This window comes from Macaca mulatta, chromosome 3, assembly GCF_049350105.2.
Source record: "Macaca mulatta isolate MMU2019108-1 chromosome 3, T2T-MMU8v2.0, whole genome shotgun sequence".
Lineage (NCBI taxonomy): Eukaryota > Metazoa > Chordata > Mammalia > Primates > Cercopithecidae > Macaca > Macaca mulatta.
The window spans coordinates 110,774,379-110,896,274 of record NC_133408.1 but is presented as its reverse complement, the minus strand read 5'-3'; the positions used below and the strand labels follow the sequence as shown (position 1 = coordinate 110,896,274).

Sequence of the window (121,896 nt, the reverse complement as noted above, 5' to 3'; positions counted from 1 at the left end):
TGTGACTGAAGCCACAAAGCTGACAAAGTGAAGTGTTACAAGTGTATCAACTCTCAATAGAGCTGCCCAATAGAGGGCCAGGCCAAGCAGCAGCACATGGGCCATTGTGCAATCACACCAGCCACTAATGTGTTTGACAGGATACTTATTTTGCAAATCTGCATTTATCATTAAGTATAAAGAGGTGCTTGCCTCACTTTCAATGGTCAACAACCTAAGGTGACTTAAAAAAAAATACTGATTCCAAGTCCCTCCCCAGATGGATTGAATCAGAGCTACTTAGGGTGGAGCCAAAAGGCTTGTTTGTTTTTTAAAGCTTCCCAGGTAATTCTAATGTGTGTGTAGTCAGGTATGAGAACGATTGCAAGCAAAAGCAGCTGAGGGAAGCTTTCCAAGGAGTAGGCTCAATAGTATGAACTGCAAATACCTGAGAAGGGAAAAGTTCAGCCTTGTGCTGGAAAGTGGTTTAGCATGCTGGAGCTGGTTTTCTGTTTGGTAGCCCTACAACTTTGGCCCAATTACTTGGCCTCTGGGACTCAGATTCCTCCCCTTTAAAATGGTGCCAATAATAGCACCTACCCTCTGTGAGGAGGATGCCATGAGGACAAAGAGATCATCCCCATCAGCCGAGAACCCTGTTCCTCATAAGGTAAGTGCTCAATAAATGAGCTGCTATTAGTACAAGGTTATGTTGGAAATTTACGATTAAATACTGCCGTATAATGAAGTTCTTTTTAGTTTTTCAAACACTTCGTACTTCGTGAATGTACCTTATTTCAGCTATAGTTAGTACCCAAACAACTTTGCTAGAGTGACCCACTTTTTATCAGATTTTTCTTGATATCAGGAAAAGTTGTGCTTTGCCAGAGCAACCAGTTTTTCATTTTTTTCTTAATTTGGATGCAATGAATCTTGTGGTTAATTCATCTCTCTGCTTTGGCATTAGAAAACTAAACTGACCCAAATCTCATGACTGAATAAAACTGGCTGTATTATTCTCTCCTTGTTTTTTCCATTCCTCCTTAAAATCTCAGCTTTGATTTTATACTTTTATGCAACATGTACATCTTTTTGGAAGGTGACTTAAGCACTTGCTAGGATGGAACCAAGGTAAGTTATCTGTATTAGGACAGTTTTTCTTTTTTTTTCTTTTTTTTTTTTTTTTGAGATGGAGTCTCGCTCTGTCGCCCAGGCTGGAGTGCAGTGGCCGGATCTCAGCTCACTGCAAGCTCCGCCTCCCGGGTTTACGCCATTCTCCTGCCTCAGCCTCCCAAGTAGCTGGGACTACAGGCGCCCGCTACCTCGCCCAGCTAGTTTTTTGTATCTTTTAGTAGAGATGGGGTTTCACCGGGTTAGCCAGGATGGTCTCCATCTCCTGACCTCGTGATCCGCCCATCTCGGCCTCCCAAAGTGCTGGGATTACAGGCTTGAGCCACCGCGCCCGGCCAGGACAGTTTTTCTATGATGAGGTCCAGACTAACAGGCAACTGGTTAATTGAAAAATGTAGTTAAAGCAGGGAGTCCTTAAAACATATATACACATCTTTAATTTTTTTTAACTTATACAAATGTGCATCTTTTAATTAATCTTTTGGTATACAGGTTGTTACAAGTCCTTGTCTTTAGATATGGATCTACTGCTAGAACTTGTCACTGTTTTTCTTGTATCTCCCACACCTGAAATTCATCAACTACTGTACCTACTTTTTAAATAGAATGAGAACTGAGACACTTTTAAAGAAGAGTGCAGAATCTTCCTAGAATGTCAATATTTTCCTCCCGATTCTTTAACAATTTTCTTGCCCACATCGAATTTAAAAACATTCTTAATTACTTCCATTGTCAAAATATTGTAATACTTTTAACCAAATTTTCATAGGAACAGTAAATTTCTTGTTGCACTTCATTTGTAATACTTTTATTCTGAGGTTTGGGACAAATAAATTGAATCTCAGGACACAACTGGTGGAAACAAAAGAGCTTGAGGCTACTGTCCCTTAGCCTATTTGTTGTGAATGTCCGTGTTCTGCCACTTTGGTCTGTATGTTTTGGACAGAGTGGGGAGTTTTGTATAAATGGTTGATATAGAAAAATAGCTAAATAGGCCCATATAAAAATACATAGCTAAACTTAGCAATGAGAACTTTCAGAGGTATCCAAATATACAAGTATGTAGAGGAACACGAGTGGATGGCCATGGATTAGTATGTCTGTGTAGATGGCTGTGTGAGCATGTGCCCATGTTTTCCCATAGATGATTGTTTTTATTCTCTTCCTCATAATATTGCTCTTGCAAAGATCTGGCAGTACCTTTCATCTGACTGCCATTTCCAGAATGAATGTAACTTTAGTTTTTATATTGGTTCCATGTGGTTCAAAACTTGTTTCCTAAACTGATGTTTACTGTTCTTTAATATTTCTGGGAATATTTTAGATGTTTATCCAAATCTAAAAAAGAAATTATAACACAGCATGCTTGGGAGAGCACACATTTTATTGGTAAGAAACATTCTTTCCCTTCATGACTCTTTTAAAATTTCCTGATTATTGTGCCTCAATTGATAGAGGAAATATTCTTGACTTGGGAGATTAGCTTCATAAACTAATGAATCTCCTGAATCTGGCAGATTTAACACTGAGCAATGAAAACTACTAAATATTAAAGGAAGAGTGCAAGTTCTACCTCATCTGCAGACAACTGCAATAGGTAGCAACTTTGTCACCTGAGGCTTTCTAGAACACTCAGAGAAAAGGAGATTTGTTCCTCCCAGCGTGGTAAGGAAGGGTCCTAGTGATGGGTATAAAATTCTTTTCAGGTGCACAATAAAAAGCATTTAAGACAAAAGCTTTTATCTGATTACTATTAAGTAAATCAGGGATTTCCATAGAAACTTACGTTTCAGGTGTATCTTAAGCATGATATTTGGACCAAGGTCCTGCACCTGCAGCTCACTGGAGTACAGATTTTCCCGTTTAAATAAGGTAATTTAAAAGAAAGTAACTTTCCCAAGATTACCAAATAATGCAGCATAGAGAAACCTGATTGGGGTCCTTCCCTTCTCTTTATCAAATATTAAGGCACATTTATTCTTTAGATCCCTTTATGGGTCCACCTCTGCCTATCTTAATGATTAACTACACAAGCTGGAAAAACTTGTAGAAATATATTAATAACTTATTTGACCATATTAAGTTCACTTACAAAGTTCAACTGGTCTCTCAGCTCTGGGTGTGACCACAGATCACAGAGTTCTGAGAACGACTGGGAAGCATGTCTAACAGAGTGTGCTTTTCTATTACACAGCTCTTAGTTCTGGGGTTTTATGGCAAATCCTAAGGTTTCTCCCAAACTACTTTCTTCTAGTGCAGCTTTTGGTATATGAATATTCTATGGGTGGTATATTTTCATTAGTAATGTCTATTAAGTATAAGTTAGAATATATGTCCCTAAATACATGTGGAGAAATGTTAAATCTTTAGGCAAATAACATACAAAATAGTCAATCATCTTTATTGTTTTTCCCCAGAGACCATTTAATAAGATATTAAATGGCCAATTTTAAGTATTGTGTTAAGGCAAAGCTGGTTATAGTTCACAAAAGGAATGTCAGCAAGATGAGTAAACATTATTTGGGTCACAGCCTAGTAGTCATGGATTGAAGAGTGATAGTGACCTAATCTTAAAGTCTTAGAATTTAAAGCATGAAAACACATAACAGCATTACTCTCTCAAGTGTGGTTCTTGCCTCCGAAGAAGTACACAGGAGAATCTACTGGAGTACAGGGAGTTAACACCAGAACTTAGAAATTTTAATTTACGGCCGGGCGCGGTGGCTCAAGCCTGTAATCCCAGCACTTTGGGAGGCCGAGACGGGTGGATCACGAGGTCAGGAGATCGAGACCATCCTGGCTAACACGGTGAAACCCCATCTCTACTAAAAAAATACAAAAAACTAGCCGGGCTAGGTGGCGGGCGCCTGTAGTCCCAGCTACTCGGGAGGCTGAGGCAGGAGAATGGCGTGAACCCGGGAGGCGGAGCTTGCAGTGAGCTGAGATCCGGCCACTGCACTCCAGCCTGGGCGACAGAGCGAGACTCCGTCTCAAAAAAAAAAAAAAAAAAAAAAAAGAAATTTAAATTTACATTGTATATGAAGGGAAAAAAGACAAACTTTAGTCGATTCACTCAACAACACCAATGCTATGGTTCATAGTGAATCCTTGAAGTCACAAGACATAGACTGCTTGTGAGGTGCTCCAAGGACGGGAACGGAGCGCTACAGCCCAGAGTAGAGAGGTAGAAGTGTCTGTAGTCATTCATTACCTTCTAAAATTTAGAGACCCATTGCAGTTTATGAAAAATTTTGTTTCAATATTCTTCTAGATGTCACGATAATTTTTTCTTGATTTTACTAATAAACTTCGTTGCTTTTGTTTATATTCTAATAATTTTATTCACTTAGTTCTTTAAGTCTGAAAACAAAATAGTTTGAGTCTGTACTTTATCATGTTTTATTGAAATGTTCCAAAATGTCATTACAACTTGCAGTTTAAATGGTCTTTTGGAGCTTCATCAGCCTTTAAAATAAATGTCATATCTTGAGTTTGAGCTTCTCTTCTGCATCTCTGAAATATATTTTAGAGAATTTAAAATATCACTCTCCCATCTTCCAAAGTCTGAACAACTTTGCAATGGACGGACCATCTCATTAAATTAGATCATTTAAAGAAAAATCCAATTTGGTGTGTGTATTTAAAATACCCCACCTTTGAGACAACCCTGGGAAATATATATATATAAAAATATAGAACTGTTGAAAAGGTATGCAAATGGTCCACAACTTCAGGGTGTCCTGAAGGTGAGTCCTCATCTCATGACACTGACAGAATGAGCTGCTCTCAGACATATTCTGTGTACTTATTAAAAAAGAATGCTGTCTATGTCTTTCATTACAGCTCTACTGTCAAAAGACAATGAATGTTGTCAGTTGTTCATTGTCAAGGTACAGTGTCCAGAACTACTTTCTTGAGTAAAGTCATAGCCTTCAGTTGGCAAAAAATGGTAAACATTACTCCTATGTTGTCTATTTTACTAGTTGCGTACAATAATCAATTGATTGGTGTTTGTCACATCCAAGGCAGAATCGGCAATAATGGACTCATATTTGATGTTTGTTTATATCACTTAATGAGACAGCCAAGTGTAAAGGGGTTCCTGGAAAAACTCCAACCAGCCTGTGCACTGGAAGGTGTGCCCGTTGGGGTGGAGCCACAGAAGTTTGTGCCATTTGCAGCAGGGAGGAGCTTGGCCCCTCCTCTTCCTGGGAGGAACCTGGAATTCAATCTGTGAGGCAGGAAGGATATACTGGCAGGAAGGATATACCAGCAGGACTCTCGCTCTGCAGGGTCCCTGTTTCCCTTTTTTTTCCTTTTTGCCCAATAAATTGCATTTTCTCAACCTTCAAAGTATCTGCGAGCCTCATACTTCATGGCAATGTGACAAGGACCCTGTTTTTAGCTGAATTAGGTAGAAAGTCCTATAACATTATTTTGTTCATGTTTTCCAATGTTCTCAATTCTCATTAGTAGTTGTGTATGTAAGTTACCACTCTTTTTTGAATCCTGACTTTTTACTGGCAGTCTTGTAAAAATAGATCCAAATCAGCAATTCATTTAATGATTACATGATTTCCATGAGATTTTCCTTTAGGAAAACCATATTTTTATCATGCCCTTTGAAGAGCAACCATTTTTATATAAAAATAACTACAAAGATCATTCTTTAGTACTTGAAGATAATACCAAATGCTCTGTCTCTTCTATTTATTATTCAAGATGCTTGTCTGATGGATTTTTATTTTATTTATGTATAATCCAAGCAAACAGGGTGTTCTTTATCGTCTGTCCTACCAAGATTTCTGAGGTCCCTTGGTGTATAGAAAGCCCATAACTGTCTGTTTTATAAACTACTTTAACCCGTAAACTTGTAACAGCTTCAGAGAGGTTAAGAAGTTTTTTTTTTTTTTACAATAGAAGTATCTAAAAGAAAACTGAGTAGATTAAAATATTTAATATAAATGTTCTTCTAAACTTTCCATTTTAATTAAAGTTTCCACACAGTGAGCCCCTTTTAACACTGAACATATTCTGCTTTTCATTAAATGGTAAAGTCTAATAGAACTTCAGAGATCAGATAAATCCTAAAAATCCCTTAGGCAGAGCCAAATTAAAGCAAAATTTTGCAGAAAGTGATTCCTCCCCACCCCACCAAAACATCCGTCCCTCCTCCTTCTATATCCCCCAAGGTATACTTAATCCAAATCCCACACATATTTAATTTCAATTTTATGGTGCAATTGCTCATAAAATTTAGCTCAGTAGAGGTCAAAGCCTCTCCCTTCTTTTGTCAAAGTGTGTTAACTTTGTATTACTCGCAGCAGAATAGCTCCCTTTTCCATAGACCTTCTATATCTTTAGTGAATTAACCTGCCATGTAGTTCAAATCACGTATCTCTACATTGCCACGGTAAACAATGAATGTTTAGAGATCAAGTCAAATCAACTTAAATAGAAATAAATGAGAATAGCTATACAGCATGATTACAAATGAATGTTTTCCTTTGGATCATTTATTACCATCTTATCAGAAAATAGACCAAAGACCAAAGTTATTATTTCAGTGGGAAGAAATGTGATGATTCAGTAAGTTGCTCTCTACAGAATCAATAGAAAGCAGATGTCTTATTCACATACCCTTAACAATCTTGCAGTAAGTGCTGGTGCCTAGAAACCCTGTTTGTAAGATCATATATAGCGTGTCTGCATCTAAAGGTGGATTTGTGTTATTGCAAATCATACATGAGGGATTGCTGCCTCACCCCGTTTCAACACTAGGTAAGCGGGATGCATTTTGTCTATCATAACTTTTTAGAGACAGAGTCTTGTTATGTTGCCCAAGCTGGCTCAAGCAATACTCCTGCTTTAGCCTCCCAAGAGGCTGGGACTACAGGTAAATTCCACTGTGCCCAACTTGTTTATTGTAACTTTGAGTCAAAATAAATTTGCCCTGATTTATGCACAGCTTTAATGTTACTACACCTAGCTTCTGTAACAAAGATGCAACGTTAAGCTATTCTTATGCTTCCATGGAATATCTTACCTTGGTCAAATTAATTTCTTCCCAACTTAACCACTAAGAAAACAGAAAAAATAGAGGGCCAAGATAAGAATGATATATGAAATAGACTGTTTTAATCATGAAGTGGGCAGAATGAGCCCTACTGATTTTCTAGATTAAGGCCTCATCTTTGTTACTGTGAGCAATCATTTTGGGAAACTGCCATCTAAAGTACATGGATGAAAGCAATATTTTATTACTTATATTAGCTTGTATTTCTTATTAAAAATTAATCCATGTCAATTATAGAAAAGTAAGGATATTACAGGTAAGAAAATACACAGTAATCTGTAATCCCACCAGCAGGAAATAACCATGATTAGTTAGCCTTCTGATACACAGGCTTCTAGACATTACAAATTCCTTAACCTAAGGGCTTTGTGCTGCTGTTTCCTCTGCTTAAGATGTTCCTCAGATCCGCATGTGGCTTCTTAATTCAGACCTCAATTCATATGTCAGCTCTGAGGATATGCCTTCCCTGACCAGTCCAGATGAAGCAAGCCCCAGCTCATCTTCCCAGTCATTCTCTAGCACATTACCCTATTGTATCTTCTCTATTTCCCTTAGCAGTACCTGTATTTCATTTGTTTGTGTTCATAGTATGTTTCTCTCCACTTCTGTCACCTGTTATCTCCAGGACCTACAACAGCATCAGGCACGTTTTTTTCAGGAAATATTTGTTGGCCTGCTGACTGAAACTGACCATACCCATGAACATTTTATTTTGTCAGTAAGTATTTTCCCAAAACATCTTTTGGTGGGTATATCCAGTTGCTACATGCGTATAGGTATATGATGCCATAAATTATTCTTATGAATCTACAGTTAAGTACATTTTGGTGGTTTCCAGTTTTTATTATGCTAATTTTATAGCAATCAACATTTTAATAGCTACATGGGTATGCACATCCAGGATTATTTCCTTAGAAAAATTCCTAGAAGTAGGATGGCTGTATTAAAGGGTATATACTTCTTAAGGCCTCTGACAATATGCATTAAATTATGCTGCAAAAATTTGAAACCCATTAACACTCCTATTGATGTAGGACAGTGATCAGTTCTCACACCTTTGCCAATCCCTGAGTATTGTCATTTAAAAATCCTTGCCAGTGTTACTGTTAGTGTGAAAACTGAGTTGAAATGGCAAATATTGCATGTGCCTGCTTGTGTCAGGCTAGCATTGAGGGAAAGTGATTAAAAGTATGTCTCAAATTGTTCTTCAGGGCCTTCATCATGACATACCTTTAACTGAGCAGCCTCTCACTGGCAACTAGACCTCTTCTTGTTATACATCTTTGTTCTAAAACTGAAACTGATTTGGCTCCAAATGAGCTGCTTTAAACTGTAAATATTATGCAATTCATTTAGGTCCAGTAATGTTCTAAATTTAGATCTCATTATTTTTTGTTAACATCTAAAAATTATGTTAGGAGAAATACGTCTTAGGCCAGAAACTAATTTGATTTGGCTAGGGTAGAGTCAGCCCTCCGCATCTGTGGGTTCTGTGTTCATGGATTCAACTAACCACAGATACAAAATATTTGGAAAATAAAGTGGATGGTGGTGTCTGTCCTGAATATGTGCATTTTTCCTTGTCATTATGCCTTAAACAATGTGATATAACAATTATTTGCATAACATTTACATTGTATTCAGTATTATAAGTAATCTAGAGATGACTTAAAGAATACAGGAGGGGATGTGTAGGTTGTATGCAGACACCATGCTGTTTATTTGAAAGATTTGAGCATCCTGGATTTTGATATCCTTGGAGGGTGGGGTTTTAGGACCAATCCCCCAGAGAAACTGTGGGAATTATTGTTAAATATGTAAAACTCTTCATAAAAATTGCAAAACCACTTCATAAGAATTGCAAAAGCAAAATGGGATAGATTGAGAGCCCTTCCTGTGTATATAGGGTGTTCCCACATTCTTTTGCTCAGTAATTCATTGACTTGGTCAAAAAAAAAAAAAAGCCAGCCAGTACCATGGCTCATGCCTGTAATCCCAGCACTTTGGGAGGCCAAGGCGGGCAGATCGCCTGAGGTCAGGAGTTCGAGACCAGCCTGGCCAGTATGGTGAAACCCCATCTCTACAAAAATTAGCCAGGCATGATAGTGGGTGCCTGTTATCCCAGCTATTCGGGAGGCTGAGGTGGGAGAATTGCTTGAACCTGGGAAGCGGAGGTTGCAGTGAGCCAAGATCGGACCATTGCCCTCCAGCCTGGGTGACAGAGCAAGACTCCATCTCAAAAAAATAAGAGCTGAGCATTGACTCATGGTAAAATGCATTGTGATATGAAGAATACCAAGAAATATTACAATTGATTCCTGAAGTCAAATATACTGTTTAACTCTGAAAAATAAATCCCAGGCAGAAAAAAAAATGTTTTGCGGTAAGAATACTGAGTGATCTCAAGGTAGCTCATGACAGACCAAATGTTTGTTTCTTGGAACAAAGTAAGCACAGAGGGTTTGGAGGATATCATGGTACCCAGCAGAAGTGGAACTAGAATCTGAGCTGGGTGTGGAAATCAGTGTTGTCATCAAAACATCAGGTAGAAATATTAAAGAGTTTCTTGAACATAATTGCATGTGTAAGAAGCAATATTCAGGAGATGGATGGTGGAGGGCCAGGTGTGGGTACCACTGAGATGCTGAGTACAGGTAGATCGTAGAAAGCCTTTGCTACTAGTGTGCAAGTTCATTGAGAAGCTTATTCAGATGGTTACAGTAATACTGTTTGTGTTATAATTTCATATCTTTAGGAGGCAATATTTCAATAAGAGTGAAAAGCTCATCTATTCTTTTTTAGATAGTTGGTGAGCAATCAAAATCTGAACAGACCCAATTGACTTCAGAAATAGTCAACATTTATTTAGATTTAAGACCTTCCATCATGGATTCCAAACAGGTTTTTCTGTTTTTGTCCCTTCAGGTGTCCTGTGTTCCAACCAATCCAGGTGACTTAGTGGTTGTTCCTTTCCCACTGTTACCTTTGTTTTCTCAGTCTTAAAAGTGTGAATCTTACCAAATACTTAATGCCACCTTCAAAATACAATTCAGTCAGGTTTCAACCAAATGCTGCCTTCCCTGTTAAGTGTCTTTTCTGTCCTCTGCTAGATCAATTCCCTCCTTTCTTTGTGGTAATACTTAACACATTCTGCCCTAAATGATAGTTATTGCTGTTCTTAAACATCAGTCCTCATTTGAATTTGAAACTTCTAAGGACAGACAATATGCCTTACATTTTAAAAATAATTGTTTCAATAATTTCCCCTTTTAAAGTATCATATACTTGTTACAAAATGTTATAAGTATAAAGCCGATTGTCCATTTTTCCACCAAGTAAAGACAGCTATTTCTATTGTGAAATGTTTAATTTCAACGTTTTTCATGCATATTTTTGTCATTGTGCTCTTGCCAAATATAAGCTTCTGTACAATAAGAGCTAATATTAAATGCTGATATGAACCAGATACTACTTAACTTCGTTCATGTGTTAATTAAATGTCTTCACTGGAACCATATGAGATGGTTAGCATTTTTATCCCCCTTTATAGATGTAAGAAATGGCCCAGAGAGGTTATGTCATTTGTCCAAGGACATGCAGCTAATATGTGGGGATTTGTAAAATGGCAGGCTGGTCCCAAAGATACTACTGCTTTCTAAAAGATTCAAATATCTTTTTCAGTGGAAACCAAATGTTCTATCATGTTGGTATATGGTAATTTACTTAAACATTTTCTGATCTTAACATTTAATTTGTCATTTAAAATGGCACTGTCATTATCATTTTAATGCCCCAAACTTTCTGAAAGATAAAGTAATAATCCAAGTGAATTACTGGGTCAAAAGATGTTATTTCAAGGTCTATGATGCATATCACCAAATTGTTTTCCAAAAGAGTTTTAAAAATTGTGGTTCCTAGAGTATTCGTGAGCAAGTATTATAGTGAACACATATCACTAACTTTGAACATTTTTAAAATTTTTTATGGTTGTTAATTATAGGTAAACTTACTGTCATAATTGATAAAATAAAAATCTTAGACAAATTGCACTGAACAGAGTTTAATGTAGCAAAGAATTATGAACTGGGAAGCCCCCAACCAGAATAGGTTCAGAGAGGCTCTAGCATAGCCATGTGAAGAAGATTTATGGACAGAAAAAGGAACGTGACACACAGAAAGTAGAAGTGAGACACAGAAACAGACAATTGGTTAAAACCCGGTGTTTGCCTTATTTGAACACAGTTTGAATAGTTGCTACCTTTGATTGGCCACTTTGATTCACTTAGTGAATTATAACTAAGTGATAGTTCACTACGTATGGAAAAACCTTAGGCTGAACTAAGAATATGTAAGGACACAGCTTTAGGATAAACTTAATTTAACAATATCTCTTCCATTTCTAGTGGAGATAGATAATGTACAAATTGCCTTTTTGTGTCTTTCTTTTGCAACAGTTCATTCCAACTCTAAAAGAACAAGTGCTTGTGTACTCTTGTGTTTAAAAAATTTCTGTGTTTTAATATGGTCAGTGTCAATAACTGTGATCCACATAAGCCTTTGAGATCCTCTCTGGATCTCACGCATGACAATTACACATGGTTTTTATGGGACACGAGCTCAGTGTTCCAAATAAATAACTTACAGGTAGACTTTTAGAAATGCCATTTATAAACAGTGGATCTGTTGTTTGTGTACAAAATGGGATGTTAAATTAGAACTATTCTCTTGTCAAATTTCAGCAGAGGCCCCTAAAACCATTAAGTGCCAAGAAATCTAAGATTCGAAATGGAGGAGTAATACTATCTATTCAGGACATCCTAAATTGTGCAACTGATAGTCCATATCCAGATGATATAACATATTCTTGCATGAAAATCAAGATAATAGGTATTCATTTGAAGCAAGTAGTAAATGTGTTAGGTATTTCTCCAAGGGGAATGGGAAAGGAGTCTTTTTACTCATCTCAAATCAAAGGGGGACTTTGAAAGAAGACTTGGAGAACTTGTCATGCTTCTACTGGCGTGTGGAGTTAGGGGACAGTCTAAAAATAGTCCAGCAGCATTTTGAGAAGGCAAACTGAAGAGAAAAAGGGCAGTCCTTCAACAACAGTGAATACAAGATGCATGCTTTTCGTAGGCTGAATAGAGAGCTGGCTACAAACACTCTTGAAAAGGAAAAGGGCTTCTGGCTGTGACTACAGTAAATATTCACTATTGAAGCTGAGGGGGCTCTAGGCAAAGGCATTGGGAGGTCTAGGAGGTCAAGTAGGTATAGAATCTAAGGAACTTTCAGAAATGTCCTGCAAGAGAGAGTCAGCTTTGTCATCTGCCATGACTAGAGGGTACCAGTTCCTGTTAACTGTGCCAATCAAATAAGACTCCCCTTCATTTACTGCTGCTTCCTGTCCTCCTTTGGCCACCAGAAAATGCAGCTAGGAAGTAAAAGAGGAGGTGGTCCCAGGGAGAGAAGGTGCTAACCTCTCCTCCTCTCCCCAGTGCAAGATCCCCAGCCTGAGGAAAAATATAAGTTGTAAGTTGGATGACAGCTTGGAGTTTTAATTTTACACTGGACAAAGCTTTTTAATACCTGAAAAAGGAGACTACTTATTTAATACCTGCATAAGCTATGAGATCTACCCCAAGATTCTCTCTAAAAGTGCGAGGATGGAGTCTACAGTATATATTCAAAGGGACAGAAGTAAAACGAAAAAGAAAAAAAAGTCGTCTTCCTCTAGCACATAGGGAAGGCATCTTGCTCACGTATTCAAGTAGAATTGCTGAAGACATGCTAACTCCTGCTAAATTTATTTCAACTTTCTTGTCCAGATTTTCAATATGACCCTGAACCTCTTTTCAGCATTGCTTCTCTTGAGACACGTGCTTATCTCTTTTTTCAACCAAATAGAACTCTTTGCTACCCCTACGCCCAACCTCTCCCACTCTTCTGTATACCTGTGTATACATATGATTTCCTCTTTTTCGGATTTTCCTGTTTCTGCCAGTTGAAGTCCCTTGTGACTTTCAAGGTTCACTTCAAAAGCTCTTTTATAAAGCTTGTAAGGGAGAAACAGCTGGGATGGCAAATCATAAAATCCTTTATGAGCTGCCAGGGGCAGATGACACCACCTCTGCAGGATTTATTTTCATGGGATTCACTGAAAAAAAGAGAAAAGATAGGCTCCTGATTTCTAGATAGAGATTAGTAACAAATCCTAAGCTCCCTCCTGCTCTAGCACAGAGATGGGGCCATTTGTACTTTACCCACTAAACATATACCTTTATTACAATACCAGGTTTAAGAAGTGCCCTGTTTCCAAAGGGCCCCAAATGGATGCTGCTTCAGAACATTGGACACTCCCATAAAAGCTCCAGCCAAATGATATGGAAGAGAGCACCACAAAGAGGAAATTTTTAACTCCTCCATCTTCCCATGGAGAGAATCTCCATTCATTGTTATAGCATCTTAAATATGCATATTTGAGGATTTGATTTTCTCCATTCTATACTCATTATATTCTTCTGTCTTTGGATAGGTGGTTTTTTTCAGATTTCGATGTTGGTTGTGATCATGGGAATAGTTAGCTCTCCTGTAGAGATTAAAAAGTGACACTAGCAAAGCCTTCTCCTGACCTACTACAGTGTTAGTCCATTTTGCTTTATTATAAAAGAACACCTGAGACTGGGTAATTTATAAAGAAAAGAGGTTTATGTGGTTCATGACTCTGCAGGGCAAGCAGATGCATGACCCCGGCATCTGCTTGGCTTCTGGTGCGGCCTCAGGAAGCTTTTATTCACGGCAGAAGGTGAAGGGGGAGCAGATATGTCACAGGGGAGAGAGGAAGCAAGAGAGAGAGAGAGGTGGAAGTGCCAGATTCTTTTTAACAACCAGCTCTCATGTGAACTAATAGAGTGAGAAACTCTCATTATCATGGAGAGGGCACCAAGCCACTCATTAGGGATTTGCCCCCACGAGCCAAACACCTCCTGTGAGGCCCCACCTCCAACATGGGGAATCACATTTCAACATGAGATTTGGAGGGGACAAACATTCAAACTGTATTAACTACCTGGAGCACAGAAATGTTTTCTCTCTGATAGCACTTATATTATTTTTCCTTATAGAATTGTTATGGCTATATGCCTACATGGGAAGACCATGAGGACATAAATTCTACAAAGACAGGGTCTGTCTTGACTGTCTTACTAATATTTGTATCTGTAGAAGGCAGTACACAGGAGATAGTCACTAAGTATCAATGTTCATATAATTAAAATGTTGCTATATTACAATTCCTCTTGAATATAACTTGGGATAAAATATGACTTTCTTGAACTACATTCCACAGGTTCATTTATTGGTGTCTCAGGGACCCTTCTCTATAAAATAATCTCCTTTTAAGACTCTTAATATAGGGACCCTTAAAAAGTTACAGTAGGACTCAATGCATCAAGTTGCTTATCACTTCATTATACATAGTTCTTAGAAAGTCTGTTATCCATTGTGCAAGTTCTTGTAAAAGTACATGGGCCAACTTTGTTCTACAACTCTTATGCCAAGTTCAAAACCACAATATCTTAGCAGCTTTATATTTCTTCCAAAACACCATAAGTTATTACACTATATTATGCGTTGCATACTTGCCAAAGCATTTCAGCCAGACTTTTTTGTTACATAAGCACAAAAGCATCCAACACTAATAAACTCCTATTTTTCTTTCTACTTTTATGTAAATTCAAAGAACCAACTCATGTTTCTTATGCCTTTCGCGTAAAAATTAAACAATCACTAACACTTAAAAAGTATTGTTCTAAATCCAAATTGTGAGATGTATTCCTCAACTGACTAAATTTTTTTCTTATAGGTATAGTTTACTTGGTATTACAAATGTTTTGTAACAATTTTTCTTGGCAATACATCTAAAACGATTGACTTTATGGATCCTCTACAATGACCATTCGTTTTTCTTTTTGCTTGCTTGTTTTTCCTAATGCAGTTTATTTGAGTGAGTGTCTTGCTTTTTATTTTGTTTGCCCAGTGTATTCATTTTCATGCTACTGCTGATGAAGTTATACGCAAAACTGGGCAATTCACAGAAGAGAGGTTTAATGGACTCATAGTTCCATGTGGCTGGGGAGGCCTCACAATTATGTCAGAGAAGAGAAGAGAACTTGTGCAGGGAAACTCCCCTTTATAAAACCATCAGATCTTGTGAGACTTATTCACTATCACGAGAACAGCACAAGAAAGAACTGCCCCCAGGATTCAATTACATCCCACCAGGTCCCTCCCACAACATGTGGGAACTGTGGGAGCTACAATTCAAGATGAGATTTGGGTGGGAACACAGACAAACCATATCATTCCTCCCCTGGCCCCTCCCAAATCTCATGTCCTCACATTTCAAAACCAATCATGCCTTCCCAACAGTCCCCCAAAGTCTCAACTCATTTCAACATTAACTCAAAAGTCCAAGTCCAAAGTCTCATGTGAGACAAGGCAAGTCCCTTCTGCCTATGAGCCAGTAAAATCAAAAGCAAGTTAGTTACTTCCTAGATGAAATGGGGATACAGGCATTGCATAAATACATCCATTCCAAATGAGAGAAATTGGCCAAAATGAGGGGTCTAAAAACCCCATGCAAGTCTGAAATCCAGCAGGGCAGTCAAATTTTAAAGCTCCAAAACGATTTCCTTTGACTCCATGTCTCACTTCCAGGTCATGCTGATGCAAGAGGTAGGTTCCCATGGTCTTGGGAAGCTCTATCCCTGTGGCTTTGCAGGGTACAGTCTCCCTCCTGGCTGCTTTCACAGGCTGGCATTGAGTATCTGTGGCTTTTCCAGGTGCACAGGACAAGCTGTCCATGGATCCACCATTCTGGGGTCTGAAGGATAGTGGCCCTCTTCTCACAGCTCCACTAGGTAGGGATACATACACTCCAGTGGGGACTGTGTGTAGGGGCACCCAACCCACATTTCCCTTCTGCACTGACCTAGAAGAGGTTGTTCATGAGGGCCCTACCCCTGCAGCAAACTTCTTCTGCCTGGACATCCAGGCATTTCCACACATTTTCTGAAATCTAGATGGAGGTTCCCAAACCTAAATTCTTGACTTCTATGCACTCATAGGCTCAACACCATATGGAAGCTGCCAAGGCTTGGGGATTGCACCCTCTGAAGTCACGACCTGAGCTACACTTTGGCCCCTTGTAGTCATGGCTGGAGTGGCTGGGATGCAGGTCACCAAGTCCCCAGGCTGCACACAGCATGAGGACCCTGGCCTCACCCAGGAAACCATTTTTTCCTCATAGGCCTCTGGGCCTGTGAGGTGAGGGGCTGCCACAAAGGTTTCTGACATGCCCTGAGACATTTTCCCCATTGTCTTGGCGATTAACGTTCAACTTCTTGTTACTTATGCAGATTTCTGCAGCCAGCTTGAATTTCTCCTCAGAAAATGGGATTTTCTTTTCTATCACATTGTCAGGCTGCAAATTTTCCAAACTTTATGCTCTGTTTTCCTTTTAAAACTGAATGCCTTTAATAGCACCCAAGTCACCTCTTGAATGCTTTGCTGCTTAGAAATTTCTTCCACCAGATACCCTAAATCATTTCTCTCAAGTTCAAAGTTCCACAGATCTCTAGGGCAGGGGGAAAATGCCCGTAAAACATAACAAGAGTCACCTTTGCTCCAGTTCCCAACAAGTTCCTCATCTCCATCTGAGACCACCTCAGCCTGGATGCCTTTGTCCATAACATTATTAGCATTTTGGTCAAAGTCATTCAACAAGTCTCTAGGGAGTTTCAAACGTTCCCACATTTTCCTGTCTTCTTGTGAGTCCTCCAAACTGTTCCAACCTCTGCCTGTTACCCAGTTCCAAAGTCACTTCCATGTTTTCTGGTATCTTTTCAGCAGCATCTCACTCTACTGGTACCAATTTACTGTATTAGTACGTTTTCATGCTGCTGATAAAGACATACCCAATTTACTGTATTAGTACATTTTCACATTGCTGATAAAGACATACCCAAGGCTGGGTAATTAACAAAAGAAAGTTTTAATTGACTCACAGTTCCACGTGGCTTGGGAGGCCTCACAATCATGGCAGAAGGTGAGAGGCATGTCTCACGTGGCAGCAGACAAGAGAAGAGAACTTGTGCAGGGAAACTCCTCTTTATAAAACCATCAGATCTTGTAAGACTTATTCACTATCATGAGAATAGCATGGGAAAGACCTGCTCCCATGATTCAATTACTTCCCACTGGGTCCCTCCCACAACATGTGGGAACTGTGGGAGCTACAATTCAAGATGAGATTTGGGTGAGGACACAGCCAAACCATATCACCCAGATAAAAGTTTAAACCTATGTGTCTGAATTTTAAAAGTTGAAATGCACACACATATACATATTGAACAATAATTCAGGAATTTTTCTGATCTAAAGAAAGATAATGAATGTTTTCTATCAATAAATGTAGCTTTATAAGCAGTGGCCCAAATCTTGCCTAAAGATTCTATATAAATTTCTCTAAGGTTTATATACTTTATAAGTCCATTGTATCCACATCTTTATAACTAAGCACTAGTTTCTTTAAGATTTACACATCAGTCTGAAAATTAGGCTTACCACAAGAAAATAACCAAGTGCTAAGGAACTACTAACAGCAAGAGAGTTAACAAATAGCAGAAGCTATTAACTGAGAGACAAGAAGATGACAGTATTAAGGAAAGAAAAGCCATTCAGAGGAATGGATCTGCAGCACATCAAGAGTTATTTTTCATTTTCCCAAATCTCAAAGACATTTGCAGTCTTGCAAAAAAAAATGTAATTTCTGTGAATAAATATGACAATTGAAATATGTAAAGTGATCTGACTCAAGTTTTTCCATGAAATGATGGAAACATTCTCCAAGATTCTTCAGAGCCATATTAAGTGACAGATGTTCTTTTCTGTGCCCTAGTAAGTAGCAGCCATCACCAGCGTGACCATTTTGAAATATGACATTTTAAGAGTGACTGCTTTGCAGAGTGTCTAAAGCTAACGGCAAGGTCAATATGACACCAAAAGAACTAGTGAAAAATGAATTTGGCTAATCTGCTCCTTCCTCTGTAGGACACAAACCCCCAATTTGACTGGTATGTTTTCTGCTTGCACATGATCAGAAAGAGTTGAGGAGCCAACCTGGGAGCCCAGGTGGTCATTATGGAATAATAAGGTCTGAGTTTTAATGTCTGGGCTGACCCTGCCCATGCCCATTGTATCTCATATAATCACCATGATGAAACTGACCAAAATTCAGGGTTATAATTCTTCTGGAAAAATTCCATTGGTGAAGGTACCTCCTTAGTTAACTATTTTTCTACGTTATGGGTATACCTACAGATTAGCTGGGAGTATCCTATTGCCTCACTTCATTGCAAAATTCACTATGGCTTCCAAGTTGTTTGTGTTTCCTCCCCTCTAGAGGAAAGAGGTGAAAACAGTGGAGAGTTTAAAGTGACACACACACCCTAGTGCCAAATGATGGGCCGGAGTCTGAATAAACAAGAGAAAATAAATCAGATACTGTTCCTGCATTATTTTAACTTGTATTCTAGCATAAGAGACTGGATTTAAGCAAGTAAATACATAAACACATACTTATAGGTTAGGACAAGTGTTGTAAAGGAGGAGAACAAGGTGTCATGAGAGGATAGCATTGAGAGATTCACTTTAATTTTTTATTTTTATTAACTTTTTTTGAGATGGAGTCTTACTCTGTCACCCAGTCTGGAGTGCAGTGGCGTGATCTCGGCTCACTGCAACCTCTGCCTCCTGAGTTCAAGTGATTCTCCTGCCTCAGCCTCCTGAGTAGCTGGTACTACAGGCACGCGCCACCACACCCAGATAATTTTTGTATTTTTGGTAGAGACGCGGTTTCGCCATGTTGGCCAGACTGGTCTAGAACTCCCAGGCTCAAGTGATCCACCCTACTCAGCCTCCCAAAGTGCTGGGATTACAGGCATGAGCCACCACGTCTGGCCAAGAGACTCATTTTAAATTGGATAGTCAGGAATGGCGTTTCTGAGGAAAAAATGAAAACTAGAAAAATGAGAAAAACAAAACAAAACAAAAAAGCCAGCCATAAAAACATGTCAGGTTAACAAAAGGTCTGGAAGCAGAAACAAGCTTGGCCTATGGAGGAAACACAAGGAAACATAGTCGCAGGAGATGGTGGGCAAAGGGTTGGGTAGAATAACATGAATTAATGAGGTGAATAGGGCAAATCATGACAGACCTTGAAGGCCACAGGAAAGCATTTCTTTTTTCCTGCATAAAACTGCAAACCATGGAGAGCATGGGATAGGCAAGATAAAATTTATGTTTTTTAAGAAAATACTCTGGCTTGAGTGGTATAGAGTGGAGGCAGCGAGGTGGAGTAAAAGCTGGAAGATGTCTATGCGTGTGAATGTGTGTGCATGCATACGTGGATGTGACATGTATTTTCTGTATTCAGGATGTTAAAACCCTCCCCGAGCCCTTAAACCAAACATTTTTGTGTTTGAACATTATAAATGTCAAATAGTAATGTCAAAAGGTACTTAGAGGAAAGTGGGACAAAAGAACTTTAGGGGTTAGGCTCCAGGGACTTCTCCATTCACCAAGAACTGTAATTTCCTCATTACTAGGGTACCCGACTTTCACACATTATTTGAACTTGTCTGTCATATTCTTAATATACTTAGATATCCAATTCTCTTTTCTTTTGAAACGGAGTTTTGCTTTTGTTGCCCAGGCTGGAGTGCAGTGGCACAATCTCAGCTCACTGCAACCTCTGCCTCCTGAGCTTGAGCAATTCTCCTGCCTCAGCCTCCCAAGTAGCTGGGATTATAGGCGTGTGCCACCATGCCTGGCTAATTTTGTATTTTTAGTAGAGATGAGATTTCACTGTGTTGGTCAGGCTGGTCTTGAACTCCTGACCTCGAGTGATCCAACCGCCTCAGCCTCCCAAAGTGTTGGGATTACAGGCGTGAGCCACCACATCCAGCCTAGATATCCAATTCTTCATTTCCTCCCAATATGTTTTCCGTAGGGGAATGCACATAGCATGTAGGTCAGTCATATTTTCCTCTCTATTGATTTGGTGCTTGGGGCAACGTTTGGCATTCTTGCTTTTCCTGGGTAAACCAGGTTGCATTGCTGTTTCATCCCATTACTTGCTGCCGGGTAATCCTGTCAATAATATGTGTAAGAATATTTTTGGAAAGGCAGTTGTTCAAAGTACAGTTTTTAATCCCTGTTGTGGCATCCATTGAGAGACTTTCCAGAACTTCACATTCTTGGGCGGCCAGAACTGCTAGAAGTAGTTTATATTTTGGATGTTATCTCTAGCGTTCCTTAAGACTTTAGAGTATTAAGAAGAATATTGACAAAAGAAACAATGTTTTGTAATATCTGACTGTATATGTAACTGTGTATGTATATATTATATATTTATAATATACAGTTGACCCTTGAACAATAGGGGTGGGAGAGCTAGGGGGACCAACCCTCTAAGCAGTCAAAAATCCATATATAACTGGTTTTTGTTTGTTTATTTTAAGGACAGTGTCCATTCTGTCACCCAGGCTAGAGTGCATTGGTGCCATCTTGGCTTGCTGCAACCTCAGTTCCCAGGCTCAAGCCATCCTCCCACTTTAGCCCCTCAAGTAGCGGGGACCAGACATGTACCACCATGCATGGCTAATTTTTGTTTTTTGTAGAGAGGGGGTTTCCCATGTTGCCCAGGCTGGTCTTGAACTCCTGAGCTCAAGTGATCCTTCCAACTCAGCCTCCCAAAGTGCTGAGATTACAGGAATGAGCCACCATGCCTGGCCCCACATATAAATTTTGACTTCTCAAAACCTTAACTACCAATAGCCTACTGTTGACTCCTTACCAATAATGTAAATAGTAAATTGACACATATTTTGTATGTTATATGTATTATAAACTGTATTCTTACAATAAAGTAAGCTAGAGAAAAGAAAACATTAAGAATATAAGGAGGAGAAAATATATTTACTATCACTAAATGGAAGTGGATCGTTGTAAAGGTCTTCATGCTCACTGTCTTCATGTTGAGTAGGCTGAGGAGGAAGAAGAAGAGGGGTTGGTCTTACTGTCTCCGGAGTGGCAAAGATGGAAGAAAACCTACCTATAAGTGGACTCACACAGTTCTAACCATGTTGGTTAAGAGTCAACTCTGTGTATGTGTGTGTGTGTGTGTGTGTGTATTTGTGTATGTGTTTACATATCATTGTGGGGAGGGCAGAGTAGAAGTTGGAGTGTGTGTGTGTGCACATGTGTGTGTGTATATATATGTATGCATTCGTGAATGGAAAGAAAACTAGTTACTTTGAGATCTTTAAAAAAAAAAAAAGAAAGAAAAACACCCTTTTTTTCCCACATATTCGTTCACTCTCTAAGCCCCCTGGAAGAACGTATTGTTTTCAAAATCCACCTGCAGGTGTCCAAAACCCAAATTTTGAAGCTGCAAAAAGAGAAACTGAAAAATAGAACTCCTTGTGTCTCTTTGAACCTTGTATCTTGAGGGTAACTGATACGCATTTCACAACACGTGACTTTCAAAGATGATGAATGACAGGGGGGCTCGGTGTCAGACTCCAGATTGTCTTCTGGATCTCTTAGATTTGGAAGAAGATGAGAATAAACAAATCTTTTAACATAAAATCTTCCCATTTAATTAGAAGGATGTATGGAATCGTCTTAAGGAAAAAGGAAACATTTTCAACTTCCAATTTCTTTCTGTACATATCTTTTTAAGAGGAAGTTCTAGTGACAAGATCAAAATATCACTCTTACCCCAGAGGACAGTAATATCACTTTCCCCATGAAAAACTAGTCCAGTCCATTTAAAGACAGGATTTTAGGATATATTATTCATGATCGTGCTTTTAAAAATCTAAGTATGAGTTTTATAACTCTAAACTCAAAACTGTCTCTATGGTTTTATTTTTAAGAGTTCTGCACATAAGCTGAGCAGATCCTTTGAGTCAAAGCCTAAAATCTTAGAGTTCAGGCACCTTCCATTTGAACCCTGGCATAGGCACATATTTGCTATAGGACTGGCCAGACTGTCAAATCTGTGTCTCAGTGTCCTCGGTCTTTAAATGGGGACAAAAATAGCAACAACCTCAGAGAAATTGTAGAAGGATTAATCAAATTACCTCATGCATAACACTTAGCACAATTCCTTATACATTACAATCACTTAATAAGTGTGAGTATAATAACAACTAAAGTAACAAATTATGTTGAAATTAGTTAACTCAGTACAGGCAGGGCCTAAAATGTTGACGTGACTTTCAAGTGTTAACTCAGTACAGGCAGGGCCTAAAATGTTGACGTGACTTTCAAGTGTCCTGAGTTCTTCTTAAGGAGAATGTAATCCTGCTGCAATGAGACTGAGCCATAGACAGGCAAAGCTTTTGCTACTCTGTTAGAGCCCACCTCAGTATCCTACAGCAATTGAAGAGACAGTACAATACCCACAAACAGCAACTGAAAGCAATTTAAATCTCTAATGAGGTGTCCTGAAAAATGCCAGAGGAACATTCTACTTCTGATGCAGAGAAATACTTCTTAAAATCTTCTTTCCCTGAGACTCCTATAATTGTCTCACCAGAAAAGCGGTTGCCTTCCCTTTCCTCAGTTTGACCCAAGCTCACTCTTAGTGCAGCCCACATTGGCTTCTGTCCTCTTTCTCTCTGCACAGAAGCAGCTCTTCTATTTACTGACCCTCTGCCCTTTCCAGTCCAAAGCAATCAAGTCACAGTGGACTAATTTGAACTCTTTCTTCCTTTCATCTATTATGTAACATCTATACAACAAAACTTGAGAAACATAGAAACAAGAGCTTAAACCTAGATGCCTAAATCAACATCCATCTCAGCAGGCAGAGTAGATGGTGAGATTGTGATGACCATACTTTTTTTCCCGAAGCATACATACTTCTATTTAAAGCATGGGTCATTTTCTCCTTAGACAGACCTTAAACAAAACATGAGCCTTTAAAGAAAGTATCAATGTATGTATAAATGAAGTCATCTCACTAGAATCGCTCAGTTTGAAGAATAGATTCAATGATCCAGAGCCAATATTAAATCTATAATATGAAATGAGCAGAAAAAAATATGCCTCCAAATTATCACCTTCCCAGAAACCAACCTCTCACCAACTGCTCAGAAAAGAAGAAGCAAATATAAAAGAAGTATGACCATTTTGTTATTTTGCTCTTACATGGAATTGAAATTAAGCTATATGGAAAATTCACTAAATTCTACTCATCTTTTTAAAAGGGAAATGCTAAGCAGTTCTGAAAGAGTGCACCCAGCTTCGTTTCCAAAGGGTGCTGCTAATGGAGTTTCACACACCCTTCCTGTCGCCCCAGGTGCTAAATACGTGGAAGTTGGGAATATCTAAACGCTTGGAGATCCTGAAGATTCTCCCTGAGGTGGCTATAAAAAGACTGCACCTGGCTTCTGCGAACGTAGTGGCAGACACTTTCATTTTATTTTACTTTATTTTATCATGAGAGGAAGTTTATTGAGTCACCACCCCCCTACACCTCAACTTCTCTTTTTTAAAAATATGTGTAACTTTTTTCTACTTCTGTCTCTCAGGAACAGGTTTTTAGTGGTTCAGCAATTTCTCCCACTTTTACCTGACTGTGGGCAACCTCAGCAACAGAGGCTCCTGGAAATATCCTCCACTTATTTTTCTCAGATGTGAGAACGGTTAACTGGAGTTAGGAGGGGGAAGTGGTTGGTGCAGAAAGTTGCCAAAAGGGTGATGGAAAGTTCTTTACTGATGTAAAAAGAATAATAATTCATATTTATCTTTTGACCAAGACAAGATAGGAACAGGGGTGCCTTTGCTTTCACCTCAAGCAGGAAGTGAGAGTCCTATTAGCCTCTGGGTGCTGGGAAGCCAATTATTTGGGGTTATTTTTCTTCCCGCCCATTTCTTTACCTTACTCATAGGCTTAATATTGACCTCTGTCAATGTTTTTCAAATGGAGCAATTCTCAATTTGTCAGATGATTTATTTTTTATATATACATGAATGTTTTGTTGAAATAAGACTTTCAGCAGTATCGGTCATGGGGGAGCTTAGCTGTGAACCCAGAGGTGAGAGTCAAGTCTTAGAACAAAGAGGAATTCGAAATTACGGAACATTTTTAACTTCTTTACTCAGCGGTAAAGAATGGAACATCTTTTACATCAGAAACTACTGAAGTTGTGGGCAAAATTACAAGTGATGATTATGCAGGATAGGTTAGTTTTTGGCCATTTTAGGCTTTTCTTGATCTTATGGAGGAGTATGAAAGGAGTGAGCTGGTGAGAGAATTGGCTAGGTGCTGAAGCAATGAGAACTGACAGCTGATATGCAGGGGAAGAGCTCCATTTCAGTCACATTGAATTTTAGGTGCCTTTAAGAGGAGATAATCAGGAAGAATTTGCAACAGTTCTTTAAACCCCGGTGAATATCAGAGCTAATCATGTATCCGTGGGAGTTGTCAGGGTACATTTGGTGGCTGATGCCAAGAACCTCACCTAAGGAGGTCAGGTGGCATGAGAAGAAATGATGAGTGAGAACACACGCTGAGAAAGAACAGTATTTAGAGGACAGACTGAAGAACGGGTGGGGGAGTTTGAAAATGCAGAGCTGTAGAGGTAAAGGACACCAAGTATGTCTGCTCTGGTCCTTAGGGGACTTTCCACAGCACTAGCTTCATCTTGTTTGCTTGCCAACTTCTGAGACGGTAAGTCTGGATTTTAGTATTTGACCCACTCTGCCTTCTCCAGATCATGCTCCCTGATATTCCCTCTCTGAATTTGCTGAAAGAAAAACATTTCCACTCAAATATCACTTTAACATGATTTATGAGTAAAATAAATAATATTTTACTATAAAACATACAGAGGTGAGTCTCATAATGAGATTCAGGGTGGCCACAAGCTATCTTCTTTTTTTTATTTTTAAAATTTTTAAAATATTTTCAGGCCAAGTGTGGTGGCTCATGCCTGTGATCCCAATACTTTGGGAGGCTGAGGCAAGAAGATCACTTCAACTCAGGAATTTGAGACCAGCCTGGGCAACATAGCAAGACTTCATCTCCACTTAAAAAAAAAAAAAAAAAAAAAAAGTCAAATGTGGCACATGCCTTTGGTCCCAGCTACTTGGGGGTGCTGAGGTAGGAAATCTCTTGAGCCTGGGAAATAACGGCTGCAGTGAGCTATAATCGTGCCATTGCACTCTAGCCTGGGTGGCACAGTGAGACCCTGTTTCAAAAAAATATACTGTCTTTATAAAAATTGAATATATTTAAGGTATACAGCAGGATGTTGTAATATAGAGAGTTAAATGACTGCTATCATTAGTTAATTAACATACCCATCTCACATAGTTACCTTGTGTATGTGTGTAATGAGAATACTTGAGATATAGTCTCTGAGCAAATTTCATGTATATAATGTAGTATTACTAACTATGGTCACTATGCTATACATTAGATCTCTAGAATGTATTCACCCTACATACCCGAAATTTTATACACTTTGACAGGTACCTTCCCTTTCTTCTCCCCCAGCCCCTGCCCCTAATAACCACCATTCTACTCTCTGCTACTGTGAATTCAGCTGTTTTAGATTCCACATCTAAGCTATCTTTATTAGCCATTGCTAAAGAGTCACTGATAAGCCTGCTTCCTGTCTGTTGGGTGCAACTAAAAAGTAGACCCTTGATCTGGCATTCTGGTGGTGAAGTGACTTATAGGTCTAGAGGCTTCCACCCTAAGCCATCCTACAGCAGCTGTTCTGAAGTTGACTTTTATAGCTTCTACAGAACTGGAAGCTTTCCATTGAAAGTGGCACCTAGCCATTTATTCACCAGTAATTCAAAGCAAAATGAATCAACTTTGAAGCAGGAACATAATAAATCAGTAATGGATAGGATTTTAAGCAACAGGCAAACTTCTGAGAGGGGCTGGCACATTTTAAAAATAGATTAATGTCATCTGCAAACAGAGACAATTTGACTTCCTCTCTTCCTACTTGAATACCCTTTATTTCTTTCTCTTGCCTGATTGCCCTGGCCAGAACTTCCAATGCTATGTTGACTAGGAGGTGGTGAGACAGGTCATCCCTGTCTTGTGCCAGTTTTCAAAGGGAATGCTTCCAGTTTTTGCCCATTCAGTATGATATTGGCTGTGGGTTTGTCATAAATAGCTCTTATTATTTTGAGATATGTTCCATCAATACCTAGTTTATTGAGAGTTTTTACCATGAAGGCTGTTGAATTTTATTGAAGGCCTTTTCTGCATCTATTGAGATAATCGTGGTTTTTGTCATTGGTTCTGTTTATGTGATGGATTACATTTATTGATGTGCATATGTTGAGCCAGCCTTGCATCCCAGGGATGAAGCTGGCTTGATTGTGATGGATATGCTTTTTGGTGGGCTGCTGGATTCATGTTCTTTGCAAGGACATGGATGAAGCTGGAAACCATCGTTCTCACCAAACTAAAACAAGAACAGAAAACTAAACACCGCATGTTCTCACTTATAAGTGGGAGCTGAACAATGAGAATACATGGACACAGGGAGGGGAACATCACACACGGGGGCCTGTTGGGGGCTGGGGGGCTAGAGGAGGGATAGCATTAGGAGAAATATCTAACATAGATGACATAGGTATTAGGGTTGATGGGTGCAGCAAACCACCATGGCACATGTATACATACCAATGTATACCTATATAACAAACCTGCACGTTCTGCACATGTACCCCAGAACTTAAAGTATAATTTAAAAAAAAAGGTAGTAAGATGATAGATTTAAACCCAAATATATTTGTAATTACATGAAATGTCAACAAAGTAAGTACTCTAATTGAAAGTCAAAGATTGCCAGATTGGATAAAAGAAAAATACCTATGCGACTTTCAAGAGATATTCCTTACATAGAAGAATATAGAAAAGTAAAAGAATTGAAAATGTATAACACGCAACCAATATGAAACAAAATAGAATTTAAGGCAAGGAATATTATTAGAGATGAAAAGGGATGGCTGGGTGAAGTGGCTCACACCTATAATCACAGCACAGCACTTTGGGAGGCCCAGGCAGAAGGATTGCTTGAGTCCAGGAGTTTGAGACAAGCCTGGGCAACACAGTGAGAGACCTCATATCTAAAAATAAAAATAAATTTTAATAAAAAATAGATTAATAGCAGAGCAGACTTGAGAGACAAATGGATCTTGCAGTAAGCGACAGCGGTATTAAGATGTATGTTCAGGATCTCATTGGATAGAAAGAGGATTAGGAAAATTTCATTGTTTTAATAATGTTTCTTAGTAGACCTTTTTAGAAAGAAGGGCAGTGTGAAAATAACATCCTAAGAGCTCATAATGGCAAATGCCAAGGTTGTGTGTGTGTGTGTGTGTGTGTTTACGCATGCCTGTGTAATATTATGAGATGATACAAGGGAGAAGGGTGATTCATGGAAAGAGTGGATGAGGGTTTCGAAAGCTACAGAGTGAGAAAAGGCCTGATGAGTATTTATTTAGGAATTCTGATGTCACTGGTGACCTTAGCAGGAATAGAATCTGTAAAATGCTAGGGGCAAAACTGGGTTACAGGAAGGTGAAGAGTAGACAGACACTTCCTTTTCCAACAGTATTGGCAGAGTAAATATCCTGAAAATCTATCCTGCTACAAAACACCTAAAAGTAGTAGATACAAAATGAAAAACACATTTAAATGCATGCCTGTGTTGGAAAGAGTAAGGGAAACCATCGGAGTTACCAGAAACTAAAGGTTCTGGGAAGGACCAATTCAGAGAATTGTAAGCAGTGAAATCATCTGTGAATTCCAGGGTCCTGGGGGCTTCAGTCGTGACATAGATCAACTCAGGTCTGCACAATGGGAGAGTTAGATTCAAGTTCTGGAACCCATAATGAACTACATCTTCAGTGAAATTGCGAATTAGGAAAAAATAAAAATTAAAAACAGTCTGCCCTGAATGAAGAAACAAATAAAATAGTGAATTTTTTGAGCATCTTATGAGAATTTTTAAGTCAGAGCTAGTCCTCAAATGGCCCTAGGTTAGGGTCTGTGATGGTTACTTTTGTGTGTTAATTTGACTGGATTGAGGGATACTTAGATAGCTGGTAAAGCGGCTGGGCGCAGTGGCTCACGCCTGTAATCCCAGCACTTTGGGAGGCCGAGGCGGGTGGATCACGATGTCAGGAGATCGAGACCACAGTGAAACCCCATCTCCACTAAAAAAAAATTACAAAAAGTTAGCTGGGCATGGTGGCGGGTGCCTGTAGTCGCAGCTACTAGGGAGGCTGAGGCAGGAGAATGGAATGAACCCCAGAGGCAGAGCTTGCAGTGAGCTGAGTTTGCGCCACTGCACTCCAGCCTGGGGGACAGCGGGAGACTCCATCTCAAAAAAAAAAAAAAAAGCTGGTAAAGCATTATTTCTGGGTGCATCTGTGAGAGTTTTCTGGAAGAAATTGGCATTTGAATCAGTGGACTGAGTAAGGAAAATCTGCCTTCAGTGTGGATGGGCACCGTCCCATCAACTGAGGACCAGAATAGAATGAAATGCAAAGGAAAAGCAAATTTGTTCTCCTTCTTCAAGCTGAGACACCCTTCTTCTCCTGCTCTTGGAGATTAGAACTCCAGGTTCTCCAGCCATTGGACTCAGGCACTTGCACCAGCAGTTCCTGGGTTCTCAGGCTTTTGACCTTGGACTCAGAGTCATACCATCAGCTTTTCCGGTTCTCCATCTTGCAGATGTCCTTCTCAGCCTTCATAATTGTATAAGTCAATTCTCCTAATAAATCCTCTCTTATTTATCTATCCATCCATCCACCTATCCATCCTATTAATCTCTGTACAATTCTGACTAATACAGGATTCCCTGTCTCACTGACTGCGTTGTCTGAAAAAAGACTCCGCAACCCTAGGTTTGAAGCTTCCTTAACTGCCTGACAGAAACAAATAATAATTTCCTCTGGATGAATCAACTGTCAACCTCAAAGAACTTCCATGTAGAAAGTCTCAACATTATCCCAGAATCTAAAATTACAAAATAAAAGGAAAGAAGAAATAGGAGCCAATTTCAGTAGAAACAACAAACAACAGAATCAGCCCTAGATATTGAACTAGTTACATTTGTACTGCAAGACTGATGTTTAAAGTTAAAGAAAAAGAATATTTAAAGTTGAAAAAAAGTCACATACATGAATGAGGAAGAAGTGACTATAAAGATGACTACACATTTCTAATAAAAAATATGACATTCAGAAATGAAAATTACAGTAATTGAAATTAAAAATTCAATAGGTGTACTGCTTAGCCTATTAGACATGACTGAAGATAGAATGACTAACCTAGACTATAAAGCTGAAGTAGTTGGCTCCAACAGAGCACAGAGAAACAGAGGGAGTATAAAAGCATTAGAGAGACATAAAAAATATTTGTAAGCTATAACATATATCCAAATCAGAATTCCACAAAGAAATATCAGAGAAATGGAAGAGAGAGAATTTTAGAGGGAAAATGTCTGAGAAATTCCAGAATTCCAGGTGACATGAATCCTCAGATTTATGAAGCAAAGCAAATCCCAATCTTAACTGTAGAACACCAGTGAAAAATAACTGTCAAAAATTCAGAGGGAAAAACATTGCCTCCAAATAAATATTTACAGTGATAGCTGAATTCTAAACAACAGTAGAAAGCAGCAAGCTGTGAGATCATATTAAATCCATGAAAAATTGCTTATAGTTACATATCTAGAATTTTAAAATTGTATAATGTCACTTTTAGATTAAAAAAGATCAAGAGAGTCCTCAGAAACATGTTTTCCCTACACAAGCTTCTAAAATACATACTTTAGAAATAAGGAAAATGCTTTCAGAAAAATTGAGTTCAAGAAGAAAGGGTGAGCAAAAATAAAGTGATAAATGTGAGTAAAATCTAAACAAATGTTAAATATAATCATATTCATAATAATAATAGTCTAATTTTAGAGTATATTAATTTTTTATTGCCATGTAACAAAGTGCCACAAATTTAGTGGCTTAAAACAACACAAATTTATTGACCTTAAGTTTCCATGTGTCATGAGTTGTGGGCACAGGTTAATTAGGTTCCCTGATCTGGTCTCACAGCCTGTGTATCAGCAGACTGTGTTCTCACCTGGACGGCCACTGAGGAAGAATCCACTTCCAAGCTCATTCAGGCTATTAGCAGAATTAATTTCCTTTAAGCTCTACGCTGAGGGCCCAGACTTTTTGCTAGCTGTCAGCTGGAGGCAGGCCACCCCATTCCATAGACCTCCTCACAGTATGATAGCTGTTTTCTTCAAGCCACCAAAGAGGATTTCTCTCCAGGATGTATATGATAAGTAATTATTGAAGTGGCATCCTATCACCTTTATCATATAAAATAAGGGAGTGATGTCTCATTGTCTTTGCCATATTCCATTGATTAGAAGCAGGGCACAGGTTCTGTGTGCACTTAAGCAGAGAAAATTGTGCAAGGGTGTGACTCATACGGGGTCACTTTAGGGTGTGTTCACCACAGAGAAGTTGGAGAAACAAAAACAAGACTAAGTCAGAAAGGTCATGCTCAGAGCTAAAGCATGCTGAAGTCCTTGTAGGAAGTGCAGATAAATACAGATTAATTATAAACTGTATTAAGCCTGAAAGGAAAGTACAAAATAAGATGGTAGGAATTAATCAAAATACCTCAGGAATCTTAAAGACACAAAACATTTTTAAATAAAAGGGTAAAAAAAAAATTATCGTGGCTATATTATTATCAGATAAAATAGACCTTCAAGGAAAAAAGCGTAATTTGAGTTAGAGGATGACTACATAATGACATAGTAATTCTAAAGTACCATCTACCAAATTTCACAATTCAAAATTGTATGTAGTAAATATTAGCAGCAGAGATTCATGAGTCATCATGTGTGCTTTTGAGACATAGTGCTTGGCATTTGAGAAATCAAAAACGTATCTTCTCACACAAAAAAGTAAAATATAAAAAATGTTAAGACCACAACATACCTGAACTAATTGCTGTATGTAGAATAAAGCATGGAACAATTAGAGACAACAAAATTAAGCACATGTGACACTAACTGACCTTATAAGTATATAAGAGCCATGTAATAAACTGAAAAACTAGTGTTAGCCAATATGCAAGAAATATTTGATAATATATGGGCCACATTCTCTAATCACAATAAAGTTTAAAATCAGTGATGAAAAGGTTATGAAAAAGCTCATATATTTAGAAATTTAAAAACAAACTTCTAAATACATCAAAATAGCAATCAAAATGGATATTAGAAAATGTTAGAACTAAACAATTATGAAAAATCCTATATATCAAAATATATGGAATATGGATAAAATAGTTGAGATAAATTTATAGACTTTCAGAAGGGATGAAAATGAATAATCAATTATTTAGAATAATATTGAAAAAATAAACCCAGAAAGTAGAAAAAGAAGATAGCAAAAATTAATAAAACATAAGATCAAATATGGAAAATTAATGAAATTACATCTGTTCTTTGAAGCAGTTAAAATCTAGATGTCTCTGACAATTTAAGAAAAAAAGGGATAGATACAACCAATATTAGCAAAGCAAAAGAAAACAGCTTCAGAAGGACTAGAATGATAGCAGAATGTTATAGACAACTTTTAATTATGACAACTTGTATGAAATGGGCACATTTCTAGAAAGTTATATTTTTCAAAAATTGACTTATGAAAGAATTAGGAAACCTGTGCAATCCTGAATCATTGAAATTAATTAAATCATTGAAATTAAACTATCTTTTCACATAAAACCCAAGTCCACAGTTTTATAATAAATTCTACTAAATATATAATGAGCAAATATTCCAATTTAACATAAACTCTTCCAGAAAATAAAAAGACACATTCCTCTTTAAGTTGTTTAAGGAGGCCATTATTGTTATCTTGATTCCAAAATCCAATACGAAATATTAGCAATCTAAATGTAGCAATGCATTAAACACACACACAAATTACTAAATTGGCTTTATCCAAGAAATAAAAGACTATTTAGCATCAAAACTATTAACATAAATTAATTACAAAAACTTATAAAATCATCTCTTTTTGCAGATGAAAGTCAATATTCATTCACGTTAGAAACTCTCAGTGAATGTGGAATAGAAGGAAGTTCTCGTAAGAGTGAATACAAAATTCTCAAAGGAGATATCATATTCTTCAGAGAGGTACAATCATAAAGGAACAAAGAAAGGATACCCACTATTACCACACATATTCAACATTGAACTAAGGATGGCAGAAACCACATGAAAAAGAAAGGATAAGAAAAGAATAAATAAAATTCTCATTCTTTGCAGAAGGTATTGTTTTCATAGAAAACCCAAAGAAGGCTACAGACAGATTACTCAAATTTATAAAAGAGCTTAGCTAAGTGACTAAGTGATATAAGATCAATACACAAAAATTAACAAACAGAAAATGTCATTTGTAGAACCAAAAATAGATAATTAGAGATGATCAGTCCTTTCATGGAGAAATTTATACATTTGGAAATATATTTTAAAAGATCTAAATTAAGAGATATACAATGTAATATTTTAAATATGCCAATTATCCCCAAATTAATATATAGGGTCAATGAAATTTCTTCCAGAAACCTATTTTCCTTGAATTTTGAGAGTGATTTAAAGATTTGGGTAGAAGTGTTAAAGAGTCAAGAAATAAAAAATGAAGTGTAACAACTTGCTGTAGCGGGTATCATGGCTTCTTTAGTGCAGAAATACACAAATAGACCAGTGGAAGTGAAGAGAGAGCCCAGAAATAGATAATGCTTATGGAGAAACGATATATGACAGATGCAGTATTGCATCTCATACAAAAATCAGTTCTAAATGAATTAAAGAATTCAATGTAAAAGTCAAATGTCAAAAAGTTTAGATGGCAAAGTAGGAAAAGATCTTTATGACTATGAAGTAGGAAAGGATTTAACAAGGAAAAAAAAAATGAGTTTGTGAATTTGACTCCATTAATATTAAGAACTTCTATTCAACAAAACACACTAAAAATTGGGGTAGGGAGGGAGAGCATTAGGACAAATATCTAATGCATGCATGGCTTAAAACTTAGATGACAGGTTGATGGGTGCAGCAAACCACCATGGCACATGTATACCTATGTAACAAACCTGCACGTTCTGCACGTGTATCCCAGAAATTAAAGTGAAATAAAATTTTTTTAAAAAAATTGAGGGGGTAAATACATGCGAAAAGTGAAAAGATGTACTTGCGATCTGTATCACTGAAAAAAAGTTACTATTAAGAACTTGTCAAAAACTCCTACTAAACAATTTTTAAACAGAAAACTGGGTGCAAATATAAATAGAAGAGAAAATACAAATGGCCAATTAAAATGTGAAAAGTTAGTTAACCTCATCACGAATCAGGGAAACAAAAACTAAAAATATAACAAAATATTACTTTATATCACTCAGATTTGCAACCTTTTCAGAGAGAAAAATACCATGTGTTGAAAGTGTAAAACAGTGGGATCATTTATACTTTAATGGTGGGGATATACACTAGTATAATAGTTTTTGAAAATAATTTGACATGATGCAGCAAACATGGAGATGCTCATCCTGTTGGAACTATGAATTTCACTCCTAGCCTAGAAGGACGTTCACACATGGCATAGAGAGACATGGACAAGAATGTTTGCAGCATATTGTTTGTAAAGATTAAACCATATTAAATTGCCATGAAACTACAAAAACTGCAGTTTCATGTGGGGTTCAATGTAATAATAGCAACAACTGAGAATAACAAAGTTCATTTACAATATATTCAGATAATATAAGTTATAAGCCACAGCTGCTCTGTTTATCATTATAAAGCTCACAGAGCTATTGTGAGCAAAAGCAACAAACAAACCACAGAAAAAAACTAACAATATGATAGAATTTACAGAAAATCAAAACATGCAAAACTGAACCATATATTGTTTAGTTATGTATAAATTATAAAAAAAAAAAAAACAAGAGAAAAGCAAAAATTTGATTGCCTTTATGTGAAGGAGGACTTGGGAGGAGGAATAATACAAATTTATGTTAAAGGCATTGCTAATCTCTTTCTTAAACTAAGCAGCACATATATTTTAATAATCATTTATATCTTATATATGCATATTTATGTGATTATCTATTTTAAAATCAATAATTGATTAAATATAGAAGAAGGTGAGGACGTGGAGGCTAACAGTGCACGCTACTTACTTTGTGGACACTTTGTATGAAAGGAAGAGACCACAGAGAAGTAGCTGGAGTAGAAAACAGAATTGGAAAAGGTCTCTGTTTTCTAGTTGTTTGAATGTGTTAACACACTGAAAAGGTGAGACTGACTGCAGAGGAGAGAGGGTACTTGATGAGTCAGGTGATTCAGGGTATTCGAGTGTGATGGTTAATTTTAGCTGTCCACTTGAGCAAGTTAGGGGAGGCCCAGATAGCTGGTAAAATATTATTTCTGGGTGTGTCTATGAGGGTCTTTCCAGAAGAGATTAGCATTGAAATCAGTGGAGTGAGTAAAGAAGACCCACCCTCACTCAACATGGGCAGTCATAATCCAATCCAACGAGGGCCTAAAGAGAACAGAATGTCAGAGGAGGGGCGAATTTGCTCTCTCTTCTTGAACCCGGCACCCACCTTGTCCCACCCTTGGGCACTGGTGGGAGCTCCCGGCTCTTGGACCTTCAGACTGCAGGACTTACACCAGCATCCCTGCCCCCACCCCAGTTTTCAGGCCTTTGACTTTGGCCTGGGAGTTACACTATGGGCTCTCCTGGTTCTCTGGCCTTTGAACTCAGACTGAATGATACCATCAGCTACACTGTGGAACTTCTCAGCCTCTAAAATCGTGTGAGCTAATAAATTCCCATAATAAATCTCCTCTCCTCTCTCTGAATAGGAGAATATATATACACATATATATATGTGTATATATACGTATATACACACATAACAGAGCAGGTCAGGACAGTTGAGAATGGTAGAATTATCAAGTAAATATGGTGAGGCTGGAGAAGAGAATGATTACAGAGCAGCAGTAAGGGGTTAGATCACATTGGAGACCATGTGTATGCCATCACACCCATTTGTTCCTTCCAGCCAGGTATGTCAAGCTTCTCAGGTGTAAAAGTATAGGAAGGGTCTGGATTGAGCTAAGCTTTGTGTTTTTCTTGGCGGGTGCTACAAGAGGTGCACCTGGGCTCAAGTAAATGAAATTCACAAGCCATGGGGTTTAGGCATTCTCAGATCAAGGAAAGAAGACAAGAAAGGGCGGAAGGACAGAGTGTAAACAGGAAAAGTGTCGGTGGCCTTGATGTGGTCAAATAACTAGAGTGAGGAAAATAAAAGAGTGAGAGAAATGTGGGGAGGATAAGGAAGGCACTACCAAAAGTTTAAGAATCCAGAAAAGAAAACTAAGGCACTGACAAAGTCCAGGGTGTGGCCCTGATGCATGTGGTAAGAGAGAACTGGTGTGCTGATGCTGGAAGTGAAGTGATCGGGGAACTGTGAAGGAAGTTTGTTGGATGTCTGCATTGATATTGAAATTGGCCCGGAAAATGGCGGTGAGAAAGAAAATGATCAGAGGGTTAAGGTCCTTGATAAGTGTGGAGTGACTGAGGCGTTGGTGAACAACAGCAAGGAGGATGGTGGAAGGTGGTAACCAGATGGCAAGAGCCCCAGAAGAAGAGAGGTTTTTGTCAGGCCTCTGAGCCCAAGCTAAGCCATCATATTCCCTGTGACCTGTACATATACATCCAGATGGCCTGAAGCAAGTGAAGAATCACAAAAGAAGTGAAAATGGCCAGTTCCTGCCTTAACTGATGACATTCCACCATTGTGATTTGTTCCTGCCCCACCTTAACTGAGTAATTGACCTTAGGAAATTGCTTCTCCTGGCTCAGAAGCTCCCCCACTGAACACCTTGTCACCCCCACCCGCCAGAGAACAACTCCCTTTGACTGTCATTTTCCACTGCCTAAATCCTATAAAACGGCTCCACCCCATCACCCTTTGCTAACTCTCTTTTCGGACTCAGCCCACCTGTACCCAGGTGAAATGAACTGCCTTGTTGCTCACATAAAGTCTGTTTGGTGGTCTGTTCACATGGATGCGTGTGACATTTGGGCAGGAGACCTCCCTTAGGAGATCAATCCCCTGTCCTCCTGCTCTTTGCTCCATGAGAAAGATCCACCTACGACCTCGGGTCCTCAGACAAACCAGCCCAAGGAACATCTCACCAATTTTAAATCGGGTAAGCAGCCTCTTTTTACTCTCTTCTCCAACCTTTCTCACTATCCCTCAACCTCTTTCTCCTTTCAATCTTGGCACCATCCTTCAATCTCTCCCTTCTCTTAATTTCAATTCCTTTCCTTTTCTGGTAGAGATAGAGGAGACTTGTTTTATCCGTGAACCCAAAACTCCGGCGCCGGTCACGGACTCGGGAAGACAGTCTTCCCTTGGTGCTTAATCAGTGTGGGGACACCTGCTTGATTATTCACCCACATTTCAGAGGTGTCTGATCACCACAGGGAAGCCTGCCTTGATGCTTTACCCTTAGTGGCAAGCACCACTTTCCTGGGGGCAAGCACCCCCCACCCCTTCTCTCCATGTCTCTACCCTCTCTTTTCTCTGGGCTTGCCTCCTTCACTATAGGCAACCTTCCACCCTCTATTCCCCCTTCTTCTCCCTTAGCCTGTGTTCTCAGGAACTTAAAACCTCTTCAACTCACATCTGACCTAAAACCTAAACCCCTTATTTTCTTCTGCAATACCACTTAACCCCAATACAAACTCGATAATTGTTCCAAATAGCCAGAAAACAACACTTTCGATTTTTTTCATGCTACAAGATCTAGATAATTCTTGTCGTAAAATGGGCAAACGGTCTGAGGTACCTGACATCCAGGCATTCTTTTACACATGGGTCCCTCCCTAGCCTCTGTTTCCAATGTGACTTGTCCCAAATCTTCCTTCTTTCCCTACCACCTCTACCCTCGGTCCCAACCCCAAGCGTCACTGAGTCTTTTCAATTTTCCTTTTCTACTGACCCGTCTGACCTCTCCCCTCCTCCTCAGACTGCTCCTCCTCAGGTCATTCTCTGCCGGGCTGAATCAGGCTCCAATTCTTCCTCAGCCTCCACTCCCCCACCCTATAATCCTTCTATCACCTCACCTCCTCACACCCGGTCCAGTTCACGGCTTACAGTTTCGTTCCGCGACTAGCTCTCCCCAACCTGCCCAACAATTTCCTCTTAAAAAGGTGGCTAGCACTAAAGGCATAGTCAAGGTTAATGCTCCTTTTTCTTTATCTGACCTCTCCCAAATCAGTTAGCATTTAGGCTTTTTTTCATCAAATATAAAAACCCAGCCCAGTTCATGGCTTGATGGTCAGCAACTCTGAGATGCTTTATAGCCCTAGACCCTGAAGGGTCAGAAAACTGTCTTATTCTCAATATGCATTTTATTACCCAATCTGTTCCTGACATTAAATAAAGCTCCAGAAATTGGATCCTGGCCCTCAAACCCCACTACAGGACTTAATTAGCCTTGCCTTCAAGGTGTACAATAATAGAGTAGAGGCAGCCAAGTAGCAACATATTTCTGAGTTGCAATTCCTTGCCTCCACTGTGAGAGAAACCCCAGCCACATCTGCAGCACACAAGAACTTCAAAATGCCTACGACGCACATGCCTAAGTCACAGCGGTCAAGCATTCCTACAGGACCTCCTCTATCAGGACCTTGCTTCAAGTGCCAGAAATCTGGCCACTGGGCCAAGGAATGCCCACATCCTGGGATTTCTCCCAAGCCATGTCCCATCTGTGCAGGGACCCACTGGAAATCAGACTGCCCAGCTCTCCCAGCAGCCACTCCTAGAGCCCCTAAATCTCTGGCCCAAGGCTCTCTGACTGACTCCTTCCCAGATCTTCTCAGCTTAGCGGCTGAAGACTGACCCTGCCCGATCGCCTCAGAAGCCTACAGGACCATCACAGATGCTTTGGGTAACTCTTACAGTAGAGGGTAAGTCTGTTCCCTTCTTAATCAATATGGAGGCTACCCACTCCACACTGCCTTCTTTTCAAGGGCCTGTTTCCCTTGCCTCCATAACTGTTGTGGGGATTGATGGCCAGGCTTCAAAACCCCTTAAAACTCCCCCACTCTGGTGCCAACTTGGACAATATTCTTTTATGCACTCCTTTTTAGTTATCCCCACCTGCCCAGCTCCCTTATTAGGTCAAGACATTTTAACTATCTGCTTCCCTGACTATTCCTAGGCTACAGCCACACCTCATTGCCGCCCTTTTCCCCAGTTCAAAGCCTCTTTCACATCCTCCCCTTGTATCTCCCCACCTTAATCTACTAGTATAGGACACCTCTACTCCCTCCTTGGTGACCAATCATGCACCCGTTAGCATCCCATTAAAATCTACTCACCCTTACCCCACTCAATGCCAATATCCCATCCCATAGCATGCTTTAAAAGCATTAAAGCCTATTATCACTTGCCTGTTACAGCATGGCCTTTTAAAGCCTATAAACTCTCCTTACAATTCCCCATTTTACATGTCGAAAAACCAGACAAGTCTTACAAGTTAATTCAGGATCTGCACCTTATCAACCAAATTGTCTTGCCTATCCACCCCGTGGTGCCAAAGCCATATCCTCTCCTATCCTCATGTACCTCCCTCCACAACCCCTCTATAACCCATTATTCTGTTCTGGATCTCAAACATGCTTTCTTTACTATTCCTTTGCACCCTTCATCCCAGCCTCTCTTCGCTTTCACTTGGACTGACCCTGACACCCATCAGGCTCAGCAAATTACCTGGGCTGTACTGCCCCAAGGCTTCACAGACAGCCCCCATTACTTCAGTCAAGACCAAATTTCTTCCTCATCTGTTATCTATCTCTGCATAATTCTTCATGAAAACACATGTGCTCTCCCTGCTGATTGTGCCAGGCTAATCTCCCAAACCCCAACCCCTTCTACAAAACAACTCCTTTCCTTCTTAGGCATGGTTAGGTACTTCTGCCTTTAGATACCTAGTTTTACCATCATGACCAAACCATTATATAAACTCACAAAAAAACCTAGCTAGCCCCATAGATCCTAAATCCTTTCCCCACTCCCCTTTCCATTCCTTAAAAACAGCCCTAGAAGCTACTCTCACACTAGCTCTCCCTAACTCATCTCAACCCTTTTTATTACACACAGCCAACGTACAGGGCTGTGTAGTCAAAAGTCTTACACAAGAGCCTGGGACTGTGCCCTGTAGGCTTTTTGTCCAAATAACTTGACCTTACTGTTTTAGGCTGGCCATCATGTCTCTGTGGGGCAGCTGCCACCACCCTAATACTCTGAGAGGCCCTCAAAATCACAAACTATGCTCAACTCACTCTCTTTATTTCTCATAACTTCCAAAATCTATTTTCTTCCTCACACCTGACACATATACTTTCTGCTCCCCAGCTCCTTCAGCTATATTCACTCTTTGTTGAGTCTCCCACAATTACCATTGTTCCTGGCCCAGACTTCAGTCCAGCCTCCCACATTATTCCTGATACCACATTTGACCCCCATGAATGTATCTCTCCGATCCACCTGACATTCACTCCATTTTCCCATATCTCCTTCTTTCCTGTTCCTCACCCTGATCACACTTGGTTTGTTGATGGCAGTTCCACCAGGCCTAATCACCACTCACTGGCAAAGGCAGGCTGTGCTGTAGTATCTTCCACATCTATCATTGAGGCTACCGCTCTGCCCCTCTCCACTACCTCTCGGCAAGCCGACCTCATTGCCTTAACTCGAGTCCTCACTCTTGCGAAAGGACTACACATCAATATTTATACTGACTCTAAACATGCCTTCCATATCTTGCACCACCATGCTGTTATATAGGCTGAACGGGGTTTCCTCACTATGTAAGGGTCCTTCATCATTAATACCTCTTTAACAAAAACTCTTCTCAAGGCTGCATTACTTCCAAAGGAAGCTGGAGTCATTCACTGCAATGGCCTTCAAAAGGCATCAGATCCCACCGCTCAGAGCAACGTTTATTCTGATGAGGTAGCTAAAGAAGCAGCTAGCGTTCCAACTTCTGTCCTTCACGGCCAGTTTTCCTCCTTCTTGTGGGTCACTTCCACCTACTCCCGCACTGAAACTTTCACCTATCAATCTCTTCCAACACAAGGCAAATAGTTCTTGGACCAAGGAAAAGATCTCCTTCCAGCCTCACAGGCCCATTCTATTCTGTTGTCATTTCACAACCTCTTCCATGTAGGTTACAAGCTGCTAGCCCATCTCCTAAAACCTCTCTTTTCCTTTCCATCGTAAAAATCTATGCTCAAAAAAATCACTTCTCGGTGTTCCATCTACTATTCTACTACTCAGGAATTTCCCAGGACCCCTCCCTCCCCTACACATCAAGCTCAGGGATTTGCCCCTGCCCAGGACTGGCAAATTGACTTTACTCACATGTCCCAAGTCAGGAAATTAAAATACCTCTTCGTCTGGGTGGACGTTTTCACTGGATGGGTAGAGGCCTTTCCCACAGGGTCTGAGAAGGTCACCACAATCACATCTTCCCTTTTGTCAGACATAATTCCTTGGTTTGGCCTTCCTACTTTTATACAGTCCAGATAACAGACCAGCCTTTACTAGTCAAATCACCCAAGCAGTTTCTCAGGCTCTTGGTATTCAGTGGAACCTTCATACCCCTTACCGTCCTCAATATTCAGGAAAGGTAAAATGGACTAATGGTCTTTTAAAAACACACCTCACCGAGCTCAGCCTCCAACTTTAAAAGGACTGGACAATACTTTTACCACTTGCCCTTCTCAGAATTCAGGCCTGTCTTTGGGATACTACAGGGTATAGACCATTTGAGCTCCTGTATGTACACTCCATTTTATTTAGACCCCAGTCTCATTCCAGACACCAGCCCAACTTGAGCTGCACCCCAAAAACTTGTCATCCCTACTATCTTCTGTCTAGTCATACTCCTATTCACCTTTCTCAGCTACTTATAAATACCCTGCCCTTGTTTATACTGCCGGTTTACACTTTTCCTTCAAACCATCATAACTGATAACTCCTGGTTTTACCTCAAACTGCCACCCTTAAGTCTCTCTTAAAGTGGACAGATAACATTTGCTGACGGGGTACACTCCAATAGTTTCACCCTGATGAAGTCCTATTCTTTACTTTTATACTCACTCTTATACTCACTCTTATTCTTGTTCCCATTCCTATGCCACCCTCTACCTCTCCCCAGCTATCTCTACCACACTATCAATCTCACTCACTCTCTCCTAGCCATTTCTAATCCTTCTTTAACGAACAGTTGCTGGCTTTGTATTTCTCTTCCTCCAAAATCGCGGAGGCATTGACTTACTCACTGCAAAAAAAAAAAAAAAAGACTCCGTATATTTTTAAATAAAGAGTGTTGTTTTTAACCTAAATCAATCTAACCTTGCATTTGACAAGATAAAAAAAAAAAAAAAAAAAACTCAAGGATAGAGCCCAAAAGCTTGCCAACCAAGCAAGTAATTACACTGAACCCCCTGGGCACTCTCTAATTGGATATCCTGGGTCCTCCCAATTCTTAGTCCTTTAATACCTGTTTTCCTCCTCCTCTTATTTGGACCTTGTGTCTTCCATTTAGTTTCTCAATTCATACAAAACCGTATCCAGGCCATCACCAATCATTCTATATGACAAAGGTTCCTTCTAACAACCCCACAATATCACCCGTTACCACAAAATCTTCCTTCAGCTTAATCTCTCCCACACCACCCCTAATCCTGCTCAAAGCAGCCTTGAGAAACATCGCCCATTATCTATCCATGCCACCCCCCAAAAATTTTCACTGCCCCAACACTTCAATACTATTTTATGTTATTTTTCTTATTAACATAAGAAGACAGGAAAGCCAGGCCTCTGAGCCCAAGCTAAGCCATCATATTCCCTGTGACCTGTACATATACATCCAGATGGCCTGAAGCAAGTGAAGAATCACAAAAGAAGTGAAAATGGCCAGTTCCTGCCTTAACTGATGACATTCCACCATTGTGATTTGTTCCTGCCCCACCTTAACTGAGGGATTAACCTTGGAAAATTGCTTCTCCTGGCTCAGAAGCTTCCCCACTGAGCACTTTGTGACCCCTGCCCCTGCCCGCCAGAGAACAACCCCCTTTGACTGTAATTTTCCACCACCTACCCAAATCCTATAAAATGACCACACCCCTATCTATCTCCCTTTGCTGATTCTCTTTGTGGACTCAGCCCACCTGCACCCAGGTGAAATAAACAGCTTTGTTGCTCACACAAAGCCTGTTTGGTGGTCTCTTCACACGGACACACACGACAGCTTTTGTCAGAGGATTTCTGATGTGGGAGTTGTGCTGTGAAGCTAGGAGGCTGTTATTATCACCTAGTTTATGGGGTACACGTAGTGTGGGAGAATAACCTGACTTCCCTTGAGGAGAAAAAGAGTGTCGGGTTCTAGCTTCGATGCCATAATGTTTTAAAATAGCTCAAGCCCCTTATCTTCACTCTTATTTCTAATTTTCAAACTTTTTCTAGCTATGATTTCTACTGATTTCTTTTTACTTGCTAACCTCACAGCACATAATCACCATGCATAGTAAAACTTGGAAATATGTCTAAGACATTGGATCACACTCTGCTGAAAGACAAAAAAAATCTAATATTTGTATTTATGTCCACAGTACCTAGCATAGTGCCCAGAAAATAAAAGGTGCTCTATATGTTTATTGAATGAATGGAACAATATTCACAAATGGAAAGGATTGTGAAAGCAATGAATGAATACCAATACAAATCTGGGTTTGTATTTGTGGAGGAGTATGTGTGTGCTTCTTGCATGAAGTCATTAGAGAAGCAATTAAGACAACCTCGAGGACAGTTACAAAGTCTGATCACTGGAGCGAGTTTTGGGCAAGGAATATCATTTTAATCTGAAATATAGGAAAAGTCACTAGAAAAATAACAGCATTATGGAAAATACCATCACAATCACTTGGTGAATAGCAATGAAGAGAAAAATGTTAATACAGTCCCCACTGGTACATTCTGAAACTAAGATACAGCTAAATACCTACTAATGAAGTTTTTTAATTGAAAACATATTTTCATAATTCAAGTACTATAGGGTACGCATTCAACAAAGAAAGTCTGTTTCATAGTGTTGGAAATAAGAGTCCTGTGAAATCATGTTTATTGTTAGAAGTAGGTTTTAAGAAACCCGAAAAGATTGGTAATACTAAAAGAAATATGGAACAGATGTTGTCTCAAGCAGGGTCCTGGATAAACAATATCAAAACATTGATACGAAGCTGCTGACAAAGGGTGATAGCATTGGTAGGTTTTTTGTTTTTGTTTTTTCTTTTTGCAAAATGTATACATGCTCTAATCAGCAGTGTACAACTTCTTTTGCATCTCAGGAATAGCTAAACGATTTTAGTAAGTATTAGGTATGCTTTGAATTTAGATTTTAATAGGTCATATATTTATAGAAACCACTAGATGAGGTTTCAGAAGTGTAAATCTTGCTCTTTGTTCAATGGAAGTGTTTCTCATTAAACAGTCTGTTCTGGTCCTTGTAAATAAGTCCTCCTAGAAGTTACGCCTAAAGAGATAATAAACATCAGTCTAACAGTGTATGTGATACGTGAGTAAGTTTGTAAACTGTAGTGTACTCAGTGGTGTAACAACATTGGTGTGCCGGATATCCAGAAAAGATTTAAAAAATACATAAACAGTAAATAGAATATACACTTTCCTCTACTACTTAGGAGATACATGGAATTCTAGAAATAAACAAATCCTGGTATTTTGTCTCAATATGTTAGCTTTATTTAAAATGAAAAACAAAAGGAATTTAAGGGAGATTAACCACTGACTGATGACAGAATTTGGACAAAGGGTCAGATCTCCTGTGCTCTGGACCTCCTCTTCTCTTTTGCCTTGTATTCAAAAACTGTATTTATGTTACTAACACTTGATATCTACAAAAAAATGCCTTGACTTTTACATATGAGCAAAACGACCTTTAAAAATTAAGTTTAAATTTTATTATAGAGGTATGGACTTTAATAAATCTAACAAAGAATGAAGGAAATAAAGTTTCAGGTGGAAAAGTAATTATTTCATTAGAGTGACAGGATGCAGAATCAGGAATTGTATTAGCTTAGACTTAAAATTATGCATAGAATGTATTCATAAAGGTTATCCAATAAACTATATAATTGATCTTCCCCTTTTCCAAAAAACCCCACAAGATTTTCATAATAAAGAGGTTCATTTGTGCAGTGATGTTCCAATATTATAACTTGTTTAAGGGGCTGGATTCCATTGAGCATGCTTTCAATTCTTTTAGGTATATACCCAGAAATGGAAGTGCTGGATCATATAATAATTCTATTTTTAATTTTTTGAGGAAATGCCATACTGTTTTCCACAATTCTACATTCTAGATTCCAAAATGTTAAGTTCAAAGTTATACAGAACCGGAACGGACTAACCCAAACGGAGAGGCTCTTTGGGTTGAATAGGGCTGGTTATTTACAGAAGGCATGGCTGAAGCAGATCTATTGTTCTGACTGGCCCTAATAGCCACATAAATTCTGAAATCATTTCTTTCCTTCCTCCCCAAATTAAAGATTTGGAAGTAGAGTTGAAAGCAAAACTTCAGATGTCAAACCCACAAAAATGTTATGGTTTGGGGTATTTAATCTTCATAGACTATTAAAAAGATCTGAGTATTTGTTTTTACTGGGGACTAACGGCGGGTTCCAAACCAGAAAAATGCATCAAGAAGTTTCACAGCCACTTCAAATAAATTTTGGCTTAAAGAAAAAAAGTTTTAAATCAGGTATAAAAAAAAGTGATAAAGCATTATATTTAATTATTTTCTATCACAGAAATTTTGGAAAGCTGCATAAAGAATCCAATTTTGATCCTTAAAAATTATTATTATTATTTTTTTTTGAGACGGAGTCTCGCTCTGTCGCCCAGGCTGGAGTGCAGTGGCCAGATCTCAGCTCACTGCAAGCTCCGCCTCCCGGGTTTACGCCATTCTCCTGCCTCGGCCTCCCGAGTAGCTGGGACTACAGGCACCCGCCACCTCGCCCGGCTAAGTTTTTGTATTTTTTAGTAGAGACGGGGTTTCACCGTGTCAGCCAGGATGGTCTCGATTTCCTGACCTCGTGATCCACCCGTCTCGGCCTCCCAAAGTGCTGGGATTACAGGCTTGAGCCACCGCGCCCGGCCTTAAAAATTATTTTTATCTATTTCTTTCTTTCAAGAAAGATGATAAAATGTAGTCACTTCATGCACAATCTCCGCTCACTGCAACTTCCACCTCCCAGGTTCAAGCCATTTTCCTGCCTCGGCCTCCTGAGTAGCTGGGATTTACAAGTGTGTGCCACCACACTTGGCTAATTTTTGTATTTTTATTAGAGACAGGGTTTCACCATTTGGCCAGGCTGTTCTCAAACTCTTGATCTCAGGTGATCTGCCCACTTCGGCCTCCCAAAGTGCTAGGATTACAGGCGTGAGTCACCACGCCTGGCCAAATTTAGTCACTTCTTTCAGCTGACAGAAACTTCAGTCTAATCTTTCTTCCACCTCCATCCCCATCCCCAATTCACTCTTCTGTACATGCATAGCTATATGCTCTCTTGTCTTCCTCCTACTTTAATTCCAAAGAATTTGGTTTTAAGAAAATTATGCCCCGGCTCTTCTCCAGTAAGAGTCACAGAATTATTTATTATGCACTGGATGCCCTAATTATAAAACAAATGTATTTTATAGTTTATATAAAACAGAGATATATCTCGATGTTAGAACCATTTTGTATGCCGTTTTACATCAATTGGTTCACCAAACCTCCTGTAAATAAATGATAGACAAAAATGAAGAGCAAACTTCATTGGGATGTTAAGCTTCTTGAAATGAGAATTCCACTTTACTCATTGTTTTATCTTGAGAGTACAGGGCCACACAAATAAATGAGGAAGGAATGAAACCCTCCTTACTGATTATGAATATGTGATATCTTCACACAACTAACTCGTGAGGATTAGCTACAAACATTGGGTCTTCCCTTTTTTAATTTCCTTACAGATTGTGGACCACAAAAATGAAAGAGGTTGGCAACTGCTAAGTTTGCTATTCTGTAATTAGGTTATTAATCGTAAAGTTTTTTCTCTATGAGGAAAATTAAAGGTTGACTGTTTTGCTTGTTTTTAAAAATCTAACTAAGTTCTAGCCAGGCAGGGTGGCTTCACACCTAAAATCTCAGCACTATGGGAGGCCGAGGCAGAAGGATTCCTTGAGTTCAGGAGTTCAAGACCAGCCTGTGCAACATAGCAAGACCTCATCTCTATTAAAAAGCAAAAAACAAAAAATACACAATTCTACATTTACTGTCTACCTCTCAACAGGGTATGTGTTATAGTTAGTATCACATTGGGCCACCCTGTCAATGCTGTTGCTATTCGCTCAGGAGAAAGTATATACCTACGTCAATTTCTCCTGGGGCTGATACATTTCTGTTACTTTTCCTTCCACTGAAAAAAGCCATTATTAATGTTACTTCTTTGCCTACTGAATATGGCAGACACCTAGACTGGCTGATCCAACCTGTATTTTCAAATCCATTCCTCCCCTGTCTGCCTCTACCACAGTGTAATAAAACTCACTTTTCCAGACTATCTTTAAGCTTTGAGTGATTATGTGACACAGTCCTGGCTAGTGAGATGCAAAGCTGATTAGCAGCTGCTAATGCTCTCGGTTCCCTCTCCTCCTCCTTCCTGCCTAGTGCATGGATGGTGAAGCAGCCATCTTGCAAATATGGAGATTAAAACTACATGCTAAGGATGGCAGCATAGAAAGATGTAACAAGCCTAAGACGTTAGCCACATTGTACAATCACTGCACCAGAATGGAGGACCTATCTGAACTTTTTCCAGTTTTTAAAATAGTGGTAATATACACGTAACATAAAATTTACCATTTTAACCATTTTAAGTGTACATGGTATTAACTACATTCATATTGTAGTACAACCATCACCACCATCCATCACATCTCTCTAAGTCTCTTCATCTTGTAATACTGAACCTCTATACCCACTGAATAATAACTCTCCATTCTCCTTTCCTCCAGCCCCTGGGAACCACCATTCTACATTCTGTCTCTGATTTCTGACTGCTCTAACTACCTCAGATAAATGGAATCATACATATTTACCTCTTTGTGATTAGCCTATTCATTTAGCATAATGTTCCCAAGGTTCATCCATGTTGTTGCATATGTCAGATTTTTTTATCTTTTTATGGCTAGATGATATCCCATTGTATTTTTGGGCCACATTTTGTATATTTATTCACCCACTCATGGACACTTGGATTGCTTCCACATTTCAGCTGTTGTGAACAATGCTGCTATGAACATAGATGTACAAATATCTGTTTGAGAACATGCTTTCAATTCTTTTAGGTATATACCCAGAAATGGAAGTAGACACCCACACACACAAAAAACACATATCTCTTATATATCAAAAATGTAATGAATGGCAGTTTACTTCTACGTCATTCTTCCCAAAGTTTCTTTCAGTCCAGTTTCAAAAAAAGTTTCTCATTGTTTACAAAGAGGGGGGGAAAAGAAGCTACTTCCTTTGCAATCCCCCCTTTCCACTGCCTCACAGATGAAAAATGGAAAGTACCTCTGACTGATCCCTCCCACAACCAATCAGTCTGGTTGTTGGCCAGGTTTTCATTTACATAGGGTGTAAACAAGTAACCAATGGGAAACCTCTAGAGGGTACTTAAACCCCAAAAATTCTGTACCCAGTGCTCTTGAGCAGCTTGCTCAAGCCCACTCCCATATGGTGGAGTGTACTTTTGTTTCAATAGATCTACGCTTTTGTTTTGCTTCAAAAAAAAAATGCTGGAGAGAAATTGCTAACCCCTTTTGCCCCTTCATCTCTTCTGCCATGTGAAAACACTGACATGGCACCATCTAGGGGAAACATGCCCTCAGCAGACACCAAACCTGTCAGCACCTTGATCTTGAACTTCTCAGCCTCCAGAACCATAAGAAGTAAATTTCTGTTGTTACCCAGTCTCAGGTATTTTGATATAGCAGCACAAATGACCTGAGACACCATAGGTTGCCTTTTCACTCTGCTGAGAGTGGCCTTCCATGCACAAGGTTTTTAGGTTGGCTGGGCATGGTGGCTCATGCCTGTAATCCCAGCACGTAGGAAGCTTAGGTGGGCAGATCATTTGAGCCCAGGAGCAGAAGTCCAGCCTGGGCCACATGGCAAAGCCACTTCTCTACAAAAGATACAGAAAAGTTAGCCAGGCTTGGTGGCATGCATCTATAGTCCCAGCTACTCTGGAGGCAGAGGTAGGAGACTGCTTGAGCCCGGGAGGTTGACTACAGTAAGCTGAGATCACACAACTGTACCCCAGCCTGGGTGACAGAGTGAGACCCTGACTAGAAAAAAACCCAAGTTTTTAAGTTTCACGAACTTCAATTTGTCTATTTTTTGTCGTTGTCTGTGCCTTTGGTGCCATATCAAATCTTGCCAAATCCAATGTTGTAAAACATCTGCCCTATGTTTTACTTAATAATCAGAGTTTTATCCTTTATTTTTAGGTCTTTAATTCATTTTAAGTTAATTTGTATATGGTGCTAGGTAAGGGTTCAATTTTATTTTCTTGCATGTTGATATCCAGTTTTCCCAGTACCATTTGTTGAAAAGATTGTCCTTTTACCACTGAGTGTTCTTGGCATCTCTTTGAAAATTATTTGGTCATATGTGTGAGGGATTATTTCTGGGCTCTCTATTCTGTTCCATTGGTGTATATGTGTGTCTTTATGCCAGTACCACACTGTTTTAATTACTGTAACTTTGTATTAAATTTTAAATTAAAAAAGTTCAAGTCTCCCACATTTGTTCTTTTTCAAGATTTTGTCTGAACATTTAAGAGAAAAAAAAAAGTCATTATAATTTTGGTTTTATATTACCTGCTGCCGAACACAATCCTGACGCATTGGTATGATGTGTTTTTGGTATTGAGCTCAATAATATTATGAGAACTTCCAAAAAACAGTTATAATTGAGTTCTGTCTCTCTAATATGTAAGACAATAATTTATCAAGATTAATTTGAGATCATTTTGTGAGAAAAGGAATTTTTCCTTTTTTGTTAAATGTAGGTACCAGAAAATTGATAATTCATATTTAATACCTGAGGGACTTCTAACCTCAGAGCATTATTGAGAATGACTGAATTAGATTTTCATATCTGCTTCTGCATTTAATCTGCTGTGATATGTTATTCTGATTGACATATATATAGAAAATCTTACCTCATACACAAAAGAGTGGAAAAGAACTTCTCAAAAGTTAGTTGCAGTGTGGAATCTGAAACTGTATCAGTGAACTTTTCATACTCTGCAGCATTAAAAACAATCAGTCTCTCTTTCCACTTCAAATGGATCTTTTACCTCTGAATGATTTTGTAACATCACAGGCTGGTTATTTGGAAAAGATTGGTTCAATAAGTTAGGTAGCTCTTCCAAACATTGATCCATTCCATCATGTAATATTAAAAGAAAATCATAGGGTTTTTCATTTTGTTTTTGTTTTTGGAGATAGGGTCTTGCTTTGTCACCCAGACTGAAGTGTGGTGGCTCAATCTTGGCTTACTGCAGTGTTGACCACCTAGGCTTAAATGATCCTCCCACCCCAGCCTCCCAAGTAACTGGGACTAAAGGCAAACACCACCACGCTCGGTTATTTTTTAAATTATTTGTAGAGATGAGAGCTTGCTATGTTGCCCAGACTGGAAAAATCATGTTAATAATAACAAAATTGATTTTATTGGAAAAGTCTTTAAATATTAGGAAACTATTTAAGCTCATGGCAATGGACACCAGCTTTCCAAAATCCGAATTGTCACCAGAAAGCTCAGATTTTTATCACCAACAACAGAGACTGCCAGTTGATCCCCTCGAAGTAACAGGCTCACTTTGATCATTTTCAAGAAAATTTCTGTCAAATATTAGATCTGAATAACCATAGCTTCCTGTCATTCATCATTTCAAGGAAGAGTGGTGCAAGTAACAATGCTCTAAAAAAGTGATGGTTCAGCCCATGTTCAATTAACAGCACACATGCTTGTCCTTCAGACAACCATGGTACTTGGTATGCTTTAGGTTCATTTCCTATTGTGACATAGAGAATTTTTCAAACACAAGTATTCAAGGGCGGAGATTCAATAGTAATTTTTCACTGTTTCATAAGGGCATTCTGAAGTAAATATTTTAATTTAAAAATTTTTTATTTATTTTAACAGTGAGTATGTGATAGCAAAAAATACAGTGATAACTAGTAAAGTTTGGTGCCACTATCTTGATTCATGCCAAGGCACCAACAATCTTACCCTCTATTGCTTTGGCACCATCAGGGCAAATGTCAACACAAAGAAAACAGCAAATAATGTTTTAGCATTATGATGAAAATAGTTTTGATTCTACGGGCCACCAAGGGTTCACAACACATTCTGAGTAGCACTACCATATGGAATACCAAACTGACCAACAATTAAACCAAAAATACACAATATAATAGTAAAGCTATTACCTAAGAAAGCCAGGTCATTCAACAATCAGCATTAAGGATCACTGGTTCATGAAACATGAATTCCCTTGCTGAGGTAATTGTACTTGTATTCCAAAAACAAGTCATCACATTAATATTTGTTACTTGCTTTTTCCTCTGATATAAGTAATAAATACTGACACTTGGAAAAGTATGTAGGCAAAAAATTAGCTCTCTCTTACCACCACCCCAGAATTAACTGTTTTTGACATTTGACATTCTTTCTCAATACTGTAAGCTTTCAACCTATCATTTAAAATTCTATCAAAACATAACTTTTGGTGCTTGTAAAATATTCTGCTTTGAAGTTAAACAACAATTTTCCAACTATTTCTCTAGGGTCAGGTTATTTCCAGTTTTTTGTTATAGGCATTGCTGTCAACATTTAATATAGATACACATTCTGGTCATTATTAGGTGTTGTCAGGCCTTTTAATTTTAGTTATGTTCTGGTTTGTGTAGTAATAGTTGATTGTGGCTTAAATTGCATTTCCTTGATAAACATCTTCAGCAATTTTTGATGTGCTTATTTGCCACTCATATCTTCTTTTATGAATACTATTAATAATTATTGTATCCTTCCCTCTTATATCTTTATAACAGTTGCTTTCTGAAAATTTTGATTTTGTCATATATGCCATTTTGCCTTGCATATGCTGACTTACTATAGAACTAATAAATGCAGCTCGTGGGAAATAAAGAAAAATATGAAGAAAACATAATAGTCTCTCATAATCTTACCACTGAGAGGTTATCACTGCCAACCCTTTAGTTTATATTTTTCAGTCTTTGCTTGATGCAATTTTCCATAATCAAGTCAATATTATATATTCATTTAGTGAACTACTTTTGCTTCAACACCACTGATGAGCATTTCTGTGCATTGTTAAATACTCTTTCCATATCACCCTTTCTTCTTCCTACACCATCAGCAGGAAACTAAAGCTTAGATTAGGAAAAATCAATACAAAATAATAAATAATACAGTACTATATAAGGTAGGTACTGGAGAACTGTAGTAAATTTACAGGGCACTGTGGAAGGTCAGTTAGAGCTGGAGTTGTTAAGAATGAGCAATGAGAGGAAAAGACAGCAAGTGTGAGCCTGTGACCCATGTGAGCAGCCGCACCAAGGCAGAAATGAGCAGGGCTATTGTGGGACCATTTGCATTTGCATGAAGATTCGGTAAGGAGAGCAGTGTGTTTGGTTCAGATTAAAAGTGGGAGTGGCCAGGTATTAGAGGTCCTTAAAGGTTGGCAAATGAGCTGCTGCTCTCTATAAAATTGAAATAGGTTCAGAATTACATAGAATTTAGTGGTGTACAGGAGAAAGGTCTGCTTACCTACAAAACTCATTTATGACGGAAAAATAAAACCACCACATGCATACTGCCATTCCCAGAAAATACTGTGAAAATATTGTCTTGTTGTGGCTACAAATTGTGTAACCCCACCTTTGGTGAATGACATGTATTTTCTAATTTTATGCTAATAATGTGATAGAGATACAATTATCTCAGATTTTAAAATTGATAAAGTCTAGGTGGGTTGAGCCATTTGCCTGCGATCACCTCATGTCCCATAAGTCACAGGAAGGAGTTCAAACTCAGACCTGATTTCATGCTTGTTCTTTATCTAAAGGATGGTTCTCAACCCTGGATACACACTAAAATCAGCCACGGAGCTTTTAAAACTTTCAGTGCCCACATTTCCATCCACTATTCTGAATTTCTGATTTAATTAATCTGAAGTGGGGGTCTAATCTTGATGTTTTTAAATGTTCTCCCCCAGTAATTATCACGTGCATTCATATTTAAAAACCACTGTTGGAGACCGCACTGCTCAGCCAGCATGGACCTTGGTGTTCCTCAGATTATTATGAAAACTGTCAGGGCTTTTTCTCCAGAATTTACCTAGTTTGGAATTAATAATTTGGTTAATTTCTTGAGCACATGTTAAATTTCCCAATGAAATTTACTTTCAAGAAATGTACACATGTGATATGTTTTCTGGCTGTTTCATATGTGAGAACGTGTTTTTCACTTCTTTACACAAGGAAAACTGAGTAAATATGGACTTTGGAGGAGCAATATTTTCTCAAATTTTATAGATATTTTTCTACTCTCTTCCGGGATTTATTGTTGCAGAAGACAAATCTTATGCAAACCTTTTTTTTCCTTTTTAAATTAACTTCTGTACTTTTTAAATCATTTTACAGCTGTCATCTCTTTATCATTGATTTTTCTGATGAGTTCTGAGACAGCATCTGATATTTAAATTCTAATTTAATGATAGACAGTTTCAATTCCTTCACTGATTTCAATAGACTCTAATACTCCTATATTTTCAATTTCTTGAAATGTCTTTAACTCACCTAACAAGCTTCTCAATTCATCCTCATGACTTCTGGCTCTTGTTTCACATAATTCATATTCTTTTGATTATGTCAGATAGTATAAAAATACTTTTTTATACTCTTGTGATAGTAGTCACTTTCCCATATTCTGAAATGTAGTTTCCTTTGTTGCTTTCCTCCTCCTTTATTCTTAAACAAGTTCTGTTTAGACTGTCAATGACGGGCATGTGGATTTCCATTCATGACATTTGGTGTTGGTTGGACTCCAGCTATAAATAGCTAAAAGGCAGGCCAATGAGTATACATTCTAAATTCTAGTCCAATTCTTACTTTGTAAGATTTCATATTGTCCTGATTGAATATGTCAAGTAGTGTCCTTGTAGGGATGTTGTCTGTATTGAGATGATTTGGGATATTTTCCTTTGAGATTATGATTTCTGAAAAGAGTTAATAAATATAAACTTATAATACCCAATTAGCACTGCTGCAAAGGCTTCTGTGTCTTGGCCTCAGCCTACAACATTTTTATTTTTAAGGTCTGTATCTCCATGATGCAATGTGATATATATTCTCTTTTTTCGCCCTTCCTCAAATTGCCAAGTTAAGTATAGAATGCCAAGTTTGAATTTCAGATAAATGACAAATAATCTGTTAGTGTAAGTATGTCCCAAATACTTATGGGCATACTCACACTAGTAAATTATTTGTAGTCCTCTTTTAATACTTGGGCCATACATATATTAAAAATTACTTATAGTTTATATGAAATTCATGTTCAACTGGGCATCCTTGTATTTTTATTTGCTAAATCTGACAATCATAAGCTTCTCTACATTCCTTTCAAGTTGTTTTCTGGGAGCCTGAGTTTCTAATTGGTATAGAAAGAGCTGTTTCAGTGAGAGTGAGTGTATGTGAGGAGGGTTTGGTAACACAGAAGTCTCCCTGATCACTTCACAAGGCAGTACACCTGTGCAGGAGCGTGACAGCTGCACAGTTTTTTGTTGGTATAATTCTGGTGTTCTTGAGCCAGAGGACAAATGGTTTGGGGATTCCTCTACTTTCTTCCAGCTGGACATCTTGTTCTGTGGCAAGGACTTGGCATGTGTGGGTCTTGGTTGCATCTTTCAATCCAAGTGTATCCATCTTGCTCTTGGATGTCAGAGTTCCCAGATTCTGAAAATTGTAGTTTGAGGTGGCTTTTGTTAATTTTAAACATTTTGCATGATAAATTGGGAAAAGCTGACTCTGAGGCTTTTAGCCAGAAGTTATTGGAAACTTGACTCCTAGCACTGTTTGTGTGTGCTTGGACTACAGGCACACACAAACAGTCAGAGGCTACATTGTCAGAGGCCCAAAATGAAAGGGTCAATCATTGTTTATTTTTGGCCAAACGAATCCTGCCAAAATGGGATCAACTGAGATGAGATGTCTAAATCTATGTTTACAACAGCAAGGCATATTCTTTGGGAAAAGGCGATGGAGTTGCTGGATGCAGGATTGTTACCTAAGGATGTATTCCAAGTGATGTTGTAGCTTTTGCGTGTCTACAGATGTATGCTGGAATGCCTCATGGCTGTTGGGCCCAGTGTTGGTTTTGTCCCAATAAGGGACAGATTGTTGAAGGTCTACTCACCTCTTGCCTGTTTTACAGCCATTTGATACAACAGAGTCATTTTTAACAAGAATTTCTTCTTTTATGCTACTCTGAGTAAATGATCAATCATGCCATCCCTCACACCACTTAGCATCGCACTCAGATACAGAACCATCTGCTGCTGGTTGTTTGGCAATCTTCGGAGCATGTAAAAACAGGCTAAGTACAAGAAAACATCATCAGAGTTGGTCTTGACACTCTTAGTTCAACCAGTTCCCAGCTACCAGCTCTTCTTAAATAAGTCATGCATTTAGCTCAGTTCAAAGCCTAAGGTTATAGATCTTGCTTTTGTGTAAATGTGTAAATGCTTCATGCTGTGTTTTATCTTCCCAAACACAAGCCAACCCACCTGCTTTGCCTGTTTGATTTCTTCCAGCTGGTTTCCCATTTGTCTTAATTTACTCTCAAAGTTTTTGCCTTATTGACTTATCAAGGAAGCCTAGTGATTTATTTTATGAAGATTATCTCTTTATGGCTGTGCAATTTGATGAGCAGAACACAAATTTGGTGTTAATTATATTTATTTGGGTTTAGTAGAACAAGATGATGGATTTTTTTATAAACTCCCTAAGAGATGGGGACCACCGGGGAACTCATGTGGAAACAGTCCTTTCTTCTGCTACTGTTCATCAGAGGTGTTGAGACAAGCTGGGGTGATGCCACATAACCTACAACCTCAAAAGCTCTTTTGGAACTTCTTACACTGTTGACAAGCTGCTGTGGGAAAGCAAACCTCTTGAGGAGAACTCTTAGATGAAAGGTGCTCATTTGAGATCCAGAAATGGGAGGATTAAAGAGTTTTGACCTGGATCCTGTGTAGCTGAACATTCTCTTGTCCCAGGCCCACCCCATTTTGTTTTGTCCCATTCCAGACGGGTTCACTGTGTTTGAGTGGAAATATACTCTGCTGGGCAAGGAGGGAGAGCTGGAAAATTTCTAATACATTTATATTAGTGACTTGTCCCCCAGAACTGCATTTTTCTTGACCTGTAAGATAAGATCAATAAGTGGTTAGCTGGGGCCTAAACAGCTGAAAGAAAGATATCTCAAACTACAATGCTCTTAAAAAGACAGTGGCTTAAATTAGAGGTTTGTTTCTTCTCATGTCATTGTTTTGAGGTGGGCATTTCAAGCTGATGAGGGGCTCTGAATCTCTAAGCTATTCAAGAGCACAGTTTCTTTCCATCTTGCCATGGTGTCATACTTGAGGCCATTTTTCACACATGCAAGGGCAAAGTCGGGTCTCCGCAAATTCAGCCAGCCTGCAAGAAGGATGAAAAGAAGTTCAGGATGAGCAGTCGTTTTTCAAGAAGTCTCACACACAGGAGCTTTTGTTCATTCCCTCAGATCCCATTAGTGAGAACTTAGTCACACAACTATCGCCACATGGGAAGCTGAGAAACATAATCTTGAATAGGGAAGACATGCCCAGGAAAAAAGGGAGAATGGAATTTTGAGGACAAATAGCTATTAACCAGAAATATCAATATCAATAGTTGTAAAAGTCAAATAAGATAATAAGTACTAAGCACCTGCTGATGTAGAGTATTATTGAGGACATAATATTCAATAAAAACTTTTTCCTGCCCTCATTTATGTTCTTCTTAAGAGATTGATAATTATTAGAAGAAGAGGGGCCATTAGAAACATGATGCACAGCTCTAAATACAGACAGGAGAGGAATGGGAAGAACTGAGCTGGGTCTAGCATCACTTGAAATTTAAATAACTTTTATTCCTGAATGATTTAATTAACTGGTTACACAGTGGAGGCTGGGTACAAAACAATTCTCCTAAAGAGCCTCTCTAAAAACATAACAGGAGTCATCCATTTTTAGTTAGAAAACCGTGAATTGTCTTATAACTAAACTTTCCAACATAGTTCTTTGGAAATTACAGGTGTTAGATAATTGCTAGCTCAGTATTTATTGTTCAGTCATATTCAACATTGAAAGTCCTAGGATAATAAGCTTAAGTATGGATTAGACTCTGGCTGGAGCTTTGTCCATTGAAAAATTCATGTGTGAATTTCTGAGTAAGGCACTATCCCAACTACTCTGATTTCTTTTTCTGTAACTTAGGAACAACCCAAGGATTTGGATGATACAAGCTCAATAATATATGTGAAATGCCTAAGTCATACAAAGTCCATTTAAAACTTTTAAAGTATTACTATGCTTTAAGGTCAGAAGAAATAAAAATTAGGGTGTTTGGCAAAAACAAAGTTTTGTGGAAAGTAAAATATGTAATAGACTTCTATTTTAATAACTGTGCTTAATAAACTAATCCCCTTTGTTATAGGACAAAACTCTTAATTCTTTGACAAAATATGTACATACTTATATGACTTGAAGGATATATATTGAGATTATTTCTGGTTGATGTATTTATGAAGGGTTATTATTTTCTTATTTGTTTTTCTAATATTCTCTGTCCCCAAGAAAGAGAAAATTAATGTGGGGAATTGGAGGGCAAAAGGAACAAGACTTGATATAATCATGAATTTTAATAGCTCTTCTAACTACAAATGTTCCAAAAGGCTTTTCATATTGTCTGTAATCACAACAATCCAATATCCCCATTAGGTGACCAAGGAAAGGAGGGACAGGATGATGCTGGGTGTTTTTTCAAATGTAAAACTATTATGTATGGCTCCCCAAGATAGTTGTAGGAACAAAATTGGAACCTGTAACGCATCCATTAAAGGCCTCAAAACTCATGAAATTCATTGTTCATAGAAACATAATGAGTGCAAAAGACTGACATTTCCTTTGCCATTGTTTCTTTCCTTAATGCTCCCTAGTGCCCCATATTCCTACAGGAAACAGCTCGCCACTCCTTCCTCTTAATGGACATCAAAAGGCTTAGAAGCTATTTGTACATACACCGTATGTTCATTGTAGAGACTGAAATCAAATCTTATTTCAAGTTCCCAAGTGGGAATTATGGGGGGCGTGTCAGGGCTACTCCAGGAAATGAAGGTGAAGGTTATCACATTTATTTTCCATATCCAGCAAAATCTCATGTAGCCTATCTCCAATAAGAGATATGTCTTTTAAAGTTAACTCTATATTTCCCAAAGAGAGTTCATTATCATTGTGTTTCTTCAAATGCCTTCACACTACAGGAACTTGAGGGTGGAAGAGGAGGATGGAAATTACCAGATATAAATGAAAAACATTTATTTATGGAGTCTCACTTCAAATAGTGTTGCTATTCTAGGCTGGGGTTCTGGCCTCTTTACCATAGCATTTGTTCTTATCTAAATCTCATTTTCTCATTTTTCCTAAGTTGGTAGCAAAAACAAATTCGGCCATGCAAAGCTCAGTAGTAATATTGGCTCACAAGTGGAAAAATGTGTATCTTCTTGTCCTATATATGGTTTCATTTACCTATGTTGGGGGCGGGGTGTGGAAAGAATGGGGCAGAGGGATTCTAATAAGTCTACAACTTTATTCTACCTTGTTTGAGAAGTTGTTCTTTAAGACTTTAGGTGAAAAGTGTTTGATTTCCTATTTCTGCTTACTTGTTCATAACTCAAAAATATAGTAAGGGAAGATAAACATGTATTCCTGGTAATTCTTTCTGTGAGGTCCATTTGAATCCATATTTATGGGGGTTCATTGGTCACAAGAAAGTTTGATATTAATGAGATCAAATCTAAGAAATCTCAATGTTTTTGGTCAATGTAAGTAAATTTATGTCATTGTTTTCCAAAGTGTATTTCATAAAACACTAGTTCAGAGGCATTATTAATAGGTACCACACAAAAACTAGCTAGTCTCATTTTTTCAGACGTCCAAAAATTACTTGTGAACATACTCCAGTAAGTAAAATATGAATCCAGGTAAGGAAGATAAAAACAAGAAAAAATGTTGAGTGAGAAACCAGTAAAACTAATAACCATCTTAATTGTTAAAAATGAGGCCATGCGGCTTAATGCCTGAGTTTAAGAAAGGATCCTTTAGAAAGGAGGGTGTATTAGTCTGTAATCATGTTGCTAATAAAGACATACCCAAGACTAGGTAACTTATAAAGGAAAGAGGTTTAGTTGACTCACAATTCCACATGGCTGGGGAGGCCTCACAATCATGGCAGAAGGCGAATGAGGAGCAAAGTCACATCTTACATGGCAGCAGGCAAGAGAGCAGGTGCAGGGGAACTCCCCTTTTATAAAACCATCAGGTCTAGCAAGACTTATTCACTATCACGAGAACAGCACAGGAAAACCCTGTCCCTGTGATTCAGTTACCTCCTGCTGTGTCTCTCCCACAACATATGCGGATTATTACAATTCAAGATGAGATTTTGGTGGGGACACAGAGCCAAATCATATCATTCCACCCCTGGCCCCTTCCAAATCTCATGTCCTCACATTTGAAAAACAATAATGCCTTACCAACAATCCTGTCAAGTCTTAACTCATTTCAGCATTAATTCAAAGGTCCATAGTCCAAAATGTTATCTAAGACAAGGCAAGTTCTTTCCGCCTATGAGCCTATAAAATCAAAAGCAAGTTAGTTATTTGCTAAATACAATGGGGGTACAGGCATTGGGTAAATACAGCTGTTTCAAATAGGAGAAATTGGCCAAACAAAGGGGTTACAGGCCCCATGCAGGTCTGAAATTCCTGCAGGGCAGTCAAATCTTAAAGCTCCAAAATTATCTCCTTTGACTCCATGTCTCACATCCAGGTCACAATGATGCAAGAGGTGGGTTCCCATGGCCTTGGGCAGGTCTGCCCCTATGGATTTGCAAGGTACAGTTCCCCTCCCAGGTGCTTTCACAGGCTAGTGTTGTCTGTGGCTTTTCCAGGCACACAGTGTAAGCGGTCAGTTGATCTACCATTTTGGTGTCTGGAGGATGGTGGCCCTTCTTCTCACAGCTCCACTGGGCAGTACCCCAGTGGGGATTCTGTGTGGGGGCTCCAACCCCACATTTCCCTTTTGTACTGCCCTAGCAGAGGTTCTCCATGAGGGCTCTGTGCCTGCAGCAAACTTTTTCCTGGATATCCAGGTATTTTCACATATCTTCTGAAATCTAGGCAGAGGTTCCCAAACCTCAATTCTTGACTTCTGTGTACTCATAGGCTCAACACCACATGGAAGTTGCCAAGACTCTGGGGCTTGCACCCTCCAAAGCCATGGCCTGAACTGTACCTTGGCCCCTTTTAGCCACAGCAGGAGCAGCCGTGATGCAGGGCACTGAATCCCTAGGCTCACACAGCAGGGGGGCCCTGGGCCTGGCCCAGGAAACCATTTCCTGCCTGCCCCTCCCCCACCCCACTCCCATGGGCCTATGATGGGAGGGGCTGCCACAAAGGTCTCTGACATACCCTGGAAACATTTTCCCCATTGTCTTGATGGTTAACATTCAGCTCCTTGTTACTTATGCAAAGTTCTGCAGCAGGCTTGACTTTCTCCCCAGAAAATGGGTTTTTCTTTTCTATTATCAGGCTGCAAATTTTCCAAGCTTTTATGCTGTGTTTTTGCTTGAACACTTTGCCACTTAGAAATTTCTTCTGCCAGATAGCCTAAATCATCTCTCTCAAGTTCAAAGTTCCACAGATCTCTAGGGCAGGGCCAAAATGCCTCCAGTCTCTTTAGATAGGAAGAATGACCTTTGCTCTAGTTCCCAACAAGCTCCTCATCTCCATCTGAGACCACTTCAGCCTGGACTTTATTGTCCATATCACTACCAGCATTTTGTTCAAAGCCATTCAACAAATCTCTAGGAAGTTCGAAACGTTCCAAAATCTTCCTGTCTTCTGAGCCTTACAGTCTCTAGAAAATTCCAAACTTCCCCACATTTTCCTTTCTTCCCCTGAGCCCTCCAAACTGTTCCAACCTCTGCCTGTTACCCAGTTCCAAAGTTACATCCACATTTTCAGGTAATTTTATAGCAGCACCCCACTCTACCAGTACCAATTTACTGTATTAGTCCATGCTCACACTGCTAATAAAGACATACTTGAGACTGGGTAATTTTTAAAGGAAAGAAGTTTAACTGACTCACAGTTCTGCTGGGGAGGCCTCACAATCATGGCAGAAAGCAAAGGAGGAGCAAAGTCACGTCTTACATGGCAGCAGGCAAAAGAGCATGGAGAGGGAACTCCCTTTTATAAAACCATCAGATCTCGTGAGATTGATTCACCATTATGAGAACAGCACAGGAAATACCCACCCCCATGATTCAATTACCTCCCACCACGTCCCTTCCATGACACATGGGGATTATTACAATTCAAGGTAAGATTTGGGTGTGGACACAGAGACAAACCATACCAAAGGGTATACAGGAACTCATTCTAGTACAGGATGTAATCAGTAGCCTCTGTCTAGAAAAGGAAATGCAAAACAAAAACCTGTGAGTCTCCTTAGATTTGAGTATAGAACAATCTTGTTGGGGAATCTTCTCTAGAATGAAAATTAGACCTGAAACCTGGGAATCAGAGCCCATTAAGAGAGAGGTTGCTGCCAGGTCATTACGGAGTCATCCATGAGCTATGAATATGCAAAATCATGCAGACTGTTTGAAAAATTGGTCATTTTATATACAATGTATAATTTGAAGAATTACTTCATTGTGCCTGATTTTCTAGAGGTGGGATTATTACTTTGTAGGGTGGGTAGAATTTCTATTTTTTTTTTTTTAACTACAGACTTAAGATAATACAGCCATCACAGTGGATTTCCTAGACCACACTTCTCTTAGAGGCAGTGAGTCCCAGAGAGCAAGAAGAAGAGCACACGTCTTGATCTTGGCTGCCTGAGAGTCCCATAAGAAGCTTATCACCCTTCTCCATTCCAAGAGACACACAAAGCTCTATAGGAAATATCAACATTGTTGTCTTTGGATGGTGACATTTCCTCTTTGGTTTTGTGGGTTTTTTTTTTTTTTTTTTTTTTTTTTCCTGGAAGGGTGAAAATGATGCCTTACTTTTTATATTAACAAGAATTCACGAAATGCTTACATGTATATTGTAAAAAATGTAATTTACTACCAATACATCAAGGAAAGTGACCAAAAAGAGTTTTACTCTAGAAATGTTTGAAATGTAAATTGAAGACACCTAGCTAATTTTTTAGTGGTAACTTTGATAAAATAGGCTTAGGCATGGTTCAGACATGTTAAGATATTTTAAGAAATGTGCTTTAAACACATGCAACTTTTATTTTGCCTTCTATTTAATGCTACCTAGGGTTTCATGCTTGACTGCCTCTTTCTACAGCTATGCTATTTCGTAGATGTCCTACACTTGAGAATACATCTGATCAAAACCTCCAAACGCTTCAGGTTTTCTCTAATTTCAAATGTTATGTTTCTTGAAAGAAACATTCAAGGGCATCATGAATGCTCTTAAATCTTTTCAGTGTATGAGGAAAACAAGGGAAAGCTTATTACAATATGATGCTAAAAATTCAGATTGTAATGTTGACAAATAAAAGCCAACTATGACCTACGGTAGGCATGAGAAAAGGCAAGGAACCAAAAAATCACTTTCTCCTCCTACGCTAATCCTTGCAAACAAATTAACACAGAAACAGCTTTAAAGTTTAGCAAAAGTAAATGACAAAACAGGCAATTGTAAGATGTGTGTATATATAGGTATATACATCTTGCAATTGCCTGTGTCTGTACATATCTATATATACCTATTCCCCTAAATATATAGCCATATATATATATATATATAAAATACATATTTTTTTAACATATTTGGAATTTCAAAAGTTTGGGAGAATATGTATTTTATATATATACACACACATAGAAAATATAGAAATCTATATTGAGAGAGAATATATATTCTAATCCCAAATATTTAAATGTTTTGCCCATCTTGCATGAGCAAAGGGATAAAAATGCCTTCTCTATGGAGTCCTAGAGACCGTGTCTCCAACTTTCAGGTCCTGATGGGATGATGTTCTTGACTCTGGCACAACCTCAGCTGTGTATGCTTCCCTCCATTTCTTTGAAATTTTGGATTTCACACAGATCCCTGTAAACTTCAAAGGAAAAGAAGAATCTTCCTACTTAACCAACTATTTGTCCATCTGTCTGTCCTATGCCTGCCTTCTTTCTCCTCTTTGTTTTCCATCAACATGACCATAGATTGAACACCTACGATATGCCAAGTATTGTGCTAGGTGTTTACAACATGCACTCTTAAATAGTCTTATTTAGCCCTTTCTCCTGAGGAGTACTGCCTTTGGTTTCCATGTCATCAGAAGCCTTTCCCTACCTCATTAAGCTGTAGATACCCTAGAGTAAGATGGAGGTGAAAGTGTGGCATAGTAGAAAGAGCATGAACTCTGAGAGAATTATCCTTAGGCTTAAGTCTTGCCTTCTCTATTTCCTACCCATGTGTCCTTGGATGAGTTACTTACCCTCTCTCAGTCTCAGTTTTCTCATCTACTATCTATGAAATAACATGTAAATTTCCTTAAAATATGCCCACAGCATGGGAAGCATTTAATAAATAGTAGCAATTCTAATATCTAAGTGATAGCTGCCAATTCATTAGATATGGGCATGTTCAGAATGGTCCATTGACTTATACTTGCCCCCTTATGTATATATGAGGGCAATAAAAAGTTGCCCAGTTCACTTTTTATTGCCCTCTTATATGTACATGCATTTTGTGGGGAGCCTACTTAATAGGTATTTACTATAATAATGAAGTAGGCAGTCTAATATTTCTCTTCATTTGTATAAGTTTTAAGAAAGCCCTGTGTTTTCAGCTTTTTTGGTACATACATTCATGGAAGTTTTGTTATAATCCCCATCCTTTTGTTTGATTTTCCCTGCATTTCTTAAGAAATATCCATAAATTCAGATTAGCTGTAACTAACTCACGGTGTTCCTTCCTTTTGCCATTTCCTTCCTTTCCATCTTCTTGTAATTTAAACTTTCCACATCCTAGAGTGAGAAATCTGAGTTCCCAGTTTTTCCACAGCTTCAGTAAGCAGGCTGGAAAATGTTTTAATGGACTGCTAGAACCAATGAATTTTAGTGGTTTTCCCCCATCTTCCTGAAGGTTTTCCTAGCCGGCCTTTCATGTCAGATGCATCTTATCAGTTGTAATGAATTGAACCCTTATTAGCAGTGCTAGAAGAGCTGTTTCTTATGATAGTGATGCTATTTTGCTACTAAAATTAATTTTATATTCTTTTAATGAAATCTTTTTTTCTTTGCTCTGTTCATTTTGAAATGAAAACGCCTAAAATATTTTTCTCTGTACACCTAATTGTACCCAGAGGAGACAAGAGATCTCGAAATATTCTTAATGCCTACCTGGAAATTCTTTCTATCCCAATATGTAACCAGTTTTTAAAACATTTTTTCCATATGTAAGTCTTACTCAAAGGTTTTCCTAGAAAAGTCATATTCTTGGCATGCTATGTTTTTGCTGAAGTGTCTAGGCTTTGTTTTTGTCCTGTCAGGGATATGACTTGTGAGTTTTCCTTTATCTATGAGAGAAAGTTGACCTTTTGTGCTAATTCCACGTCCTGGTGAGTCAGCCTTCTTTCTCTTGGGCTTGCCTATTGCTCAGTGCCAACTCTCACATTCCACTAATTCAGCACCTGTCCCTTCTTAAACAGGTTGTTCAAACCGCCATACTAGCCCCATCTTTGACCCAGTGACTTCTTTGTGTGGCCAGTTATTCAATTTTTGAAAGCCTCTGTTTTGACACGTGAAAAAAAATATAACATTATCCTAGCAGGGCATATTAAATAATGCAAATGAGAGTAACTACCAATACGTTTTACCAGGAAGGAGGTAACGGTGAAATAAGGAGAATTTATTTTATCATAAAAATTTAACTTGCAGGCAGCTCCAAATAGGTAGCAATTTCCCTTTTCTTACTATTTTCCTCCAGGAATTTGGGCTGAAATTATTCAGGATCCATTTTTCTTCACATATTTCCATTTCAAAAAGGGTAGAATGGAAAGGAATAGAAGTAAATTTGAAGACTTTTCAAAGCTTACTTAGGAGTTTGGCATGGAGAGGGGAAAGCTGTCACAGCTATTGATGAGTTTATTCAGTAAATACTGACTGCCTACTCAGTGCTGCATCACTGTTTCTATATGGAAAGGAACTATCCCTCTGGGACAATGTTTCCTTAGTGGGGGTTAGCAGTCCAAGGAGCAAAGCACATATGTGTTTCTATAAGTAATGGAAAAAGGATACTCCAAGAATCCTATGTATATCTGTTCATTGATTCCAAGAGGGCATCTAAGACTTTTTGGGAATAGGAATTGACCTAGCACAATGCTTGGCATATTGTAGGTATTCAATATGTAGTCATATTGAGGGAAAACAAGGAGGAGAAGGAAGACAGGCATATGATGGACAGATGGACAAATTATTGGTTAAGTAGGAGGATTCTCCCTTAAAGATAGGTCTCTACTCTGCCAACCTTTGTTTAAAAAAAAAAAGGAAGATATTTAAAATTAAAGAGTTTATGTGAAGTCTAATTAGAAGGTCTTTTTACATTCTGAAAGAGTGCCAGAATATCAGAATATGAATCATAAGATCATTATTGTCTTTTTTTTTAACTTTTTTTTTTTTTTTTTTTTTTTGAGACGTTGTCTTGCTCTGTTGCCCAGGCTGGAGTGCGGTGGTGCAATCTTGGCTCACTGCAAGCTCTGCCTCCAGGTTCACGCCATTCTCCTGCCTCAGCCTCCCGAGTAGCTGGGACTACAGGCCCCCGCCACCATGCCCTGCTAATTTTTTTTGTATTTTTAGTAGAGACAGAGTTTCACTGTATTAGCCAGGATGTTCTCAATCTCCTGACCTCATGATCTGCCCGCCTTGGCCTCCCAAAGTGCTGGGATTACAGGCGTGAGCCACCGTGCCTGGCCTTTTTTTTTTTTTTTTTTTTTTTGAATTGGAGTCTTGCATTGTCGCCCAGGCTGGAGTGCAGTGGTGCGATCTTGGCTCACTGCAATGTCCGCCTCCCGGGTTCAAGCAATTCTCCTGCCTCAGCCTCCCTAGTAGCTGAGATTACAGGTGTGCACCACCATGCCCGGTTAATTTTTGTATTCTTAGTAGAGACAAGGGTTCACCATAGTGGCCAGGCTGGTCTTAAACTCCTGACCTCAGGTGATCTGCCTGCCTTGGCCTCCCAGAGTGCTGAGATTGAATTTTATTGAAAGCCATTTCTGCATTTATTGAGGTAATCATGTGTTTTTCATCTTTAGTTCTGTTTATATGATGAATTACATTTATTGATTTGCATCTGTTAAACCAACTTTGCATCCCAGGGATGAAGCCTACTTGATTGTAGTGGATTAGCTTTTTGGTGTGCTGCTGTATTCAGTTTGCACTTATTTTGTTGAGAATTTTTGCATCAATGTTCAGCAAGGAAATTGGCCTGATGTGTGTGTGTGTGTGTGTGTGTGTGTGTCTCTGACAGGTTTTCGTATTAAGGTAATGCTGGCTTCATAGAACGAGTGGGGGAGGAGTCCCCCCCCTCACACCAGTTTTTTGGAATAGTTTCTGTAGCAATGATATGAGCTCTTCTTTGTACATCTGGTAGAATTTGGCTATGAATTCATCAGGTACTGGGCTATTTTTTTTTTTTTTTGGTTGGTTGATAGGCTATTTATTCTATTTTGGAGCTCATTATTGGTCTGTTCAGGAAACCAATTTCTTCCTGGCTCAGTCTTGGGAGAGTGTATATGTCCAAGAATTTGTCCATCTCTTCTAGGTTTTCTAGTTTGTGTGTGGAGAGGTGTCCATAGTAGTTTCTGATGGTTGTTTTTATTTCTGTGGGGTCAGTAACATCCCTTTCATCATTTCTAATTGTCTTAATTTTTTTATTAGTCTAGTTAGTGGCCTATCTACCTTAATTTTTTCAAAAACAGCTCCTAGATTTGATCTTTTAAATGGTTTCTTTGTTTCTGAATTTCTTTCACTTCAGCACTGATTTTTGTTATTTCTTGTTTTCTGCTGGCTTTGGGGTTGATTTATCCTTGCTTCTCTAATTCTTTCCATTTAAATTTATGTTGTTAATTTGAGATCTTTCTAACTTTCTGGTGTGGGCATTTAGTGCTATGAATTTCCCTCTCCACACTTCCTTAGCCGTGTCCCAGAGATTCTGGTATGTTGTATCCTTATTTTCATGGTATTCAAAGAACTTCTTGATTTCTGCCTTAATTTCATTATTTACCCAAAAGTCATTCAGGAGCATGTTGTTTAATTTTCTTGTAATTGCATGGTTTTGAGCAATTTTCATAGCCTTGATTTCTATTTTTACTGTGCTGTGGTCTGAGAGAGTGTTTGGTATGATTTTGATTCTTTTTACATTTGCTGAGGATTGTTTTATGTTTAATTATGTAAAAAATTTTACAGTATGTGTCGTGTGGTGATGAGAAGAGTGTACATTCTGTTACTTTCCAGTGGAGAGTTCTTTAAAGGTCTATCAGATCCATTGGTCCAATGCTGAGTTTAGGTTCTAAATATCTATTAATTTTCTGCCTCGATGATCTAATATTGTCAGTGGAATGTTAGACTCCCCGAGAATAATAGTGGAAGACTTTATGTCTCTTTGTATAGTAGGTCTCTAACAACTTGCTTTATGAATCTGGGTGCTCCTGTTTGGTGCATATATATTTAGGACAACTATGTCTCTTTGTAGACTTGAACACTTTACCATTATATACTTTGTCTTTCTTTGTTGGTTTGAAACTCTTTTGTCTGAAATAATTGTAACCCCTTCTTTTTGCTGTTTTCCATTTGCTTGGTATGTTTTCCTCCATCCCCTTTATTTAGAGCCTGTGAGTGTCATTACACATGAGATGAGTCTCTTCAAGACAGCATAACATTGGGTCTTGCTTTTTTATCCAGCTTGCCACTCTGTGTCTTTTAAATGGGGCATTTAAACCACTTACATTCAAGGCCAGTATTGATAAGTATGGATTTGATCCTGTCTTTGTGCTGTTAATTGGTTATTATGGTGGCTTGTTTGCTTTACAGTGACACTGGTCTGTGTGTTTTTGCATTAACTAGTAGCAGTCTTTCCTTTCTATATTTAGTGTTATTTTCAAGATCTCTTGTAAGGCAGATCTGGTGGTAATGAATTCCCCCAATATTTGCTTATCTGAAAAGGATCTTATTTCTTCACTGAGGAAGCTTAGTTTGGCTGGATATGAAATTCTCGAAGATGATGTTTTTCTTTAAGAATGTTGAGTATAGGCCCCCATTCTCTTCTGGGTTGTAGGGTTTTAGCTGAGAGTTGCACTGTCTGATGGGGTTCCCTTTGTAGGTGACCTGCCCTTTCTCTCTAGCTGCCTTTAACATTCTTTCATTCTGACCTTGGAAAATCTGACAATTATGTGTCTTGGGGATGATCTTCTTGTGTAGAATCTTGCAGGAGTTCTATTTCCTGAATTTGACTGCCTCTCTAGAAGGTTGGGGGAAGTTTTCATAGATGATATCCTGAGATATGCTTTTCAACTTGTCTGCTTTCTCCCCATCTCTTATAGGGATACCAGTGATTCATAGATTTGACCTCTTTACATAATCCCATACTTTGCAGAGGTTTTGTTTATTTCTTTTCTTTTTTATTTATTTTTGTCTGACTGCTTTGTTTCAGAGAACCAGTTTTCAAGTTCTGAGATTCATTCCCCCGCTTGGTTTATTCTGCTGTTAATACTTCTGATTGCATTGTGAAATTCTTGGATTGTGTCAGACTCATTAGGTTCTTTTTCATACTGGCTATTTCATCCTTTAGCTGCTGGAAAGAAGTCTATGGACTATACTCAATCTGCACTCCAGTTAAAGGAACACCTACACACAGAGATGAGAAAGAACCAATACAAGAATTTTGGTAACACAAATGGTTAGAGTGTCATATGTCCTCCCAATGACTGCATCAGTTCTCCAACAAGAGTTCTTAACCTTGTTGAAATGACAGAAATAGAATTCAGAATATGGATAAGAAGATCATTGAGATTCAGGAGGGAAGCAAACTCCAATCCAAGGAGAATAAGAATCAAAATAAAGCAATACAGGAGAGGCTTTCAGATGAACCAGGGGGCTCTGTCCAGGGAGTTGCCAAGTTGCTATGGGCTCGATAGCTCTGGTGGTGGGTGGCTGGAGTCCCAGGCCTGAAGGACCTGGAGATATGGGATAGGGGAACAGGCACCCATGTAGCAGTCTGGCCACCTTTCTGTAGGGCTGCTTCAGTATGCTTGGGGCCTGCTCCAACCCCTAGTCACCTCAGATTTTCCAGTACCTGGAAGGTATCACCAGTGAAGTCTGTGAAACAGCAAAATGGCAGCCTGGCCCTCTCTGGGAGCTTTGACCCAGAGAGGTATGGGCCTGCTGCTGGTCCAGAGGTACCTGTAGGAGGCAGCTGGAGACCCCAGTTGGGAGGTCCTGCCTGGTGAGGAGGAACAGGATCAGGGACCTGCTTGAAAAAGATGTCTGGCCACATTTTGGTAGAGCAGCTATGCTTTGCTGGGCATTTGCTTCAGCCCCTGGTTGCCTAGACACTCCAAAGCCCGATGGCTGGAATGGCTAAGTCACCCAAACAGCAATGATAGTGGCCTGCCCCCTCCGTGAGCTCCATCCCTGGGAGGTTACTCATCTCTGTTGGCCAGAGAACACCTTTAGGGGAGAGGTGGCTGGAGGTGCCCCAGTTTGGAGATCCTGCCCAGTGAAAAGGAATGAGATTGGGGACCTGCTTAAAGTAGTAGTCTGGCCATGTTAGGTAGAGCAGTTGTGCTGTGTTGGGGGATCCCTTCTGTCCCTGGTCGGCCTGGATTCTGCAAAGCCTGAAGGCTGGAACAGCTAAGGTACCTGAACAGTAAAGATGGAGGCCTGCCTGTCCCACTGGGAGCTCTTCCATAGGGAGGTACAATGCTGGTGCCAGTGGCTGGCCAGAATTCTAAGCCAGTGGGTCTTATCTTATGAGGTACCATAGATGGTGGGGGCCTGCAGGCTGTTGCTGCTCAGTCCCCTGGATTCAGCCTCTTTTCTATGGGTATGTACAGAGGTCTAACCTCCCACTTGGCTGGAGCTGCAGCTACCTTTGCTGGAAAGCCCAAGTATCTAAGGCTCCAGTGATTCCACGCATGTCTGAGTGGTTACTCTGCCAAGACTCCATGTAGCTCTGTCAGACTGAAGGCCCTGGTGGACTGGGTTCACAAGGAGCTCTCCTGTCCCAAGGGTTGCAAAGATCTGTCAAAGAAGCATGGATTCCTTGGGTGGTGGAGGGTCCATGGCTCCGTGTTTCTCCCAGGTGGGCTCTTGTCCTGTCTTGGTTTTCTTTGTTCTCCATGAGTCACATTGTTTCCTTGATTACTCCCTATGTGAATACTGGGATGTTTCAGTTGAAGGTGTTATATTTACTCACCCCTTCTGTTTCTCTCCATGAGAGCTACACCCACTAGCTCCTTCTAGGCAACCATATTGGCCACTTTCCTCCATTATTTTCATCTAGAATCCTCCATCTTTAAAAAATGAGTTTTCCCTCAACTGTGCATCATTTTATTTTCAAACTGAGCCTATTTATATCACTTAATATGTACACAGTTACAATTCATTTGACCTATGAGTCATTATATTTATCTCTTATGTGTATTTATACCTGTTCTAAAGCTTGGTTTTATGGTTCAATTAAATTAATGGGATATACTTTATAAATAATACTTAGGGAAGATGGTATAGTTAGGGGACCAGGATTCTAGGTCTAGGTCTACCCACTAACTAGCTGTGTGAACTTAGACAAATAATTTAATTTTATTTAATTCAGAAAAATGTATGAAAACCAAGTAGCTCAATCTCACTGTTCACATAACTACCTGTAAAGAAATACATGTACAGAATTTGTTTTTCTATCATTGCAGGAAATGAATAACATGAAGTGAAGTCTTCATCTCCATTCCCAACAGTTCCCATTCTACTTCCAGAAAGGTAAACATTGTTCATATTTTGTTATGAATTCATTTTGCTATGAATTCTTTAAAAATCAGCATACTAAAAGATGTTTGAGTATTTCCTAGATACAGATCCTACCATAAAACCGTATGCATATAATATTTTTAAAGAGAAATCATTGTTTTAGAGAACATTTAAGGAGTAAAGAATACTTGTTAAAATTTATTTGAAATCCTTGTCTATGACTAGAAGCATTGCTTTCTTCTACTGTCTACAGATAGTAAGTTCAAAGGCACATTTGGAGACAGGATAATGGGTTTTCTCAAATAACCTCCTTAAATAGGAGATAGAGAGAGCACCTCTAGATTTGTTTTTTTAGAGCAATTTTTAATATTATGTTCAATTTATTAAGCCAAGTAAAATAAGCTGGTATGATTTTTATTTATCAAGGTAATTATTTTCCCTAAAGTTTAAAGAAAACTCTAAGGAACAAATAGGTGAAGGTGGAGCAAGTTTATTGAGGTATGGATACACCATACCACTAACTTCATGGTGCAGAAAGTTTTCTCAGAATGATATCAAGAGTTCTTTGAAAAGGCAATACAGTTTCCGAAAGCACCACAGGAAGACCTGGGTAGTGACAATAGTACCATCTCTTTAGTATCATCTCTTCTGGAAACCTGACTCTGAAATGAATTATGCTCAGGGCAAAAAGCATTCTTCCGTATTTGTAGATAGGCTAAAATGTACATCACAGCTACTTGGGCTAATTTTATAGGGCTCGTGGAGGCTACTACATTTGCTATTCACAATGGCAAGATGAGCTCAATATCTGAACTAAACAAAGTTAAATTTACCAATATTTAGCAACTGTAGGATTTACATTCCCTTTTTAAGGGAGCTTAGAAAGTACACCCATAAAGAAATAGTCATGGGTCATTTCTTCAGTCAAACCAGCATCAGTACTCAAGTATGATTACTGTATTAGAAAAATCATCTTTAAACACAAAGAAAACTTCTGTTTGTGTATATTAATGATCACCAATAAAAAGGTTCTACAAAAGGCCCAGTGCACCCGGGTATTCATGTACATACAACAGCATATCATGATGGACACTAGAAGCCTCGCCCTACAGTCCGTTCTCTTAGGTCCCACCTCTGACCCTCACTTGCTGGGCTTATCTTGAACAAATCTTTAGCCTCTCTCTCCCTAAACTGCATCAGCTAAAAAATAGAGATGACAATAGTACTTGGCTCACTGAGTTGTTATGAAAATTAAGTTAGTACATGTAAAACCCTTTTCTGGCACGTGGTAAGTGCATGTAACACTGTTGTTTTTCTTATTCAATGGGTATATACCAAGGGAAAGGTTTAAATAAAAACGAAGTCAAAATAATTTATTCAAAAGCCATGCCACTGTTAAATTAATACAGTCAAAACTAGAAATAGAAAAAGAACATGCAAAATATTTTAAAATATTGTATAAAGGCTTATATTTGTAAGCTTAAAAACACTTCATTTATGAATCAATTTGTGCATAAAAATTGTATACATGCAAACAGATTTGGGCCAGAATGGATATTGTTGAATTAATTTAAAAAATACATTTTACAGCTTTTCCAAAACTCTTTAATGAAAAGTCAGCAAGAAGATAATGAGAAAGGACCAAACAGATGTTGGTTCCTGATGAAATCTGCCAAACTTTTACAGCATCATTATGATAGCTTTCCGTTTAGGTCGCCACAGTTTAAAAGTGGGACATTTGGATCTAGAAGAGAGCAGTGATGATTAAAGAGTTGGAAACCCAGGCCTAAGAGGAAGGGACCATGGAAATGATGTTGGTTGGCCAAAAGAGGAGAAGGCTGTGGGTGCCTTAATTACAGTCTCAGTATATATAATACACCATATAAATGAACAGATGTTGTTCCGCAGTGAAAATAGAACAAGATGGGAGCACAGTGGCTCTGACTTGAGAACCATCTTTGTCTATAAAGTGTTGTTGAATGGCTAAACCTCTGTTCACTCAACCAATATCTATACATTTCCTCTATTTAGTGTACCATATTAAGTGCTAACAATTGATAATTCATATATAGACATATTGGGTGGAATATGCTCTATAATCGTATTGCAGAAGACTTGGTGACCTCTACACATTAGAGCATGGGAAAGACAGGAAACTAGGTGGAGGCAGTGACGCATTTTAGATTCCCACTTCTGTTTCACAAGGATGCATGAGTATCCTGAGAACACCACAGAATATAGCTAGGTGGGGGTCTGCTTGTTGATACCTCAACCAAAAGGACTGCCCTGGGGGCAAGTAGAGTGGATCTTCCAGCTCAAGGAATTATGCAGTGAGCAGGCTTTCCTTGCAGGCCCACCTAGCTCCTGAAGGGAGCCACCAATAACCAGTTTTGGATTACCCCAAAGAGACAATTACCACGAAGAGATAAGAAAGAGCACAGAAGCCCAAAAAGATATATATATTTAAATGGTCTTTCCTGTAAATAACACTTCACTTCTGATACCAAATGTGTAGGGTTTATTTCCCATACCAGCCAGTTCTTTAGTTCCTAGCAGACACCAACTGGGTGTCCTAAAATGCAATTAAATTCTAACACTATCTAACAGGAATTAGTTCCCACAAGATTGTCCACACTTCACATGCCAATAGCAAGTCCCAGCCTCCTGTACTTCTGACTGACCAATCATACACTGGGAGTTTCCATAACTCTCATCTCAGGTTAAGTAATTTGCTAGAATAGCTTACAGAACTCAAACATTTACTCAATTTACCAGTCTATTAAAAATAGTATTTTGTTGAGAATGTTTGCATCTGTGTTCATCAGGGATATTGGTCTGTAGTTTTCATTTTTTATGTCCTTTCCTGGTTTGGGTATTAGGGTAAAACTGGCTTCAAAGAATGATTTAGGAAGGATTCCCTCTTTATCTTTTGAAATAGTGTCAATAGGGTTGGTACCAATTCTTCTTTGAATGTCTGGTAGAATTTAGCTGTGAATCTGTCTTTTTTGGTTGGCAATTTTTAAATTACCATTTCAGTCTTGCTGCTTGTTATTGTTCTGTTCAAAGTTTCTATTTCATTCTGATTTAATCTAGGATGGTTGTATATTTCTAGGAATTTAACCATCTCCTCTAGGTGTTCATAGTAGCCTTGAATGATCTATTGTATTTCTTGGTATCAGTGATAATGTCTCCCATTTCCAATTGAGCTTATTTGCAACGTCTTTCTTTTCTTGGTTAATCTCACTAATGGTCTATCAATTTTGTTTATCTTTTCAAAGAACCAGGTTTTTCATTCATTTAGTTCTGTTCTGATCTTTGTTATTTCTTCTGCTGAGTTTGGGTTTGTTCTTGTTGCTCTAGTTCCTTGAAGTATATGACCTTAGATTGTCTGTTTGTGCATAAAGGTCATCCAAATTAGTAAAGAGGAAGTCAAACTAGCACTGTTTGCTGATGATATGATCATATACCTAGAAAACCCTAAACACCCCTCCAAAAAGCTCCTAGAACTGATAAATGAATTAGTAAAGTTTCTGGATACAAAATCAATGTATACAAACAGTATCAATGCTATACACCAGCAATGACCAAACTGAGAATCAGATCAAGAACTCAACTCCTTTTATAATAGCTGCAAAACAAAAATACTTAATACACCTAAGCAAGGAGGTAAAGGACCTCTATAAGGAAAACTACAAAACACTGCTGAAAGAAATCACAGATGACACAAACAAATGGAAGCATATCTCATGCTCATGGATGGGTAGAATCAACAATGTGAAAGTGACCATACTGCCAAAAGCAATCTACAAATTTAAGCAATTTCCATCAAAATACCACCATCATTCTTCACAGAACTAGAAAAAAAATGCTAAAATTCATGTGGAACCAAAAAAGAGCCCATATAGCCAAAGAAAGACTAAGCAAAAACAAATCTGAAGGTATCACATTACCTGACTTCAAACTATACTATAAAGTTATAGTCACCAAAACAACATGGTACTCATATAAAAATAGGCACATAAACCAATGGAACAGAATAGAGAACCCAGAAATAAAGCCAAATACTTACAGCCAACTGATCTTCAACAAAGCAACACAAAAACAAAGTGGAGAAGGGATACTGTATTCAACAAATGGTGCTGAGATAATTGGCAAGCCACAGGTAGAAAAATAAAACTGGATCCTCATCTCCCACCTTACACAAAACTCAATTCAAGATGGATCAAAGACTTAAATCTAAGACCTGAAACCATAAAGATTCTAGAAGATAACATGGAAAAAACTCCTCTAGACATTATCTAGGCAAAGACTTCACGAACAAGAACCAAAAACAAATAGATGGTACTTAAACTAAACAGTTTCTGCATGACAAAAATAATAATAATAATCAGCAGAGTTAACAAACAACCCACAGAGTGGGAGAAAATCTTCACAAACTATACATCTAACAAAGGACTAACATCCAGAATCTACATGAAATTCAAATCAACAAGAAAAAAAAAGTCCCATCAAAAAGTAGGCTAAGGACCTGAATAGACAATTCTCAAAAGAAGATGTACAGATGGCCAATAAATATATGGAAAAACATTCAACATCACTGATAATCAGGGAAATGCAAATCAAAACCATAATGTGATACCACCTTACTCCTGCGAGAATGGACATAATCAAAAATGATAGATGTTGGCATGGATGTGGTAAAAGGGAACACTTTTACACTGTTGAGAATGTAAACTACTACAACCACTACGGAAAACGGTGTGGAGATTCCTTAAAGAACTATAAGTAGATCTACCACTTGATTCAGCAATCTCACTCCTGGGTATCTACCCAGAGGAAAAGAAGTCATTATTTTATTATTATGTGTATACAAGTATCTTTTAAAAGATACTTGTATACACATGTTTATAGCAGCACAATTTGCAATTGCAAAAACATGGAACCACCCCAAATATCCATCAATCAATGAGTGGATATAGAAAATGTAAAGATATATGATGAAATACTAATCAGCCATAAAAAGGGACTAATTTTAAGGTGGTTCTATGTCACAGTTCAAATTCCGTATTCAATGACTTATTGCCTAAATGTACAATGATCTATCTAATCTCCTAAATGAGGCCAGAAGAAAAGAAGAGTGAGCTGGTAGAAAGAAGTCTAAGATCCTCCAAGAACTGAGTTTGTTTTCCAGCTCTGTCACTTACTATTTGATTATCAATGGGCAATTTATGTAATCTGTTTTAAATCATGGGCACTGAGGGAATAAGTGTTGGGCACCAACAGCATCTACTATAGAAGTTACTCAATATCTTCCCTGAAAGCCTGTGAACATACCTAGGCCTCTAAATAGTCCGCTTAAACTCCAGTTCTTTTGGAAAATGGCAGAGAAAATGATTATCAGATTTTAAGTCCATCAAAATTCCATTCAGCATTGAATACATATAAAGCATACGATGAGTTACGAATATATGCAAAAATTTGTATTCAAAATACAAGACAGAAAATGTTCATTTTTATAATTTACTCTTAGAAATCAGTCTTAGTAAGGCAGCTGGGGTTCTCTTCCTGTCTCAAATGTTGAACCCAACATTTTCCTAGCTTTGTGACAGTATTAGGTTCACACCAACTCTTTTGGATGCCTTCTTCTCAAAATCAAATTCAATATAGAGGGACAGAGACTGAGAAGCCTAGGATGAGCCAGAAAGTTTGTGACTGGCACATACTTGCCTGGGGCCCAAGTCACCAGAAGCCAAAAGTTTCCTCAGGAAAGAATGTGTTGTCAAATGGCCATCCTCCAGTCAACGGGGCCTGTTAAGAGAAAAACACATCAGTATTATAAAGCACCACACACAATGACTCATTTAGTCTCAAGATATGCAGGATCTAAATTATTATATCCCTTGTACTGGCATGGAAACCATGATTTAATACAGATTACATAAATTGCCCATTGATAATCAAATAGTAAGTGACAGAGTTGGAACACAAACTCAGTTCTTGGAGGATCTTAACCCTCTTTTTACCAGCTCACTCTTTTCTTGCCTCATTTAGGAGACTAGATAGACCATTGTACTTTTAGGCAATAAGTCATTGAACACTGAATTTGAACTCTGACATAGATCTACCTTAAAATTGAGCTAAGGCAAAATTGCAAAGTACCCATTTTTTATTAGAAAAATGATTTGATTGTATTTTCTTTTGTTTTCTAAACCTGAGTGTTCACCTTTCTTTTCTTCTATATCCCTGTGGCCTTCAATCAAATAACATTGGAATAACATTTGCCAAGTGTTTTATTATCTGTTGCTGCATAACAAATTACCCCCAAACTGAGAATCTTAAAATCATCATAATTATCTCACAGTTACGCGGGGTTAAGATGCCACGAGTAGTTTGACTGAGTGGTTCTGACTCAGGGTAGGTATCTCCTGAGGTTGCAGTTAAGTTGTTGGCCAGGGCAACAGTCACATGGGGTTAGTGGACCCACTTTTAGGATCACTCAAGCTGTTGTTGGCAAGCCTGTTTCTTGCCAGCCCATGTCTGCCCATCTCCATTTGTTGCCATGTGCTGCTTGATTGTTCTCACGACATGGCAACTGGCTTGCCCTGAGCAAGAAATCTGAGAAAGAGAGGTCAAGGTGTTAGTAGCTAGCATTCTTTTACAACCTCATCTCAGAAGTAACGTATCATCACTTTTGCCATATTATTTGATCCCACAGACCAACGCTGGTATGATGTAGGAGTGGATTTCACAAGGGTGTGAATTCTAGGAGGTGGGGATCATTGGGAGTGCCTTGGAGGCTGACTATCACACCAAGAAGCATACAGATATAGGGGCATTTTATTCCTTCTGTTGCTCCTCAGAGACTGGAAAGGGGATGCTTTTTGCATGTGTGTAAGTACACAATTCAATATACCTATTATGTCATCTTTAGTAGACTGAGCTCAAAACAGATACTAACATAGAATTGATAAGACATTAAGATCCCATCTCTGTACTCAAAGAGCTCAATCTAAAAGACCAAATATACCAAAATATATACATCAAGAGAAGTTAAGTGAGAGCTCAAAAAAGTATAAGGGGGTTCATATAATGATGGTAAGCTGCTGTACGCTTGGGGAAGAAAAAGACACAATACCTAGGAGAAGTGGCATTTGAAATGAGTAGAATTTCGCAGCAAAGATCAGGGCAAAAAGAAATCAAGAGAAAGGAGATAAAAGACTCCGAGGAGGGAAACTCACCAAGAATCTTTGAATCAGAAATTCTGGTAATCATGGCTTCACAACTATGGAAGTCCAGCAGGGAAAACAAGTTGCATGTAGTTTGATGTAAAAGTAGCTATTTGTAAAGCCTCTGATAGGCGCATACCCAAAAAGAAGGAAGAAAAAGATGTTAGATAGACTCGGCTTCCTGCTTGAGTTTCTCTAGTGGCTTCCCATTGTCTGCAATAAATTAATGCAAACTCCCTAGCCTTAAGACCTTCAAGCTGGCCCGCACCTTGGAGCCTTATTCCTAACCACTGTCCTGCCTCCAGGCCCCCAGTGATGCCCCAGCCTCCCCATTTCCTTATCATCCCAGGACATGCCAGGCTGGGTCCCAGCTAGTTACCCATTCTATTTATTCTGCATGGACCAGCCTGCACATCTCTTCTTCACACTGTTCCTCCTTACCTTTGCACATTCAAAGGTCACTTGGCCTAGAAAGATATTTCTGACTCTCCTCTGGACCCATCCTCATTCTAGCTGTAACTAAATGCATTGACATCTGGCATGGCATATACTCAACGAAATTGATTCTAAAAGGAATATTCAAATCCCACAACTGAAGTCATGATATAGTTTGACATCTTTTTTTTCCTTGGAAAAGGAAAATAAGAGACAAGTTAATGGTGCCTTAAACTTGATGGAATTTTCTCATTTGCATATTTACTCCTTCCCTGAGACTAAAAATACCTTGTGGTATGAAATAATTTCTTTTATATCCCCATTGCCTGTCACATTGCCCTGTATAATAAGCTCCCTATGAATGTGGGAGGCTGATCCTTAAATAGCTAAAGGAAACATCACTTCCTTCTACTTAGTTCCAAGAAGGGTGACCCTTATTACCCACGTCATTTCATTTAAAAGGGTCAGCATAAGGTGAATGAAAATTGTGTGATCCGTTGACTTTGTTACATCATTTGACCTAAAAACTATGACCTCCTTCCTTTCATGTCATATATCTCCAAATCTTCCTGGAATTAATCTCAAATTTTCAACAAGGGACTTAGAACTGTAAATATATCTGTAAATATATACAGTTGATAAAATGCCCAATCAATGAAGTCAGGCCTGAAGTCTAAGCTTTAATATTTATTAGCACGTGACCTTTGTTGGTTAACCATCCTGAACCTTAGTTTTATATTCCATAAAATGAGGGTAGTACAACTTACCTGTCAGGGTAGTTGTGATGCAGCTGCAATGACTGGAGTAGCACCAGGGTCCTTGGTCTCACACTGATTTAGATAAAATGACATGGACACATATGGAGTGGTTTTAAGGAGCAGAAAGTTTAACAAGCAAAAAAGAAAGCAGCAGCTCCCCCATACAGAGACAGAGGGAGGGAGGCTCCAAGAGAGAAATCCTGTGTGCAGCAGAAAAATGGTCGGTTATATTGGAGGCTGGAGGAGGCGGTGTCTGATTTGCATAGGGCCCGGGGATTGGTTTGACCAGGTGCATCATTCATATAGCCCAAGGGAAAACCTGGTCCTCCCATCTTAGTCTTTTAAAATGCAAATGCGGGCTGCCACGATGTCCTGAACACCCAGAGGTATCTGGAGGTGGCCGTGACACTGGGCACACCTGGTGACAAGAGGAAGGCAAGAATTGCCATATTGGGTGGACCCAGTTTCCAATGGCCTGCATTTGCATATCAAAGCTTGCCAACCTGGCCCTTCAAGCCACCTTTCTGGTTAGAAAAGAAATGGTTTGGGGGTTGCTTCTTATTACAGGAAAATTACCACCAAAAACCTTTACCCTTTCTAGCTACCTAAAAATTATTTCTTAATAACTCCTGTATTAGTTGTAAAGATTAACTCCATTACAAATATAAAACATCTAAGGTGGGGCCTGGGTATAGGAAGATATTCAGTTAATTTTAGACCATCTCCTGACACATAACAGAATGAACAACAAAAATAATGAGAAGAGTCCAAAGGGTCAGGTGAGCAGTGTGGGCTTAGAAATCCATTCCAACATCATACGAATTGGGCACTGAGATAATTGCCCAAGTTAATGATGTCAAAATGCAATGAACAACAATTCTTGTGGAGGATTTATTCTGCTTGAGTTTCTCTTTCTCTCCGTGTATCATTGAGTAACTTGAAGTTTGAATCTAGTTTTAACTATTGTTTTCCTATTGACCACAATATTTTTACCACAAAAACATGGGATTTATAACAATTTGACCATATCTTTTTCCTAATATTATTTTGGGGACCAGATTGTTGCTTTGCTTCCAGGCATTATAATTTGACATGTACTCTACAACAACCTTTAGCCCCAATGAGCTCTTAGTAAGACTATTTTATTTCCTCTAAACCTTTCCCATAGGTTTCACAACTTTCTTTTGAATGTTCTCCAAAAACTCTAAATCCTTACATTGCTTAACCATATTTCCCTTTCTCTTCTATTGTGCATTTCTCTGTGTTGAGAAGTCTTTGAGAAAGCAGGGAGTCCCTCTACCAACTGATGAATATTGGTATTAGGGAGCAGGGCAGTAGGTAGAGCAGAGAAGAAAGGAATTAAGAAATGGATAAGAAATGTCAGAGAATTAGGGGGAAAGAAGAGCAACAATTCTGATTTGTTGTCATGCAAAGATGGAGAGATTAAGATCAGGAGGGGATGTTTTAGCTGGCTTTCATATCAAGAGGATGAAGTGAAGGGATAAAGGTCCAGTTTACACAAAGAAGTTTAAAAGCCAGATGCAAAATCCCAAATCTTCATCATATACTGATAAGCCTTACCACACTAGTTGGAAAGGAGGTTCTAGACGTCAATATGGGAAGAGGTGGTAAACCCCTTTGATCTTTCATAATCTAGAAACAGAATCCCAGAACAATAAAACAGACAACTAATCCTACTATTTTCTGATCTTTTGGCTCTTTTGAATCATTTTTATAAACTTAGCTACTCTGTGGGGGCCTAATCCTTGTCCCAATATTCCACGTGGTTGAATGGCTGCCTGATCCAAATGCTTTGATCACACTGGAGTCTTGGAGTCTTTTCTACCCTTTTTATAGGCATAACTTTCAGAAATACTTTCTGCAAAAGCTCTGTGCTTTGATAAATAGATTTAAGTGCTATAATCACCAGGCATCTGAATGCAGATTAATTCATACAGCCAGATACTAGATCTTGTTCTGTCATGTTGTTTTTAGCCAAAAGTTGAAAGCTTTGAAGAATGTGGAGAAACTATGAAATTTTAATAGCCTTGGGGCACAGAAACTTAACACAAAGAAAGAATCGTCATTCATTCAAAGAGTATTCATGGCCTTGGTGGAAAGATTGATGACAAATTCTGTGATTAATTACAGTTGTTGAAGAAAACTAGAAGAAAAAAAGCACCAAGAGTTCTTGACTTAATCAAAGACAGCAATTTGAATAAATGGTCCTAAAGTCCACAGTAAGTACTTGGTCAAATGAACCACAATGTTACTTTGAATTCTAAGATTTTACCTTCATCCTGAAAAATAAAAATAAAAAAAAAATAAATGCCTGGCTGAACATTATTGATTTGATAGAGAAGGTATCAGTTATTTTCTTACATAAAAAGGACTCATAAAATCTAAGGGTTGTGATATTTAGGTTTTCTTGCCTGAAGGAAGGTCATTTCACAGTAACTTCCTGAAAAAAATGACTATATATTATGATTAGTAACTTATCCATAAAAAGGATAATCAATCATATGGTTTTGCTGTGTGTCCCCACCCAAATCTCATCTTGTAGCTCCCATAATTCCGACATGTTATGAGACTGACCCAGTGGGAGATAATTAATCATAGGGGCGGGTCTTTCCCTTGCTGTTCTCCTGATAGTGAATAAGTCTCACGAGATCTGATGGTTTTAAAAATGGGAGTCTCCTTCCACAAACTCGCTCTCTCTTTGCCTGCTGCCATCCACGTAAGATGTGACTTGCTCCTCCTTGCCTTCTGCCATGATTGTGAGGCCTCCCTGGCCATGTGGAAGTGTAAGTCCAATAAATCTCTTTCTTTTGTAAATTGCCCAGTCTCAGGTATGTCTTTATCAGCAGCATGAAAACAGACTAATACAAATAACATAAGAACAGGAATGAAATAATTGACATGAAGGACTCACCTGAACAATTACACCAAAAGAGCATCTTCTACTTTCTCTAATCTGGACAAAGCCCATCCACAATAGGCCAATTCTGTCAGAGACAAGGCTGATGGGAAGGTTCAGAAATAATTGCAACTTTTCTCCTCACATTTCTATGGAATCTTTTGGAGAATAGAAAAATAAATTATTTTAAGGCAGGGGTTCTCAAGTCCTGGACCAGTACCTGTCCATGGCATGTTAGGAACAGGGTCGCACAGCAGAAGGTGAATGGCAGGTAAGCCAGCATTACTAAGCCCAAGCTCCACCTATTGTCAGATCAGAGGCAGCATTAGATTCACCCTATCGTGAACTCTGCATTCAAGGTATCTAGGTTGCATACTCCTTATGAGAATCTAATGCCATCCCCCACCCACCGTGGTCCTTGGAAAAATTATCTTCCATGAAACTGGTCCCTGGTGCCGAAAAGGTTAGAACCACTGTTACAAGGTTTCAATAGGTAACTTGCATTCAATAGCTTGTGGTTATAGCTTCCTGTTTGGCAGAGGAAAAGGATATCTATATATATCTACATATAGATATATATATCACAGATCTTAGAGCTTTAAATTAAATATCAACTGTATGGAACTTGACTACTGAGCTTGAGCTTGCCACCATTCTTAAAATCATCAGTTCTACTTCCGTGCTATTTTTTACATTTATATATTATAACTTCATCTTCAATAAAATATAAATATATATTAGCTATTTTTCAATGTGGATTTTATGTGGTAAGTGTTCAGATCTAAGAATATTATCTGTTTCCCAAGTAATTGTTTTCCCTGAGTGAAAATTTTTAAAGCTTACTTATGTTAATTACAATTCTATTTTAACCTTACTAGATCTGTGCTATGACTAGAAAACGCTTAAGATGAAATTTATCCCATTTAAAAGTAAAGGGATAATAGTTTAAAAAAATACTCCAGTAAAGTACTAAGTCATGAAAACTATATTTTCTTGACACTTGTTTCTAAGATGCACATGCTTTAATCTTTTATAAAATATAAGCATTCTTTTATACTATATGAAAGAATTAAAACAGTGCACTTTATACACTTGAAACCAAAAGTTCCCATCCTTCCTGCTCTTTAAAGAATGGAAATTAGACTGCTATGTTTTTCTTACTTTTTTAGCAACATAACTAAACATGGTTTGGATATTATCGTTAAGTCTCATTTTTGGATCATCAAAATACATAAGTGTGTATATATATATAAAATAAAACTTACAAAGTATGTATGTGTGTGTGTGTATATATTAAACTTGTGAAGTCCTAAAAGCCTGGCAGAGTGGTAGAGACACGCAGCTGCAGTCCCAGTAAAACAAACCATATGGCTAATTAAAATTGTCCTATTGATCTCTCCACTAATTGCTAAAAAATACATACATGTTTTCAGTTAATCAGCTATTAGTTTGGCATTCTGCGTGCTACATTTTTCTCACCTGTTGTTGAGATTAACTCTATGATTTTAGGCTTTTATTTGTAGATTTGGGCTTTTTGCACTTTATAGACTTCTAAGTCCTTAAAGCAAGCAAATAAAAAAATGTAGCTCGATGAGAACACTGCAAGTTATAAAAGTGGTCCAAAGAGTTTCACTATTTTTTCCTTGCAATGTCAGAACAGGATGAAAAGCTAATTTGAGGCTATGTTTCCTTCCCTAGAAGAACTATATATATAGTTGACAGGGACCCATTCTCTTTTCACCCTTGCTGACTTACTACACTGTCCAACCAAGCCTTGCTCTCCTTCTCAATCACTTCTTCATGAACCTCTCCCCTAAAAAGTGGAGGTGAAATGTAGATATTCAAATTTTCCCACCATTTCAGAAACCACAACTCTTTCTAAGAGAAGGAAACATGAAAAATGGACAAAACACTGATCTAGATGTGCTTAATTTAGCAGTCATAGGAACTCCATATTTGTATATTTTGTATAGTTATGAATATTATGTAGTATAGGATGAAAATTCAGTAAATGAATATATTAGCCAGTTCACTTATTATCAACTATATATTGAATCTGAACCATGGTGAATTGATTTAGGACAAATATAGAAATAAAATAAGGATATTTAAGCCAAATTTCATTCAACTCTGTTGTTTAGTACAGACATTTTATGATTTGATGAAACAAGTTGTTTTCAAAAATAAATTATAAATTACATGGTGTGTAAAGTATATCAATAAAATATAAACACCAAAATAGTTTTACATGATGTGTAAGATAATAAAATATAAACCCTGGGTTTATTTTTGAGTTATGTAATGCTAAATAATAATTTTATCTTTTTACTTTTTAAGTAATAATAATTTTATTAAAAGGCCTGGTTTGGCTGTAGGCAAATAATTGATTACTTGGAGCAAAAAAAAAAAAAAAAAAAAGGGATGTGTTGGCTCTCATCACTTTCCTATAACTCATGAATATTAACATTTTCCAGAAGATTACTGCCCTTGGGGATTTGGGCTCTTCCTTTTCAAATCTATTGTTATGTGTATTATTTTTCCTTTCATTAAAAGAAGGCAGTCAAGACTGTTTAACTCAGTTTAAGAAAAAAAAAAAAACTCTTGCCAAGTTTCTTAAACCCCATTGTATACATGCAAGCTTAAGTTAGAACAAACAAAGATATGACATTACTGTATGGAGTCCAGTAAGTGCTTCTATTGTGTCTTCAATTCTCTTCCTCAATGACATTCTCATTTACTTAGATTTGTCTCTATCTTCACAGGTTGCTCACACTGAAAATCAGTTTCTTTTCCCCTGGTGCAAAGAACAGTGGCTTCTCCAAAACTGAAGTTGAACATTATCTGAAATATCAGGTCCTCCAGAAAAGGGACGTGTAGCCCTCTTTGTGATTTCTGCATTAGCATTACTCTCCTGACAAGCAGGAAACTTCATCAGAGAAGTCAGCCAAGGAACGTCTTTAAATGGAAATTGTGCAAATGAGGAGCAAATGCATTAAAAAGTTGCTGACGGGCATGAAATGCTTTGATGTGAAGACGGAAAACTCCAAGCAGGAAGGATTTTAAGCATTTTGAGTCTGATTGACTCTGTGGTTTCTCAGCAGAGTTATTCCATGGGCTAAAATAAATGCAGAAATGGTATTTTGAGACCACAGCTGCAGAGGGGATCGTGGTGAATTTCAATGAAAATCCAGTTGAATCTTGAGGTTTAGATCTTAAAAAAGCAAAGGACATGAAAGAAGTAATATTGCTTGAAATTTCATTGCTTATATCTAAAAGAAACTCCCATTTATTTTTAGGAGAAATGTTGAATCTTTGCAATGTGGTAGATGCTTCCACAAAACTTTCTCCCAAAATAGGAGATAAATGTCGGAAAGAGGCAATTTACTGAGTTTGCTGATAGAGGTGGAGTTTAGACACAGGCAAGCATACACAAGAGTCATGAGGTTTTTACATTATTATCTTTATAAATGAGTTTTGTTTGTTTTTCTTGTTTTGTTTTCTGAGATGGAGTCTTGCTCTGTCACCCAGGCTGGAGTGCAGTGGTGCGATCTCGGCTCACTGCAAGCTCCGCCTCCTGGGTTCACACCATTCTCCTGCCTCAGCCTCCCGAGAAGCTGGGACTATAGGCACCTGCCACCACGCCTGGCTAATTCTTTTGTATTTTTAGTAGAGACGAGGCTTCACCATGTTAGGCAGGATGGTCTCGAACTCCTGACCTTGTGATCCGCCTGCCTCAGCCTCCCAAAGTGCTGGGATTACAGGCATGAGCCACTGTGCCTGGCCACAAATGAGTTCCTTATAGTGGTCAATGACAGACCAATTTCATACAAAGCTTGCTTCAAAAGGCAATGGTTTGATGCCAATATGTTAGCTATTTACTTTGACCACCGTATGCATTAAAAAGAATAAAAATTAGGAATACTCAAGCGGAACCTCTAACTTAAATAGCATTTTCCACAAAAAGTGATGGAGGGATAGACTGAGGTTAAATGGAATCAGGTATGTGATGAGATCTCAGAAATATTTGCACAATAATGCAGATACACATTTTAAACAGACTCATAAGGATTGGAACTAATAAAAATAATAGAATAAAATAGTGATCAAGAATGTGTCCTCCTTAGTAACTGGGTTTTGAATTCTGGCTCCACAGAACTTTTCAGATATCTGACATTAAACAAGATACTTCAACGTTCTGTGCCTTCATTTTCTCTGCTGTAAATGGAGATTTTACTAGAACTCTATAAGATTATCATGAGAATTTTATTACTTAATATATGTAAAGCTTTAGACATAGTATATGGCACCTAGTAAGCACTCAATTAAATGTTAGTTATCATTCGTAGCAGTGTAGAATTAAAAAACAAAAATGGCAAACTGTAAGTTAGGCATCTGGCTCTGCAAACTAGTTAAATTCCACAGACCTTATTCTGGCCATCTGTAAAATGAAAGGGTTAGGCTAGATCATCTCTAAAGTTCCTTCCAACTTAAAAAAACATTGTTCAAAAACACGTTTTAGGAGTACGCAAAGTTTTTCAGCAGAAGGTGATGTTTTAGCAGAACGTTTTTAAAGGCACTTAATCACTTTCACAAAAATGTGTTTCATGGCTTGCACTTCCTCCTCAGTCAACTCTTGTTGGGACTTTACTTGCTGCTATTTGGCCAAAGTGACTTCTGTCAGGGTCACAAGGATTTCTATGTTGTCAAGTCCAATGGTCGCTTCTTTAACCTCTTACTACACTCGGTAGCACTTGACACATCTGAATCTGATTTTTCCTTCTTTCTCCAGTCACCAGCCAGAATTTTTTTTTTTTTTTTTTTTTTTTTTTTGAGAGTCTCTCTTTGTCTTGTAGGCTGGAGTGCAGTGGTGCAATCTCCGCTCACTGCAACCTCCACCTCCTGGATTTAAGAGATTCTTGTGCCTCAGCCAGGCATCACCACATCAGGCTAATTTTTATATTTTTAGTAGAGATGGGGTTTCTCCATGTTGGCCAGTCTAGTCTTGAACTCCTGACCTCAGGTGATCCGCCTGCCTCAGCCTCCCAAAGTGCTGGGATTACAGGCTTGAGCCACCACACATGACCAAGATTGTCTTTTTAATAAACATTTTATTTTACTCCTCTACTTAAAATCCTGAAATGGCTTTCCATGACCTTTGTGATCTAGACACTTTTGATCTTATTTTCTACCATCTCTTCTTGTTCTTCGCAGTCCCTTCAGCCATACTGTCCTTCTTTATGAACTTCAAACACCCCAAGCTTATTCCTTGGATTGGTGGGTACCTTTGCTTAGAATTTTCACCTTAAATCATGGCTGGCTCCTTCGTGGCATTGTCTCAGTATAAATGTCTCCTCCTCAGAGAGGCCTCTCTGATTAAATAGTACCCACTTCACTTAGTCTACCTTGCCCTGTTTCATATTCATAATGGAACTGTTTTATTTTTACCATGTCTATCTCCCTCAAAGAAAGTAAGCCCCATAAGAACAGGGATATTATCTGGCTCAATGCCAAGGAAAGATCCTCAATAAAGTTATTGAATGAAAAGCTAAAGAACTCAGTTTCCTTTGCATCATGTTCAAAGTGGTCTCTGCCTTCCCTAAATTTTAATCACCCTTATTGTCAGTTCCACTTATTTGATATCACACATCATTCTGTATTATGAATTTTTCCCACATGTCTGTCTTTTTTCTCCAATCATAAGATGCTTGTGGAATGAGACTATGAGACACTTCAGGTGTCTCACAATTATTCACTAAATGTATGTTAAAATATTTAAAGGGAGACAAATTGACTAGTAATTTACAAAAACCTAAATTACTCATGACTGAATAGTCAAAAGGAAGAAAACAAAAAAGTGCTTAAATGTTTCAATAAAAACATGTCCATCCAATGGTTTACATTTTCCTGGGCAGTGGGAAAAGAATGAGAGCTGGTCTTCAGTTTTCAAGTGGGTAACCCAAATCATTTTAGTTCTTTAAAAAATGGATTTGTTACTTAAGTTAGGAACAATCTCTCTATAGTCTAAATAGAGATCTAAGGAAATGCAATCTAAAGAAAATCTAGTCTTGGTTGAGTATGTTTCACTTTACATTTTACATACCTTCTTACAGCGAGTACTCATAGGCAAAAGTTCCACTGTCTACATTGAAGTCAACTATCATTTGTCTCTTTTGGACTTGACAGTCTGCCGTGACTCCCCACCATTGTACTTACTGGTTCAAACTCTTTAGTAGATCCTACCAGACTGTCTAGGATTAAGTCTTTATTTACACTTTAGTCTTACCTCTTATCATTCTCTCTCCCCTCAAGATCCTCCTTTGTCCAATCCCCACAGACACACATTCAGTTCTAGACACAACAAAAAATGCAGGCCCCCTAATGAACTCTACCACGATCCCCTCTACACTGTTTTCTCTTATTGACACATCCTGATCTCTTACCCACCCACCTAATTAGCCAGGTTAACTGTCCTATATTAGGTTTTTTGCCAAACCGCAATACTTTTGCACCAACCTAATAGATCATCTTCTCTAGCAGGCCTTCCCTACCCCTGCCTACCTTCCTGCCCAGATTGAATCAGGCCCCATCTATGAATTCTCATAGTACCTGTGCTTACCCACCATAGAGCACATATCACATGACTGAAATTTCCTTACCCAAGATGAAATAAATGAATAGCCCATTTCTTAATACTATGCTATAATATGGTTTATGCTCCCCCTCAAATTCATATCCTGACATTCTGACGTCCAAGGTGATACTATTAGGAGACAAGGACTTCTAGTGCTCTGCTCTTCCTGATCTTAGAAGGAAAGCATTAGCTTTTTACCGTTAAGTATAATATTAAGTATAGATTTTTAGTACATGCTCTTTATCAATTTTAGAAAGTTCCTTTCCATTCCTATTTTTCTTAAAGTTTTAATCATGAATGGGTATAAAATTTTGTCAAATGCCTTTTCTGCATTAATTAGTATGGTTTTATGATTTTTCTCTTTTAGCCTATTAATATGGCCAGCTGTATTAGCTGATTTGCAAATACTGAACCACCCTTGTGTTCCTGGAAGAAGCCCATGGCTCTGCCCTCAGTAATAAAATCAGTGCCCTTAGAAAAACAGCCTGATAGAGCATGTTTGCCCTTTTCACCATGTGAGTACACAGTTAAAGGCCCCATCTATGAGGGGTGGGCCCTCAGTAGATACCACTAGCACCTTATCTTGGTCTTTCCAGCCTCCAGAACACTGAGAAATAAGTTTCTGTTGTTTCTAAGTTACCTCATATCAAAGGTATTTTGTTACAGCAGCCAGAATATACAAAGATACCCTATAATACCAAAAACAGGCAAAAATGTACAAAAAATGAAAGCTTTAGGCCAATGTCCTTCAAGAATATGCATACAGAAATTATTAGCAAAATATTAGCATATAGAATTTACAATATATGAAGAGAATTATACTCCATGACTCTGTGATCTAGGGATACAAGGCTGGCTCAATATTTGAAAATCAATTAATGTAATCAACCATATTAGCAGGCTAAAGAAAACAAATCATATGATCAATCAATACAGAAAAATTATTCAACAAAAATTTCATACTCCTTCATAATAAAAACTCTTAAGAAAAAAAAAGCAACAGAAGAGAACTTCCCAAAATTGATTAAGTGCATTTACTAAAAACCTACAGCTAACACAATACTTAATGGTAGAAAGCTAAATGCTTTCCTCCAAAGATCAGGAACAGTACAAGGAGGTGACTCTTGCCACTCTTGTTCAAAATAGGGCTAGAAGTGCTAGTCTGTACAATAAGTCAAGAAAAAGAAAAGGTAGAGAAATGGAAAAGATCCTAAATTTAAAACATAATACTATGAAACTTGCAGGTTAAAAGCACAGAAAATCTTTGCACCTAGGGCTAGACAATAACTTTTAGATTTGATACCAAAAGCATGGTCCAAATCAGGAAAATTGATAAATTGTACTTCATCAAAATTAAAAAACTTTTGCTCTGTAAGAGATCCTGTTTCTCTGTTAGGACAATGAAAAGATAAGCTATAAACTGAGATAAAATATTTTCAAATTACATATCTGATAAATGAGCGCATAAAGAAGTCTTTAAAACTCAATAGTCAAAAAATTAAAAAGTCAATTGGAAAATGTACAAAAATCATGGAGAATAATTTTGCTGCAGATGGTGTACAGATGGCAAATAAGCATCCAGAAAGTTGCTCAACATCATTAACCATCAGGGAAATGCAAATTAATACCACAGTATAATTACAAAGCTCTCAGGATGGCTAAAATAAAAAATAGTTGACTACACCAAATGCTGGTGAGAATGTGGAAAAATTGGATCACTCATGTTTCTGATGGTAAGATAAAATAGCCTGGACCCTGTGGAAAACTGTTTTGCAGTTTCTTAAAAAGTTAAGCATGCAAACACCATACAACTGCACTCCCGAGCATTTATCCCAGAAAAATTCAAATATTCACAAAGAAGTATGTACATAAATGTTTATAGCAGTTTCATTCATAATAGCCACAAACAGAAAAAAACCCATGTGTTTCTTAATGGGTGAATAAACTGTGGTACATTTATACCTTGGAATACTACTTGTCAATAAAAAACAAACAATTGCTAAATAAAACTACTGGGAAAATCTCCAGAGAACTATACTAAGTGAAGGAAGAAAAATCCCCAAAGATTACACACTGTATGTCATTTATACAACATTCCAATCACAGAAATGGAGAATACTGGTCACTAGGCATGAAGGAAGGTGTGGAAGAATGTGGCGATGGGAGGAAATGTGTATGGCTGTAACAGGGCAACAGAGGCATCATTGTGATGATGGAAATGTTCTGTATCTTGTGTTTTTGAATGTCAATATCCTGGTTGTGATATTGTACCCAGTAGTTTTGCAGGATATTACCACGGAAGAAAACTAGTTAAAGGGTACACAGGATTTTTCTGTATTACTTCTTACAAGTGCATGGGAATCTACATTTATCTCAACGTAAGTTTCATTTTAAGAATTATATCCATATTTTCTGAATCTTTAATAATGTGTCAAATAGAATTTAACTGGGTATATTCTTATGATAGAAATCTACCTTATCATGCCCTTTGTCCCTTGAGTAATCATATATTACATGACTCAAAGGCACAGAAAGTCAGTAGGTAAAGAAAAAAGGTGTCTATCTATTTATCTGGAGAGAGGGTCTCACTCTGTTGCCCTGGCTGCAGTGGCGCTATCATAATTCACTACAGCCTCTATCACCTGGGCTCAATCTCCTCCTGCCTCAGCCTCCCCAGTAACTGGGACTACAGGCACCACCACATCCAGCTAATTTTTTATTTTTAGTAGAAATTAGGTCTCACTATGTTGCTCAGGCAGGTCTCAAACTCCTGAGCTCAAGCGATCCTCCTGCTTTCGCCTCCGAAGTGCTGGGATTACAGGTGTGAACCACTGTGCCCAGGCATGGTTTTTTTTGTTGTTGTCATTGGGGATTTTTTTGTTTTTTGTTTTGTTTTTTTGTTTTTTGAGACTTGCACTGTCACCCAGGCTGGAGTACAGTAGCATAATCCTGAGACATTGCAACCTTTGCCTCCCAGGTTCAAGTTCATTGTGCCTCAGCCACCTGAGTAGCTGGGACTTTACAGGTGTGTGCCACCATGCCAGGCTAATTTTTGTACGTTTAGTAGAGATGGGGTTTTACCATGCTGGCTAGGCTGGTCTTGAACTCCTGCCAGCCTCATTTTAAAACAGAAATTTTCTAACCAAAAATACACTCACAGGTTGAATTCAATGGCCCAGAAAAAAAAAGTGAAAGTATAATTGCCTTTATAATACAGTGCAATAGACCATAGAATACTCAAATCTTTAAATGGTTTGGCATTTCAATTAAATTGCTTATATTCTATGCAGACTTGTATTAGTGTTAATCCATTAGCAAACACTGACTAAAATTATATAAGTGCTATTAATTTTATTAGGAAAGAAAGAAGTATACTGGGGGTAGCTGAAAGTTAAATGTTGCATCAAAGACGATACAGCTGGTATCCAGCACACAAAGCCTCCTGCATTCTTAGTTCTACCTAGAAGCCACAAATGCAATAGCCTTTTACTAGTGTTACAATACTTGTATCTTCGTCCTATTCTGGTATCAGATAAAGCCAAGCAGGCAAAGGAAGCTTTCTTTTTTTTTTTTTTTTTTTGAGACGGAGTCTCGCTCTGTTGCCCAGGCTGGGGTGCAGTGGCCGGATCTCAGCTCACTGCAAGCTCCACCTCCCGGGTTTACGCCATTCTCCTGCCTCAGTCTCCCGAGTAGCTGGGACTACAGGGGCCTGCCACCTCGCCCGGCTAGTTTTTTGTATTTTTTAGTAGAGACGGGGTTTCACCGTGTTAACCAGGATGGTGTCGATCTCCTGACCTCGTGATCTGCCCGCCTCGGCCTCCCAAAGTGCTGGGATTACAGGCTTGAGCCACTGCGCCCAGCCACTAATGGTTATTTTTATAAGAGATAAATAGCAATGACTATTTTTTGGTTAGAAGCTGTACTTGATGAATTCTAACTAAATTTAAATATAGAAAGTATTAGCTCATCCAATATAGTAAATCTCTTGTGGACAATAAGTAGTTCAGAAACAGATTAGTCACATTGAAATAATTATTAACCTAATTCTTTTTAAGGTATTCATTACCATTAATATTCTCTTTTAAAAATTCATGGTCAGGTGTGGTGGTTCACGCCTGTAATCCCAGCACTTTGGGAGGCCAAGGTGGGTGGATCACTTGAGGGCAGGAGTTCGAGACCAGCCTGGCCAACATGGTGAAACCCCATCTCCACCAAAAATACAAAAATTAGCCAGGCGTGGTGGCATGTGCCTGTAATCCCAGCTACTCGGGAGGCTGGGGCATGAGAATTGCTTGAACCCAGGAAGTGGAGGTTGCAGTAGGCAGAGATCGTGCCACTGCACTCCAGCCTGGGCAACAGAGCAAGACCCTGTCTCAAAACAAAACAAAACAAAACAAAACAAAAATGCACTAAACTCTTTCATAACCATTCTATACTTTATTCTCACAGCAATACCACTAGGCAAATATTTCTATTCTTACCCATACTTTCTACCTCAGGAAACTGTGTGTTCTGTGAAAGTAAAGATCTTGGAAAACTTTTTGTAAGGCTAGACTGGGTGCCTAGGCTTAGTAGAGCATTCAGCAGATAGTTGGTAGAACCAGTAGCTGAACCAAGGACTAGAAAGTTTATTATTCAGTTTGAAGATTAGAAAATTTATCAGCTACAAATACTGTGAAGAATAATTAGTAATAAGCTTGACATTTTAATAAATGCCATAACTCTTTGTATTTCAACTTCCACTTTTATTCTTATCAGCTGAATATTTTTTGGATTCCTTAAAAAGAAAACTAATGAATATTTCTATATTAACAATAAAAATATTAACATTCTGCAAAGTAAGGTTTAGAATGGCATTTCATCAGGAATTATATTGAGACAATTTGTTGTGAGAGGATTTTATTTATTCTTTACGTATTTTTTTATGTAGGAAAGAATTCAGTTAGCTTAAACTCTTATTCAGAAAAGTAGAAGAACATTGCCTGGTAGATCCAGACCAGAGTTCATTTCTTAGGGAAATATGTAGGTGTAAGGGTTGGGATATCCAATTAACAATTCATAAACCTTTTGCAGAAATCCCTATCACTTAAACATAGGAATACATTTGTCATTCCTTAGGACTTAATGTTTACATTAAATGAAATACATTTGTCTGTTTTTCCTTGTTTTTTTTTTATTATTTTTAATCTCTGAGTTCTAGAGAGACAATATGGCACAACTATTTCACATTGATCTAGGTTGGCTGTGCCTTTGGACGTCATAACAGGCTGTCCTATGATTGATTAAGCATTCTCAGCCATTCTCAGGAAAGGATTTTCTGCTCCTCCATAACCAAGCATTCAAAAGATGCTGACATGCCAGGGTCCTCACACTTAGATTCCATGTCTATATCACTGATGTGGTCCCAGAAACTTACTAATAACCAAAATTTATGGATCTAAATATTTGTTACCTTTGGCCACAACGCTGCTGTCTACCCAAATCTGTCACTGTCAGGACCTGAGAGTTTATTCAAATAATAGGTGAACAGCTAGAAAGGTGGTACTATTTGTTAGATTGCTTTACAGCCTCCAAGACTATGTATGGACAGTTCTGAAGGAATGAACCATGAGTCTCCTCCTGGCAAATCTTTAATATAGTTGAATGGTATTTTTATATTGGCCATAAAAGTGTCATCTAAGTCGCTTTTAAAATCTTTATTGGAGGAAGTCGTATTTTAGGAAGTATTTGAATAGCAGTATTTTCAAACTGGAAGACCAAAGAAAGACATAAAGAAAAAAATGGTTCCAAGCACAGATGTAACTTGAAAAAAGCATCTGAAGCTGGAGTTGAATTATCAGGCAAGGACTGTAAATATATTTATCTAAGACAAGTGGTCTTTGATGAAGATAAGGAATTTATAAATTAATAGAGATAAAAATATTAGTTAAAACACCCTAAACCTTTAGTACTTTGAATAAGCCATATCCATTCCTTTTAGTTTTGTTATGCATAGCACTGAAAATAATGTAATGAAAGGAGATATTTGAATGTATTTAAGTATCATGAAATGATACTTGTAGTGATTCTACAATAGATAATTGTTTTATAGTATAAGTGACAGAAAACAAGCTCCACAAATAGAAGCATGAAATCCATTTGAAATAGCTAAATCAGCCAAAATTTGTGTTACTAACTTGAAATACATTCAATCAGTTTGTCAAGCACATACTCTCTTTATTTTCTTGACTTGGATATTTGGAGGAAGATGTAATCCATATGGTTTTTATTCTTTTGCACTTGAGGTATTAAAATGGGGCTCAAACTAAGTATTCACATATCAAGAGCCAGTTATTGCTCTTAAAACGTCTCTTTTCTTGATTAAAATATAATTCACACTACATTATAGCACAAAGTTGTTAATTCATACATCAACTCCTAGTCCAGAATACACATATTCTCTTAACATATCAGAAGATGTTTCAAGTGTTACAAACAGCCATCCAGCACAATTAAAGATAAGTTCTTGCTTTGTCAGTCACTATTAATGACCACTACAAGCCATGACAAAAATCATAAACAATAATTCCTATTTAGCTCTGAATTTCAAGGCTCAGTACATTTTATTACATATATCCTATTCAGATTTAGAAATTCTTCCTTTAAGCCTCTTATTCAGTTTTTACAATTTTATTTTTATCAAATATAGAGGATGCTACCATATGCTCTAAAAGACAAACAAAATACAAAGCAACACAAAACCAAAACACGTAACTATTTATGAGTATAAATCCTCATGTAACACTATATATCCCTTGGTTTCCAGATCAGCTTGTCTTGTTCATTAAATTTATTTTATTTGCAATGGTTTATGTCATTTCCCCCCTCATCAGATTATCTTCATTGCCACTTTTTGTGGAAAAAAAAAACAAACAGAAAGGAAGAAAGATCACGTTGCAGCACTGGGAGCAGATATCACAGGCTTCCTTGCCAACAGACTTCCCGAAGGCACAGTTGGCACATTGTCTGAGATGACAGACAAGATGCAAGGGACTCCTGTGACCCTTACAGGGGAAGCTTCTGCTGTGGCTGGTAGGATGGTAGCTTTAACTCATCCTCCATAATACCAAATGTCACTTTGTGGGGGTAGCCTTCTGGCATTGACACTTGTTTTAGTATGCCATAGTTCAAAGTACCACACTACGAAATAGCTCCAGAATGTGCCTTGTAACATTTAGTCACAATAAGGGCATTTACATTCTTCCCAAATATCCTTTAAAAAAAAAAATCAGTAGATTCACACACTCTTGAGTGAGATGCAAAATTGCAAAGGGTTCAAGATATGTTCTTGGTCCTTAGAACAGAAAACAAATTCTTCTTGTACTCTGTTTAGTGAGTTCAGTTAAGGCTATTACTTTCTGAGCTGCTTTATAAGCCAGGAGTCAGCCCTCTGCTGTCTCCCTTGACTATATATTCAATAAGGAGAATGTGATTATACAAAACTAAATTTTCCTGAACCATTATTGAAAGTGCCATAGGGATGTCTAATTAATAAGAATACTATAGATGAATAATCAGGATATTATGAATTAAATCCTGTCCCTCCAAAAGATACCTTCAAGTACTAAGTCCTGGTACCTGTGAATGTAACCTAATTTGGAAATACAGCCTTTGCAAATGTATTTAAGTTAAGGCTGTACTGGATTGGGGGAAGATGCTAATCCAGCATGACTAGTGTCTTTATAAAAGGAAAAAAAAAATGTACATAGACATGCAAACAGAGACACAGAAGAAAGGACATTATGTGAAGACAGAGGTGGAGATTGGGGTTGATGCTGTCACAAGTGAAGGAATGCCTGGGCTATGAGAAGCTGCAAAAGGCAGGGCAGGATTCTCATCTAAAAATTTTTGAGGCAGCATGGCCCTCCCAACAACTTGATTTTGGACCTCTAGTCTCTAGAACTCAGAGAGAACAGATCACTATTGTTTTAAGTGGTATTTTGTGGCACTCTAGGCAGCTAGAGGAATAAGTCTTTGAAGCTTGCAAGGGAGTTCTGGTGGTGTATCACAGTGTCCACTTCAATGGATTAATTTGTAGTCATAAACATCAATAAATCTGGATTTTAAAAGGGAATGAGCATGTTTTCTGATAAACTAAAATCAGAGTATGTTATATAGAAGATGCATAATTAGTAATGAAGATAGGCTTACCCAACCTAAGCGCCACAAAGAATCCTCTTCCAGAAATATCCTTCCAGGAGAAGCAATCTCTCAAGGTAACTATTTGTTACACTCTTAACTGTAAGGATTGCATAACCTGTCATCCATTGAATGTGAAGATCCTGTGCAAAAGCCTGGTATTTCAATTGGTAGTGCTTTTCAGGTATGGCTTTATAAGATAAGCACTGATGACAACCACTTATACTCACTACAAAGAGTTTTGTGTTTAGCCACTTGAGAACAGGGATCATTTTAGATACATCTTGGCATTCCAATAAACTGGCACAGTATCTGCCACAGAGTGAGTGCCAAAAATGGCTGAGGAAGTGATAGACATTAAATATTTATAAGTGGTTGGTTAAACATGAGGGAGATAACCTGTAAATGAAAACTGAGTAAAAGTATTTAATATTAGGTTGGTGAAAAAGTAATTGCAGTTTTGCAATTACTTTTAAGTTACATTACAAGTATGCAAACAACATAGTTTGCAAGGACATTAACATACATTATTTAATTTTTCAAAACAACAGTCAAATAGATATTATTACGTTTTATGGACAGGAAATTGAGGCTCAGGTAATTTCAAATGAAATTCCCAAGATCACATAGTTAATAAATACTGTAAATATGGTAGAAGTGACTCACATTTCAAATCTCCATGCCGTCTCCTATACTCTAATTGCCTCTTGGGGAAACACAGGCTGGGAGAAGACCAGGCCTCATTATAAACTGCCGAGTGCCTAGAAATTACTTACTTCAACTGTTTCTGTCACAGTTTGTCTACTTTAAAAGAGGTAGAGATTTTCTGAAACCACCTTTCTCATTTGAACAGTCTGAGAGTACATATATTTGTGCTTAAATCATACCATAAACTGTCAGGCAAAACAGTTCCTCTCTAAGTCCAAGGATTATACAACTAAGTTGTACAATTTAGTTGTATCATTATACAACTAAAACTTTAACCAGATACAGTCCCAAATGAATTATGTTAATTTACTCTGTTATTTCTCTTTTTAAGGTTACAGAAATTTTATGCCATTTTTATCTACATTATGCTGCAATATTCTAAATATCCCTAATTAAATCCCAACTATTTTGATGAAATATTTTCTTTAAAGTCATCATTTATTATCATCTGATATAAAAATCATTCCTACTAGACACTGGATGCTTTAACTGCCCAGCGTCTCTCTAATATGAAGTAACAGGTCCTGAACTCTGCCCCTACCAGCACGTCCTTCAAAACCATCACTGTGGGAGGAAGCATAAGAACAATGCAGCTGTGTCTTCCGGGCCCAAGCTTGGTGAATCACAGTACTTTCCTAGGAATCTGGAATTTGAACCTGAGAATCAGAGAGATGTCAGGGGTCATTCAAGCTGCATCACATAACTGCAATGTTCTAGGAAGGAGGTCCAGGATGCCTGGCTACCAAATTCCCTAAAGCTCGTCATCTTAATATAAAGTTGGTTTTAAGATATTCTGAAAGACTAGCCAGAAGTAAATCAGCCAAAAACTAACTGTGAGAGCATGAGCCCGACCAGAATAAAATTTAACTACCTCATTACAAATGAAATTTCAAAACCCATTCGCACATTTCATAATGAAACCCATCCTCTATAGTACAAGCCATGCTATGGATGACAAAAAAATTAATAAGTCACACTTAACACTATTGAACTGTATACTTAAAAATGGTTAAGACAGTAAATTTCATGTTACGTGTTTTTTACCACAAGAAAAATTTCTTTAAAACCATTCCCCAAAAGTAATATAGAATTAACACACTAGTTATGAATATAGTATTTATCCAGTTGAAGTTTCCTCTTTCCAGTTGATGAGGATTTAAATTTGTTGGTCATGACAAAGAGAGGAGGCTCCGAATGTGGCCCTGAATAATAATAAATTGTACTCTTGAAGAAATTGATATACACTAGCAGTGATGTGATGGTAAAAGTTTAACAATCAGCTCTCAAACAATAAAAAAGCTCTGATTTTGTGGCATTGGTAAGTTTCCATGACATAAATATTCCCATCGTGGCCCATTTCAAGCTAGTTACATGGCATCAGTCAACACAGAGTTGCAAAGAGATGCAGACCACTGGCTCTCTTGAGAGGGCTTCAGCATACCACGGGGGTCGTGGCCGAACAAAACCACCCCAGATATCTCCTGTGTCATTTCATTTATTTCAGGCTCAAAATGTATTGATGTAATGAAAGGAGCCTAATATGTATGACATGGCTACTGTGTGCCAGACCTGTTTAAAATGATCTAACTTTATAATGTTATGTACACCACTGAATTGTACATTTAAAGGGTGAATTTTATGGTATGTGAATTCTATCTCAACTTAAAAAAATGTTCTGTCTGATTCCTAATCATAGAATTGACTACATTTCAGGAAAGATTATTTTCCTTATTAAAAAAATCCTTTTAAGTTCGCCCAAATGAAAGATTGCAGACAATGAAAAGTCATTATCTTTTTCATCATTGGCACTGTTGTTACCTGAATACTTACCTAAATTGCATGCTGTAGCAGTTTACAGTGTTCACCTTTGGGGCATAGGTGACAAGAGGGTAACTTGGAAGTTTCTCCTGGTAGCTTAATGTGGAGGTGCAGTCCGTATACTTGTCAGCTCTTTGCCTTTCATGGGAGCTGATGCTGGTATTTGTAGAAGGTTATTGGTCCCAGCAAGAATCACAGTAGATAACTGTTCCAGTTATGCCTCAAAAGTACTCATGATGTTATAGAAGATGAGAGCTTCAATTTTTATCTGTATGATAATTTAAATATATTTAACAATTCTTTTAGAAAATTATATTCTGATTATTAAAACAATGATGCAAGTTACAATACTAAAGTCATAATATTCTGGACTGGAGAATGCCTACAAATTTCTTCTGATGTATTTCTTTTATAGATGAAAAGATAAATATCTAATAATAACTCTTTTCTCTTCAAAAGAGAACTAGAACTAGCAACTAGAGAACTCATTAGTTACTTGAACCCTGGCTCCAGCTTCCTCCTCACCACCCTGCCATGTGGCATTGAAATTTGGAACGTTTATGTTTTTCTAAATTCCTACCTTAATTTCCCATTCCAAAAACAGCAGACTTCTTCAATGAAATCTTCTCTATTTTGCACATTTTTGAATATAGTAGTTCCCCCTTATCCACGGTTTTGCTTTCCACAGTTCAGCTACCCAGGACACCATCTGAAAATAGGTGAGTAGAATACATTAAGATTTTTTGAGAGAGATCATATTCATGTAAGTTTTATTACAATATATTGTTATAATTGCTCTATTATTGTTGTTAATCTCTTACTGTGCCTGATTTATAAATTAAACTTTATCATAGGTATGTATTTGTAGGGGAAAACATAGTAAATATAGTGTTTGGTACTATTCAAAGTTTCGGGCATCTACTGGGGCTCTGGGAACGAATCCTCTGATATAGGGGGACTACTGTACATCTAGATATTTACATCATTAAGAAACAATGCTTGGAACATACTTAGGTTATCAAGAGTTAAGGCATATCTTTCAACTTAATATGGTTCAGCTCTGTGTCCCCAACCAAATCTCATCTACAATTGTAATTCCTACATATCAGGGGAGGGACTAGATGAGAGATGAATGGATCATGGAGGTGGTTTCCCCCAGGCTTTTCTCATGATAGTGAGTTCTCAGGAGAGCTGATGGTTGTAAAGTGTGGCACTTCCTCTTGTCACACTTGTGAAAAATGTACCTGCTTCCCCTATTCCTTCTGCCATGTTTTTAAGTTTTCGGAGGCCTCCCAGCAATGCTTCCTGTTAAGCCTGCAGAACTGTGAGTCAATTAAACCTCTTTCCTTTATGATTACCCAGTCTCAGGTAGTATTCTTTACAGCAGTGTGAGAACAGACCAATATACAACTCTCAATTTCTCACTTCTAATAATGAAACTTGTGACTTATGTCGAATCTAGTGTCCACAGCTTCAACTATATAAGAAAACTATAAGTTTTCATCCTATTCAATATATATGAATACACACACATATATATATATATATCTACATATTACCTCCAACAGTTGTTTTTGCACTGGTTCTGCCTTTAAAAGTAATTGGCGGCTGGGCACTGTGGCTCACGCCTGTAATCCCAGCACTTAGGGAGGCCAAGGCAGGTGGATCACCTGAGGTCAGGAGTTACAGTCCAGCCTGGACAACACGGTGAAACCCCATCTCCACTAAAAATACAAAAATTAGCTGGGGGTGGTGGCATGCACCTGTAATCCCAGCTGCTCAGGAAGCTGAGGCAGGAGAATTGCTTGAACCTGGGAGGCGGAGGTTGTGGTGAGCTGATATCGCGCCACTGCACTCCAGCCTGGGCAACAGAGCAAGACCCTGCCTCAAACAAAAACAAGTAATTGGCAATAAAGTGTAAAAGTCAACAATGTTACATGCTAGTTAGCAAAAGGAAAATTTTAGATTCCAACCATATCATCACCAATATAGCTAGTAATAGTGGCTAAACTTTATGGAGCATGACATTTCATACCTTAAATGACTGTCATAATTTTAAAAGTAGGAGTTCTTATTAATCCCATCTTTTACTCAAGGAAATTGGGAAAAAGAAAAGGTAGCTTGCCTACTACGTGTTGCAGCCCAACCTTGAACCCAGGTAATCATCTCTACAGCCTTGGGCACTTAATATGAGGTCTACACAGCCCTCATCAATGAGGTGTAATGAGCCCCTCCCTAACCTTTTACAGTTGCAAGAAATGCTTTCTGAAAAGCAGATGAAGTACTGGGGGCTAAGGAGGAGTGATGGAGATGCCAGAGAACAGAGGCTCCCACATTCTTTCCTTCTCTTCTTCATTCCCTCTCTTCTAGGGATGGAATTAATGTCTATCTGCCCCTACAGTCCACAAACTCCTCAGGAGCATAACTACAGGACTTTACGGTATTCAGCATTGTATCTCCAGCATCTAGTATAACACCAAGCACATAATAGGCATTTGATATTTATAGAATGAATGAATCCTTTCAGGTTATGTTAAATTAAAATGCACAGGACATGAAGAATTTACCATAATATCTGACATGTTCTAGGTGCTTAATAAATACTAGTTACTATTATTCTACTGTTACTATCTACTGTTACTATTATTTGTCTATAGAATAACATTAAGCAGAGTAAAAGTTCTATTTCATTGCTCCACTGTTTATTTTATTGATCCCCTGTTACCAGATCTTTAAATGTGTCCCATTTTATTCACAGAACAGAGTCAACATGAGTCTGAGGATGGTCATTATTATTCTCAACACACATGCAACATTAATTACTTTTCAATGAATTTTTAAAAGTGAAATTGCTGGGTCAACATGTATACAAAATTCTAAGGCTTTTGATTTTTATAAAGAGAACCACATTTTTTAAATCTCTGACAAAAGTTAATCAATCATGGCTCAAAATACATTTGCCAGTCTATTATCCTGGAATAAAATGATTCAATAGAAGAGAAAAGCTATTCGCACAAGGAGATTTCTTTCAACTCATTTCAGTTGTCAACAAATTCTGAAATATCCTGCAATAAGGTAGTGTTTAAGTTACTATACATCAGCATAATGGAATATTATACAGCCATTAAAATAAGTCTAACGACTATATAGCAACATGGAAAAAACAGAAACATGGGGTAATGTTTGACACTAATATTAAGTGAAGAAGGGGAACAAATAAACACTGAAAGAAATTTTTCAAAACTAAAAACAGTAATGATGAGTCATCTTTTTCTTTTCCAAAAGCAATTGAGAGAAGTGACCACATTCTAATAAGCCTTTTGTTTATGTCAGAGAGGAGTGGGCAACATAAACTGGATCATTATGTGAAATCAAAACTAAGGTTCACTATTTTTAAACCTGCCATTAACGTGTACTACATGGTTAGTTGGCAATAAGTATTTTAAAGTAATTAATTTAAAACATTAAAAATTGAATTTTCAACAAATTAGTGAAACTGAATAATAAATTCATTCTTCTCACATCTATTGCCATCAGCCTTTTGTGTTGGTACAGCACTTTGTGTTAACATAGCAGTCAGAAGGCATAGATGGTACTTATAGTGTAGGCAATTAAAATATTGCAGTAATGCAATGAAGAATATCCTTGTTATAATCATCTTTCTTTCTAGGAAGCTGGTTACAGCCCACCTGAGTTCTCTTTACCATCTCTGGTGGGGAGAGCATGGGGATATAACTCCCTCTCCTTTTTATTTCGGCCTAATTATCAATTGCTCAACTTAAGTCCAGGCAAGAGGTTTTCAGCAAGTATCAAAAAGAGGTACTTAAATTCTGAGCATGGAGCCATTTTGAAGGTTGGATATCCTTGGCAATTACATAATGTCTTCAAGTCTTCATGTCCTCAGCTACCTATGAAAATAACACCACCTAATATTATATAGAGGCTGTGAGGATTAAATGAGGTAATAGGGCAATGAGCCTGCCAAAGAGAAGGCACTCCCATACTCATGCCTTCCCCTTTCTATGCTGAAAGTCCATAGCAAATGCTCCTCAGTGGCTGTTACCACTTTCAGGTCAAGGACTCTGGGAATTTGAGGGGATCTATGGACCCACTGTATAGAAAAAAAGACCCATTTACACAAAATGCAGCACATGATTTCAAGGGTTACACAAACCTCAGGGAGGATCTTCCATGCACTGCCTAGGCTTCCACAGATCAATGGTTAGGAAATCCTAGGTCAGTACAAAGTCCCCAGTGAGGAACAGTGAAAACAAGTGTGGAAAATCACAAGAACAAAGAGATTGGGAGGTGAAGGATTGAAGGTAAAAGAAAAATAAAAGATAAATGAAAAAATGGAAAAAAGGAAAGATGTGGAAACTTGGTTTGGGGAGAGAGAATATGTAAGAAATATGGACCCATTTGTAAGTCATTGTCCCTATTGTGGCCTTAGAAACATTTGACAACAAAATGTACCCTAATCCTAAATATAATCAAATTCTAAAAGCCAAATTGACCTTCCAGATGTTGAGGATGAATAATTAAAGTCAGTCCTTTCCCAGCCCCGCATTCAGTGCATTATACTGATGAGGGTTTGCTTTTGTGCTTGGCTTTACTGCTTTAGAATTACAGAACCACCATTTCTGGAGGCTTCTTTGAACCACATTCACAAACAGATTCGCTTAATTATTTAGTGCTTTCCCAACTCAGATGAAATGGTTCTGTTAAGGAAAAAAAAGTTACTCCCAGAAAAGACAAGACAATATCCAAGCCAAGTGAGAGCTCTCTGCTGGGTCTTTTGCTGCCCTCTTTGTTGCCATTTCAGCCCAGATTCAAAGGCAGATTTCTGGCATATCTGTTGTTTTCCTGCTCTTCTCCCTTCCCTGTTGTTAACCTTCCCAAATAAAGGAAGAGGGCCTACTTCACCATGCACCCTCAGGGCTGGAGTCAGCAGACCCCAATATACTGGCAGGTCTCCCCTCGCTCTCACATGGCCTTGCTTCCTGCCTCTGGGCATAAGTAGAATTTTCTATCAGTGAAGCCACCAGAATGGGATTTTACCAGGGTTTATACTTCAACCCTGTGGTTCCCCACCAGAGCCCATTTTGCCCCCAGAAGTCATTTGCAATGATTGGAAACATTTTTGGTTGTTATAACCAGTGAAGAAAGGGAAGATGGCTACTGGAATCTGGTAAGGAGGGGCCAGAGATGCTGTTAAACGATGGGCAAGACAGCCCCCCCCACCGCCCCCACCACAATAATGAATTAGCCCCAAATCTCTATAATGCCAAAGTTGAGAAACCCTAACTCCAAAGTTAGAATATGGACATTTGAGAGTGATGTTTCCCTCCATAATTCTCTTGCCTCAACTCACACCACTGCAGTATTTGTCTGTGTGTCTTCCTCCTTAACTACATACTCAACTCTCTTATGGACCTATAAACTTCGTTTAAGTGGGTTCTCTAAATAAAACAATATAGAATGCTCCCCTATTCTCATGAGTCTGGTGCCCAGAAGAAAGATGAATGAAATAAACTCCAGAAAGAATCCCCAGTGCCACTTAAGAACCAACTGAGTTTGAAAAGACACTTAATCTCTTTGAGCCTGAACACAATAGTAAATAAGACAATGGATCTTGCAAGGGTATTGAGATTAAACAATTTCTATCTATGTCTGATCCAGTGCTTATTTAAATAGGTGCTCAATAAATGCTATTAATAATTAATATCAATGGACCCCAAAGTGTATTGTGCATCATAATTAACCTGAGGATATTGTTAGAATTCACATTCCCAGGCCCCACCCCAGAGGTTCTGATTTTCTATGCCAGGAATGTTTGTCTAGCATCTGCATTTTGTAGAAGACACCAGGTGGTTCTGATCTACCTAATCCATGGATCACATAGGAGAAACACTGCTGCCCAGGGGTTGGCACTGAACTTCCCCAAATATTCTGAAGCAGACCCACTGGTTCCTTAACCTCCAGAAAGATGGCAACACTGGGACATTCTTTCTTGCCTCCCTTTTCTCTAGAATCTAAGTTTCAGGATAATTAATATGATGAGTCTCATTTTTCCCAACATGATGCCCTCCTCTCTCTCTCTGTTAGCTACAGACTTATGGATGGTTTTTGTCTCTTATTCTGAAAAGAAAATTTGGCCAAATGAGTCAGCAGATAACAACTTGGGAGAGAGGAACTGATATATGCTGACTTACCCTTGGAGAGTATCATGGAGTCAAAAGAACAAAAAACAAAAAACCTGGCTTTAGTGTCAAACAGACTGGAGTTTCTATCTGAGCCCTGCCCTTTGCTTACCCTCTGAGCCTCAGCATTCTTGGGTGTAAAATGGGAATGCAAACACCTGTTTCCTCCATTAGCAGGTTCTCTCAATTAACTGCTCTGCATGGGTTGGTCATTCTGGGATTAGTTCCTCTTGTATATGGCCAACAATACAAGTTACATATCCATTCTTCCTTTTTTACTACCAGAATTCCAGTATTTAGTGAGGGGAGGGAGACAGCAATGTACTCAGTTTAAAAAACAATATTCTTCATCCTTATTTGCAGCTAGGAATGGCCATATGACATAATTCTGACCAATAAGACCCAAGATGAATTCAGCATTCAGCTGAGGGTTTCTAGGAAAGTATTCTTTTCAGTCTCCTTCGTGTTGCTTTCTCCTTTTCTTCCTCCCCTTATTATTCCTCTTTCCACTATTGGAATGTGTGAAGCTAGGGGTGGTGCGGCTAAGTTGCATCTGTGATGACGAAGGTCCATGCTAAGGATGATGGAACAAGAAGCCTGAGTCCTTGGTAGGGTCCCTAAAGCAGCTGTACCAGCCTTGGACTGTCCACCCCTAGACTTGATGCTACTTGACAAAAATAAGCCTCTATTTAAGCCATTGTTATTAGGGTTTCGGAATACATACAACAAAACATAATCTCTAACCAAACTTCCGCCCCTGGAACAGAAGTGCTTCATCTCAGCCAGAAGATCACCGGCACTGGCAACATCCAGCCTTTCTAGGTTAAGCCTCGTGTTTTTGTAGCTCTCCTCTTTCTTTGGACTTTTCTAACTTGGGTCTGACCCCTGGAATATTCTGCTGCAAACTGTGGTTTATTGGGTGATATTTTTCGACCTGCTGTTTGCCCTGAAAATCTTTGCTCTATTTTTCTTTCTGAACTCACTTAGCTTCCTGGTTCTGATGTCATTTTTCTGCCAGAATGAAATGGGTGTGTCCCTATAAGGAAGGTCTTCAGAGCTGAGATTACGGCATGGAGTAAGTTGCAAAGGAGTAAAATTTAAGGAGGCACTCACTCGCAGGTCACGAGTAAAGGGTTGGTATGTTAAGAAGTTGAGTAAGTACCTACTTAAATTGCCTCACAAGCCTCATCCTATTTGCCCTAGACTGACTGTCCTTCCCCCTTACACTTGTCCAGCCTTGTCCCCACTACCTCCTTCAAGTTCAGTGCCTTTCCAACTGTAGTTTATGACCACTATCTTTTTGTGAAATCTCTATAATGGATGCAGTGTTTATTTAATGTTATGCAATAGAATTGAAAACACCAGAAAGCATCCCACACAGAATAAACATCATTACTTTTGTTTCAGCTATACAGATAAGTATGAGGCATACAGGTACATTACTGGGTAAAATGTAATACTCTAAGTTGTAGTCCAATAATTTTTTTTAATTCTTTTTCCTGGCCTATCCTCCACCTCCATCCAGTTATCTCACCTTCTACTCACCATACAAGCTATCTACTAAATTTCACCTGAAAACTTAGCTTACATAAGCTTATATAATATTTAGCATACATTAGCTACAATGAGCTTATGTATGTGCTGCTATGTAACGTCCCTGGCCCCCCAAAGTCTAACGTTGTTCAAAATTATGGATTCCTTCATAACGGTATGGACCAATGTATCACGAGTCCTTAACAGCTTATCTTTATTGTTTATATTATAAAAGACTGTTCACCTTCTTATGACAATTAGTATTTCTACATGTATTCCTTTGAAGAAGTGGACTTGATAATTTTAGAGTTTTGCTATCACAGAGTAAGTCAAGCCTGTATTTTTATGTTAGGAGCTTTTAGGAACATCAACCTAGATTTTCAAAATTTTCTCTCTGAAAGAGCCACACCTCAAATCTTCTAACACTTGAGGTTTCTCAGCTCACCTAGAAAACATAAAAAGTATCTGAAATTCTTAGAAGGGCTCAGAGTAACGGGAACCTTGATTTCTACTGCTTAGATTGGTGCTAACATCTTTGCAAGGGCTTATTAGGGTTTATGTTATCTATTCCCTTTGAGAAGCTAAGCATCACACAAAGCCAATAAAAAACCTAGGAGACACCTACTGTAATTCTATATAATGTATGAAACAAATGAAATGTATTATCTCCAGGATACAGACCTTAAGACTACAACCAAGATGAGGAAGAAAAAGTGTATGTAATTGAAAATGCAGCAAATATATCAGAGTTACCCAAATAGCTGATAGAACGTAAAGTACATCATTCCAAGATGTGGCCTAGTTGAGCTAATTTATCACTCTTGCACCTTGGCATATCAAAGGCAATTATGTCCACACAAGTACCAAGGACAAAAAGATGCAAAATGTTAAGAGAACATTTTTAAAATTTGGATTTCTGATGCTCGAAGCCCTTTAAAGTGTTGTCCAGTCCCTAAGTAACAATTGCTTGCTATACCTGGCATATTTTAGGCTCTCAGTGAATGTGTGTAGAAGCAATGAATAAATGCTTGACCAGGGATATGTAAATTCAGATACATTTTTCTTTTATTTTTCAAATTTTAGAGACAGGGTGGTCTTGCTATGTTGCCCAGGCTGGTCTTGAATTCCTGGCCTCAAGCAATCCTCCCACCTCAGCCTTTCAAAGTGCTGGGATTACAGGGGTGAGTCATCACACCTGGCCCAGACACATTTTTGATCCTTCATATAGCAAGCTACCTACAACACTTTCTGAATTTAAAAATCTGAAAGTATTCATAAAAGTATCTTTTCCATTCATTTGCACTCATACTGGAATTCAGGAGAGTCAGGTTAATATATTCTTTATTCATTTATATTATTCCATTAAAATGCTATTGGTAACTAATTGCTCTGCAGAAAGTAATTGCATTTGAAGCCATTTGTAAAATAAGTCTTTTATCTTTCAAGCAAGAATTCGTTTTGCCAAGAATAAAACTTTTAAACACAAACACATTACAAATGGACTTTTCTTTAATTATGTTCCAAATGTGATTTCTTTGCTTATGTTATTTCTATGTTCTGCATTTGTATGTAACTTGTACTTTAAAGGATTAAGACAGGGATAATTTTTTTCCTTACCCTATTCATTGTTTCTCTTCTTTGTTCTCATGTTAGAGAATTTGTAAATATGGATGATACAAAAATCATTGCCATAGCATTCAGTGGCCTGGTATGCCTACAACCTCCAAGTTTAATTCAACATTTATCTAGCATGTACTAATTGCTCTGCACATTAATTGGGAACCTATAGTATTCTAGATGCTTCACAACATAAATTTATTAGATGTCTCCTATTGGCCAAGGTTCAGAGCTGAATTACATACTGTTCCTACCCACACAGGGTTCACACTAATTAATCTACCATCATATATAACGTGTGAAAAAAAGTGATTATTTTCCTGATGTTTCCCAGTTTCCAATTGAATATTTAGATAGTTCTTGAGAAGCTTGTTCCATTTGTCCCCAAGCTGGATGGTTGGCATTGTGTTCAAAATGTTCTTGGACTAAAATCATGCAAGTCCTAACAAGAAATGAGTTTTCCAGAATCGTCAACATGAAACGGCAAGTAATTCTGTGCTCACTTTTAGTGTGTGAAACCTCAAATGTCATGTTTCTAGTTCTCTGGGTTTCTGTCTGCCACTGTGTAAACAAAGGGGTTGGCAAGGTGATACTGACTACTCCTCCAGTTCTCATTCTATAGTTCTACTTAGCTCGTTTGATCACTGGACATTTCTACGTAAGAATCTATGAAACAAGCTTGCTGGAACCAACCTCTTAAAAAGTCCCTGTCCTACAAAAAGATTGTCATGTCCACCCACAGACAATAGGAATTCTTTTCTGGTCATGAAAGAATGTATTCTCCTTGTTTACAGCAGTGCATGTCATCTCTGGTGACATTGAGGCTGTAAGTTTCCAGAGATTTGTAGCAAAATGTGACAATTTGTGCAAGGACTATGCAAAAGGCTTAAGTTATGTATGCATATGGGGTTATTTCCATCTCTATTTATTGATACACACGCATGTCTATATGTAGTTATGCCTATATGTGCATAGCATATGAGTTATACATGCATAGTGCCAGGACTATGCTCATTTTCACATATAATTCTCACAACAAACCCCAAAGTGTTTGTCCAGTTTTCCAAAAAAAAAAAAAAAAGCTGAGGTTGGTTTATAGATGAAACACAATTTGCCTAAAGTTACAGTGAGAAAGTGATAGAGCTATAATTTAAAGTCAGGTTTATCCAACTCTGAAGGAAGGACACTAAAAATTTATATTCATATAAATATAAGGATTTCACATGACTTACAAGTTGTTAGAAACTGGACTGGTAAAAGATTGAGAATTATTTCAGTAAGAAATATACAAAACCTGTAGGCATTAATTTGCCCCTGAAATGTTACACTGAAACTCTACCATCCTTATGCTCATAGAGAAGCCATCTATAGTAAGGCAAGACTAACCAGAACTGGAATACAATCATTAAGAAGCTACGTATAAATATTGCTAAGCTTACCCCTTACCAGCAAGGATGTCATAACATAACCACAACAATGTAATGGAAAATTAACATCTAGGAAAGCATTAGCAACACCTTAAAACACATAAAACAATTAGGATGGTTGCCTCACTTCTGTACTTTCTTTAGTAAAATTTATAGCAATTCACATTCCCTATGTTCTAACACCAATACACAAAATAATGGCGAAGTCTAGGTTTGTGAAATAGCATATGCACATTGCTTCTTTGTTATTTCCAATATACTTATATAACCAAAATTAGTAGATTACTTTAAATAATTGTGTCCAGTTAACTTCATACAGTTGGTATCCCCAAAGTATCTTGAGAGATGCAAACAATGCTATTAAATTAACAAGGAGCAGGTTTGCATTTTGCTATGTAATATTTTAGTGCTAACATAGGATTTCCATAGTACCCTGCTACAGGAAATATACCTATATACTCTGAGGCCAGATAATTTGATGTATATTTAATGTTAGCCTAAGAAACATAAAATATAGTCCATACAATATCTAATGTGTTCAGTTTTCTATGCATTTGTATGAGTTATTCACAGAGATTTACCTGGAGATAAACATTGTATTAGAACATATGAAAACTTTAAGTTAAATGCTTTACATTCCAACTTACTGAACTGGTTTCCAAAGGACTTTGCCATTCAGAAGGATGAAATATATAAAACACATACATAAGCCTTTTAATATGAAGTCTAATCAGAAGGGTAGTAGTATATTTGTTTCTATAATTAAAAAATTGTGTTCCCTACTGATACGGACAGAAGAGAGGGAAATACTGAGGAGAAGACTGCTACCAGGAATCGCCTACCGTCAAACCTGGAAACCCACAGTCCTAAATGAAAACAGGCATTCTTGTTTTCTCACCCAAAAAGTTGCCTTCTGGCCTGCCACACCCCTGATCTTATACCCATATAAACCCTGAACTCCAAGCTCCAGAGGCAGATGAGCAGATGAATGGCAGAACAACATGGCAGAGAAGGAGAGTACAGAAGGAGCATATGAACACCGAGAGGAGTTTGGCTGGGGACAATTAGAGAGGAGATCGGCCACTGGACAACCAAACTCCAGGGAAAGATCATCTTCCCACTCCATTCCCCTTCCAGCTCCTCATCCATCCCACTGAGAGCCACCTCTACCACTCAATAAAACCCCTGCATTCATCCTTTAAATCTGTGTATGACCTGATCCTTCCTGGATGCCGGACAAGAACCTGGGTACCAAGGGGGTTCCACTAAGTTGTTTAATACTTAAGCTGTCTGTGGATTGCAGAGCTAAAAGAGCAAACGTTAACACTGGGGCTTCAACAGTCACAGGCACCCAGCCCAAATTCTGCTGTGAGGCCAAAGCCCAAAAGCACTCACCCTAGTTCCCACACCAGCCCGTCTTTGTGCTCCCCCTCCCATAAGGGATTTGAGCTTACAGCAGTCAAACAGAGAGCCATATCGCTGTCACGTGTCCTGTGAGGTGGACCAGGGAACTCTTGCATCTTACTACCAGTTGTTTTATTAGATGGCCTCTAGCAGGTTGCTCAGTCTTTAGATCAGAGTTTCTCAATGAGAGGCAGAGGTACAATAGGGGATCTGTCACATTGCTTTTTCCCTTGCCAAGTATTTTAGAATCTAGAGATTGAAAAGAGTAGGGCATATAAATTTTTCAAATTATATTGAGCATTTTAATAGATTTTTGAAAACAAAAATATTCTTCTTATAACAATACAGACTAAAAATTGGTAGAATCTCAATTGTTGGCAATATTCAGATTTTATTATTTCAACTAGGAGGTAGAAGACATAACATGTCTAGGAGGCCATTTCATTTTTATTTTCACTAGCCATGGACATACATGAACTAAATTTTTTTAGGAAACACAACTTTAGATGGCTTTTAAATCAGCTCTAAACATTCTCATGCTCTATGACTTATGGTTTAGGCTCTACACCTTGATTCTTGAATATACTATTGGATTATAACTGAGCTGTTTTGCTTTTCACCCTGTTTTACAGGAATTTGAGAATGCTGGTCAGATGAAAAAGTAGATTGTACTGGAGATTCCTGAGATGATTCTAAAACCATCCTGAAAAACAGTTACACAGGAGATTACAAAGACAATATCTGCTAGGGAAATATTTGTCTTTGAGACATCTTCTGACTAGTAAGTCTCCAAGTCACTTGAAAATTAAAGGAAAATGAGATCTGGAAGCCCAAAATATCACAAATGTTTTGGCACCTAATATTTTGGGGTGCTGGGCCTGGTCTGACTCACAATAACCTGCAAGAGTGTATTGTGCACATCTCTACCCAACAGCTTGAAGTCACTCATGATAGGAATCTTTATGCCACTGAAATTAGCAAATGCTACAAATCAAGCCTCTCACCTCTATCCCCAAAGATAGTTGTTAAACATTTAGTAACATTTATGGAGGAAAGAAGGATTCCTTAAGGACGTTTGTTTGTAAGTTTTCCATGTAATAAAAATGCCATAGTTTATGGTTTGTTTATTCAATAACTTTCTCAGTAATGTTTATGATGGGAATTTTGTTTTCCCCCAGAATGAGAAGGCAAATTGAAGCATATCTGAAACTGCATGTATTGTGCTTGCTGTCCTCAGGGGAGATGGCACAAGGAAAGAGATAGAGAATCTCTTGACACACAGCCTGAAAGAGATGCCTGAGAAGGTGCTGGGAGTAGTCTCCTCTGTGGAATCAGGCAGGCAGTGAGGTCAACAGGTGCCTTACTAGGGAAGGAAATGTAGGAAGAGTGAAAGGAACTTATGAATTCAGACAATGAGTGTCAGCTTACAGGAATTGTTAGCCTGACAGGTAGTAGGTGAATCAAAAAATTTTAAATAAATTAAAAAGTTGACAGAGGTACAAAGGAAGCAAACATTTCAAACATATTTCTCGTCTCTGAGGAGGGTATTTGGAATAAATTCAATTCTCTTCATAAACTATGCTGTTCTTGCCAAAACAAAAGAGATCACAGCTCTTATCCATGCAGAAATTCCTTTGGTTTGTATGTAGAAAGGTAGCTCAGCTTTTCAACATTATCCAGAATTAAATGTAGCCTTTATAACCCTTGGAAATAACAATGTAACACTTCTTCATAGGTGAGTAATACATGACTTTTTTCCAAAATCAACCATCAACCACAAACACCTGGCTTGCCTAGGAAATATTTTAAAGCTGGAGAATATTAGGACAGGCTTATTATGGCAAATATTCCAGTTCACATGCCCACACAAAACCTATCTGTGCTTTCAGGGAAAATGACCAATATGTGCTCAAGAACAATATTTTGTTCTATTTAATACATTGCAAAAATCATCTCATATCTGTAAAATTAGGTACATTTCTCTCTCTAAAATAGCTTAATCTATAACCTGACATATCCTATCCATGCAGGAGAACTTTCTGTTCCCATTAAAATCTGATAGAGAATATACCTTTTGAATGAAAGTGAAGTGGGGAAATAAGCTAATGACCCAGGGGCTATATTTCTAAGGTCTTAGCCCAGAGATGGCAGAATACAGGAGAGGTTAGCTCCAGTTGGTGTGCAACAAAGCTAGAACAAAGTAAGGCCAAACAACAAAGCCGAAATGTGTATGCAGGCTGCTAAAATCCCATGAATCAAAGCAATTTAATGCTTGGGCCCCAAATGTTTCCTGTTGGTCCAGTGGCTGATGACACACTGTCTAATAGGATGGCAACAGCGAAAATTAGTCCTCCAAGTCTCCTTCTGTTGGGAAACAAGATTACTCTCTCTGGATTTTTCAGTTCCATCTACAGTGTGGTTCTCAAACATGACTGTACACTGGAATCCCTTGGGGAGCTTTAGACACTAATGATGCCTTGGCCCTAGCCCCAGAGATTCCAATGGAGCTGTTCTGAGGTTCAGTCTGGGCATCAGGATTTTTAAATGTTCCACAGTTGATTCTAACAAGCTAAAGCTGAGTTGTTGATTCTGAGGCACAGAGAGACTAAGTAGCACTTCTAAAATTCTACTCTCATAGGTCTGAGTGGGGTCTAAGATTCTGTAGTTCTAACAAGCTCCCAAGTGATGCTGGTGTGGTCCAGAAACAAGCCTTTGATTAACAGGGCTCTAGATCAGTGCCCACAATGAGCAAGCAGCATCAATGTCACATGGAAACTTGTTTAGAAATGCAAATTATCAAGCCCAACCCCAGATATACTCAATCAGACATGGGGTGGGCGGTGGGGAGGGTAGCAAACTGCACTTCAACAAGCCTTCCAGGTGATTTTGGTGCCAGCTAAAGTTTGAAACCACGGGTCAGAGCAGTATTATTCCAAGTGTGGTTATCAGACCAGCAGCAGTAGCTTTGCCAAGGAGTTTATAAGATTAATTCAGGATTTCAGGCCCCACCCCAAACTTACTGGATCAGAAACTGCATTTTAATGACATCCCAGGTGGTTTCTATGCATATTAAAGTGTGAGAATCACTAGAGTCTTGGCAAATTTCCTCCTCAAAACCCTTGCCCAGAATGACTGATAATAAAACACTCATGTGGGGGGGGGGGGAACCTAACAACAACGTTAATTATAATTGTAATATCTGGTAGGTTTCTTTTTAATTACAAAACCCCCCACATTTTTATACTGACAAGTTTTAAAACATGGGAAAGTCTCATCAAACAAATGGAAATCACATGTGATCCCACCATGTAGCTAAAACTATTGATAACTTTCTTCTTCCATCCAAAGAACTGTTTCTAAAGAGAGAATAAAAACAAGTTATTGAAAGAGACAATATTATCCTGCTCCAACAGACACTTGGCAATGTTTTAACTGAAACTTTCATTCATCAGTGTAACTTCCCAATGGGTTCACCTAGCCCGCTGCCTAGACAGACCTGATTTAGCTAGACAGTCAAATTGCAATAGAGAAAGAGTAGCTCATGCAGTGCCAGCTGTGCGAGTGGGAGACCAGAGTTTTATTATTACTCAAATCAGTCTCCTGTAGTTAAAGATAATTTTGTGGATAGGGGCTTGGGAAGTGAGGAGTGCTGATTGGTCAGGTTAGAGATGGACTCATAGGGGTTGAAGTGAGTCTTTCTTGCTGTTTTCTGTTCCTGGGTGGGATCACAGAACTGGTTGAGCCAGATTACTGGTCTGGGTGGTGTCAGTTGATCCATCCAGTGTAGGGTCTGCAAAATATCTCAAGCACTGATCTTAGGTTTTATAATAGTGATGTAATCCCCAGGAGCAATTTGGAGAGGTTCAGACTCTTGCAGCCAGAGGCTGCATGACCCCTAAACAGTAATTTCTAATCTTGTACCTAATTTGTTAATCCTGCAAAGATAGACTGGTCCCCAGGCAAGAAGGGGGAGAGGCCTTTTCAGGAAAGGACTATGATCGATTTTGTTTCAGAGTCAAACCATGAACTGACTTCCTTCCCAAAGTTAGTTCAGTCTACACTCAGGAATGAAGAAGGACAGCTTAAAGGTTAGAAGAAAGATGGAGGCAGTTAGGTCTGATTTCTTTCACTGTCATAATTTCCTCAGTTATAATTTTGCAAAGGTGGCTTCATCTTTAGCCCAATATGACAAAAATATGAGTCTCTTGTTTAGAATAATGTTGGTAACTGAAGGAGATAACATCGCATCCGGTTCCTATGATCATCTTGGGAATAAGAAACCTCTTTGCCATGTTTGAGAATGTTGAAACCAAGTTATTTTGTTCTACTTCTAAGTTAGAAGGTCAGAGCTTAGACTTAAAAATACCAGCCAGTAATGAAAAACAGAGCGGCCTCAATTAAGTTACCAGCAGTGAATAAATTCCCAGATAGTTGAAACACCGACGTGTACTGGTGACCTTTAAACATATAATGAGTAAACAGTTTGGGGGAAAAAAGTAATTCACATGGATCTCAAATTGTATTTTCTTTCAATCTGTAACAGATCAGCTTTTCTGTTAGAGGTCAGATTGTTAAAATTTTAACAAATTTTACTGCTTAGAACATCTATGACCTTAGTTGTCAAATCAGAAGCCTAGCAAAAGAAACTGGAGCTTTCATGTAGTAACCCACGATTTCTGGTTCCTTTGTAGTAAGCCAGACTGGTGAAAACTAAAATTTAAACTGTTTCTTTTTGATATGATTCTTGCTTTAGAAAGCTGTCAAGGTATTCAGCAAGTGTTGCCAATTTTCTTGAACAAGTCTGAACTTCATTAAGACCCTTCCCTTACCTGGGAGAATATCTTTTGCATCAAATCCCAATGTAGGAATGAAACTACACATTGGGATAAGGACCTGGAACAAGTCATACTGTTTCTGTACAAAGAGAAAAACATACTGGACACAGCACACAGTGATGGGAAGTAGAGTAGTTTGAGAACTGAAAGATGAAGAATTTGGAGGGGGAGTCAGGACTGGGGATTATGATAGAAAAGACATGCGGATGGCAATGCCTGTCAAAGAGGCACCAAGGAGAAGGGCATTGCCAAACTGTGTTAGGAAAAAGGTCATTGGATCTATTAGAACCCGTGAAACTGGTTAATTACCTTATAATCAATACAAATAAAATTACATGTGTGGCTATTTGATTATCATTACCCCATTCCAAAGAAATACAGTGTTAGTTTTCTTAGTTTACCTCCAAATTTGGAGGACATGTTTGGGATGGTTTCATTGAAAACCAGCTCATGTGACATGTATAAAACTCACTGTTAGAAACCAAAACCGAGGTGGCCTCAAAGGCTTGGTAACAACTGGTTAGGAGAGAATTGATATTAATATAAAACATTATGGGCCAAAAAGAAATGTTAATATAAATCCTAACTTGTTAGTCCTAAGAGTAGGTTTTGACATATTACTAAGCTTTATCTCATATGGGTAACTTTATCCAAAGAACTTTAAAGCCAATAGCAGGTACATATTTATTTACTATGGTTATTATGGAAACTACCTAGTATAAAATTAGAGAAGTCTGGAAGTGGAACAGAAATATTACACTGAAGTTGGTTTAGGTAAATTTATCAAGTCCCCTCTATAACTTTGGCAACTAGAAAATGTATTCAAGACCAAAAAGAAATAAAAAAGGGGTCTGTGACAGCATCACTTTGCTGATTTTGAGTATTCTGCAGAGTACCAGTGTGTGTGACCCTTAATAGCCAGGAAACATGGCATGGGGACTTCTGACCCAATGTTGTAGGACTTTCTCCTTAGTTCAGCTAAAAACGGGGTCCTTGTCACACGACCATGAGAGATTAGGCTCTCAGACACTTTGAAGAGTGAGAAAAATGGAATGTACTGGGCAAAGAGGGAAAAAAAACAGGGGGGAAACAGTCCTGCTAGCTGGCTCCCCACCTCACAGATTGAATCCCAGATTCCACCTGGAACAAGAGAGGCCAGGCTACTCGCTCACAAACAGTGCAAACTTCCCAAGGCTCCACCCCAGTGCACACTCCTCCCAGTGCAGACCAGAAGAAACTTCTGCCAGGGGGCCCTTTTTACTTGGCTGTCTTACCAACATGGCAGTACGCTTGGTTTTCACTTACATTCTTACATCTCTGCCGTTAGCACAGGAAAATACTGGAGTCCAAATAGGAACTCTCCAGGAAAAGGTTTCTTAAGAGCAAAAAGGAGAAATGCAAGCACTTCCTACTTTAGAGACTCCTAACATAGTAGCCTACCATATTAGCTTTGAGACACAAGAGCAAGAAGAGGATTCCTAAGAGGACTGGAGCAGCAGCTGAGATTTCCAAGGTCCTCCAATTGGCTATAGTGACAGTAACCATTTTTCCTTACCCAGTAGTTTTCTCAAGTTAGCTACACATTAGATTCACCCAGAGAGCATTCAAGCTAAAATCTGATATCCATGTGGTACCCTAACCAATTAAATAAAAATCTCTGTAGTTACAACCCAGGCATTAATATATTTAAAGCCCCCTTGGTGATATCAATGTTGAGCCAATGTTCAAAACCACTGCCTTCGCCATTTCCCAGAAATAAAAGTTAACCCAGAGAACTATAGAAAGCTTTATGAATCATGCAGAATAATAATTATCATGATCATCTAAGGCTCCCCAATAGGGCCCTTCAATTAAGTTCAGAATTGGCTGGACGTTGGGTCAGATGGGGAAAATCAGCTAAACAAAACAAAATTATTTGATGGAAATTTAGCTTTCTGCCAACTGCATATTTGAGTATTTATGGCCCAACTTCAAATGAAAACAGAAGTGTATTTTTTTTCTAACTGAATCATGGTATTCACAATATACAGCTTGACTAACAGTGCTTGTGGGCAACTGAGCAACTTTAGAGATTCCTTTTTGCTTAAAAGTACACTATGGACATTTACTTAATTCATTTCCAGAAAAACTCTGGAAGCTGGGCTTGATTCTTGCATTAAACCATCTGTGGAATTTTAAGAACAACCTAAAACTATCTAAATTTTAATTTTGTCACCTCTAACTAAAATAAGTTTGGACTGAATGATCTCAAAGATCTTTCCCATTCCTTGACATTCTGATTCAATATATAGTTTTCTCTTCTTTCCAATGCATTTGCCCTCAAATCACTTAGATTCATATGATGATACCATTTATTTTCACTAGTTAGGCTGCATCTAAATGACAGAATAACTTGATTCTTTTGCATGGCATACAATACAATAAGTACCAAAAATACTAAGCTTTTCACAAAGGACAACACAAACATTCAGTACCATCCATCAAGTGTGAAGAGACATCTCCAGTAGAGGCCAAGAGAATATTTGCTTTCAAACAAGACATCACTTCTCTATAAGAATTATTGTCTTAGGAGGTACTTACTGAAGGGAAATTGCTGGCCCTGGAGGCAGAGATGTGATAAGATAATGATTTCTATTCTTTCATTTCAGCCAAATGGTAAATAAGTCACAAATGAAATAACTTTGGCACTATTAATTCTCAAAAGCAGATTTAGGCAGAGACTTCAATAGGCCTAAAATCAGCACTTAGGTTTTAATTTTCTCTTTTCTGAGAGCCTTCAATGGAACAGTTTTAATTCTAAATTTAAGATACGTTGCCAAAAACTGATTGAAAAAACATGGTACGTGAATAAGATGTTTAGGTAGGTTTAAAAAACTGGATATGAACACTGCTTCAAAGAAAAATGAGTTTTACACCACATATTTTTATCCTTTTAATACAAGACTCCTGTCTTTTGATTTTGGAACAACTTGATGCCTAAAAATACATACTTTTTGGTGTTGACTCAATAGTTTAAGAAGTATAGGTCAAAGTTTAGAATTTTAAGAACTACATTTCAAATGGAAATAGTTTGCATAGTTTTAACATTCTCTTTTCTTTCCCCATTTCCCTTAATAACATTGGATTTAAAAGTTATGCTGCTTTCTGTTTTCATATCCTCAGACATGGATGATTTTACCATTTAGAAATTCAAAGAAAAAATGTTTGAAGTGGTATGTATTTTCTAATCTATATTTTTCTAAGATTTCAGGTAACCTCTTTCCATTTGAGTGAGCACATTTTATCTAGTGTTTCTCAAAATGAAATTACTTAGATTCAAGTAGATTGAAATGAATATTATTGAGTAAAGAATTATTTTACAGACATAAGGTCTTAAGATGCCAAATGAAGAAAACATTCCTTTTCCAATTTATTCCTACTGTATCTTAAACAGGCTACTCTGACTAGCACAGAACTAGATGAAATTGAATCTCCAATTTGAGTTGTGGTCACCAGTTTTAATTATTCTAAGCTAGCTTGAATCCCCTTGAACCAAGTTTGTTAGAGTCAGAACTAGGTTGAACTAACTTACGTTGGACTGAACCACTTTCATCAATTTTCTCTTGGTCTCAGCCTTGTCCAATGCCTGCCTGTAGAATAAGACATGCTTGGAATGAAATGTCTGCAACAATGGTACATTAATATTAAAATAATTGGATGATACTGAAAGGGGGGATTAATACCAATTATCATTTTAGAGAAAGGCTATGTAAAATGTAAGAGATGATCAGGATTCTGGGATCAAAAGTCAAGTCAGAAAAACACACAGTTGGTGCTTACAGAGCTAGAGCCAGGGAAGATAAATCTGAAAATGGGGAATCCGAGAGGTAGAAGAAAATACAGCAAGGAGGTTATGCTGATATAATCTGAGCATCCACTGGGTTTTTTTGTTTTGTTTTGTTTTGTTTTTTAAGCAAGCTGTCTTGGAGATGTGAAAGGGCAGGAAAGGGCCAGGCTTCTAAAAAAAGTGAGTTAAACTAAACATTATCCTTGAACTCAAGCTGAGCAAATAGGTACAAAGGCTTACCTGGAAGAAACCTGCTACAAAATGTGGGTCAAAGTGGACTTTTCAAATGCACTCCTGTCTTCAGCGTCCCTGTCACTCCCCAGATACTATATCTCTATAGTCTTGGAATCCTGAACATCCTGGTTTCTTAGTGACTGTGGGAGGTTTCAAGGCTACAGCTACATAAAAGAGTCCTACTGAGCAAAGTCAGCAAGATAATAGATCAGTCAACATAAAACAAGCCTAGATACCTGTTCTTAACATTGTGGCAGAACTGGGCAAAGAAGACATAGAGGTACATATACCTGGTCTTCAAACCAAAGATTTCTCCCAAGTGTGGGGTGCCATTAACAGTAAAATGGAGAAAACCAGAGATTGTATTTTTTTTTTTTTTTTTTGAGACGGAGTCTTGCTCTGTTGCCCAGGCTGGAATGCAATGGCGTGATCTCGACTCACTGCAGCCTCTGCCTCCTGGGTTCAAGCAATTCTTCTGCCTCAGCCTTCCGAATAGCTGGGATTGTAGGCACCTGCCATCATGCCCAGCTAATTTTTGTAGAGATGGGGTTTCACCATATTGTTGGTCAGGCTGGTCTTGAACTCCTGACCTCAAGTGATACACCCACCTCGGCCTCCCAAAGTGCTAGGATTACAGGTGTAAGCCACTGTGCCCAGTCTGTATGAATATTTTTTCTAAGCACTAGACAAAATTGAGACCCATTGAACAAAGCAGAGAAGTTGTAAGTGGTATCTATAATACCTACACTCCCAGAAGAAGGGTCAGTTCTGCTTGAGGGTATAGAAACATTTGTAAGTAATTACACAAACTCCTCCAAATATTTTAATGGGGTCACTCTGAAATAAAGACATGATTACAAGCCCAGGGTTCAAAAATAGTTTTGATTATGTTGTACAACCAAATGCTTCCTGTAGAAACTGCTGTTTTGTCTGAGATCAATAATGTCCTATGAAAGGGCTGAACTAGACCTTCTTGGTCAATCCATCATCAGGACTTGCGATGGAAGGGACTTAGAGATAACAGCGATTCTGACAGTATCATTTCCCAAAGTGCTTGGAAATCAGGAATACATATAGTTTCTCAAGCATAGTTGATTCAGAAGCATCTGAAATACCTTTAAACTTGGTTCTGCAAAGCAAGTCATGGCATAGGAAGGGTGACAATGGCCTTGCCAC

The 121,896-nt window shown here is 38.3% G+C and overlaps 4 long non-coding RNA genes across 4 annotated transcripts; 1 reads left to right on the top strand and 3 right to left on the bottom strand.

Moving 5' to 3' along the window:
* The first annotated feature begins 334 nt into the window (after positions 1–334).
* Positions 335–86,500, top strand: LOC114676972 (uncharacterized). The gene is made up of 4 exons (XR_003728225.2): positions 335–649; positions 70,919–70,985; positions 81,544–81,632; positions 85,072–86,500. It is a non-coding gene; the product is annotated as an uncharacterized LOC114676972 (long non-coding RNA).
* LOC106997516 (uncharacterized) lies at positions 55,563–59,586 on the bottom strand. The gene is made up of 2 exons (XR_001443714.3): positions 59,458–59,586; positions 55,563–56,321 (listed from the first exon to the last, which is right to left on the bottom strand). It is a non-coding gene; the product is annotated as an uncharacterized LOC106997516 (long non-coding RNA).
* Positions 76,687–82,467, bottom strand: LOC106997517 (uncharacterized). The gene is made up of 3 exons (XR_013415915.1): positions 78,212–82,467; positions 77,333–77,588; positions 76,687–76,781 (listed from the first exon to the last, which is right to left on the bottom strand). It is a non-coding gene; the product is annotated as an uncharacterized LOC106997517 (long non-coding RNA).
* Positions 86,501–95,135: 8,635 nt separating the features above from the next.
* On the bottom strand, positions 95,136–100,369 carry LOC144340156 (uncharacterized). The gene is made up of 2 exons (XR_013415910.1): positions 100,225–100,369; positions 95,136–99,912 (listed from the first exon to the last, which is right to left on the bottom strand). It is a non-coding gene; the product is annotated as an uncharacterized LOC144340156 (long non-coding RNA).
* Positions 100,370–121,896: the final 21,527 nt, after the last annotated feature.